General features: G+C 44.2%; 1 long non-coding RNA gene across 2 annotated transcripts; it reads right to left on the minus strand.

Moving 5' to 3' along the window:
- Positions 1–24,986: 24,986 nt before the first annotated feature.
- On the minus strand, positions 24,987–116,022 carry LOC146854113 (uncharacterized). Of its 2 annotated transcripts, none has more exons than XR_014980734.1 (4): positions 115,492–116,022; positions 37,577–37,628; positions 27,448–27,524; positions 24,987–25,569 (listed from the first exon to the last, which is right to left on the minus strand). It is a non-coding gene; the product is annotated as an uncharacterized LOC146854113 (long non-coding RNA). The 2 variants fall into 2 exon arrangements; XR_014980735.1 differs by having other exon boundaries at positions 24,987–25,572.
- Between the last annotated feature and the right edge of the window lie 28,157 nt (positions 116,023–144,179).

Here is a 144,179-nt window from a genome sequence, read left to right on the forward strand (position 1 = left end):
GATTTTGTCTATCCATATAATACGGCGTTCTTTCTCTGCGGGGCAGCGAGAAAGAATCCGGACTTACAAAAAGGACATACTGTTTACGTGACACTAATATTTCTTTAATTAACTTGTTACTAGAACCTCTCCATCTGTTCGTGAGTAGTTCCGTTAATATATCAGGTAAAGGACCAGGGTCAGCATGTTGGCTCTTATATAGTATAAGGAGTTGCTGAATCATATAGATTCCAGCTAAACGTTGTTCATCTGCACTAAGGTTAAAAAACGTGTGTGCTACGGTCTCATCACCGTATTTTTCAGGACTGTCAATCCAGTGAACGGCTGATCTGGCCAATTCTTGCTCATCCATGGAATCGAGGAGGTGGTAACCCCTTCGTTCTCGTAGTAGTTTATCTGCGGCTTGGAACAAATGTTCAGGAGACTTTAAATTTATTACAGGCGTCGGATACGTTCTGCTATTATTTGGACATTCTGAGTGTATGGGATCAGAAAAGCATCTAGTATTATCACAGGATCTTCCTCTGCCTACGTATGCTATGGTTTCTGACTGTCTTGCGGAATTCCCTGATTCGGATACTTCATCTTGCTCGAACTCGTCTGTTTCCAATCTTTCTTCGTGAATACGTTCTATTTCTCTACGGATTTTTCGGCACATGGCTATTATACAGTTTTTCTTATCGTGTCTCCCTTCTGATATATTCTGGCTCCATCTTGTAAGAATAAGCATTGTATTCGGGTCTACCCCCGGACGGTCTTGATTTCTGATCACACAGTTTATGAGGAAACGTAACAGTTCCCCCTGTATCTCTACTTTCTGGAATTCCATAGCTCTGTTAATACATTCTGGGTCTCGCCCTGTTTGGACAAAATGATATATGTTATCTAGATGCGTAGTCATTCCTGGTAACCTCGCTAAATATTCTGCGGCTCGTCTGATACGTAATGATGCCAGGACCATTTCGTCCTCTTTACCGACCACCGGGTCATATCTACAATCTATAAGGAGTTCCTTAAGCGTACGTTCACTTACGAATTTGGGTGTACGTGAATGCGCTGATTCTTGAAAAACAAGTTTATTTATTCTAGGTGGCGTAAAAGTATTGCTTGCACCTCCCGTGGCCCCTTCAGGGGCGTCGGGTGTGAATGGATTCGTCGAACGTGACACAGCAACTATAGGTGTCGATACCACTGTAGAATCGATTGCGGGGACAGATGCGGAAACAGATGTGCTTGCCGGAGCTCGTGTCGGGACTTGCTGTTGCACGGGGACAGATACCTGATCCTGACGTTGAACCCCTCCGCCAGACGGTCTATGTGGTGTGGGGTTAGCATACTCGGGAGCTGCGTCATCTAGATATGAGGAAAGAAAAACATCTTCTGCGGTTCTGGGATGCCCTTTTGGATGTACCTTAATTGGAAATAATGGGGGTGGCAAGTCTTTTGGCATCTCTGGAACAGCCTTAGGTAGTCCTTCGGCTAGGAGGGGATACATACCACTCATAAGAGCGTTTCTTTGTCTATCTACTTGTTCTGATTTCACTCGGATACCTTCCTCAATTAATATATTTTCTTGGACTTCCTTTGAACTCTCTTTACTCCTCTCTTCTTGTCTACGTGCTTTTTCTGTACGTCTATGAGATTCTTTACGCCATAACTCAACAGCGTCTTTCTGTGACTGTCTGACTTTTCTTTTCCATAACTCTTCCTCCACTTTCATGATGCACTCTGCATCCCAGGTTCCCGCTGCGGGCCACCTTTGACTTTCCGGCAATCCCTTGGTATAATCTACCCATAAATCAAGAAACAATATGGCATCTAAGCCATGCTTGTGATACATAAAATGCCCTGGAGTGTCCCTAGGAGGAATAGGAACTGCTTCTTCAAGCACCCCTTTTCTGGTAGTAATCTGTCTTAACTTCGAGAAGAGCGGCATCTTGACAACTGATCTGATACTTAATCTTGAACACACTTAATACAAAAAGCACAACAATGAACAATCATTCATACCACAATATGCAGGACATTTTAACACATTAAACATTAAACATTAAACATTTTAACCTTTAGAAATGACCAACAATGATGACAGTCTGCATAACTAATCACCAAGCAGAATTCTTGACAATAACTAGATACTTCGGAATACTTGATATACTGCTAAACAGTACATATACACTGCTAAACAGTGCAGACCGGATTTGTGTACCCAAATCCGTCTTGACCGGCACAACCTATGTGCGCGTCAACACGCCTCCCCGGCGATGGTACTCACCGGGTAGCTCCTTGAAACGGAAGGCCTCAGAGAATGGACGGGACTCGATGACTGCGGATAGCGGACCCTCTGGACATCGGGATTTCGAAAACCTGGTGGGCCTCTGTATACCTCGGATCTTGCTCTCTCAGCTAGGCTCTGGTCGGGATACTTCGCACTTCTCACCGCCTCGTCTGGGTTGATCGCAGCCTCAGTCGCCCCCGCTTGACCGGAGGGAGCTTACAGGAAATCCTGCTGGTACGCGTTTATGGTCCGTCCAGCTGTGGCAGGAGACCGGGCCTGCAACGCACCGCCGGCGCGTGAGATGAGAAAGTGTCCCTGTTCGGGCGCCATTATGTGGTAAATATTCTTTTTACCTTGACTGAATTTCATACGGAATCTAAAATAAAGTAGAATAGCTCAGAATAACAAGAGGCAGAATCCGTGGTATAAGAGATTTTCTGAATGGGCTTTATTCCAAAATGGCCGACTCGAGTGGCGGCCTTCAGGTTCCGTCACCACGAGGGTTCAGGAAGTGAAGTACAATACTTTATTGACAAGAAGTAACTTTTATAGGTCATACATTACAATGAAACGAATGCAAAAGGCGTAACAATTGATAAGAGAAATGACATAGTGGTACGTAATCGAAACTAGGCGTAATAAGGAGCAGAAAGAAACATGATTGGCTCTGATTATCATGCATAGGTGGATCTATAAGATAATACTTAACATAGATGCGCGCGCAGCAGCATGACGTGTGATTGACGTGCAACTAGGGGGTGAAGGGGACTTGACATTTAGCTCTACATGTGGAGACGAGAAGTCTGGGGGGTCAAGTCAACCTAATCCCAAATCATATCTAACATCCTATGTTTAGAGAACTATGTTATCCACAAGAAAAGACTCTCGGACAGAATCTATTCTATACTGACTGTGTGTGCGTGTACAAGCGTCTAAGTGTCTATATGAGATGCGAGGGGCAGAAAACTTTCCATGGCAACAGGGCTATGATTTACTTGCAGGAGGACGGAAAGGCCGAGTCCTTTGCTTGTGAGCTAAAGGAAATGTTTACCTAAATCACTAGACAGGAATGCATCGGCTGAAGAGCAAAGTAGATAATTCGAAGGTGAAATACAGCTTCTTGGCAGGCAGGCAAAACTGGCCGAGGCAGGCACCGTTAGCTGCACAGGGAGTAGGACAAAGTTCATGGATACAGATGCGAGCTCAAGCTGAAGCTGTCAGAGACAGAGAGCAGGGAAGGCTTTGAGGACAGAATCGGGCCTACTTGCCTGAACTGTAAAAATGGAGTAACTTAGCCATATAAAGTCGGTGGCCTTTCATACTTAGGAATCGAATATCCAGCCCATTGATGGCGGATCTGACAGAGAACATGTTGACGGTGGACGCACATATGTTTGCGTTTTGGAAACTGGAACTGGAGGGGACATACATGTACTTGTGACATGCACATAGAACCGTTGGGGTCCAAGATAGGGGACATAACGAATCAGGAAAATCCACATTTCCACACCCTCCTGCCACCTGTGCACTTTCAATGCCATGTAGTGCATTGGGGCTTCCACAGAGGCCAATGTCCATATGAGAAAGAAGAAATTCCTTTGCAGCATCCTATGCCCTGTTCAACATATCAAAGATGTTCAAATGTGTGTCTCTGTGACATGCAGCAGGTGTAGTGATGTTGTCTCACTTTGTCATCCTCACAGGTAACTGCCTACGAGAAGGGGGTCATCTGGAAGCGGATCGTCAGGGCCGTGAGATCGGCGGGGGATCGCAGTCGGTGCCTAGCACAAGTCAGAAAACGGTGGCAGGAAATCCGGTGCTGGACCCGGCGGATCGCCCGGGTCCAGCTGGGGCTCTCACCTCCACGCCCCCACGGCGGGCGCCGATGCCTGACACCCCACATGACGCGTGTCCTGGCGGTGGTCTTCCCTGACCTGGATAGGCAGTTACAGGAGGGACAGCAGCAAGGAGGGGGTAGGTACATGTCTGTTTGTTGTGTTGTGTGTCACCAGCTTTTGGAAGTGCTCTGTAGCCTGGATACACTGCCAGGGTTTATATGTGCAGTGCATATTCTGTTCACCAAAGTCAACCGGTGCTCTTATTCATCCCTTCCCCTCCTTGACATGTGTCCCCTGTTCTGTGTGTGATCACAATTGCACATGGTCATCTAGGCTGCCTGATAATCCAAGTCCACATTGCTTTATGCATCATGTGTGAGGGTGGTCTGTGACATATGTTGGCACCTTGCCTGTGCCCTGTCCTGTTCACTCTGTTGGTGGGCCATATTTGTTGGCACTGATGATGAGTCTCAACATAGGAGTGTGAGGTTTCAAATGGACACAGGTGCAGCATGCATGACCAATGTTGTAGCCTCAGACATGATGTGCATGAGTGGGAGATATGCATAGTGCCAGGACAGTTGCTCATGTTACAGTCAGATCATTCCAGGAACAAGGAGCAGTGTGCCCACTACAGTCCCCTGAGACACCCTTGCCTCGTAATCATGTGTGTCATCCAACACTGTGCCCATTCTCTGTGTGTTCAGCATAGGTTGGCCTCTGTGCCATTGTTCCCTGGCCTCATTTGTATTTATCCAAAGTGTGCTACATGTGTCCACTGGACAGGGAGACCCCATTTGGCTTGTGCATACTCACACTGGGCAGTGCCTGTGTGTCTATTCACAACTATCTGTTGATGGTTGTTTATCACAAATATGTGTTGCCTGCCTCACGAGGTGATGTGGAGTACATTTGGGAATTCTTGCTGCACATTTTTGTAAACCCTGATTAAGAGGTGTCATTTCTTGATCTGTCTCAATCACATTGTCTCAGGTATGGGGGTTTGTGCGGGCGAGGCCTAAATGTCCAAACCTTATGTCTCCTTGCCAGGTCTGACCTGTGTGTGATAATTGGCTGGACAGAGACTCAACGTGCAGTGACCCAGTCATGTTGTGAAGGGTTTAATGTTTGTGCTTGGCAGCATGTGTAAATTGTTTAAATACATGATTCCTGCTCATACATTTTTTGCACCAGTGTGTGGTCCAGATGCTACGTAGTTTGGTCTTTGTGTGCTGCCATCTGTGTGGACATTCTGGCTTGCCATGAGGCTGTCTCCTCAGTGAAGGTATGCCTTTTTACAACACAATTGCAGGCCCATTAGCTTATGCATTGTCCTGGGTTTAGACATGTGTGCCACTCCACATGATAGGCAGTGGGTCAGATGTGTTGCCAAGTGTGTCATCAGGTAACGGATGGCCATGTGACAACTGACATAATTCAAGTTGTTAGTCAAAAAGTATTGTACCTTGGCACTCACAACACTTGTCATCAGGTCTTCATGTTTTCTATGCTTTAGTTTGATGTTTTGTTGTTAAGTACAATAATGTGCCTGCATGACAGACGTCTCCCAAGGAAGTGCACAAAAAACCACCTTTACACTTTCAGGGAACACGCTGGCACATTTTAAGAGAAGCCACTGTTCTAATGAGACTGTTTTGCAGATTATACATATACATGTTCCCACAGTGTTGTGGAATTTGGGTAAGTCCTTGGTTGTTGGTGATACCAACTTACGAGTGTCAAGTCATCAAGTCCTCCGTGGGCCCATGTATATGTATTTTCTGCAACACCATTTCTTTTGGACAGTGGCCTCTTTAAATAAGGCTGCCAGCTTCTTCAATGACTGGGTAAATGTAGTTTTTTGTGCACCTCCTTGGGAGACATCTTTTATACAGGCACATGTGTGTTCTGTTCACAAAATGGCACATTCCCACATTTTAAACATGTCGATTGTGTAAAGTATTGTTATTCCCAAGGGACAAACATGTTTTTGTTTTGTGTTCCAAAGTACTTACAGGTCACCTTTAGTATTGAGGTCTGTTAGTTTGCCTTGGGTGCACCACTCCTGTTTCTTTCAGGGTAAACAAGAGGTGGCATGACTTCATTGTATTGCTGTGCTCACCTGTTCACAGACACTAGCTTCTCAGTATATTTCTCATTCAAGTTTTGGGCTGGTGTGTCCTATTTTTCCTTGTGTCCAAGTGGCATGGTGGGTCTACCAACTGGGGAGTACAGGGCTTACATATGTGCGGAGTAATCTAGCTGTTACTCATGATGCATTGCCTGATATGCACTGTGACCTATTGGTTTTGTACTCATGTGTCAGATGTATACAGGTGACTGATGTTTTTCTGTATCTTCACCTTGCCCACGGCATCATCATCGGAAACCGAGGGAGACACCTGCACGGACCTGGAGGAGGGACCCAGCACCAGTGCCACCAGTGCTGGCGAGTCTGCGGGAGCCAGTGACACGGAGGGCGAGGGGAGTCAGTCGGAGGACCTGTCTGGTGGCGAGACCAACTACGATGCAGATGGGTCCGAGGCTGACCTCATCGAAGGGGTGGAGGCTGCTACGACACCTGGCAGCAGCCCAACATCTGTCCCCGCCTCCTCCATTCCCATCACCGCCCTCCCAGTTGCTCCGGTTCCTTCTGTTCGTGCAGAGCACCACCATGTCTCCTTCGTGCCAGGCACCGCACCCACTGCCCCTGTCACCCCTGCTGCCCTCAGTGCAGAGTCTGTGGACATACAGCGGCAGTTGCAGGTTGGGCAGTCATCGATGCTGCATGTCCTCCATGGCCACACCACACTGCTGACACAGATGGTGTCGTTCATGGAGGGCATGTCAGCAACGATGTCTGACCAACGCCGGTTTCTGCAGTCCATGGACTCTTCCCTGATGGCATCAGTGAGTCTCCTGCAGCGCTTCGTCCCCCCCCTACCCCAGCCCCATCCACACTTCCCTCTCCCATACCTGTCCCATGCACACTCAGACATTCCCAAGCACACACCCCACCAGACACAGGCAGCACACCACCAAGTAAGGGCAAGCGCACACCACCCGGGAACGCACACACAGGGGGATGTAGGCACACCCACTGGGTCTGGGGCAAAAAGCCATACACGCAGCCACAGTCTGAGTCCGCAGGCCTCACAACCCAGTCCCTCCAAAAGCACTCCCCTTGGCTCCCGTGCCAAAATGTCACACAAAGAGGTCTACATGGCTGAGCGGGACCTCACCCCCACTGTGACACAACCCCGCAAGCGGGCGAGGAAGTCCCTGGGCAGGGGAGTTGAGTCCACCCCCATGTCCACCCCCTCCCCCAAGAGCGCTGCACCCCATCCCTCCACCCCCCCCTCCGTTGGCCCTGGGGTTTCTTCCGGTGCAGGGGTTACTCTGGACGCCCTGGCAGAAGTGTGCAGCACCGAGCTCACCTCCACCTTTGGCGCTGCCCTACCCTCTGTGGTGGAGATGTCCACCCCTGCACCCACCACACCTACCCTTCCCCCTCCAGTCCCTGCGGTGCCTGGTCCTTCCCCACATGATGCACCCCCCGGTCGACGAACCTGAGGGTTCCACTGTGCAGGCAAGCTAGGGGAGACGCGTGTCCATGTGTTCCCCCAAGGACTTCTATTATGGACTGGCCATTGGCCTTTGTATATAGTGTTATTTCTAAATGTTGTTTTTTATGCTGAATAAAGCATTTTATTTTTACTTTGAACACTATTGCATTTCAGGTGTTGATGTTGGTGCTGAGGCTCCAGGAGTTGGTGTTGTGGTAATGTGTTATGGTTCTGAGAAATGTTCTAGTCTGATGGTCATGAGGTGGACCATGGTATCTGCATGCCATCACAGGGTCTCAGCAAAAAATCATTGGTAGTGTGTTATTTTGGTTTTGAGACATTGTCCCAAGGAGTGTTCCTTCCTCTGTGGCACCTGACATCTTCCCTGCAAAGAGTTGCCCAATTGTTGTGCTGACCTGTGTCTACATTTCCTTTGTTGGTTACGGATCCCTTCAACTATGGCCATGCGTGCTCAGCAATGTCTCCGGCTGCATCGTCTGTGCCATCCTTGCTAGTCACTGTACTTGTGTATTGAGTATGTTGAAATGCCTTCATGGAGAAATTCTTCCTTTTCAGCACTATGCTTGTGTGTAATCCTGGCCTAGCACACATATGGTACTTGTTCTGCAGGGTATTTGGGCACATGACTGATAATTGTGGGCATTGTATCTGTGGGAACTCCACCCTATTCCTTCCATGAGAGACAACATCTTGGTGGCTAGCCCAGCACCTGTACATTGCTATCAGTCCTGGGATGTGCGTGACAGTGTGTGTTCCCTTTGGCTCTCTTACTTTACTGCCCCTTGCCGATCGCCAGCGCGTTCCCTAGGCGCTGCAAACATCCCCCGCGCGCCGGCCATTCCCCCCGCTCTCTCATACATGGGCCATAATTATAAACCCTCTCCTTCTGTGCGACCCTGCCATGGAACCACATCCCTCGCCTGACCAACACCCCCTTTCATCCCATACATGGTCATACATCCCTTTGGTAACCCCTTCCTCCACGCCTGACCGTCCGAACTGATCCCAGGCCATCACCTAGCCCTGCGGACGCAGTTTATTGCCCCTACTGTAAAGGAAGCACCTCACATCTAAGGGATTGCAGTAGATCAAGGCCCCCAACCCTTGTGACCCAATCAGTCGCGCACACTTGGCGGAATGTCCGGCTGTGTGATAGCCATCTCCTACTGTGGGTGGGGTGGGGACCTCCACTGTAGTTATGGGTGGGGGCGGATCCGAGCCAGGGATTCCGAGGATGTTCTTTCATGTATCAAAGCAATCTTAAGAATGTGCTATGTACAATAAACCGGTAATAAAGCAATAAACCTGTGTATAAGAGGCCAGGCCTCAGAGATGCAGTTAGAGCACCTCGTGACGATACCTTGCTGTCTGATCTGATGTGTTCTCCTCCGGAGAGAATAAACCCTTGTTTCCTGCCTTCCAGTCTCCAGCGCCTACCTCTTTTTTTTTTTGGTTAATCATCGAATGGTATAAGAGGCGATTACCGCCGGGCAATACTTGAAAGGTTATCGACTGAAAATGCCGCTACCATTTAACAATTGGCGTCCCAAGCGTGGGGCCCATCAGCGACACGTGGATCCAGTGGGAGAGGTCCTGACGACAAAGTGAACGACTGCAGCGATCGGGAGAGCTCCTGCCTGATAGACCCTCGTCTGGCAGCCGATCATCCGAACTTCACTGGTTCCGAACAGACCTCTCTCGAGTGATCTACGGTCCTGACTGGGAACCATTAGGAGTGCCGCGGCAAACACGGAGAGTAGAGGACGATCGGGCGCTGGAGGCGGAAGACGAGAAACTGTCCATGCGGTTCGGGTAAGGTCGTGTAACACGACGAAATGCGAAACGATTGATTGATTGATTCAAAATACTAGTATTGCTCATTGATTGTTCTCTTTGAGATATTCACTGCCTACAAACGGGGAAGAGTAGAAATACTCTCTCTCCCTTTGCAGATAGTGAAGGGTAGGTAACGCGGACTTTTGTCCCCCATTGTAATCTGTCGTGCCTATTTTTCTCCCCACTGATTGATTGTCCGTACATTGATTGTTTTGAAGAGTTGTTCTTCTTTGAGATATTCACTGTCTACAAACGGGGAAGAGCAGAAATACTCTCTCTCCCTTTGCAGATAGCGAAGGATAGGTAAACGCAGACTTTTGTCCCCATTGTAACCCGTCGTGCCAATCTCTTTCTCACCATTTGATTGATTGATTGTCCGAACATTGGTTGTTCGATATTTGTTCTTTGGAGGTATTCTCTGCTTACAAATAACGTGGAATAGAGATATTCTGTCTAGTCTTTGCAAGCAGTGAAAAGATAGGTAGTGCAGACTTTTGTCCCCATTGTAACCCGTCATGCCTATCTTCTCCCCACTGATTGGTAATTGGTTCTTTGGTTCTACCCGGACCGCTTATTAGAGATGAACCATCCGGCTCCACTGGAGGGCACCCCTAATAAGGACATACTTACTAAATATGGATTAGTCGCTGTAGCTTATAGCAAACTAGGGCATAAAAATCACTATAGAGAAACAAAAAAAAAAAAAAAATCGAGCAAGACCAGTAGATCACTGATGGGATCCTTTTTGATCCTGCAAAAATAAGAAACACTAGGAAATAGCACTTTTCGAAAAACATGAAACTAGGGGAAGGAGCCAAGCTCACGGTCGAGATGGCCACGAGGTAGCTCGGCTCCGTCGCTCTCGCTGCCTAAACATGTCTGCCCTACCACCCACCTCGCCCAATAAACACGACAAAATCCTGCACAAATGGAAGTCCGCTGATACCCACCATCGACGTTACCGAACTGGGCTAGATCGCGCACAATTGGACTATGTCGTTTTCCGGTTATGCAGTAACATCCTTGTGCTCGTTGCCAGATTACAAATATGTACAACACTCCAACAAAGTAGTATGATCAAAACGTTTTAATAACTCGTAGGTATATGCAACACTCCAACAGGGTAAACACGTTAAAACACGTTTTTAAACAACTATTCACATGACAGCCTGCTGCGACATCCATCCCAAAGCATTCACGTCTGCGTAACACAGTCCTCGCCCCTCCTTCCTCGAAGTAGCAACATTGGGCTGCTTTGGGCGGTCTTTTAGTCGGCTTTGGGCTATAAAAGGCCTGCAAAATCCATCGGCCTGTGAGGCGGCATCAGTGGCGGACGGTTGTGCGAATAGGCCAAAGGCAACACGACGCGCCGAGACCCGGGCGGCGCCAAGGTGATGTCCAGCACGTTGCACTGGTCTTGCCGACCCACAATGCCGCACAGAAAGACAACGAGGGGTGCCCTGGGGGGGGAGGCGACGCGAACGGGCCTCCCCCGCCTCCCCAGGTGGAGGCTCCTCAGTTGCAGTAGGGCACCCCTTAGCGTTTCCCTCGCCGGCCAGCTGCAGCAGGACAGCCATTTACGTCTCGCCTGCCGGACGACCACCCAGGCGCAGGTTCCTTTCTGCACCAAGATTCCCATTAGCGTTCCACGCAAGAAGTGGGCCCCCGCAGTCGGGTGGTCGGGGGACCCACTCCGGTGGCTGTGGTGGAGAGCTGCTGCTGCCACAAGACTCTCAAAATGGCGGCCGACTCTTCGGATTCGGGCCTGGTCCACTAAGTTGGCTCTGGGCTACCTTGGAACTCGGAAGCTTGCCTGCTCGGGCGTGGGCCCCACCCTTGAAAATGTCCTCTCAGCTTTGCAGATTTTGCGGGAGTCATTGGCCCTCAACTCCCACGGACTTCCGGTGGGGGCAACCGCCACTATTGCTCGATCATTCCACACTAACTTGTCCTTGCTCCGGACGGCAGCCATCTTGTCCCCGTTTGGTGCCGTGAAGGGGACTGATTCAGGGCGTCGGCAGAGAGACACGCCTGCTGTCCCACCCTAAGAACGGACTACGGCGTTGCTGCGAGATGGTGGTGTCGCCATGCTGACGCAAGCTTCTGTTTGAATTATCAGGAGACACTGTAGACTACCAACTCGCATCAGTTCCGGCGGAACCTCAGCATGACCCGGTAGGAACAAAAACTGCGCTTTCCCCACCTTCGAATCACGATTCATGCTGTCTGTTCTTTCTGTTGGCGTTAACGAAAGTTCTCGAACTGCCGAAAAGGATTCTGGTCCGGCCGCTAGTTAGCGGAAAGACTTAGACTGTACCCTGGACCCACTCGACCTCGCCCCAAAATGGCGCCGATGCAGGAGGGGCCTACGACTCCTTATGGCGCTCCGGTTACTTGACATTGATGTTAAGGGATATGTATGCGATGTTTTCGCACATGACGGGCGGAGGGACGGGGAGGGTACTGACCGGGCATACGAACAACCTTATTGATGCTGGTCTTCCCATTTTTTTAATTATTTTTATTTTCGCGTTAAGGTAGTGTTGCTCATGATGCTCGACACCTCTCGCACCGTGGCCGGCCTGTACGGTTGTAGGCCCGTACTTGTATACTGACATTTTTTTCTCTCAATAAAGGGTTTTCGAATGAATTATGGGATCAGCGTCATAGCAAATCATTTAGGTTGGTGAAGGTTTTTAATAATGACCATTGTTCCCAAACAATAGAAGACAGATAATGCAGACCCTTTGCCTGAATTTTGGATTGATGAAAAATTTGTATCCATCACACCTGTCTTTTTCCAGAGTTGTTAGAAAATGGTTGACTGTAGCTTAAGGTATCTGCCGAATGCAAGGTACGGTACTTTGCCCCATAATATACGACTGATTGAGAAACAAATGCACGACAAGGGAACCCGAATTTAGGGACGAATAAAATGAAGCATCTTTGTATAGTAGAAAGGAAGGATATAGTAGGTCTCTGGTATGACCCGCTCCTGCAGCTAGCCTGGTACGTGGTAAGTAGAACTTTTTCGTGTTTATACGCGCTGATGTACTTTGAATGCTGCCCCCCCCCTTCTTTTCTTCCCTGTAGGCTACATCGGAGTTCCGACTGAAGAGTGGAGTGGCCATGGACCGCACTGCGCTCAATGTCGGGAAAGACATAGACAAACATTGTGAGATGGTGCGTGGAGTGCAGACCACCACTGGGAACGTGAAAAACTGTATGGTATGACTGTGCGTATGTGCCCTGATTGTACGGTATGAATGTGTATGTATTACATATGCCTGGGTCGCTGGAGAGAACGTCTTCGTATGACTGAAATGCTTGTCTATCGATCAAAGGAAGGGGAGTAAAAAAAAAAGAATCCGACACCCCCCCCCCCCCCCAAAATGAATTACGGAAAATATTGAAAATGCGCAGCTCGCATAGAAAAAGGACAGGAAAGGAAAGGTCCCCTTTTACCCAAAATAGCTCTGTGTCTGCGCTTGATGTATGTACTGTTGCGCCCTATCCGGTATTTGTGTGTACGTGAACGTTAAATTTACGTTTTTCCCCAACTTGTGTTTTTTTTGTACATAAAACTGACCCGTGCTGCTCTATGTTGTGTGTACACCAAGTAGTCTATTATCGTACACATTTGTCACTCTCTCTCTCGTTTTATGTCGTACGTGTACCAAATAGCCTACTTGATGCGCACGTCTCTCTCTCTCTCTCTCTCTCTCTCTCTCTCTCTCTCTCTCTCTCTCTCTCTCTCTCTCTCTCTCTCTCTCTCTCTCTCTCTCTCTCTCTCTCTCTCTCTCTCTCTCTCTCTCTCTCTCTCTCTCTCTCTCTCTCTCTCTCTCTCTCTCTCTCTCTCTCTCTCTCTCTCTCTCTCTCTCTCTCCGTTGCCCTCTTTTTGAATAGAGGACGACACTGTACCTCCCCAGTATGTGTATAATTGGCCTAAACACGAAGGTGTTTGAACAAATTGACAGAAGCAAAACGACCGTATTTTACCACACTACTACCTCTCCTTTCTGTAAAATGTTGAAACTTAATTGGCTGAGAAAGAAAGGACAGGTAAGACGACTGATGTCTCCCAATCTGGCCCTTATCACGGGAACTATATGTCAGTGGTTTTTGTTTTAGAGCTCTAACGACTCCACCTCCATCGCTCAGAATCGCCCCGCCCAATTGCACAGAAATAGAGCGTCTAAGCACCCCGTCCTTCCAGAATAGTCCCAGTTCTGTACTAGCCGTCCCAGGATATTTGGAACAATACAGCTGATGACTTTGTTTTCTGAAGATACATCGCCTAAACTGATAAGGGTTACCTATTGTCTCCAGCAAGAAGAATGTTTAGCTTGTGTTCCTCCCCGAAACAGATATTTGTGAGCCCATGACAGTAGCACCTCACACTTTTTCATAAACTTAGCAGTCCCCGGAGAAAAATATGAATCAACAGAGCTTGTGTTAGAAGAACGAGTCTCTACCGGAGAAGCCGGTTCGAATTTTGATAGAACAGGAAGTTGATAGATGTCAGGCCTCTTGGTCTGATACACTGTACATTGTGATTAGCAACATGCTAATCACAATGGCGCCACACGCTCGGACTGAGGAGCTTTGATGACCTTGCATGATCGTCTCTAGAATCCTACATAAACAATCGTAAAGGTCAACCCCCGAACTAAAGGCTTGGGCACTGCTGAACTGGGAACATAGCAGCTCTAAATCTTAGACTTTGACGCGATAGGAGGGAACCATATTTCTGACACCACAACAGCCTGACAAGTCATTTGACGGCTTTATAATTAATTGTGAAAGTCTCGTCTGCACACATCCAGCTGCAGATAGTGTTGGTCCTGATGAGAATCCCTATACGCGAAGGGATTCGAAACGCGTAGACCTTTCTTCGCTTTTGGCCAATCATTTAAAAACAAGAGAATACAGTGTATCATAATTGTGACAATTTAGATTTGTTGATGGCCTTATGTATATTAACTACATTGAACTTTTTTCTTTGCCATAAACAATGTCTATCAAGTATGTTTGATGAGTTTGTTTGCTTAGTACGCATGAGTGATTGTCGTATGTAAGTGGGGGTGTCGCAAAAATTAATATATGTAAATGTAGATATTAATGTTATATTGTCTTTTTCTATTTTGATATGCGATAAGTGTCACATTGAAACCCATGCAAATTGAAAAAACAAATGTATTGTATGAAAATATTTTTGATTAAACCCAACGGAAAAAGTGGTTGAGAGTGAAACTGTTTTATTCAGTTCATGGTCCAATTCTCTAGTAGAGTTAAGTGCAGCATTGGCACCATTCTTGTTTTGTTGATTATATGTGGCTTGGCCTTGCTGCTATATAGCCAAAACCCGCGCTTGTTCTTGATATACAGTGTTGTGGCATGATCTCAGTGTGGGTATTGTGCTGCATCCGCATGGGGTGGGTATGCATGTGTTATTTGTCCTCACACCCACATGTGGTGTGTCATGCAGTGGGGGAAAGACAGCCATCCTCCTGGGAGTGGGACACTGCTGTCAGTGATGTGTTGTTATGGCACTATCATCATAGTCCAAAGTTAGGGATGTGTACATACACCCATGGAGTTTTGGTCATCTGATAATGATGTACACCCCCCATGTCACTGTCCAATGCTGAGAGTCCTCTCCACCCACCACTCATATTGCAACCCACTGCTTGGAGTCATATACACCCACCCCTCACATGTCTGTCCACTGCTGGTAGTGATATGCACCCACCACCATGTCTCTCTCCACTGCTGGGAGTCCTCTACACCCACCCACATATGTCTGTCCACTGCTGGGAGTCCTCTGCACCCACCCCTCATATTGCAGGCCAATGCTGGTAGTCCTCTGCACCCACCCATATATGTCTGTCCACTGCTGGTAGTGATGTGCACCCACCCACATATGTCTGTCCACTGCTGGGAGTCCTCTGCACCCACCCCTCATATTGCAGCCCACTGCTGGGAGTCATATACACTCACCCCTCACATGTCTGTCCACTGCTGGTAGTGATGTGCACCCACCCACATATGTCTGTCCACTGATGGGAGTCCTCTGCACCCACCCCTCATATTGCAGGCCACTGCTGGAAGTGATATACACCCACCCCTCACATGTCTGTCCACTGCTGGTAGTGATGTGCACCCACCCACATATGTCTGTCCCCTGCTGGTAGTCCTCTGCACCCACCCCTCATATTGCAGCCCACTGCTGGGAGTCATATACACCCACCCCTCACATGTCTGTCCACTGCTGGGAGTCCTCTGCACCCACCCCTCATATTGCAGGCCACTGCTGGGAGTCCTCTGCACCCACCCCTCATATTGCAGGCCACTGCACCCACCCCTCATATTGCAGACCACTGCTGGGAGTCCTCTGCACCCACCCCTCATATTGCAGGCCACTGCTGGGAGTCCTCTGCACCCACCCATAAATGTCTGTCCACTGCTGGTAGTGATGTGCACCCACCCACATATGTCTGTCCACTGTTGGGAGTCCTCTGCACCCACCCCTCATATTGCAGCCCACTGCTGGGAGTCATATACACCCACCCCTCACATGTCTGTCCACTGCTGGTAGTGATGTGCACCCACCCACATATGTCTGTCCACTGCTGGGAGGCCTCTGCACCCACCCCTCATATTGCAGGCCACTGCTGGGAGTCCTCTGCACCCACCCATATATCTGTCTGTCCACTGCTGGTAGAGATGTGCACCCGCCCACATATGTCTGTCCACTGCTGGGAGTCCTCTGCACCCACCCCTCATATTGCAGCCCACTGCTGGGAGTCATATACCAAACCTCACATGTCTGTCCACTGCTGGTAGTGATGTGCACCCACCCCTCATATTGCAGGCCACTGCTGGGAGTCCTCTGCACCCACCCCTCATATTGCAGGCCACTGCTGGGAGTCCTCTGCACCCACCCATATATCTGTCTGTCCACTGCTGGTAGTGATGTGCTCCCACCCACATATGTCTGTCCACTGCTGGGAGTCCTCTGCACCCACCCCTCATATTGCAGCCCACTGCTGGGAGTCATATACACCCACCCCTCACATGTCTGTCCACTGCTGGTAGTGATGTGCACCTACACACATATGTCTGTCCACTGCTGGGAGTCCTCTGCACACACCCCTCATATTGCAGGCCACTGCTGGGAGTCATATACACCTACCCCTCACATGTCTGTCCACTGCTGGTAGTGATGTGCACCCACCCCTCATATTGCAGGCCACTGCTGGGAGTCCTCTGCACCCACCCCTCATATTGCAGGCCACTGCTGGGAGTCCTCTGCACCCACCCATATATCTGTCTGTCCACTGCTGGTAGTGATGTGCTCCCACCCACATGTGTCTGTCCACTGCTGGGAGTCCTCTGCACCCACCCCTTATATTGCAGCCCACTGCTTGGAGTCATATACACCCACCCCTCACATGTCTGTTCACTGCTGGTAGTGATGTGTACCCACACACATATGTCTGTCCACTGCTGGGAGTCCTCTGCACCCACCCCTCATATTGCAGGCCACTGCTGGGAGTCATATACACCTACCCCTCACATGTCTGTCCACTGCTGGTAGTGATGTGCACCCACCCACATATGTCTGTCCACTGCTGGGAGTCCTCTGCATCCACCCCTCATATGGCAGCCCACTGCTGGGAGTCATATACACCCACCCCTCACATGTCTGTCCACTTCTGGGAGTCCTCTGCACCCACCCCTCATATTGCAGGCCACTGCTGTGAGTCATATACACCCACCCCTCACATGTCTGTCCACTGCTGGTAGTGATGTGCACCCACCCACAGATGTCTGTCCACTGCTGGGAGTCCTCTGCACCCACCCCTCATATTGCAGGCCAGTGCTGGGAGTCATATACACCCACCCCTCACATGTCTGTCCACTGCTGGTAGTGATGTGCACCCACCCACATATGTCTGTCTAATGCTGGGAGTCCTCTGCACCCACCCCTCATATTGCAGCCCACTGCTGGGAGTCATATACACCCACCCCTCACATGTCTGTCCACTGCTGGGAGTCCTCTGCACCCACCCCTCATATTGCTGGCCACTGCTGGGAGTCCTCTGCACCCACCCATATATGTCTGTCCACTGCTGGTAGTGATGTGCACCCAGCCACATATGTCTGTCCACTGCTGGGAGTCCTCTGCACCCACCCCTCATATTGCAGCCCACTGCTGGGAGTCATATACACCCACCCCTCACATGTCTGTCCACTGCTGGTAGTAATGTGCACCCACCCACATATATCTGTCCACTGCTGGGAGGCCTCTGCACCCACCCCTCATTTTGCAGGCCACTGCTGGGAGTCATCTGCACCCACCCATATGTCTGTCTGTCCACTGCTGGTAGAGATGTGCACCCACCCTCATATGTCTGTCCACTGCTGGGAGTCCTCTGCACCCACCCTCATATTGCAGCTCACTGCTGGGAGTCATATACCACCCCTCACATGTCTGTCCACTGCTGGTAGTGATGTGCACCCACCCACATATGTCTGTCCACTGCTGGGAGTCCTCTGCACCCACCCCTCATATTGCAGGCCACTGCTGGGAGTCCTCTGCACCCACCCATATATCTGTCTGTCCACTGCTGGTAGTAATGTGCACCCACCCACACATGTCTGTCCACTGCTGGGAGTCCTCTGCACCCACCCCTCATATTGCAGCCCACTGCTGGGAGTCATATACACCCACCCCTCACATGTCTGTCCACTGCTGGTAGTGATGTGCACCCACCCACATATGTCTGTCCACTGCTGGGAGTCCTCTGCACCCACCCCTCATATTGCAGGCCACCTCATATTGCAGCCCACTGCTGGGAGTCATATACACCCACCCCTCACATGTCTGTCTACTGCTGGGAGTCCTCTGCACCCACCCCTCATATTGCAGGCCACTGCTGTGAGTCATATACACCCACCCCTCACATGTCTGTCCACTGCTGGGAGTCCTCTGCACCCACCCCCATGTCTCTGTCCACTGCTGGTAGTGATGTGCACCCACCCACATATGTCTGTCCACTGCTGGGAGTCCTATGCAGCCACACACCCACCCACCCACCCCCTTGGTGCAATAGACTGCTGTCCTGGGCCTACACACACACCAATATAATGGTGATATGCTGCACCAGGCCGTAAGCCAACATTCGTGGCGTGTGTACGCCTTGTATCCCAAATGTACTGGTGCCGTAGGGGTACGTGTGATACGGACCGTACCCCCGCATTCAGAGCGTGTGTACGGTCCGTACCACGCGTACTCCTACGGCACCACTACTATAGTGGTACGGGCCGTACGTACCGTCTGTAACACGCGTACCCCTACGGCACCACCACTATAGTGGTACGGACCGTACACACGCTCAGAGACTCAGTTTTCCGGGAGTTTTTGGCTGCTGTAAAAAAATAGCTGTGCGGAGTGACGTAGGAACGATTCGTACTTGCTGGTCCGTAAAACGCTGCCTGACTCCATACGGACGTCGCGTACGCGCTGTCCCAGATCAGACTCGTTGGTATTTTTTAGCCGTACGGTGTTTTGTACGTTTCGTACGGAAATGGTATTTCTGTACGAATCGTACTTGCTGGATTGTACGGTGGATTTCCCGGGTATGAGTCGTACGGAGAATACGCTCTGTACGACGAATCGTACCCGGGTTTTACAGGATTGGAATCGGCACCTAAATTTTCCTGCAGAATGTGACATGTCAAATCCATGTCAAATAAAAAGCTGAGTGTATTTTAAGTTAAAGTATGAGCAGAAAGTAACAGTAATCTTGTGTTCTTTTTATTATAAAAAAACAAAGAGAACCTAATCTGATGAGACGAGCCTGGTGAGTACAAACCAACAGCGTCTCTTGTGTGGCTTTTTCATATCTGTATCTCTGTTCCCCCATCTTCACTGTCAGCATGAGCTCATTCCTACACTTGTTTAGCACTGCTGACCATTTTTTTCCAGCCAGTTCCAGCTAAATTTGGATCTGATACACCGAGATTGGAGCAATATCTGGACTTTTCTTCTCAGGTAGGAGATTGCCATGTCCCGTCTACAGCAGATATGCCAAGGTCAATTTTACATATTTATTGATATTTTATATACCAATGTCATCCGTCCGCAACCACAACGCTTAATTATTTTATTTACGAAAATAGTGGAGTGGTAAAGATACTGACTCTGTGAACTGGAGACCAGGCCTCAGAGAATTGTGACATGGTCCAGTCTTTTGCTTCATGTAGCAATACAATACTGCAACATCCAGGCACACACACTTCCATCCCCGTAATGACCTGGAGTGCTATGGCCACCTTAGTACCATCAAACCGACGCAAAATGTGAAATGCATCACACCGACTTGCCGTTAAAGCATATGTTATGGCCACTATTGATCTAAGTAGCACTACAACCATTTCAATATAGTACTTGGTGGGTCAACATCACCAATACTATCAAAGTTAATCTTGTATTTTCCTGCAATAGCTGCCTGCAGAAGACAATGTACATCAGTCCTATTAATTTTTAGGTTGAGCTTTAGTGGCAGCGCGCATGCGCTGCTCGCTCTGCGAGGCATGCAGTAGTAGAGATAAGGGAGACAAGCTGCCCTCACTCTCCGACCATATTTTTCATTGGCTTCTGTCTTTGTCCTTCGTAAATTCTGTCTTCTGATTGATTATGAGGCTTCTTAGTCCCGCCTTATTATGGCCATGTCATCATTTGTACCCTCCCATGGCTATTAGCCCGTTTACTTCGAGTGTTACACTGTAAGGTATGTGTTATTTAGAGCACTATTTTTCCCCCTACCCCACCCGCACTCCCGTTGCCCTTGCCTTCTTCCCCCTCACCCACACTCCTATTGTCTGTGCCTTCTCACACCCCCACCCCACATTCCCGCTGTCCGTGCCTTCTCACACCCCCTACCCCCGCCCGCACTCCCATTTGCAATGCATTAGGTCTCGCATAAATGCAAGTTCTATTGCACAGCAAATTCTTGCTCCTAAAAGTCAATGCTCCTGTGCGGAAGCGGGAGCAGACGGACCGCGTGTAGCATGATCCTTTCAATATTTGTTGTTTTTAAAAAAAAATTGCAGTCATAAATTCACCAAGCAGCGCGAGGGGTATTAATCTGCGAGACTGGAAAGTTGTAGTTACCCTCTGAGATTCATTTCTCATTATTTTGACCCTTTTGCTAATACTTACAGCGACAAAATTGTATATTTTAATAAAACAAACCGAACATTAATTACAGTGTGTTTTATTAGTCTAAAACATGACATTTTATTAAAATTGACAAATCATGCGAGTCTGGAAAATTCACCTGAAATGAGAACAAACGTAGCATCTCGGTTATCTGTAGTCCTTATTGAAATTGGCCAGAAACATGGGAGTCCAAGTTAAGTCCGTGATACCAGTGCCTTGCACCCCCCCCCCCACACACACACACAGACACAGAGTCAGAAAGACTGGATACGCTTCTCAATGCTGGACTCAGAGACACTGTGTGTACGGCAGCCCTAATAAACAGTTTATCTGCTGGGTACACCAGTGGCCTATGAAACAACGTGTTTGGTTAAGTTGCAGTTAACACAAAGGATTGACGCCTTGCATTAATCCATTTGGAATGCAATAGGTCTCGCATTTCCGAGAGTAAACACTGTTAGCATTGTAAATGACAATGTCTTTTATTTATGCTTTAAAAACCAAAACATAAATAGAAGGCATTGTAATTTACAATGCCTGTAGCTCAAACTCGGGTAAATGCGAGACCTATTGCATTGCAAATGCTTGTTTATTCTACTGCTGATTTACTGGTTTGCGTTGTATTGGCTATCATAGAACATGAATCAAGCAGGACAGCATCGTAGCACGGCATATCAATTGGGATTTACACATTTGTTTTTCACAATAATACATTTCAAATATTTACAATTAATTGTATTTCATTATGGAACTAACCTATGGTCCATCTTCATTTAAAGCTGTCACAGTAATCTCCTTACTGAAAAAAGCCTGGGGCAGATCCCACCAATTTCAAGATTCTTTAGCAAGTCGTTATCGATCAACTTTCGGAGATGGCGCCTACTGGGTTCCTGAAGTGGTTTCACAAGAATTGGTCGAAAGGGATGATTTGCGTCTTGCTGCAACTGTTCAAAGTTGGTACTTTGAATATTCAGAAAGCATAATGTGATTGTGTGGGTACGACCATTCTTAAATCAGCGTAGCTTTTGACCATAACAAAGCAATTAACTAAACAGGAAACATTTCTTTTAAGTTTAAGAGATATATTTTATTTAATAATTAAACAAAAAGAATAAGTTAAAATACAGGCATATACATTTAGCCTATAATTCTAATATAGTGAAAAAGATAAAGAGATTTGAAATGAGAAAATATTTTTAAAATAGGAAAGGTAGAAAAAGGAAAAGAAAAGAGAAATAAAACTAATATACATTCATATACTATCAAAAATTAAGTAATAGCTGTATAATAATACTAAAATGGAATAGTGAAAAAATGGAACAGATGATTAACAATCAATAATAATAATATTAAAAAGTCATGGTGGTTTAGGTACTTCTTCAATTCGAGGTTTGTGTAGACGTGCATTATTCGCAGAGAATCTAGAAAATGTGTTACAGGTAACCATAGACAGTCTCTTTTGATGGCAAGTGGAAGTGGAAGGATATATGCTCTGTCAAGCCTATGATTGTAATAGACTCTAGACCACCAAGCTTGAAAATATATGGTATTAGAATGTTTCTATGTTCTAGTGCTTAGGCCCCTTATTATATGTTTGATTGAAAATGTGGGTAGTGGCTTTTGTAGGGGTATGGGGTGGAGAGTAAATTAATATAAAGTAATTAATAATGTTTGTTTTATTATTATTAATTTATAATTTAATAATTGATTGTGTAAATTAATGTTACTAAATCTTATAAGTGTGTTATGTGTTTAATGGTGGCATATTGTGGGAAGCACATTAATTATAATTAATTAATAATTCATATTTAATTAAGGATAATTGGTTTGTTGTTAAATATTTGTATTAATAGTGTAAATATTTTTTAAGTACATTTGTGGATGCAGGTTGAGAGTGTTTTGAGGTTATACGGTGGTTAGTAAGTACATTAAATGTATGTAGTAATTATTTTTTTGTTAAAAAATAATTTTTTACATAAAAAAGTTTCTTTGTATGAAAAATCGTTTTTGAATGTTTTTTATACTAATAGTTATAGGAATTTGTGTTATGTATTTAACATTGTAATATGTTTTTTTTAAATTAAATAAATTTGTATATTTTTTCAGTGCATTTATATATTTTTAATTTCATTTGTTTTCAAAGTTATTCTATTTTGTTTAAGACATTTTGGGGCATACGTTCAAGGAATTACAGCAGCTTGTTTTTTATCGCCGTATGTACAAGTTACCGCTAACCACAGTTAGGTGCAGTTTTTGGGCATAAACATGAATTTGTGGGATCACTACTTCTGTCAGCGGGACTAAATGAAAATGAGATGCAAGGTGGGCGTACCCGTGGGAAAACTGCCACTAACCCCACTTTGAGATATTTACAATGATTTTCCGCTCCGGCGATTATTCCCAAAAACTGCAGCTAAGGCCAGTTAGCGGCTGTTTTTTAAGACCAGAAAAAAGCTGGTCTAAAAAATAGTGCAAACACACCTATACATAAGGGAGACTAACCCAGACCCTCATTTGCTTACCTAATGACGCCATGGAAGTACTACTCTTGCAACGTGGAGCTCCTAGAAGACCACAATCACCACTGCCACCAGTACCACCACAGAGGCAGCACCAAAGAAGAGAGGGGGTCTACCGCCAACACATCACCCTGATAGACTTCCGGAGAGAAGATGTGATAACACACTACAGGCTGAAAAGGACCTCCACTCTAAGCATACTCACCCAGATAGTGCCAAGGCTGCAGGCAACATCCCTCTGCAGACAAAGCTACTTGCAGTGCTTCACGTGTTGGCCTCTGGTACCTTTCAACCAACCACTGCCAAAGTGGGTGGAGTCTCACAGTCAGCCTTCTCAAGGTTCCTCCCAACTGTCTTGGATGCCATCATCAGCCTGACGCCGCAGCACCTACGCTTCCCCAACACTGCGCAAGAACAACATGACAACAAGCAAGGCTTCTATGACATTGATGGGTTTCCGCATGTGTTGAGGGAAATTGACTGTACCCATGTTCTACTTGTGCCTCCTGTGGACACTGCACATATATACAGGAACAGGAAGCACACACACTCAATGAATGTTCAATTGTGGACCACCTGGGCCTGCTCATCAATGTTGTCGCTAAGTTTCCTGGGAGTGTGCATGACTCCTACATCTTTCGCCAATCGATCACCAACCAGTGGTTTGAGAATGGCACATATGGAAATGGACTGCTTGTTGGTAAGTACAAAATGAACACACCACACACCTCAAGTACACAAGCATGTAGCACAAATATGTGAGAATGCACATGTAGCCAATGCAATACAACATACCTTGGAACTGGTCCAAACAATATACACAAGCACCCAATGCAAAATATTCAAGAGATATATTATACAGGCAAACGCGGGAGTAGCCTAGAAAATCTCACACAAACCAGTATGGCACCCATGGATTATAGATTTTGCTGAACCCATCAGACATACATTTAAATAATCAATGCAGCACATGACAGAGAACATATGCTTCTGCTGTGCTACATACATTTTGAAATAAACACATCTGCCATATGTATAACAAGATGACAGATCCCCTGCTCCCACATGTGATGGTGCACAATTAGCTGACATGCAAAAACACAGTCAGCCACGCACAATGCAGCAGGTGTTACTACATCATGTGTAAGTAGTGCTGCATGAGGGGAGCACCAACTGCATACAAATATTCACCAAAGTTGATTAAACAGCACTCTGTGTTGTTGCAGAATGGAGCACGCATAGGAAGAGCATACAATCCAAATCACAATCTCACTACATGTTGAGCACGCATATGACTACCCTGCTGAGGTGTAGCAATCTGATGCACAAAATCAGAAATTACAATGTGTGTCGATTATGAACTGACACACACATGGCAATATTGATGGGTATTACTCAAACATGCATATATTCAAAGTCAAATCATGTTACTTAAACACTGACCCACTTTGGGGGCAAGGTGGATGGAAAGAGCCCACAATGGGTTCAACGTTTAGCAGACAGGGATTTTTGCTCTTAGCTACCCTCAGCACAAACACTCCCAATGAGGTATCTAGATGATGTCCCACCATAGTAAGGTGGATGTTTCAGCAGGCAGATGTGCCAACGGTGCACCCTATAAAATATGTACACAAGAGAGGTTCAGTTTGTGCAACGGGCTTTAAAGAAGCTATAATCTCTTTTCTAGTGAAACATACATCCTGACAGTAAGAACATGGAGGTAATACACAGGACCCAGACAATGACAACATGGTGATGTGTAGGCTGTCAAGTATAGGCAATTTAATTACAGCGATGCTGGTTAATTGTCTGAAGCTCCACATGACAAACCAGAAATTACAAAGTTGCACAATGCACACACACTAAAACATGCACTCTGCAAACACAGTACTAATGGAAACATCTCTTCATTATCTGTTTCAGGTGATCAAGGATATGTACTCTCGCCATAACTGATGACACTCATCAAAATGACACACACACAGGCACAGAGAGACTACAACGTTCTACTGGGACACACAAGGGCCATTGTTGAACGGACATTTGGAGTCCTAAAATCTAGGTTTCGGTGCCTAGATATATCAGGGGCAGACTCCTGTACAGTCCTGAACTTGTATGCAAGATCATAATGGCATGTTGCATTCTGCACAATATTTGTGTACACACAAACACGCCATTGGATGAAGACCAGGAGGAGCAGGACAATTTAGAGGAGGAGCAGGACAATCCAGAGGATGGCCAGGATGAAGAGGCAGATGTAGGCACACCACAGCTGCTGCTGCTGCTGGAACAGCAAGGAGGAATAAAATCATCAGAATTAATTTACATAATCACAATAAACAAAGATGCCAACACATGGTTTTATCTGGAAGAAAAAACACAATGTTACTTTGTGAAATAAAATATCACTACACAAAAGTCTTATATGCATGATTATATCTTCAAAAGTTCATATACCTGTTCAGTGTAAGGTAAACAAAAAACTGATCCACACAGCTCTCACATATAGCAGTGGACAGAACATCCATCAAACGAAGATTGGGATGGTACAACGTATTAGGTATATGACCTAAGTAATGTGTATTGTCCCTCAGTGAACGGAGAACAGACACACACAATTGAAGTGCCACAGGAAAACTAATAAGTACAGCCAAATGTTCCCAGCAACATACTAACAATTATATCATGAGATGGACATGACAACAAATAGTAGCACCATGACATTGTTAAAAATGTCTGGGGATGGTCATTACAAGTTTACTAATGTCAATTGCAGGGTGTGTATAATTTAGTAATTGATCATAACTACACAAATATACATACGCACACATCTGCAGTCACAGGTGAACACATAGACAAACATGCAACTTAAAAAATGTAGCAATATCACATTTTGTTGTATCTCTCCAGGAATGTACAACATACGCAGTAGAATACAATGTTGTGCAACGTGGCCAGAAAACATATATGTAATGTGTTGCAGCCCTGTGTGGGCAACCTGTACCTCAACTCCAGTCATGTGTATGCTACCCCAAAACTTATCTCCAGACAGAATCAAGGGAAATTCACCATACACACAAGAGAATCATACCATGTGATGATGAAAAACAGACACACATGGTTGTCTCCTGGAAGAAAACTTAAAGAAGGTAAATTACATGTGAGACATATCCCATGTAAGTCATGGTTGTACAAGCAGTGTGAACATGTTTCTGGTGAACAGAACATTGCTGCGCCTCATCTGCTTTATATAAAACCATCTCACAACCAAGGACAATGACACAAGGCCTCTAAACACAAGGCACTTTCATAATCAGTGACTCACCAAGATCAATCGTTGGTCAACACTGAGTATGCAAGCATGGGTACAGCTGGGTACTCTGAATATGCCAGGAAAAACACAGGCAAATGTGCACTCCAAGTTACACAGTTACAGGTACCCTGACATAAAAGATTTCACAAGGTCAAATGCCTCACCTTCACCAGTTAATGTTCTGCACAAAAACATCATGCATGATGATGTGAAAAGGGGCAGGACAAAATAGGATGTCTCCACTGCCAACCCATTGTTGTGTTGGTGTGTGTCATGCAAAATACAGAGTACCCTATGTACATGATCATGTGCACCTTGATTGTTCACCCCTACGAGGTGCACCATTTCTGCATCTCCGGTCGGCAATGGGTCTACATCTGGCATGCCAGAGTTTGCCTACAGCTGAGTGTTGTTGATGCTGCATCAATGTCCACTGTTAGTGCACACAGGCCTGTTGAAGACGCAGGCCTAGCCATCAAAACCATTTTGCATAAACATTGCAGTACCTGTGTCTGACAACATGGGTCAGATACAAATAATAAAGTGTTGAGTCAATGTAATGTGGACTTTATGTGCTTACTGGCATTGTACGTCATGCTGTTGTAAGTAGTGCACTATGTAAAGTGCTGCTTTGTTGTGGCCATCCAAAAATGTCCTGTTTACCTTGGAATCTGGCTCTACAACATATTACTAGATGGCTTTGTGTGCTTGTTGACCTCTACAAAATTTGCACCAGGCTGACACATTCCGCATTCTGGTGCATAGATTTCTGCAAACAACATCAGCGGTGCTACCACAAGCTCATGCTGCCTACAGAGGCTGAAAGATGACGTACTGCATACTCACATAAAATGGTTGGTGTGTCACCTGTCCAGCCATCATATTGTTATCCACCAAGCTTCAAGCTGTGTAGCACTGTCACACTAGATGGATGTAAAATTGTGGTGGACATAAACTGTTCAGTATGACATGTACGAATGTATTGCACATATGTTGCAGAAACGACAAATCAAATGCCAAATTAACACAATTTGTTAACATCATCCGATAATGCAAATCCCATTTGTGTCTCACTACCACCTTGATTCATGCACATGACTGACTTTGCAGCTGGGCATATAAATTGTGCACATCTGCAAATCTAGGTTGAAGAATGACCAAGTACGAATCTGTGGTCAATCCTTCACATTGTTTGCAGCATCTGAAATATATTTTCACAAATATTGGATAACTGAAGTTCATTTACATGTGTGTTGCAAGCCTGTCAAACAGTTGCAAACATCACAGCAATCTGTAATTTGAGAGTCACTTCTGTTGTCACAAATACAAACTATGCCAAACATAATGACTACCACTAATGCATGCATGTCTAATCACACATGAATCAATGTGGATATGCTGTGATGTGTTGTCCAAGGATATGTAGACAGCTATGTATAACTGTAATCTTGACATATCAGAATGACTGAAGTTACATACACAATACAGTTCATATCACATAGACAAATGGTGCCAGCAGCCATGCTATTTCATGAAATATTGTACATCTGATGAACAACTTGCACTGTGCGTCCCAAATGTTGCCGCTTAAACACGAAAATGATTATTCTTTTCATAACCGTCAAAGAAAATAATCGAAATATGCATGTTAAAACCCAAAAGAATACCGCAAAAGCCAATAGTGTGCAAAATATTATTGCAGAGTCAAACAACGGGCTGCAAACAAACAGGAAGTGATGTAAGCATGCATCCTGTGTAATAGAGGAGTACTGAACACTTTCACTTTCTCTTTTAAGCACACTATCAGTATCTGTGGAGAGTGTTGGGGGTTGTTTGAGTTGTGTCCTGGTTTGTTTAGAGTAGAGAGTGGTGTTGTGTCCTGTGAACTGTCCCTAGTGTCTCTATGAAGGCGTGTGTACTTGTCCTTACGTGTTTTTTGCGTCTTGTACTAAATCTTGTCAGGTGTCTGTCCAAGGGGTACTTTGTTAATATTAACTGTTGGAGGGGGATATTTTGGGGCTTTTCTTTCTAGTTAGTGGGTTAGGGGTGTTTTGGGGAATGTCCAGTATGGGTAGGGAGGGCAGGATGTCAGAGGAGGCATTGGGAAGCTTCCTCTGGCTTGTGACATTCTACCTGCCATTGATGGTTGAGAGTGGGGGAAGAATCCTGCAGGTAGGTGAGGTGGGAGCATGTCCGTAGTCAAATGATGCGGCTCTTTCGGGTGGACAGGACTGTCCGAAAATGGAAGCACCAATGGCAGGATTGTGTGGACCATGAGGGTGACATGTTGGACCATCTGGGATTCACGTTGGCCGTCAAGGCGGTAAGTGCAACTCGAAAGTTCAATCAATCAACTATTTCTTACCAAATTTAAAAATGTAGTCAGGAACACAATGTAATGAAAGCTACAGGATGATGCCAGTCAGTTGTTTTAAGTCAAGCTGCCAGCTTCAACACAATCACACTTGCACCATTGTGCAAGTCAGACAGTGTTTATGATGAGGTATGACCATGTGCAGGAATGTGTACACTCCTGCACACAATAAATGAAGTGCTATGTCAAGGTTCAATGTGTGCTGCGCAGTGCATCCTATTAAGATAGTGTATGAGGAGATTTGTGTGTGTGGACCCTTTATGTGAATGAATAGGCCATGTGAGCTGCCCAATGCAGGATACATTACAAAACACACTGCCTGATGTACAACCATGTCTGGATCCCGTGTGCAAGGGTCTAAGAACATGATGAGACTTCACAATGTATGTGAAGGACCACATGCCTGCAACAGTTTTACAATCACAATTGCTCTATGACATGGCTGATTTTGTGCAAGGTATGATGAGATTGGGAAATTTGCATTAGGGCAAAAATGCCTGTTTTGGAGTGTCAGTCTGCTGCATACACAATGTGGGATCAGACCACATCAATTGTCTTAACACATCCGTGTGAGATCTGCAGAGTAAATATTGTCTACGAACCTTGGAGAACATGATGTTGTGGCTATAAACCTGGCCTTGGGAATGTGTCACGCAAGTAGTGTGTTCTAAATGAGCACATTTGCAAGCAGAATTGTCTTGTGTTGCACAAGTCTGCATTGGTCATGTTTTGTGAGTACAGCAGGCAATGCAGATGCAATCATGTATGCAACATGAACAGATACAGTACTGTTACAGGGCATTGATTTGGATGTTGATGAATCTTATAATGAATAGGACACATATGAGAATTCACGTCTGATACCAACATACATTTCTTTTAATGTCTCACAGCAGGAAGACCACTGATTACTCCTGGGGACGTAAACGCCTCCATGGACCCACACACCTCTGGTGAGTGTCTTCATTAAATATTTGCATTGTGAGATAGGAAGAATGTTTGTGAAAAATCCTGTATGTAGTTGTATACAGTCTGGGTGTGTATCACATATACCTGGCCTCCAGTGTGATAACAGACCATAAAAGTGTGAAGTATGCACAATTTAGTAAGTTGAGATTGAGCACAGCATTTGTCTTCCTGACATAACTTTACACATCCCCAGTCAGTGACACCCATGCCAGAAATACAAAGGGTTATGTCACTCCAGCCAATGCATGCGTATTACACAGCGTACAGACAGGAGACGAGACATGTGAGTGATGTCAGTGATGGCTATGACCAGACGTGGAATGCATGTACAGCCTTGACTGAGATGACTGTCAATGATGATCCGTTCTTTGGTGCACCAGGTGTCAGTTGTATAGGTACCAGTACAAAGTGTTAGTCACATACACAATATGAAAGCTGGTGTACAGGATTAAATAGTTAGTGCTGCAGGATCCAGAGTCACACCTCCTTTGGATGTGTTGGCATCACTGTAAGGGATAGTTATGTCCCACATTTGTATTCCTGCCAATAGTCAGTGTCTTTCCTCTGATCTGTTGTATCTTTGGCACATTGGTGCATATTCAAGGACACCATTTACTCATCAACGTTACATGGTACAACATTGTAGTAGCAAGAGTGCCTGAGTCACAATGCTGCGTTTAGCTGGCTGCCGGAAAATGAAGGCCAATAGTGCTCTATACCACCTTTTCACATCATATTGTGTGTGCTAATGGTGAGAAATGTATACATGCACAATCAACATTTTTGATGTCTGGACCCTATTCCCAAGCCCAGCGTGGATATGTTTGAGTGCGTAATGTGTGATACCCTGGCCAAATTGTATATGAATATGCACTGTGGTGAGAATGGTTTAATTAGATGCTATCCCTGCTGTTTCAATGTGTGCTGCGTTGTGGGGCACCCATGGAAACAGCAAGACACCATTGATTGTTCTTGTGCATGATGGTGCGGCTTACATCACATGACCATACTGTGATGAAAATGTAATCATGTGACTTCAATATGTGCTGCATTATGCAGCACACATAGAAGTGACAGGACATCATTAAAAAAAATAGTTATGTGCCGGAAGGGGCACCCTCTGACACATTATCAACTTCCACATCAACGCAGAGACACTTGCACCATTGTGCAAGTGGGCCTGCATAGGCGCAAGGAGGCAAGGTTTTCCTGCAGCATGGGTGCAGACACAGGTCTGCACCATACTGTTGTAGTATGGTGCAAACCTGCGTTCCTGAAGTTGCAGGGCATGGAGTTAAGCCAAGGAGACCAATGGTACCCTCCACAACCACCTTGCGAAGATGGCCCAATGTATTTGTTTGGCATGGCATGGCTCTGCAATGGTACTATCAAGCTGTCTCCTTGGGCTAATTCCCCTGGTAGACTCCGTCTGAGTATGTGACAGCACCATCATTTGACTCTGACAATCTTAAAATGTTGTGACTCTAGTCTGTCCTTGACATGTCCCACGCCATACATTGTCAGGTCAGTAACGCCATCAGGTTGTCATTGAACCTTAATTCCACATTGCATTGTTCAGGCCACTTTTGAACTTCACAATCTTTGATTAGAGTGTAGAGTCCATGTTTTCATGCCCTTGTGTTTCAAAGTTAAATGGAAAACATTGACATAAATATCAGAACTCACATATTGTCATTTATCTTATTTTTCAGTCAACATGTCACAAGAAGAGGCACACGCATTCCAGATCTGTTAGGAACGATATATGCACATACTCCGGGTGGCCAAGGGCTATCAGGCTATGGCAAAGAAGTAGAGAGATGAACGGGCAGCTGGGATATGGAAGTCTCTGCCTGAATTTGCACAGCAAACATTGAGAATGGACACACAGGCCCAAGGAGGTCCTTCTAATGTCAGACGTGGGTCCAGACATCCACACCGATCTGCCCCTCAAGTTCAGACCCCACACAGCCATGCTGCTGCAACTGGATCAGGCATGCAAACCCGTGGCCCCTCACGTCTACACACACAAGGGACTGCCATCTGCAGCACTGACACATACTGTAGTGTTCACCAACAGGGACCATCGGTGCATGATGGACATGAATGTGCGACTGACACAAGTTGAAAGGGATGTGTCGAATATGAACACCCACCTCCAGAACATCAAGGGTGCCCTGGGCTCCCATTTTGAGCAGGCCAGGTTGTGAGCCTTTCCCCTTTTCTACAGTCCCCCAATTGTTTCCATACAAATGTTTTTATATTAGTGAAGTTGTAGAGAAGACATAGTTAGTGTAATTTTTAGGTAAGGTTTTAGATTTTTAATCTTTTAATGTAGTGTTCTGGGCTAGGTTTCCTTTTCCTTTGGGTGAGGGGTGTTGCTGTATTTTTCTTGTATAAAAAGCAACAAAAATATATATATATTTATATATTTGTGTAGGATATATGTATAGTTAGTTCATGCTTAGTTGAGGTAGATTTGTCCTGTCTGATAATGTGCTTTAATGGGGGAAAGGGGGTTGTCTCAGATATGTTGTTGTGTGTTTAGTATTAGTTAAGGTAGATAGTTTAGAGTAACATTTAGTTAGTACCAGTTAATTCAGATTTGGTTAGTTATGGTGATTAGTGTTAGTTTAAGGTAGGTAATTTTGTAGTATTTCAATAAATGGTTACTATTTTGTAATTGTGGTTGCACTTATGTCAGAAGTGATTTGATGGAATGGTGCCTTTGACATTGTATACAACATATCTAAGCTGTCCGGTTTTAGGTTTAAACCTATAATAACTGAAACCCCCCCACCAAAAGGGAAATAGCCCTCACCAGTGTTAATATATAAACACTGAAAAAACACCTGCACAACCACAAACTAAATCTCATTTCAAAGAAAGGAAAAGGAGAGTGAAAGAGTCATTTTTTTCATCCTGAAGGGGCCAAAACAATTTAACTTTGTTATACAAGATAGCAGCAAGAAAGACCGGCTAACATTATTCTGCTTGAGTTTTCTTGTTTAGGGATGTCACTGAAATATTGTTTTTTCTTTCTTTTGCTTTTTTCAGATTTGTGGCTTTGGTCTAAAGATGCAGGGTTTAGAAGCATGTTTTAGGTCTTGTTTAATTATTTTGTAAACTGTATAGAATCAGGAAATATCAAATCATATTAGATATTTTGGCTGGGTTTGATTCTTTCACTAATATGTAAAATGGCTGGTTTCATAATAATCTTTCCCAATAAGTGCCATCACATTTACCCACAGAGAATGGGTAAAATGCTTTGATACATCAGCCACCAGTTTCTAGTGAGCCACTATTGTTGGTAGGTGAATTGCCAACACCTCAGGCTTTAAACATTCAATGCACGGTATAGTGACAAGTATTTGTGAAAAGAGTGCTATCACCAAGCATCTGGTATAGTGGTGAAAACATGACATCAGACTTCTGGAAAACATGGAACGCAGTGTCACTTGAAATGCTGCTGCAAAAAGGTTCTTTCCAAGTTCAACAAAGATTAAAGTGGTATTGTTTGTATTTGCAGTGATTCAGCTGTGCATATGCAAAAGTTGTGTGATGACCAGTCAAAATCGATACCTGAGCTGAAGTGCTTCCCTGTAAGAGAGCCTTGCCACTTGTTAGATGGTATGCTGAAATCATCTTTGCAATCTTCAGACGTAATGAAGAATGCTATTGAGTTGTTAGTCCATTTTGATGCACTATTTTGTTATGCGCTGGAACTAAAACGAAAATATTTCTCATTTTGTACTTTATGTGGCATCAAAGAGTCATCACAGCTGTGTCACTTAGTTAATGGTTCTCATTCCAAGGGAAGGGACTGTGAATGCTATATTATCCATGTGGAAACCGTTTACAGAATGTTTGCTGAGTGATGATGCCAAAGGCAAGAAATGTGATGATCTTTGGTAACATATTGATAGTGATATGAAAAAAACCTCTAATGCACACTTAGATTTTTACAGGAAAAAATAACTGCTGTTGTGGACATAATCAAAAAACAAGAGTCTGAAAACACCCTGTCTTCCAATTGTTCAGCATAATTGGTGTAGATGTGAAACATCTCATTGAGAGTAGGCTGGGTGACACATTTAGTGAATTTGTCACTGCAACATGTTCCATGTTAGAGTGCTTGCCACTTGGTAAGCAAAGCAATGTTGAAGAGAAATTCAGGAACTTTTATTTTACAATGTATGAGAAATGGCTTGCAATACATAGAAATATCCCTTCGCCAACCATGGCATTTGAAGTCAATGAAACCTCACTGTGGTACTCTGTACAATTTCTGGGTCCCTTCCGTAAAGGGAATCTTCTCCGTAGTTTCAAAAGTTCTGCTTCATTTTTGACCGCTTCAATAACTCTAAGGGCATAAGCGCCCTGTTCTTAGGCAAATGTTGCAGAACCTGCCCAGAGATTTGAATCTTCAGATGCACCAGTATTGGCATGGAAAGCTATGTCAGTGGCCAGAGTTAGCAAATTGTGTGCTGGCTGTTCTAGCGTTGCTGTCTCAAGTGCCAATGTTGAGAGGGTCTTTTCACAGAAAACAGTTTACATGGGAAGGAAAGAGTGAGCGCACATGACCAAAGACTCACTAAAGAAGTATTCTATGGTGTACTACAACAAGTTTGATTTGCAAAAATGTATTTGGGCCTAGTATACACTGTACGTACATTGTCTATATACCATGCACTATCAGTGCAGAAAGAAAGCAATTATAAAAGCAAAACGTTCCATAAACACCGGAAAAACTTTCTGTTGTTTTTAATGGCGTGAAAATGTGTAACCACTGATAACCACTGTTTTTTTTAAGGTATTGAAATCACTTGAAAACACTGGGGGAAAAAACAGAATTTACCAAAAATAGAAGCTGAAAACAGGAAAGCCTAAACATATTCAATCACACAACAATTTATAATGTGTAAGTGTGGACATGACATTATATTTTAGTGTACGGCTACTGTCAGGATACAAGCATGAATTTTATGATGGCAATTATGAGCTATGCCCCTAGATAGGGATATTCTGTTGATATGTTTATCATATTATGAGTAACTCAAATAGCTGTACACCACATTGTTGCACATTTACACCACAATAGAGAAACATGGGCTTCAGCTAACATTGAAATTGCAGCGCTTATCCATTGTGAAGATGCATGTATGCGCTGTGTTTCCAAGAATGCTGCATACCGCTGCATTTCCCCCGACCCTGGTGCTGAGTCCAGCTGCCAAGCACAAATGCAGGCACCTTTGCTATATAGTGCAAGGGTGTCTGCATTTGTGAAATTGGATGTCAATGTGCAGTAAGGTTCACCTTCCTGCACATACACTATGTTGTCAGTTTGCTGGTCAAATGTGTGCTGCACAAGGCAGAACACAACGAGCGACAGCAAACACGAGGGGAAATGATGCATTTCTCACTGTAGTGCCAGTGTTATATCTGCTTTTCACAGGTGTTACTTTGTCCCTGCCTCCTATTAATACCACACTTGCAAGTGAATCTATGCTAGTTGCAGTGCACTACACACTGCAAGACACATTGCCCTCCCCTTTCACGTTGAGCACCGCATGGAAAGGTGCCTTATTTACAAGGCATTGTTCAGCATCGTTAATAGGGCCTTCTCCTACATTAGGAGAAGGCCATTATGTATTGTATTAATGTACTGAACGTCACTGAAAGTGACATTGTGGTTCCAATAGAGGCTTGTTAATTTGCGCCATTACGCTTCCTCATCTTTGTAAATATGGTGTGTGTTCTATCTTGAGATGTGACATGCCACGACACCCATCACAACAAGCTTTGTCCACACCATTGAGTATGAGTAGATCTGCCAAGTAAGACTTGCTAGCACTGATAGGTGAAGACACTTCTTGCGGAATGACACTGACTTGAACAAATTGCAGCAAGTGCCTATCCCCATCATATACATAGGGAAATGTTGACTTCTTGCAAGAATGTATTATTTGAGCTATGAGGGATTGGCCAGTTCCCACATCCACGGTCATCTCACCAACTATCTGGGACACACACTCAACATGACCATTTATCAAATGTCCCTCTGTGTAAGTTTTGATGGATACACTGATCATACATTTTTTTACACGTCTATACTTGAATCATCATAGGCAACACACATCTGTGTGACTTTAGTTATTTTATTTACATGTGCATTCACGTTGGTAGAAGACTGACCCAGTTCTTGAAAAAACAACCCCCACATTGTGTAAATGCCCAGTGGAGGGCCAGACAGAGTCCTTTGGGGGTAACATGTCCAGAGACATGTTGAGGAAGAGGCAGAGTTCAGTCAGCAGACTGATTGCAGTGTCATTGGGAACAATGGCAAAATTGGCAGTCCTTATTAAAGACCAAGGTAAGTGTAGCAGAGTCATTCAGAGGAAAGTGGAAGCTGATGTTCCGAGGCATGATGGTAAGCACAGGTCCAAGCAGAAAATGTCCATTTGGCACAGATGAATGCTACCGCTGACCTTTTCGCAAGAATGTGGATTCATCCATATCTTTCTCGTCTGATGTGTCATGTGCCTCCCGTGTGCCCTATGGTGTATTGGCTGGAGCACTGTGAAGTTGCAGCAGCATTCATCTGGGCCAAATGATGAGGCATCACTGCAGTAATAATAAGCTGCAGAGCTTGCAAGACTTCAGCAACATCTCTGTGGTATACAGCCATGGCTGCCAGGTGTGAAGCCTGCATCCGCTGTCAGGGTTCATGGTAGGTTTCCTCCTTCTTATCTCACTCTGGTGACTAGTTTATCCCCTTAGCTGGAGCCTAGCTGGCACCGCAGAAATTGTAATATGGCTGCCAAAATTCCAACACTGCTACCGCATATTGCTGTTTAGCAGTCTAGTCTCTTGAAATAATGAAGGTCAGGTGAAGTGCGCTTCAACATTCCACAGTGCACTTCACTGAAGAAATTCCTGAGAGAGCATCTGTTCCTGAGGTGTCGCGAAAGTTTAGTTAGGGTAGTTGCGTTTAAATATTGGGTTTTAGTTTCGTCGGAATTCTCTTGCCCTATGAAATAAGGTCAGTGTATATTTAAAAGAACAAAATTTATTTTTCTGCCTAAGCTGAAGGTTCAAATAATAGCTCTCTTCAAAGAATTCTCCAGTGCTTATATATCAAAAGACTCTTGTCATGGTTGAGAAAGTTAAAGCGCATTTTGAGTTAAAGTAACTTAGTCATTTTCCTTTTCACCTCATGTTTATTAAATGCATGTGAAAGAGATTAGTCATCCACTTGTCAGCAAGGTTAAAAGGGTCAACTAACTCTTAGTTGAAATATGTTTGTGTTAAAGAAATCTCCAGCTCCTAAATAAATCAAATAGATGGAAGCACAAGCTTGCACAGACAAATTAAATTAGCACAGTTGCCTACAATTCATTTAATTAACTACTGAAAAGGAGTTCAAGAGAACCCTATCGTTTCTTCTATACTAAAAACTTGTGAAGAGCTCTTTTATTAATTCAGAAGAAAAGAAGAATTAAAGCAGCCTAATAAGAATTAAAGTGATAAGATAAAGGAGAGTCGTACACAGTGAGTACAGTAGATGAAGGGCAGAATAAATATAACCAATTAAAGAAAGAAAAAAAAGAATAATAAGCAAACACTTACCACAATCTTTCTTGCATCATAGCCACACGTCAGAATCTGCGGCAGGACGTTCCTGAAATAGAAAAAGAAAATAAACAAGCTAAGTAAAAACTTCTCATCTCAACGAGACAAACATCATGAGAAGTAAGAAGAGTGGCAAGCTTCCCAAGTTTCCCTGGTAAGATAAGTTATCTAATATAAAAAGAGAAGTTGGTTACAAGTAAGTGCTGAGTAAATGCTAAAGTTGCATTGTGTACAGGTCTACAAGAAGTAAGAAGAAAAAGAAGACCTTGCAGAACAGGCAGAGCGCAGGAAGCTGACTCTTCTCTGTCCCCAACCCCTTTTCCCCCTTAGAACTTACATGCGATGGAATGCTAAAAGGCCTAGCAGGGAAGGTTCTGAGCAGGGCATTGGAACGAACGTCATTCTGCTCCTGCGCGGTTCAGTAGAGGAAAGGCATTGGCCTTGACAGAGTGAAGTGCCCACGTTGGTACAAGCACCTGAGCAGAATGGCGGAGGGGTTTGATTTTAAAACTCTAGGTGAGATTTTAAGTAACATTTAAAGAGATTTGGAGGCAGTTAGGGAGGAAAATAAAATCCTTAGACAAGAAATAATTACCTTTAAAATGGGAGATACAGTTTCAGGGACCAGTCAAAGAACCACATTCTTAGAAACCCAAGGACCAAACACAAGTCCTACATTTGTAGCCCCCACACAAGTTATCCACTCATTGTCCCCAGTAATCCCTCTTGCTCCTCCGGAGAGGTTTAATGGAGACCCGCACAAAGCACACATTTTTTGACACAATGCTCTCTGCAATTCATGTGCCGCCCAACGATTTTCCCCGATGCTCAATCCTGGGTAGCCTTTATCCTCTCCTATCTTAGTGGGGATTCCGCTTCTTGGTCAATGCCTCTTGTCACCAAAGATGTCCCAATTTTGTACAATCTAGACAACTTCAAAAAAGAGTTTCTCAGAATTTTTGATAGAAGAACTGCATCACAGGCTTCAGACAACGAGCTGTTAGAATTGAAACAGGGGAATCGAGAGCTAGTGTCCTATTTGGGCCAATTTAATAAACTGGTGGTCGAGACCAACTGGCCCGCAGATAAAAGAGCAGCTGTATTCTATAGAGGACTGCGAGAGGAACTCCCAAATTCCCAATCGTCTTTCTGGCATCTCAGAATTAGTAGACTTAACTCTAGAAAACGATTATCGACAAAGCGAACGGAAAGGAGAACGAAGGAAGGAGTTCAGGTCCAGTGTTTCCCGTTTTGATCAGGTAAAGGTCGAGTCTACGCGGGCTGCAGAGAGTTCTTCTGGAGTAGAACCCATGCAGATCGGTGTGGTCAGAGGACCACTCACAAAGGAGGAGAAAGACAGGAGAAGACTATATCAATTGTGCCTATACTGCGGTGGAGGTGGACATTTTGTCAAAAATAGTATAAAAAGACCTAAATTGCCCGCAAAGGAGAAGGAAAACTAGCGGCACCACCAGTCATCGGAGTTGGTCTGGTGGATGCGAATGAAGGAACAACTCCACATAATCATCAGTTGGCAAACACTCTACAAGTCTCCTCACCCCATTTAGTTATGACAGTGACGTTAAGATTCAGGAATGAAGCTTTGGCGGGAATTACGGTTATGGTAGATTCTGGAGCAACTGGAAATTTCTGTGATCACAAATTTGCTAGCCAAATTGGACTACAAGCAATTAAAAAAGAGAAAAGTGAGAAGGTTAGAGCAGTGGATGGTACAGTTCTAACTTCACGGCCCATAACCAGTCACACAGAATTGGTGCACATGATTACAGTCGAAGGACATCAAGAAAAATTGCAGTTCAATCTAATAGACACCCCTCAATTTCAATTGATTCTAGGTTTGCCATGGTTGACAGAGCACAACACACAGATTGATTGGGGAGCTCGAACTATTCAACTAAATTCGGAATATTGCACAAGAAAGTGTTTCAATTGCCCAACAAATCCTGCTCAGCCCAGTGCAGTTGCCCAGTTGTGTGAAAATGGAGGTTCGGCGTGTGTCATACAAACCACTGTTGTACCCGAAGAGTATCAAGACTTTGTAGTTGTTTTTGATGAAGTGAAGGCCGAGACTCTACCGCCCCACAGACCCTACGATTGTAAAATCGACCTTGAACCTGGGACTAACTTGCCATGCAGCCGGATCTACGCTTTGACGGAGAAAAAAAACATTCATTTGAAGGAATACCTTGCCAAAAATTTTAAAAATGGATTTATCAGACCATCCCAGTCTCCGGTCTCCTCCCCTCTTCTTTTTGTACCAAAGAAAGGGGGGATCTCAGGACTTGTATTGACTTTAGGGCAATTAACAGGATAACAATTAAGAACCGTTACCCGCTACCCCTAATTTCCGTATTGATTAATCAGGTGAAGGAAGCGAAGATTTACACTCGTCTAGATCTACGAGGAGCATACCATTTGATCAGGCTCCGGGAAGGCGATGAGTGGAAGACTGTGTTCAGGACTAAATATGGCCTTTACGAGTATCTGATCATGCCGTATGGTCTTTGCAACGCCCCAGCAGCCTTCCAGTACTTCATCAACGATGTCCTGAGTGAATTTAGTGATTGGTGCGTCATAGTTCATATAGACGACATATTGATTTATTCAGACTCAGTTGAAGACCACCCAAACCAGGCCCGAGCTGTTTTACAATGATTACAAGAAAATTCACTATAAGTAAAACTGGAAAAATGCCTGTTCAATACTGATACTGTGGAAATCCTGGGCTTTGTACTATCACCTGTAGGAGTAAGAATGGACGAGCAAAAGGTGAAAGCTATAATGGAGTGGAATGCCCCTACCAGTGTCAAAGAGGTTCAAAGCTTTATTGGATTTTCCAACTTTTACCTCCTATTCATTCACGGATTCTCCCAGAAAATTCTCCCCTTAACTCATCTTCTAAAGAAAGGAGTTCCATTTAAATGGTCTGCAGATGCTGAAGAGGCCTTTAGATTGATGAAAGACAGCTTTACCATGGCACCTGTTTTACTTCATGCAGATCCCTCTGAGCCTTTCGATTTGGAGACAGATGCTTCGGACCTGGCCATCGGAGGAATACTTTCTCAAAGGCATAAGGAGAAGGGACAATTACACCCAGTGGCTTACCGCTCCCATAAGCTCAACCCTGCAGAATGTTTTTATACAATTACCGAGAAAGAACTTTTGGCAATCAAAGATGCCTTTAAAGATTTGAGTCACTACTTAATGGGAGGTAAGCACACCATGACGGTGTTTACGGATCACCGCAATCTGAAATTTCTGCGATCCGCTCGTACTCTCACACCACGACAACTGCGGTGGTCTCTGTATTTCGCAGATTTCTATTTTGTAATTCCCTTTCGTCCAGGATCTAAGAATGGAAAGGCTTATGTTCTCTCTCGATTGGACACCGAAAATCAAACTCCTGTCATTACTAACCAACAAATCATACCTGAAGATAAAATCATTAGAGTTATCTCTCTAGAGCCCTTCGAAAATCACGTTCGAAATACCATGTCTGACCTGGAAATGGAGAATTGGGCCACAGAAGATCCTCAACGTCTCGTCCACAACGGTCTTCCATATCATGGCACCAATCTGCATTTACCTACTTAGGAACTCCAGTTGAAGGCAATGCAAGAATGTCACGATAACCCTTTGGCGGGCCATAAAAGCATCTCCAAAACTGAAGAGTTACTTAGACGTAGGTTCTGGTGGCCATACATGTGCAGAGACATTCGTCAATATGTTCTGAGCTGTGAAATTTGCGCACGGGGAAAATCGGACAGGCAGGCTCCAAAAGGTCTTCTACAACTCATGCCAACTCCCCCCCCTACATCCTTGGCACACAGTCTCCCTAGATTTAATTGTAGATCTGCCCTCTTCCCATGGTTATGATACCATTCTTCTGGTAGTGGACACCTTTAGCAAGATGGGACACTTTGTACCTTTCAAGGGAACACCAACTGCTAAACAACTTTCCCAACTTTTTAATCAACATATCGTTCGCCTTCATGGCATTCCAAAGGTACTCATTTCAGACAGAGGCTCCCAGATTCTATCAAAATTTTCGAAGGCCTACATCAAAGGTCTTAATATAGACCATCGTTATTCTACCAGTTTTCACCCAGAAACTGATGGGCAGACTGAACGCATTAATCAAATACTAGAACAATACTTACGGCTTTATTTGTTAGATGAAGAGGGTGAATGGCATGACCATTTATGGACAGCTGAATACTCCTACAATGATGCTCAAAATGTATCTACTGGTCATTTTCCTTTCTTTGTAAATGCAGGCAGACATCCTAATTCTCATGCTAATTTTGACACAATAGATTTTCCAGCTGTTCAAGACATTGTTCAACAAATGACTAAAATCCACCACTCTGTAATCCAGAACTTGCCGATTGCGAAGGATCATTATAAATACATTGCTGATCGCAAACGTAATAAAAGAACCTGATCTTCGGGCAGGAGACTTGGTTTGGTTGAGCACTAAAAATCTTAGACTACAGGGTTCCCGTAAATTCCAGCCCCGTTTTATGGGTCCCTATCCTATTGAGAAGGTTATCAATCCTGTCACTTATCAATTATCTCTCCCAGGCACTACTAAAATTCACCCAGTGTTTCATATTTCTCTCCTCAAACCCATTCAACCAGATTTGCGTAAAAGTTCTCCTCCGGATCCTTTAATTCTTAATGGTGAGGTAGAGTATGAGGTTAAACGCATCTTAGATTCACGCATCATTCGTAATTAACTTTTCTACCACATTGATTGGAAGGGTTATGGACCTGATGAGCGTTCTTGGAAAAGAAGTACTGAGGTCCATGCTCCCTGATTAATTAAATTTAAATAACAAAAGAACGCCAGTACTGCAGCTACTTTCAAACTCTAATCATGACTAATTGAACCAAAATCAATGCCACAACAACCACTTTTTCCGTTGGATTTAATCAAAAAAGTTTTTTCCTTTCTTCAAAAGAATTTAAGCACCATCTCGCAATATCATCAAATTAGTACTTCAAATCAGAAAAATCTTAAGAGAATATCACAAAAACTCACACTCTTGCATAGAAATACTACACTCTTCATCTTGCTCCACTTTTGCGTATTCTCAACACACCCATTCACTCAACCAAACATTTCAACACTATCACACTATTACAACACTCTTTTCAGACTTCTCAACACTCTCAAACATACATCTGTACAATTTTTCAAAACAAACAAATCTTTGAAAATACTTAATACAAAAGTCAAGAAAAAGCCATCAACAAGATAGATTAGACTATGTTGCCCACGTGTACAAAATTCGTAATTGATTAGCCTAAACACTGTGGTCTAAGCGTTTCGAATCCCTCCTGATAAGGGGATTCTCATCAGGACCAATATCGCTGAAAGACAAAAAAGAGGAAAACCTTGTCTTAATAAATGACCTCATAGAAACCCATGCCTCAAACCACCTCTTATGCGCATCAGCCCTTACCTTCATCACAGCGAGACATTCAAATGTCAGTCCGTGAAAAAATAATAATCAAAGTCAAACTATCACCGTCCTGTAACTTAGTGTAGCAAATGACTATGTCAACCATAAAGCGTCAGGAAATAAGGATCTTACTTGAGACATGCTGAGGCGGTAAACGCCGGCGGCGTGTAGAAATTATGGTTGTGAAATCTGTTAGAAGAATGCCCGTTGTTAGACACTAGGTTGCTTGGTGATTTTAATATTCCCAATAGAATGCACATGCAATGGAGTCTACCTGATTCTGTTTCGGTCTTCTCCTGTCTTGTTTATCAATGGCACAACTTGTAAAGAGCCCAGGTTAGGCGGAGGCGCTTAGCGATAATCTGCAACAAACAATATGGAAGCGTTCTTTGAAGTCAAAATTTGACATCGCAACTTGAGCGTAGTCCTCATATCCTTGGAACGATGTTCTTACCTCCTACATTAACTTGAATGCTCGAACGGGGAAGTCACTCTGTTACTTCTTTTCGGATTTCATTTTGACGGGGCGCGTTGTTGCTCATCTCTTAAGCGTCCAGAGGAAATGACGTCATACCTGAATTCTGGGAAATGTAGTCAAAAGCTGATTTCGTAGTCCATTTAGAAGAATGTCCCTTCGTTTTTATGAAGCATTTGCAAAGTGCTTGTGGATCCGTGTTTCGCCAAACTGAATGCCATTAAACACGGGAAGATTTTTTGAAAAAATATATATATAAGCGACTACGTGGAATTGTTATCCCGCTCTTGTACCCGGCAAATCAAAATAGAGCATGTCATTGCAAAACTCCTAACAAGATGAAATACATAATCATTGTTATCACGGCGAGTAAGTTAAAGCGTGTCATAGCAAAACATCTCACGTGATGGCTGTACCATAAAATAGTATGTATTTGTTGTTTTTCTTCTCAACAATTATAAAAATTCTGGAAGTATTAAACTTATGGTCCAAGAATGATATATTGGAACAACAACTGATAAAGACTGTCTTCTACCAATTTGCAGCTGATAATAACGCGTTATGAGTTTTGAAGTGTATTGTATCCAATTCTTTCATGTGACTCGCTCCTATCGGATAAACAAGATGTACAGGACCGACTGCATACATTTCATTGTACAAATACCATTACGGCTTTGTGTATAGTCCTGGTGTCCAAAAATAGATTGGAGAAATCATAATTTATAAATTTCTGAAAATTCATTAAGCCCATCAACTGCTGTATTGAATTTAATGATCAACATTGCTTCTCTTTTTGTCAATTTAGCATCTAAATCTCCACCTCTGTTGTCTTGTTCAACCTTAGAAATGACTGTCCATCTTAGATCTGTCTCTGTATGTGTTTTGCTATGCCAGTGATTCACTAAGGCTGCTGTTTGCATGTTTTTCCTGATTCTTGATTTATGTTGTGAAATCCTATGGCGAATTTCCTGGTTGGTCTTGCCTATGTATAGTTTTTTGCATGGGCAAATTATCCCATAAACCACATACGTGTTTTTACAATTGGAAAACTTCTCATGTTTCCAATGAATGGCATTATGAGAAAACAATTCTCTTTCCATTGTGGATTCGCAACACATACACGTGCCACATTTGTGGTGTCCTTTTACTGGTGGCAAGCCTACATAGTCTCGAAGGGTTGCTTGTTTCAATTTTGGTAATGCTGCTCGTACTATCTGATTTGCGATACTTTGATCTTTTTTAAACGCAAATAATGGAACATCAGTGAGCCTTTTGTCTAGATTTTTAACTAGATGCCAGTTTTGGTAGATTATTTTCTTTAGCCAATTTGATGTGGGACAATACGTTGACACACAAACCATCCTCTCAATCATTGTTTTTTGGTTTCTCTCGAGGAGAGTTTCCCTTGGCATCCACCATGCTCTCTTAATTGCTCTCTTTAAGAGCTTTTTGGGATAGCCACGGGCTTGGAGCTTCTCTTTCAAGTTATTCGCATGAAGTATATATTCATCTTTGAAGGAACAATTTCTTCTTATCCGTAAAAATTGCCCGTAGGGCAAATTCTCTTTCAGGCTTCGTGGGTGATTACTTGTGAAGTGGAGAGCTTTGTTTCTGTCTGTTTTTTTCTTTAACAGTGTTTTAACCAGTTGTCCTTCTGTCACATACACCTCAACATCTAAAAATGGCATTCTATGGGTTGAGTAATTGATACTGAATTTTATGTCAGATGTTCTATTATTCAGCCAATCATCGAAGGATTTTAGATCTTCTCCCTCTCATGTCCATACCATAAAAATGTCATTGATGTATCGAACCCAGCTTCCAATCCACTTACGGAAAGGGTTGTTATTGTAGACAAATGTTTCTTCATATTTTGACATGAACAGAACTGCTAGCTCTGGGGCAAAGGGACACCCCATCGCTACTCCTTTTATCTGGTAGTAAAACTCATCTCTAAATTTGAAATAATTCTTTTTAATAGCAAAACTAGCCAATTGAATGATAAATTCTGTTGGAATTTTTTCTGGTTTTGTCCTGTTCTCTAGAAATGCCGTTAACACTGCCAGTCCTTCATCTTGAGGTATCTGGGTATATAAAGATACCACATCTAAACATATAAGAAAATGTTTATTTTCATCAAAGGCCATTGTCTCAAGTTTATTGATGAAATCCGTGGTATCCTGTAGAAAAGATTTAACTTCCATCATGACTGGTTTCAGAAAATAATCTACAAATTTTGAAATGGGTTCCATTAAAGACTCACACCTGGAGACAATTGGTCTCCCTGGCGGGAGGTTTTCATCCTTATGTACTTTGGGAAGTACATAAAAAATTGGTGTTCTTGGATGTTTATTTTGTAGGTAATCATATTCCTTTTTGCCTAAGAAGCCTTGTTCATATCCACATTTGAGAATCTTAAAGAGTAATCCTTGATGTTCCCATGTGGGATCAGTTGATATTTTCTTGTAGCATTCATTGTCCCCTAGTTGTCTATTCACTTCGGCTGTGTACTGTGAAACTCCCCACACCACGATTGAACCGCCTTTATCGGCCTGTTTAATCGTTATTGTCATGTCATTCTTCAAATTCAAGAGGGCCTCTTTTTGCTCTTGCGTAATGTTTGGTTTCGTGAAGCTTTTTTTCTTCTTTTTTTCTATTTCGTTAATAGCTGATAATACAGTTTTTTCAAATAAAATTACTTCTTTGGGGATTTTTCCAGACGGTGGACAAAACGTAGATTTTTTCTTAAATCCCGTTGTTTCTGAGTTGGTTGGTGATAAATGCTCAGCGAAGAAAGTCGTCAAGCACATTTTTCTGCAAAATTCAATAAATTCTGCCTTCATTTGTATAAAATTGGTATTTCTTGTTGGAACAAACGTTAGTCCTCTCTCCAAAATACTTAATTCTGTGTTTGTCAATACTCTGTCAGATAAATTGTAGATTGATGATTCATTTAATTTTTATAATTCTGTCGCCTTGTGGACATCTCCCATGATTGATCGTTGAACCTGGTTTAGCCTCGTGTTTTGTGTTGGCCTCTCCCTAAAAAAGACGGCTGCTGTTGGCGAAAATTTGGTTGAAAGTTTAGTTGAAAATTACCTCGTCTATTGAAGCTCGGGCAGCTATTACTATTTTCTGTTTCACTCCCACTAGATGATGATGATGTTTCAGAAAATGTAATAAAATTGTTTTTAGATCTTTCTTGGTATTCAGGGAGAAATCTACGTGCTTCCGATCTTGAATAGAAATCTGTGTCTAGATAAGGATATACCTTATCTAGACTGAAATTCTTTTTATCCTTTTCAAATTTTGTGCCTTTCTGATTAATTGTATAGTCCTTGAATTCCAGGATTTCTTTTTCAACTTTATCTAACAATGCTTTGGAGTCCGTAATCATCTGATTTGTTTTTATCTCTGCCTCCAAAGTAGCAATTTCCTCTAGTTGTTGTTTTGAAAGTCTTTGAGCTGTTTCCACGGTAAGGACCATCAGGTCCCTACTACATTTTGTTTCTATGAAACTGTAACCTTTTTTATAAAGAGGGTCCTCTGTGAAGGAGACTGGGATGTTTCGTATTTGTAAACCTCCCGGGATTGTCCCGGCTCTTAAATGTTCCACTAAGAAGTGTCCGTGGAGATCTGTCCTGAATTGTTTCTTTCTTAATCTAATAAGTTTATCAGATTCGTTTTTGATTTTAGGCGTGGAGCTGAGCACAGCTGATGCAAAAAGAGGGGGGGTTCGCTTATTAGTTTTTGGATATGGTCTTCGCTGTAAGCGAAAGTGTTTCATTCTGTCATAGTCTTTCAGAATCGCACACACTCCCTGATGTCACACTTATTCACATACACACCTATCAACCCACACTGTTCAATAGCACACCATTGGATGCCAGTATATTTTTTAATACAAAAGTATTCAATTGACCTGAGTGGGTATTAATCCCACTCATAAACCTGTTTATACCAAAATTGCAAGACAACCTTTTCTTGCCTAGACAAACCTCGCGGGCATACACCCGCTAAATCACACGAAACCAAAACAGGGTTTGGCTTCTACACAGCAAGGCCAAGCCTACTATACTTAAATAACAAAAGAACGCCAGTACTGCAGCTACCTTCAAACTCTAATCGTGACAAATTGAACCAAAATCAATGTCACAACAACCACTTTTTCCTTTGGATTTAATCAAAAACGTTTTTTCCTTTCTTCAAAAGAATTTAAGCACCATCTCACAATATCATCAAATTATTACTTCAAATCAGAAAAATCTTAAGAGAATATCACAAAAACTCACACTCTAGGATAGAAATACAACACTCTTCATCTTGCTTCACTTTTGCGCATTCTCAACACACCCATTCACTCAACCAAACAATTCAACACTATCACTACACTCTTTTCAGACTTCTCAACACTGTCAAATATACATCTGTGCAATTTTTCAAAACAAACAAATCTTGTAAAATATTTAATACAAAAGTCAAGAAAAAGCCATCAACAAGATAGATTAGACTAAGTTGCCAATGTGTACAAAATTCATAATTGATTGGCCTAAACACTGTGGTCTACGCGTTTCGAATCCCTACTGATAAGGGGATTCTCATCCGGACCAATATCGCTGAAAGACAAAAAAGAGGAAAACCTTGTCTTAATAAATGACATCATAGAAAACCCTGCCTCAAACCACCTCTTATGCGCATCAGCCCTTACCTTCATCACTGCAAAACAGTCGCTCATTCAAATGTCAGTCCTAGAAAAAAAAATAATCAAAGTAAACCTATCACCGTCCTGTAACTAAGTGTAGTAAATGACTATGTCAACCATAAAGTGTCAGGAAATAAGGATCTTACTTGAGACATGCTGAGGCGGTAAACGCCGGCGGCGAGTCAAAATTATTATTGTGAAATCTGGAAGAAGAATGCTCGTTGTTAGACACTAGGTTGCTTGGTGATTTTAATATTCCCCATAGAATGCACATGCGATGGAGTCTACCTGATTCTGTTTCGGTCTTCTCCTGTCTTGTTTATCAATGGCACAACTTGTAAAGAGCCCAGGTTAGGCGGAGGCGCTTAGCGATAATCTGCAACAAACAATACGGAAGCGTTCTTTGAAGTCGAAATTTGACATCGCAACTTAAGCGTAGTCTTCATATCCTTGGAACGATGTTCTTACCTCCTACATTAACTTGAATGCTCGAACGGGGAAGTCACTCTGTTACTTCTTTTCGGATTTAATTTTGACGGGGCGCGTTGTTGCTCATCTCTTAAGCGTCCAGATGAAATGACGTCATACCTGAATTCTGGGAAATGTAGTCAAAAGCTGATTTCGTAGTCCATTTAAAGAATGTCCCTTCATTTTTATGAAGCATTTGCAAAGTGCTTATGGATCCGTGTTTCGGCAATCTGAATGCCATTAAACACGGGAAGATTTTTTGATAAAAAAATATATAAGCGACTACGGGGAATTGTTCCCCGCTCTTGTACCCAGCAACTCAAAATAGAGCGTGTCATTGCAAAACTCCTATCAAGATGAAATACATAATCATTGTTACCACGGCGAGTAAGTTAAAGCGTGTCATTGCCAAACATCTCACGTGATGGCTGTATCATAAAATAGTATGTATTCGTTGTTTTTCTTCTCAACAATTATAAAAATTCTGGAAGTATTAAACTTATGGCCAAGAATGATATTGGAACAACAACTGATAAAGACTATCTTATACCAATTTGCAGCTGATAATAACGCGTTATAAGTTTTGAAGGGTATTGTATCCAATTCTTTCATGTGAATCGCTCCTATCGGATAAACAAGATGTACAGGACCGACTGCATACATTTCATTGTACAAATACCATTACGGCTTTGTGTATAGTCCTGGTGTCCAAAAATAGATTGGAGAAATCGTAATCTATAAATTTTGCTATGCCTGTGATTCACTAAGGGTGCTGTTTGCACGTTTTTCCTGATTCTTGATTCATGTTGCGAAATCCTACGGCGAATTTCCTGGTTGGTCTTTCCTATGTATAGATTTTTGCACGGGCAAATTATCCCATAAACCACATACTTGGTTTTACAGTTGGAAAACTTCTCATGTTTCCAATGAATGGCATTATGTGAAAACAATTCTCCTTCCATTGTGGATTTGCAACACATACACGTGCCACATTTGTGGTGTCCTTTTACTGGTGGAAAGCCTACAGAGTCTCGAAGGGTTGCCTGTTTCAATTTTGGTAATGCTGCTCGTACTATCTGATATGCGATACTTTGATCTTTTTTAAACGCAAATAATGGAACATCAGTGAGTCTTTTGTCTAGATTTTTAACTAGATGCCAGTTTTAGTGGATTACTTTCTTTAGCCAATTTGATGTAGGACAATAAGTTGTCACACAAACCATCCTCTCAATCTTTGTTTTTTGGTTTCTCTCAAGGAGAGTTTCCCTTGGCGTCCACCATGCTCTCTTAATTGCTCTCTTTAAGAGCTTTTTGGGATAGCCACAGACTTGGAGCTTTTCTTTCAAGTTATTTGCATGAAGTATATATTCATCTTTGAAGGAAAAATTCCTTCTTATCCATAAAAATTGCCCGTAGGGCAAATTCTCTTTCAGGCTTCGTGGGTGATTACTGGTGAAGTGGAGAGATTTGTTTCTGTCTGTTTTTTTTTTTTTTATCAACAAAGCTCTCCACTTCACTCAACTGAAGACAGTTTATCCCCTTAGCTGAAGTGCTAGCTGGCACCGCAGAAATTGTAACATGGCTGCCAAATTTCCAACACTGCTACAGCATTTTGCTGTTTAGCAGTCTAGTCTCTTAAAATAATGAAGGTCAGGTGAAGTGAGCTTCAACATTCCACAGTGCACTTCACTGAAGAAATTCCTGAGAGAGCATCTGTTCCTGAGGCGTCGCTGGAGCCAATTTGACTGGACAGTTGTTCTTGTCTCTGAGTAAGTACTCCAGCGAGGTCAGCCATGGAATGCTGGAGAGCATCGAGCAGACTGTGGGTGCCTCTGGTGGTTCCTAATGGGACTGAGACACCCACGGACCCCATCTATTTTGGCCGCCAGGCTGTCAAACCCCACTGGCACCTGACCAGCCATCTCCTGATGGACCTCTACCGCACGGCGTTGAAATGTTAGAAGTGGGTCCACAAGGTCCTTGTAGACAGCTGTGGTGATAGGTGTTTGCTGCTTGGTGTTTTGTGCAGGGGTGGAGCTTCTACGATGCTGCTGGATGTCCCTGCTTCCGGAGATGGGCTGCCAATGGAGTTGAGCAGCTCTTGGAGAGTGTCCTAGTCGATAGTTGAGATGTCTTCATCTTCATCATTGAAGAGCGGGGCAGGCTGCTGTACAGGAGGTGATGTTTCTCCCTCTGCAGTGTAAAGGGGAGATGCTATTGTATGTGTGTCTCAAGTATGGTAATGCATTTAAGCAGTTTACAACCAGGCTGCATGACAATGTCCAATCTGTATTTTGAAAAGGCGACACCTATTACATGCCGGATAGTGAATCATCGTACAACATCTCTGATGTGACATTTGAATTGTAAAATTATTTTTTACAGTTTCCCAGTATGTCAAATGTGAGGGGCAAATTTCTACACACATGCTGCACCTGTTGTGTCCTCTGTTCAGTAGTGACAGTGGTGCAGGTTATCACATTCTTGTCAATGCAGATTAGCTCTGATTTATGTGTCTGTACATTGCATTGTGGTTGAGTCACCCCTACTCATTCCACTTTAAAAAATTCAGATTATCTAGTTTTAGAGGTGTATAATGCATGGCACCACACCTTGCTGTTGTCAATGCCACATGATTGTTCTTGTGGCATCAGTACCACATGATAAGACAGGTAGATATGCTTGATTTGCCATGATCAAAACAGTGTAGATCCATTTTAAGGTTGCAAAATTTCATTGACAAATTACATTCTCATTGATGTATGTTGATATGCAAGGATGGTACAGCTTCTGTTTTATTGCCCCTTATTCCTTTCACACAGTGACACTTGCATCTATGCACATTTTCAATGGTGATATGTTGCAGGCTGCAGGACATATGGCTCTTAATCAGGGTTGTGACACATGTGCATTGTTGGAATGCAGAAATTATTGTTGCATCAGGGGGTATACAGATAATGAAGTGACAGAGTGTGGGCTTCTCTTTACAGGATTGACTCTGCACTCCTCCACTTCAGTGACATAGGCCTGCATGCAGAGACAGGTGAATTAGCAAGATACTGCTAGAGTGTCTGTGTCCAGGGTAAGAATGTTTATGTGCGGGGAGGGACTCCTACTGGCACATTATGAATGATTGACAAATTGCTGCTTCTATGTGTTCTGCAAAATGCAGTACACATGAAAACATCAAAAAATGTGGGAAAATAAAGATTGCTCTCTATAATTACATGCTGGAGATCACGTTTTTCCTTCCATTGATTTCTTACTAGCCTCGTAGTGGCTTCAACCTTGTGAGAATAGGGCAGCATGTTTTTCTATGGGTGTTGCAGGGGGGACACCCAATACAACACCCATTACCCTCACCTTTCCCACCACGTGAAGAATGTATGTGGGCCTCGGTTACATGGTGCCGGTTTACAGTGGCTTGAAAGTGTTGCTAAGTCACTATCACCACCACAATGTCACTGCAAGTGATATTGGCATGGTGATGGACACTTTCTAATTTGCCTCTCTGATGGACACATGGATGATACATGCTGTTCTGCTCATGGTGATTGATTCCTTTGTTTGTGTTAGGATGTTTACAGACATGATTGCCTATGCATTTGTTCACTGCTACTTTTGACTTTCCCCAAGGACTGGTTTCCATGCATGTCAATGTGTAATGGCCATCTCACACCAGGACTGTGATTACTGTACAATACTGTTAACTGTACGGCATATGTAGATACTTTGATGTGGATGAGTGCATTATGACGTATCAGGTGAGGGTGACACATAGTAAGTTGACATGCATTGGTGCAACATTTTAATTCTTGCTCGGTGTCATACTTCACTTGACATGCACCTTGACAGGGACTGTATGGTTCTGTGAGCATGGCACACAGGCAAAACATGTTTTATTTTTAATGTGACACATTCCTGATATGCAGAGTCATAGCACTGTACTTTTGGATGCATTTCCTGTTGGCTCATAGTTGTACATCACATTAGCCCTCCAGTATGCTGAATTTGAACAATATGGAATATGCTCCTTTCAGACATAAGGGTGCATGTTTACAATGTATTGGTGATGCATGTGTTCATGCTACAAAGACTCACAGCATGCTTTGTCACTTTGGTAACACAGGGCTGCATCTCATAAACAAATAAAGTGGCATATTGACTGGGGAGGTGGCAGAGTCTCACAGTGGCCTCCTAGGCTCAACACCATGCTCAGCCACATTGGCAACGCAGGGCTGCATCTCATTGACACCAATATGATGCAGCCCCGTGAACCACCCTGCTATGGGGCTACAGTTAGCAGGCCACCACCGCTGCGGGCATACATACACATTCTTCCACACAACATAGGCACCCCTGCACATTGGTGCATGTGTGCCCACAGCGGTGGTGGCCTGCTGACTTTAGCCCTAGCGCAGGGTGGTTTGCGGGGCTGCATCATATTGTTGTCAATGAGATACAGCACTGTGTTTCCAATTTGATTGAGTGTGGTGTTGGGCCTACTTCTACTTCTCCAGTCAATATGCCCCTTTGGTTGTTCATGTTGCCCTTATTTTGTAGAATAAAGTATATTATTTTTGCTCTTTATTAGAATATTTTAATGTGCATTTTCAAGTCAGTGACACCACCATTATGTCTCTTTATATGTATTCAACAACTAAGATGACATGTGTCTTTACCCCCAGGGACCCATGTGTCTGGAAATAGATCTGCAGACAGTGTTGGTGTGCACTGAGGGATATTTAGTTGGACATGAGTAACATTAGTGCCCACCCCCCACACCCACCAGTCCCTCGTTGTTACTTACTCTGTTGCTGATGTAGCTGGTCATGTTCAGCACTATTCTGTCCCTGGACCCCAACCACCGACTCCTCGCAGATGACCACAGACACCTGTTCCTCCAAGGCATCCAGCTCCTCCTGTGGCGCTGGACTCCCACCTCATCTGCAGTGCTGCCTGGTGATTTTTGAACAGTTTCTGTTTGGTCTTGTGCTTAGCATCATGCCAGCACTTTTTGCAGTCAGTCACTGTCCTCTTGACCTCTGCTACAGCATTCACCTTGGAGCTGGTGGTGTTTCTCTGTCACCTCTGCAATCAGGGTGTACTTTTCTTGCTGGCTGAGCCTTGTTTTCCTCTTTCTCTTCCTCTGGGTCTCTGGCTGGTCATCCTGGCTGTTTCAGAGATTTGTGGGTTTGTTCTCTCCTGCGGTACTGGGTCCATGTCAACGCCCTCCTCAAAAAGCCCAAGGCGGACCCCAAGGACCTCAAGAACTTCCGACCCATCTCCCTGCTCCCGTTCCCGTTCCCGGCAAAGGTCATCGAGAAAATCGTCAACATTCAACTGACCCGCCACCTCGAAGACAACAACATCCTGGACCTGTCCCAATCCGGATTCAGACAAAACCACAGCACCGAGACAGCCCTCATCGTCGCCACAGACGACATCAGACGCCAACTGGACAACGGCGAAACATCAGCCCTCATCCTCCTGGACCTGTCAGCTGCATTCGACACGGTCTGCCACCGCACCCTAAAGACACGCCTCCAAGAAGCCGGAATCCAAGAGAAGGCCCTTGACTGGACCACATCCTTCCTCTCCGGCAGAACCCAGAGCGTCCGCCTCCCACCTTTCCGGTCAGAAGCCACCGACATCATCTGCGGAGTCCCCCAGGGCTTATCCCTCAGCCCGACACTGTTCAACATCTACATGGCCCCCCTCGCACAAGTGGCCCGCCACCACAACATCAACATCATCTCCTACGCCTACAACATCCAGCTCAACCTCTCCCTCACCAAGGACCCTCACACCGCCAAAACCAACATTCACAAGGGCATGAAGGCCATCGCCTACTGGATGAGGAGCAGCCGCCGGAAACTGAACTCGAACAAGACAGAGGTCCTCATCCTCGGATCCACCCCCTCAGCCTGGGACGACTCCTGGTGGCCGACCGCTCTGGGGACAGCACCGACACCAACCGACCACGCACGCAACCTAGGATTCATCCTCGACTCCTCCCTCTCCATGTCCAAGCAGGTCAACACCGTCTCCTCCTCCTGCTACAACACCCTACGTATGCTCCGCCGGATCTACAAATGGATCCCGACCGAAACAAGAAGAACAGTGACACATGCCCTCGTCAGCAGCAGACTGGACTACGGCAACGCACTCTACGCAGGAATCCCAGTCAAACACCAACGGCGGCTACAACGCATCCAAAACGCCTCCGCCCGACTGATCGTCAACGCCCCGTGCTGCAGCCACATCACCCCCCTCCTGAGAGACCTGCACTGGCTCCCCATCGACAAGAGGATCACCTTCAAGCTCCTCACCCACGCACACAAAGCCCTCCACAATGCCGGACCAGCCTACCTGAACAGCAGACTCAGGTTCTACACCCCCACCCGCCAGCTCCGCTCCGCCAGCCTCGCCCTCGCAGACCTCCTCCGCATCCAACGAGCGACCACCGGTGGCAGATCCTTCTCCTACCTCGCCGCCAAAACCTGGAACACCCTCCCAACCCACCTACGACAGACCCAAGACCTACTCGCCTTCAGAAGACTCCTCAAGACCTGGCTCTTCGAGCAGTAGCGGCATCCCCCCCTCACCCCCAGCACCTTGAGTCCCTCACGGGTAAGTAGCGCGCTTTACAAGTTCCCCTGATTGATTGATTGATGTTCCTCCATGTTTCTTCTTTTTTTTTTTTTTGATTTTGTGTTTTGTGATCTTTTTGGACTTTTTGTAGTTTATTTTTCCCGCAAAACGTGAAAAAAGTGGTGTCACACTGATTAGTGGGCATTTTCTGACCGCTGGCTGGCCGGCTGTCACTTTTTTCACATTGGCGGCAAGATTTTTATTACCATAACGTAGGTCTTAACCTCGACAATTCCCGCCGGAATGAGAAACTATCTCCATGTAGCGACGTATTGTAAATACGTCGGTACCATGGCGATAGTTTTCAGCGTTACGCGGCGGTCAGAAAATTGCCGCTCACTAATGTTAGCGTGAGTAAGTCGAAATTCTTGTACACATACCAATTTGTTGCTTTTCGTTGCTCTACTAATTGGAGTGGGAATAATAAGTTTTACCCCTCTGCTATCCATCACTTTTCCGACTGCTGTACTGACTGGAGTGGGTATAGTAAATTTTACCCCTCCACAATCCAACACTTTCCCTATTGTTGTACTTGTTGGAGTACTAAATGTTTCCCCTCCGCTATCCAACATTTTACCTACTGTTGTACTTTTTGGAGTGGGAAGAGTAAATCTTTCCCCTCCGCTATCCGACACTTTCCCTAATATTGTACTGGCTGGAGTGAGAATAGTACATTTAACCCCTCCATAATCCAACATTTTACTTACTGTTGTAGTAGGTGGAGTGGGAATCGTATATTTTACTGTTCCACAATCTAACACTTTCCCTACTGTTTTGATTGGAGTGGGAATAGTACATTTTACCCTTCTGTACTTCAACAGTTTCCCTTCAGTTAAAGTGACTAAAATGGATATAGTAAACAAAACCTATGTGTAATTAAATATTTGTACTATAATTGTATTCATTGGAGGGAGATTTGTAAATGATACCAAGTTTTTTATTTTTGCGTTGCATGATTTGGGAATTGTACGTTTTTTATATATTTAATATATTACTTTGGGTAGTTTTAAATAAATTGTAGTGGGAATTGTATATGTATTAAATTTATATTTTAGTTTTTTATTAGATATTGTTATATTATTGACTTTTTGTTTATTTAAAAATATAATATTTTTAATTATTGATGTTTTTATATGTGAACGTTTTTTACTACATTATAAGAATTTTAAGTTGTTTCGTTTTTTGTTTTACTTAGAATGGTTTGTTTTTTAAAAATTGTATTTTATTAGTATATATATATATATTTATAATATTACATTATTTAATAGTTTTTAAATTATGAAATAAATTACAAATATTAGTTTAAAGTTGTTTTAAGCAGATATATGTAAATATATATATTAATTATTATATATGTGTGTTTAACTTTGTTTAAATGAGTTCATTTGTTAAATAATATATTAAATGTAATTGTTTTTCAAGTAACATTATTTTTTAATTTCTTTCATATTTATTAATTTATCATATATATATTAAAAAAATTATATTTAGTACAACAATATTAATTACATCAATATTTTTTGCAATATTTTTGTACTTACCATTTGGATGTTATGCAGAAAGTCTCCGATCAACTGTCAGATGTTTTCTGCTCAACATCGAGGGTGTCACTCCAACCGCAAACCGCTATTGTAATCCCTTTAATGACAGCAGAGCCAGCCTCGGCTCTGACGTCAGAATTACAATGTCAGTTTTCAACAGCCTTTCCATGTCGGCTGCACCATGCCCCTGGCCCTCTGCTATGGGGCCTCACGGTGCCTGCCACATGGTGAAGGGATGTTTCCAAATATGCATTTTACAATGGAAGCTTGTGCTGCAGGTCTTTGCATCCCGCCACACAAGCTTCCATTGTAAAATGAACGTTTGCTACCGCCTGATGGCCGGTCGCATCGTAATACCGAGTTCAGAACCACCGACCTAAGGTCGGGCGGTTCCAGACCGATACGGTGTCAGGTGGACGTAAGTCCGCCCAATATCGTAATCAGGCCCTTAGTGTGCAATAATGTAAATATAAAAATGCACAGGATATTAAATCTGAGGTAAATAGCAAAGTGGATGGCAAAAAACAGTATATTATTGGAGAGTAAATTAAAATAACGAGTGCAGCTTATTATCAGGACCTCCACTGCTTAATTGAAGAAATGCATTAAAATACCAATGAAAATTCTTTTAAATATATTATTGAAGTACCATTAAAATATCACTGAAATAACATGGAAAGTCATTGAAAAATCAGTGAATAGGGAGCAGACAGTAGTACTGCTAAGAAACAATATATAGCAGCTTAATTCTATGCACATTGCGAAAGAAAAAGCCAGCTCGAAGCCACTGGTCAACAGGAGTGCCATGCTCTGAGTGGAATTCCTGAGATGTTTGCAAAGTCCACAAAATGCCAGGCATGACTTACTCTCCAGTGCAGCCACCACATTCTTGTAAAACCGTGGAGAGGAAACAGGAAACCAAAGATGTCACTGCTGCAGGTGTTCCCCTGAGAGAATTCGGCGAGCCGGCATGAAAATAGCCGGGTTGAAGGGAACACAGCTCGTTTCCCCACTGTGTCATAACAGAGCTCCGAAGAAGGCAGCCATCTACGCCAGAGTCGAAGCAACGCCCCAACACCACACATTTTTGAAAGGCATAAACCTAGCAAAATATTTTCAGGTAAAATAGGTAAAAAGACTCCTTCATAGGAAGAGCCTTGCATTAGGGCAGCCAGAGAGCCCACATATGAAAACATTTTTGCCCTGCTAAAAAGCATCACACCTGGGAATGATTACAGATTGCAGAGACCCTAGCTGCCACAATAACAGCCTTTGTCCATAACGTCGTGAAGAAAGCAAGGTACCCCAAGTGCTGAAACACTACATCTCTAAAATGCCCTAGAGAAAATACTGTCCAGCTTTAAGTCTATCTCTAAGAACATTACAACCTAGCTTAAATATTAATTTAGTTTCTGCCCCAAACCCTGAAAAAAATAGCTACTAATCAATGTCTCGGACGATGTGCTAAAAGTGTCAGCTCAATAGTTCCTAAGCCTGATAATCTTCATAGATCTATCCTAGTTCTTCACTATCATGGACCACACAGCACTTCTATACCAAATGTATTCTGTGCCACACACCTCAGATTGCTACCTCAAATGGTATAGATCATTCGTTGCAGACGTTATGCACACAGATCAAGTCAGAGGAGCTGGTCTCCCCACCGAGGCTCATGATCTCCTTAATTCAGTTGTATGTCAGAATATCAATGTTGTAGCCAGAATATCAACTATCAAAATATTGTGAAGGTAATTATAAATAGCTAGTATAGAGATATACTCTTAACATAGCTAGAAAAAAATATATTTATATATATGTTAATATCATTAAGGTACATATATGTAGAGTTGACTATAGTAAATGTATACTTACTTGCAAATACCAACCTTCTTAATATTTTGGTAATGGGTATTCTGGCAACAATATTTTGGTAGCACAATAGTTCAATCTTAAAATGTTGATAGTACATTCTAATTCCACGTTAAACTGGATGACAAACACATCTATTTGCACATCACAAAAGACAATGACCAGCTTACTAATATATCACCTCAAAGCAGTAGAATAATTTCCTCTTAGTTGCTAAATTGGACTTTGTCTGAAACTCATTGCTGCTCATTGTCTTTCTTTTGTGTTGAGAAAGTGTAAAATACAAAATAGGCATTAAATCTTTCTAAACAAAAATTGCCATTTCAAATTTCATATATCAAATTTAATAAATCGTGATGAAAAAGGAGTATGCAGCATTTATTTGGTGCATGTATATTCGGTGCTTTCTAAAATTATATATTATAGTATGATCTCAAAGCATTTGAGAACCCACATCACCTCTTTGGTATTCTTACAAGTGTCAGAATAATTCATGCGTCCGGATATCCCCTCCAAAAAATTAAAACCTAGCTCTCATCTTTATTGCTTGGATTTATGAAAAGTATGTTCCAGTTAAAAGTAGTCCACAAATTGCCATAAGATTTTAGGTATTGTATCTCCATTTTATTCATGATAATTTGCCCTGAGATATTGTGTTGACATTTGGTCAAATTCTGAAGTGTGCCTGGAATACATGAATAACATGGAATTTACTACAAAAATTAAGAACTATTCCTGGGAATCTCCAACTCCTGCAGATTCTCAGGAGGAATCCTTTGCGAGTTCTGTAGCTGTCTGAAAGTTCTCTCCAAACTTTGAATGAAATCTATGGGATTACATTTCTAACTAATTTTGTCAATTGGGCTGTATTGGTTTTGAGCAATATGTATCATTTTAATGTTTCTTTAAGTATGTGTGAGAAATCTGATTTATTCAATATATTTCAGCAGACACTTTAGTTTGCCTGTACCTTTGCCTTTTGACTTCCACTGATAACCGATGCTTGTACTTTCCCCTAAGGCAAAATTGGCTTTTTTGTAATGGAAGTGATCTTCAGCCCAGCCATAGCCAATCTAGTGCAGTCAGTGTACTGGCATATAGCTGTGGATGTTATTAAGCAATTTGCTCATTGGTAAGGTGCACTGATCCTATGCTCAAGGTGCTATGTGTTACATTCTGTTTCTGCTCTAAAAACTTCAAGTGCCCATGCAGATACTGCCTTCTTGCAAAGGAATACGATTCCTATGACTACGAGATGCAGAGTTTGGAATACATCCAAAGTTTCTGGCTGCCTGGTGCCATATGAAGAAAGCTAGAGATACATAGTGAATCATCATGTACAGCCCACAGAGAGAGATCGCAGTCTTTATCAGTCCCCATCACACACTACCACTTCTTCCCCTGAGGATGTGGGAACATCCTGAGCACTGGTCTAGCAAATAATAAAAAATAGATGGGCATTGGGGATTGACTGTGCTAAGAAGTGGTCCCATGGAAGTCTTAATGGTATAAGAATCAAGGGTAGGAGACATGTGCTGTCTTTCACCAGATTGAACTGCTGGTGAGGAGCTTTCTTAATCTCCTTTACACTACTACATTTTCCGCAGATGCTATTGATGTCTAGCATCTGAATGAAAGAGTGGGGGTCATATACAGCTCACGTGTGGTCATAGAATGAATACTAATGATTAATGCAATTTCTAAGGTACCCATTACCTTTAGAACTTCCATAAGTCAAAAATCTAAAGTCAAACTTGACTCCACCACTTCCTCCTTGATGTGCACCATCCTGTATAGACCTCCTAATTACATGTGAAACTTCCCACAACTCTTAGTGGAGTCAATCTCCCTGCTAAATATTGATCAAGCCAATTTACAATTAATAGGCAATTTTAATTATTGGCCAAATGAGGTAAAGGGCGGGCAGCAAGCAGCTGACCTCACAGATACCCGCAACAGTTTAAACCTAGAACAGCAGATACTTCAGCCCACGTATATCGAAGGCCATACTTTGCATCAAATCTGGACCACCGAAGTCTCCATAGTAAACTTGAGAATTGCCCCCTGTGTATGGTCTGATCACCATTTGATCAAATTTTCGTTATTTGATCTCACCTCTTATAAACTCCCAACCCGCCCTGTCACTCTTTCCAGGAACTGGTCACGAGTTGACTTAAGTCTTTTTGCAATCAGTTGGAAAATTTCACTCCAGCGACTAAGGAAGGCATAGACAGCTCTGTGGGAGCAATCGCGGAATGGCTAACTAATGCCAGTAACACTCATCCTCCCCTCCATAAAACTAAACAGATGCGATGTCATGACACCATTAAGTGGTTCTCGAAAGAGCTGAAAACAACGGGAACTTCGTCATAGTGAATGCAAATGGCAAAATAAATACTCTCTTGGTCTTAAGGCAAACTTCTTTAGACAACTCAAAGAGTACAAATGGCTGATCAGGCTAGCCAAAGCTTCCCTTTTAACCAATAAAAGTCTGGATTCATCTAACAAAACAAAAGAGATATTAAAAATCATCTCAAAGCTTTCCTATCGGTATAGAGTTACACTATCTATCATGCCCTCCCAACACCTATGTGACTCCCTTAATTCCTTTTTTTATTAACAAAATTAAGGCCATTAAGGAGATTATCCCTTTCAGCCCTTTCCACAACACTACACTACATGCACATGTTGTCCTTTCCTGAAGTAAGGAGGGCCTAATGGATCTACTAATAAAAGAACTGCACCTGCCCCCTGAATGCACTAAGAACTGTGTTTACACTCTTTCCTGAACAAGGGCTGTCCCTTTTTAATCAGTCCAGGAGGATTCAGATTTCCCAGATCCCTTCCAAGGGGACTTTTGCCCTGTTCACTCTACAGAATCAATTATCCTTTCAGCAGTGGATGATATGTGGGAGTAGGCTGAATGAGGATCTACTCAAGCTCTTGTCCTCCTCTGTCTCTCAGAGGCCTTTGACACAGTTGACCAAGATCCTTTGGTTGACCGTGTGAGGACTGCAGGACTCAGCAATTCATTGGATTGCCTTTTTTTTAAAAGACAGATCACAATCGGTCAGACTCCCCCCTTCAATTCTTCTAAAGTACATCTGAATTGCGGGGTGCCTCAAGGTTCTTTTCGCTTGCCACACCTTTTTAATCTATACATCCACCCTTTGGTTTACTCTCTCATGAATATGAGAGTTTAAATATACAATTATGATGACAATATGCAACTTCTCTCCACAATAAACAATACCCCTAATTCAAAGAAGAATTTCAAAGACCGGAATTGGATGAACAGCAACCATCTGAAACTAAACTCTGATAAAACAGAGACAGTAATTACCAAAAATAGGTTCAGTCTCTGGAATCCTTCCTATTGGCCCACTGAAATGGGTATTCTCCTCCTCCAAAGAACTCTGCAGAATGTCTTGAATTCACCTTTGACTAGCATCTCTCACTGAAACCGCAACTTGGCTCTGTGATATTCTGCTGCTTCTTATAACGCCGCAGAATCAAGAAGAAATAATTTCCCATTACTGACGCCTTGGTCCAAGTTATAATTGCATTCTTATGTCAGGAATGGACTATGCTAAATTCCTTTACCTAGGCCTTCCCAACTATATGACCCAAGGTCTCCAGCTGGTTCAAAACCAAACTGCTTGGTTGATCTAGCAACTTCCCCGATACTTCCACAAGTGACTAAAGATCTTCACTGGCTCCTAGTTGCCCAGAGATCCACATTCAAAACATTTGAGATAATATTCACATTTCTTCACATGAAAATTGGAGCTTTTATCAAATCTTGCATCCATAAGTAGACCCCCATTAGAAATCTTAGATCGACTCATTTACACTATCCAATGACCCCTCAATTCAATAGGAAAAGGACAGGAGTGCAGATTCTCACTCTCTTCCCTTGGAACTCAGGTATATTTCCAAATATGGTAAATTCAGACAGATGTTGAAGACCTGGCTCTTCAAGGAAGCCTATTAAATAGCACCCTATGTTGTGTTGGGTTAGTTACCTGAGCACCAAGAATCCGAGTGAGCTTTACAAGCTCTAGTAACATAACATTAAAAGACAGGTCTCTGGGTGCCTGTTCTGTTAATAGATGTTAAAAAAGGTGCACTTTCAAACCTGCTTTATAGATAGAAAAAGAGGCTGGTGCTCTAAGTTGCTTGTGCAGAGAATTACTAAAGGAAGGCCCGCCACTGAAAATGCCTTTGCTTGCCTTGACTTTGCATTGAAATATAAGGACTCACATCAACGCTTTGGGCTGATTTCATAGACCATAAGGTGTTATATATAGGGTTAGCTGATTATTCATGTAAGCTGGTGCTAGATCAGCATATCACTAAAACATCCAACATTCCAGATTGCAAAGTATGTCTTCCATAACTGGAAGCTAGTGAAGTGCCCTTCATGCCTTTTAGTCCCATAGTAAGTTTTAATGCCACATTGGCTACTCTTAGCAAGCACAAAAATACCTATGTATATGTGAAAAACGTTCTGACAGATGTTATGCAGCTTATAATGTAAGTCAGTAGAAAAATATTGGCATCCATTCTACTTGAATCAAGATGCTTTTACGCTCAACTACCAGTTTCTCATGGAGTGAGCCTCTGCACTGGTCTTTTTTTTATGTATTTAAAGATATTGTGGTCACAGTTACTCTTCATGATATGGGAGAGGTCTGAGGTGCAGGAGCCCAAATAGTGGGCCAAAGATTGTCCATGAGGGAAACAGTGCTTCAAGGTCCTGAAGGCCGCCTGCAGTGAAGGAGAAGATAATATCACTAATGCCTGTCCATGCACATGCATGTCTGTGGCTCTGTGTAGTCCTCCCTATCTGCAGTGGTGTGGAAGGGAAAGTCAGACTCTCTGGAGATGTTTCAGTGTTTCCTCTTGTCTGCTTCTATATTTCCAATTTATTGATACTACTGTGCATTTAACAAGGGCTTGCATTTTTCTTGTGTCATGCAAGTTTACACAAGGCAATGCAAGTCTTTAAGTGATATTTACTAAGCCACGCATGGGGGGATTTGTGCTGCCTTGCATGGCTTTTTTAAGAAATGTAATGCAACAGAGTGGCTTGTGCTGCTTTGCCTTATATTTCATAATGGTAGTCATTCCATGGGTGGAGCATCAGTGTTTCTGTGTATCCACCCATGGAAGTAAACCCAATTCCAGGTTTACTAAAATCAGTAAACCTGGAATTGTGCCAAAATGGTGCACCTCGCAAGGATGGCATAATGAGAAAAAATGCTTTTATTTTCACTCATTACTTCATCTTTCCGTGCGTGATGCATTCCACATCCCACACAGAAAGAGAAAATTGCCTCTTAGTATTGTTTTTGTGCAGGAAGGGATTCCTTTCTGGACAAAAACAATCCTACCTGTAATGCAGGTTCCATTGCGCCATGGTGCAAGGTTTACTGCCTTGACGCTGGGCAGCACAAAGTGCTATATGTCATGTAACCTCAGATGGATTTATTGAGCGCTGTTTGTCACCCCTGAGTGTGTTGTAGATGTGGCACATTACTGCTCTCTCCATTTCATGCAGTACATCAAGTGCACTTGCTGCACTGCATTGCATGGCACTTTCGTAAACAGGCCCTCTTTTTTTTCCAGATTTGAGTACCACGTGGCACCATTCTCTGCTTTTATGTATGCATTGTCTGACTCTTAATTGTGGCCTTTGCACAATTCCTGGTCAATCAAGCAATCAGGTGTTTGTCAAGCACGACTACTCACTCGTAAGGGTCTCAAGACGCTGGAGGGTGTGGGGAGGGGACGCAGGTTACAGTCCATCAAGGAGGGGGTCTGCCGAAGAGCCAGGTTTTGAGGTTTCTTGCGAAGATGGGGAGCGATGTTGTCTGTCTGAGGTGGTGCAGGTGGTCTTTTCAGGCTCTGGCCACGCGGAAGGAGAAGGAGCGGCCTCCCGATCTGGCCTTTCTGGTGCAGTGGACCACAGCGTAGGAGAGCTGGGCCTATAATAGCGTCCTTTGGGGTGCGTGGAATTTGAGTCGGCTGTTCAGGTATGCTGGTCTGGTGTCGTGGAGGGCCTTGTGAGCGTGGGTTAGCACTTTGAAGGTGACTCTAGCTTCAATGGGGAGCCAGTGGAGTGTGAGCAGGTGCTGGGAGATGTGGCAGTGTCTTGGCAGGTTGAGGACCAGTCATGTGGCGGCGGTTTGGATGTTCTGTAGCTTGCGGTGAGGTTTTTGTTTATTCCGGCACAGAGTGCGTTGCCGTAGTCGAGCCTGCTGGTGACCAGGGAGTGAGTGACGGTCTTTCTGTGTTCAAGGGGGACCCATTTGAAGGTCTTACATAGGAGGTGGAGGGTGTGGAAGCAGGAGGACGAGACGGAGTTGATCTGGCGGTCCATTTTGAGCTCTGAGTCCAGGATGATTACCAGGTTGCGCGCATGGTCTGTGGGGGTGGGTGGGCTTCCGAGGGCGGGGGGCCACCAGGTGTCATTCCAGGTAACGGGGTTTGGGCCCATGATGAGTACTTCCGTTTTGTTGGTATTTAGTTGTAGGTAGCTGTTTTTCATCCATTTGGCGAAGGCTTTCATGCCTTCTCGAAAGTTGTGTCTGGCGGTATTGGGTTCGTTGTATAGGGAGAGGATGAGTTGGGTGTCGTCTGCGTATGACACAATGTTGAGTCCGTAGGTTCTGACGATGGGGGCGAGCGGAGCCATGTAGACGTTGAAGAGTGTAGGGCTGAAGGAGGACCCCTGGGGGACTCCACTGTTAATGTGGTAATTGAGAACCGTGGAAGACAGCATAGAAGTAGGAAATAGAAATTAAAGTAACTGAGGGCTTGTTGCACTTTGATGTTTTTGTGAGGGCATCAAATGCAGCAAGGAGAGCTGGATATAAACAGAGGTTTGTAAGAGGTGTGAATTACACTTTCCAAGAAAATCTCTCTATTGCTTCAGACTGCTCTCACATTTCATTAATGCACAAAGATAGTGAGCATCCTTGCTTCCGAAAAGACAATTTTGGTAGAGTTTTCACATTTGAAGGGGGGTGGGGAGTAGTAATCTACAGTCTTGATTACATCAAGATGGCATTTAGGTGTACCACACTTTTTCATGAATTTAGAATGTTAACACTGTAGTTGCTCATTAGAAAGTTATGGGAAAGTGCAGTTGATTACTAGGGAATTAACTGACAGGCTGGTGTGGAAAGTATGTTTCAGTCTGCATGTCAGAATGTTTTACTGAAACGGATGTGGAAGATATTTGAGAACACACAGAAAATGTGTACTCATTTTATCTTTCTAGAGCACTAACTATAATTGCTATGGCAAACAGAATGCCATCATTTTGTTCATTTCCAAGGGAACCTGTTGGACTGTGCCCTTTTTTGCATGGTCATCCTAGAACTTTTTGCCTTCCTCCTGTATTTGTTCTGACCTGTTGTTGTTGGTTTTCTGACTCTGGGCACTTTAACACTGCTAATCAGTGCAAAAGGGCATATGCTCTCCCTGTAAAATGTTGTTATGGATTGGTGATTCCATTATTGGCATATTTGGTTTACATGTCAGTACTTAGTACAGTGAACTGTGTGTGCCCAGGGCCTGTAAATCAAAAGCTGCTCGTGGGCCTGCAGCACTGAAAGTGCCACCCACAAAAGCAGCCTGTAAATGTAACTCAGGCCTGCCATTGCAGAGCCTGTGCACAGTCTGGTACTGTCATGTAGACCTGGCAAGTGCACCCATTTGCCAGGCCATAACCTTCCCTTTTCTTACATGTTAGTCACCCCTAAGATAGACCCAAGGTACCCCTGTGGGCAGGGTGCAGTGTATGTGTAAGGTAGGACATGCCCTGGTGTGTGGCATGTCCTGATAGTGGAATACTGCCAATTTCGTTTTTTACTATTGCAAGGCTGTCTGTTCCCATAGGATAGAATGGGGAGTCTGCTTATAACATCTTGTAAGCATATAGACCCTTGGGAACAAGGTAAGAAAAATAAAGTTTAGTATGCCTCAACTTAGAATGTTAAAATGCATCTTTTAGTGAGTGTGATATTTACAATTTGTGTTTGAAAATACCACTTTAAGAAAGTAGATATTTTCTTGCTTAGCCAACCAGTGTGCCTCTGCCAGGATGTGTATTGACTGTCTGGCTTTGGCGTGACAGGGCCTGTAGATGTGCAGTGGCTCCAGAGAGTCTGGATGAGTCAGCGCTAGGCCGAACAGGCCAGATCTGCATTTGGAGTGGTGGGAAGAGTAGCACCTGCACCTGAATAAAGCTGAGTCTGCCTTCCGCAATGATAGCTCCGCCCCCCTGTCATGTGTCTGGAGCCAGGGCTCACACTGACAATGGAGATTGTTGTGCACTTGCAAAGTGCCCCCCACAACTGGTTTCAACTGGGCTCGGAGCCCTGGGCCAGGAGAAAACAAAGAGATTTACTGTATAAAAAGAGGGACCCAGACCCCAGACTTTTAGATCACTGCTGAACTAAGGAACCTGACTGGAAGAAGAACCGGGAAAGCTGAAGGAGGAGTACTGCCCCTGTGCTGTGTGCTGTTGGGGTTGGCCTGCAGTATTTGCTTCTGTCTTGGGCAGGGAAAGGACTGGACTGTGCTTTCATCATCCTGCTGTTAGAGTTTTCTACAAAGGTTTGAAGTAGAGCTTGCCTCCTGTTGGATGCCTCAGGGATAGAAAATACTTCATAGATCACCTATGGGAAATCAAGAGGAACCTTTGCCAAGGAGAAGAGCTGGAGAAACTGAGGAGGAATACTGCCCCTGTGCTGTTTGTGGTCTGTGGCTTGCCTGCAAAGGCTATTTTCTGCCAAGTAAAGGGGAAAAGGACTTTGCTGTTTGCTGTGTCCTCTGCTTGAGGAAGATCTCCAAGGGCTTGAACAAGAGCTTGCCTCCTGTTCTGAAGTCTTAGGGACACAAAGACTCCACCCCCAGCTCCCCTGAACTTCTTTGCTAGAAGTTCTGACCTGTCAAGAGGTGCCTGTAGCTGTTCTTGCTTTCTGGAGGTTGTTCTGGCTGTTGGAAGCTGGAAAAGCGATGCAAGCCCTACTGTTCGGCTGCAAGAACTCACGCGTTGACCTGAATCGTCGAATTGCATCGAGGCGCCAGGTCTGTCGCATTGTTGGGGGACGCAGTAAGAAACCGACGCATCACCCACTCATGCAGTAAGAAACCAACACATCACCTCCTCTACGGTAAGGAACCGATACATCACCTCGCCTGTGCAGCAGTAAGAAACCAACGCATCACCTTCCCTGAGTGTAAGGAACCAACGCATCACCTTCCCTGTTGCCCTTTTTGTTTGTGTGCGCAACGTATCGAAGGTACTTTGTGTGAAAAGCGTTGCATCTGCAATTTGCTTTGAACAACACTATTTCTACCATTTGAAATTCATAATTGTATTACTGTATTGTGGATTTTTGTCGTTTGGTCTTGTTTGGTTTAGATAAAGATCACTTATTTTTTCCAAACTGATGTGGTGTCCATTTGTAGTGTTTCTACTGTATTACTGTATGTGTTCACAAATGCTTTACACACTGCCTCTGAGATAAGCCTGTCTGCTCATGCCAAGCTACCAAGGGGGTGAGCAGGGGTTATTTTAAAAGTGTATCCCCCTTACCCTGACTTGGAGGAAGGGTCCCTGCTTGGACAAAGGTACCTATCTCTGCCAACTAGATACCCCCATTTCTAACAGAAACCCTTTAGGTTTTAGAGCTTTGATTCCATCAAGATGATTTCAGATGTGCCACAAATTTGTCATAAATTCAGAATGTTAGCACTGTAGTTGTTCATTAGAATACTGTTGGAGGCTGCAGTAGATCACTGGGTAACTGGCATACAGGCTGCTGATGCTGTTGGATGGAGGTGTTTCACACACTATGTCAGACTTTATTCTCACAGAAAATACGCTCTCATTTTAGCTTTTGGAGCGCCTTTCCAAACATCTTTAAAAATACAAATATGAGAGGAAACAGTTTCGCTCAAACAAGGCTCATTAAATACCTGCAGAGGATCAGACTTTTACACATGGTCAAATTACCTCAGAATTTCTCATAGGACCCACATTTGGTGTGGTACCACCAACAAATGATTTATAGAGCGACTAAAATGTATTATTTATTAATTTAGTGCCTTCTTGTAGTTCACCCTGACAAAGATTGTAGCTGTTGCTTGAGAAGGACTCACACCCCCCCTCAACCAACAACCCAATCTCTCACAGGGCATAGTTAGTGTAATGTTGCCCCAAATATTGTTATGGAAAGTACAACGGGGTTTTGGCACACTTTCATAACTAAACAAGTTTTTTTTAAACTTTTGTAGGCTGTATGAATCTTATGTCTGATGTTATGCATTTTTGCAACTAACTCTGAGCCTATTTCAGATATTTAAAGTGAAACGTATAAAGTGGCCTTGAATTCTGTTCTGGCCATTATTAGTTCTAAAGATTGGAGACTCATTTAGAGTATGGTGGAGCAGGAAGAGCACCGTGAACTGGTGGCCCTTGTATACTGCCAATCCTGCTGTTACCCTGCTATATTTAGAGACGGCGTACTGCTGGTTTATCATCATCCAATCATTCGCTGGCGCCACCGATGTAACCCATCAGCCGCAGGATCATTGGAACATAGCAGCAAATACAGCCGATAGTCACTGATAAAGTGAGGTAGGTTACTGGAGGGCTGTGTCCCAGGGCCTATATAAGGTCCTTGGTTTGCAGCTATAGGGCAAAACATGTAATGGCCTTCATTAGATCTTATCGGATGGTCCTCTAGTCAGCCAGGTGAATGGGTTCATGACCTCCACCACCCTTGCAGAAGACTGTCCACCATATCTACAGACCCCTACCTGTGAGGCAAGTAAACTTCGGGGAGTGTTTTTGCTTGCCTTTGTGAAGTCTTCCTGACAGATATTACCACTATCCTATACTCTACACGTTTCACAGGATGTCATACAGCCGGGGTCATATTTTGCTACTAAGTGAAAAAACAATCACTCTAAATATTCGTAACCGACACGAATATTAGAGCTATTTCTTTGCAAATTGAATTTAATGTAGTAATCATACTCAGAGTGTCAATCCTGTACACGACAGTGTTACTTTTGCTGTTATTATCATTGTATTATGCTTTTAAGACTGTGCTGTGTGATGTGATGGAATACAAATATGAGGGTCCAATTGACCTAATTATGACAATTTGAAAAATAGTCCTAGACATAAGTAACATCGTTTCCAGGCATTCATTTTTAAATGTAAGATGTTTGGCTGCAAAGGTTTTTTAGACTGTTCTTCTATCATGAGACTTAATTCCCTTGCCTGTCTCTGTGGCATTTGTAACAGTCACTGTCACACCTGCGTACAAACATTTCTCCCAGGATATTCAGTAAACTTCAGTTTGTTAATAACTTGTTTATGTGTAACTGTGGTGTTTTGAGACCTCAATACTTATGGGGTTATGTCCCAAAAGCCATCAAAACAATATAAACCCTCTCACCGCATGCACATCTGCGTTACAGTACCGGGATGCAAGAATCTTTACATGTACTAGGTGTCTTATTGGTTTCTTTTTGTAAGAGGAAGGATAATGTCTGCAGATCAAAGGTGATGAATTTCTCCTCAATGAGCCTCGAGGTGTTTTGTTAGGAGCTTTAGTCACTATACATTTCTTCTATCTGGGTCCAGCTCGAACAAAATTGCCTGGACATTTTTAATATTGTGAATAATACTGAGTTGAACCTTTTTAATTCACTCTCAGCTTACACAGATACGTGAGACTGAGTTCGCACAGTTATTTTTGAAAACAGTTTACGGTATAATATGCATGAAAAAAATATCTGCAAAAGCAAATTTACTGTAAAAAAAAAAAAAAAAAACTCGCTGCTAGAGAATTTGTATGTGTAAAAGTGTTTTCTGAGTGCATTTGTGTAAACATTAATGTCCCCTAGCAGCTGAAGTTCTGATAAACTGAAAAACAGTATTATCTTCATAGGTGAAATGTATATTTCACACATGCTTAATTTCTAGAGAATTTCGAAATGTCGACTGACACAAGATTATTCATCCTCCTAATTGTATTGTGTAGTTGTCATCTTCTGAATTAATGGAGCGGGTTTCTCTGAACACCCGACGAGATAATTTCGCTATGTTGGCAGCACCTCGACTATAGAAGGCATGTACATTTTCCATGCCCCAGGGCAGAATTGATGGTTTTCTTCATCTGGGGAGTTTCATAATTTCATGAACTTTGACCTATGCTTTTGAAAGGTTGGTTTATCCTGCATTATAATGTATTATGGAGCAGCGTACTTTATAACTCCACCCCTTTCCCAGCATACATTTTCCCTTGAACCTTTAAACTTTGCTCCTCTGATGCCGACACCTCCTCTTGCCATTTTCGATAGTTTATTTATTTGGAAAAGTAAAGTTCCTTTATGGAACCTGGTATTGATATCTTTTTATCAAAACTGATATTTTGTTTGTTGCATGTGATTCTATTTAGCATCTCTTTCCTTCTAACATATAACATATACAATCAGGGTGCATGATCATTTAAATATCGATGATTTCACAATATTCTTTTCTCAATTGTACTGACTGATTTAACTTGAACTAAATTGTAATAAAAAACCCTTTAGGTTTGGACTCCATGCTCTCTGCTGCTCTCGTGAAGCTACATTGGTTTCACTGTAATTGAACAGTATTGTCAGCTCCTTTCTTGCACTTCAAGTCCACAATCGAAGGTCCATACAACCAATGTCGGATTGACTTTGTTGATTTTACTAAGAGATTGAGATTCGAGAATCCCTGCTCTATCAAAAACTCTGGGTGCGAATACTTTCAATGCTCTTTGACACAGCAGACATTCCATATTGCAATCCAGTTGTGCTGAGAGTGTGTTTTATTCTGCTAATGAAGACTGGGGCAGAATGGGGTCTCCTTTGAATGGAGGATTGCCCCCACCCCCTGTCTCCCACCAGCCACAGTGGCTGCAGGGCCTGTGACAGGCCCCTGCCTTTGAAAATATAATAGGGTCGAAGGCCATAGGATAGATTGTCCAGTGATAGTATCGTTATGTCAGTGAGTACTTCTGAAACCTGAAAAATCGAATCTGTGTTTGGAAACTGATTGTTGACATATGACCATGTACTGTCCGAGAGAGACAAATGACCACAGGGCACCACCAATCATAGAATTGGTCATCTGAGAGTGGAAGGAGTGCAGAATCAAACAGTCCACTGTTACGGGCAGTGAAAATGTTCAGATTACGTCTTCCTGGTCCACTGGTACAAGATGTAATTCACCCGAAAGATGTGAGAAAGAAACACATTCTTCATGTTTATTACAGGGTGAGGCGATTGTAGGGAGCATGTGGAGTGGTAATGGCTGGGGTGTGGTGACTGTATATGGTTTGAAAAAGTATGTATGGTGGGAAAGAGGAAGGAAGTGGCCCAGCCCCAACACTGGGCGAAGGAGGCTTGCACAGCAGCAGCTTTGTGCGAGGGAGGCTTGCACAGCAGCAGCTTTGTGCGAGGGAGGCTTGCACAGCAGCAGCTTTGTGTGAGGGAGGTTTGCACAGCAGCAGCTTTGTGTGAGGGAGGCTTGCACAGCAGCAGCTTTGTGCGAGGGAGGCTTACACAGCAGCAACTTTGTGTGAGGGAGGTCTGTACAGCAGCAACATTGTGTGAGGGAGGCTTGCACAGCAGCAGCTTTGTGCGAGGGAGGCTTGCACAGCAGCAGCTTTGTGCGAGGGAGGCTTGCACAGCAGCAGCTTTGTGTGAGGGAGGTTTGCACAGCAGCAGCTTTGTGTGAGGGAGGCTTGCACAGCGGTCTTGAGTTCTGTGCTTGATTTGTATAAAGGATATGTTCACTGATGCTCGCCATGCAGTGCTTATTCGCTGCTAGGAGATACTCGCACTGCTGCTGTGTGCCTCTCTTTTTGTTGAAAATAATCTTGCACTGCTGCTGCCCCTCCTGTGACTTTACAGGGGCTAAGCAACTGCATTTCTGGTTATTGAACTGAGCCTTTCTATGCCTGGGGGATCCTGCACTGCGTGGCTAAGCAACTGCATTTCTGGTTATTGAACTGAGCCTTTCTATGCCTGGGGGATCCTGCACTGCCCCCCCCCCACCCCCGTTGTGCTTGCTTTCACTTGTGGAGCTTACAACGTTGATGTTTCCATTGTATCCTGTCTCTGGATAGAAGAAATAAAAGCAATTCAGCTTCACTTTGAGAGGTCAGGCAGGTTTCTAGGAAATTAGAAAGATAAGCACACTGGGTAAAGAGATTTCTTGAATGGTGGTTCAGCGGTGGAGGGTTGCTGGATACTACTTGATCGCAATCACGTATACCACTGTTACCCACCGCCTGCAAGCTGCACTGGCTATTGAATCCACTAATGGAGAGTGGAAAGTAGTGTTTCTTATTCTTAACCCTTTTTAAAATTTTATTTTGAATACTCTATTATTTGATTTACTCCTATACCCTGTTAATAGAGTTGCCTCATGTGAAGTTTTTGGTTGATGTTGGCCCTCTCTTATTCCTACTTTTTTCATGCCTTTTATGTATTGGTTGCTTAGTCTGATCTCCCCCAGTCCAGCTAGGGCTGGTGTTGGCAAATGGATTATTGGTAGGGGTAAGTATGCACCTACCACTAGCAATAAAGCCACTAATACAGGTTAGGGACCAGTAAAGGTATCTGTAAATTAGCCCCTTGCTTAACCCTTGGTCACTGACAACCAGCAGTCAGGCCAAACTTAGGAGACAGGAGCGTAAAGAATTTAAAAACATACATCAAATAAGTCAGACACAACATACAATAAAAATCCCACTCTGGGACACCTGGTTGTGCTTGGCCGGGATAAAGTCAATGTCTGAGGCTAACCAGATGTCCCAGAGTGGTTCTATATGCTTTTTTCGCAATATAAAGTTGTTAAGCTTTATAAATTCATATCTCCAGTTCCCTACATTGAATTATTTTGTCTTTTTGATTTCGTTTTGTTCATAAAAATGTTTCCTATGTTTATAAATTGGTGTGGGATTTTTATGTATAGGTGTTTTTAAATGCTTTACATTACTGTCGCTTAAGTTAGGCCTGACTGCTCGTTTCAGCTACCAAGGGTTGAGCAGGGGACTACTTTACTGTGTCCTTTACTGGACTCTATAGTGTGTTAGTGGCCTTATTGCTAGTGGTAGGTGCATACTTACCCCAACCAATTATCCACTTTCCAACATTTGGTGTTCAGAGGTGTGGATGCGGAATTGTATTCAAAGTACACCATACAGTAGTCAAGTAAGATCTTTGAAAATCCTCTAAATTGCCATAGAACAAAACTTTTGATTTTTTAATTTTAGAAATGTTGACTAAACTGATTTTCAATTCATCGTTTTGATTTTTCTGAATTTGTTCTAAGTTTGATTGATAGTTGCTGAGACCCAAAACTAGGCATACCATGGTGCTGGATCTGGCTAAACTGACTAAACTCAAAGTGGCTAAGCTTAGGGTATTTTGTAAGGCTAGGGGGCTACCTGCTTCTAACAAGATCAGGAAGGCAGAGTTGCTTAGGTTCGTGAAGGCCTGGGCCAGGCCAGCCCCAGAGCATCAAGGGCAGGGCCGGCTTTAGGGCGGTGCAACTGTTGCGACCACACTGGGCGCTGACTTCAGGTGGGGCATCATGTTTGAAGTATATTATAGTTTTAAAAGCACCTGCTGCCACATTCCTGGCCTCCAGCAGTTTTCCAGCAACAATAACTCTGGTGATTAATTTTCTTCCTAGAGAGAGATCGGAGGTTTGTATAGTGGAGGTTTCAATTAATGATAAGGTAGCGCAGAGGGTTAATATACCTGTTGCAAACAACATGTACTATTCAGATCACAAAGTGCAGATAATGTAAATACATCAGTGGGTTAATACTTTTGTCCAAGAGGTTCTTTGTCACTAGCAGTTTGTAATTTCTAACATAGAACAGTGAGTTATCAACTGTCATCAATCAATTAATCAGGGTCCTTATAGAGCACAGCTAATCACCTGTTAGGGTCTCAAGGTGCTGGGGGGGGGGGGAGGTTCTGCAGTTCAGTTGAAGAGCAAGGTCTTGAGGTCCTTCCTGAATTGAGGCAGTGAAGGTGATTGCCTGAGATGTAGAGGTAGAAAGTTCCAGGTCTTCGCAGCGAGGAAGGAGAAAGATCTTCGTTGGGGGAGTGGAGAAATCTGGTGGGTGTGTAGAAGGAGAGGCAGTGGTTGAGGTATGCAGGTCCGGTGTTGTGGAGGGGTTTGTAGGCATATGTGAGGAGCGTGAAGGTGATTCTTTTGTTGATCGGGAGCCAGTGAAGGTATCTCAGGAGAAAGGAGATGTGACTGTGGCAGGGGATGTCCAGGATAAGTCTGGCGGAGGCGTTCTGGATGTGCTGCAATTTCTTTAGAGTCTTTGGGTGGCAACAGCTTAGAGTGCGTTGCTGAGGTTGAGCTTGCTGCTTACAAGCTCCTGAGTGACCAACCTCCTAGAATTGCTGGGGATCCACTTGAAAATCTTCCGAAGCAGGCAGAGCTTGTGAAAGCTGGAAGAAGAGACTGCCTTGATTTGGAGGTTCATTGAAAGCGAGGTTGATGCCAAGGTTGCGTGCCTGTTCAGTGGGTGTGGGGGGCTTCTGAGTGCTGCTGGCCACCAGGAATTGGCCCAGGCAGAGAGAGTGGTGCCCAGGATGAGGACTTCGGTGTCTTCAGAGTTGAGTTTGAGGCAGCTGTCCCTCATCCAGGCGGCGACTGCCTTTATTCCATTGTGAAAGTTGCTCCTAGAGGTTGTAGGTTCGCCGGTGAGGGAGAGAATCAGCTAGGTGTCGTTGGCATAGGAGACAATGTTGAGTCTGTGGTTTCAGGATGATAACAGCAAGAGGGGCCATGTAGATGTTGAAGTGGGTGCAGCTCAGAGAGGATCACAGAGGAATTCCGCAGCTGATCTCTGTAGGTTCTGAAGAGAATGGTAGGAGCTTAACTTAGTGAGAAAGTTTTTCCACTTAGCCGAGGAGTACCACCAGGGTGTAGGTTAGTCACCCATCACCTTTTGTTTGGGGAAGAGGGTACATGGTAGAAAGTCATCCTTTTGCTCTGTTCACTCCCATTTTTTGCTAAATGATATTGGTGTTAACTGACTCCGATTGTACCCTGGGCTCTGATAACCAGGTCCAAGGGGTTGTCTGATAGAGGCACACATGGCTAAACCACATGTGCCTCAAACACGCAGCCCGAACCACAAATGCATCTCAACCACACATTCCTTTACCACGCATGTCTTTACCACATAATTTCGTTGTATGGGTATGAATAGTGAAGGGGTATGCGAGGCGAAGGTCGCCACAACTCTGACCCCTTTCCCTCACCCTAAACCCCGTACCTGCCCACCCCGCCCTAAGGCCCAAAACTGCCCCACTCGACCCCTTCCCACCACGCGCATTGCCCCTAAAACTACCCAACCCCTTCCACCGTCCTTAGGCCTAAATTCCTGACCTCTAATTTAAAAAAACTTCCCGACCCCCCTGAGCCCTAAAAACTCCTGCGCCCTCTCCTGAGCCCTAACAACTACCCTGACTACCCATTCCCCTCCACCTGAGGCCTAAAACCGTGCCCCTTTACATACTCTACCTGACCCCTTCTCACCCCCATGCTGTCCTTAAAACTACCCCAACCCCTTCCACTGCCCTTAGGCCTAACACCCAACCCAAAGTAAATAAACTACCTGACCACCTCAGCAGCCCTACTAACTACTGACTCCCCCTACAGCCCTGAAAATAAACCCGTACCCCCCACACCAGCCCTGAAAACTACCCCGACCCCCCCCAAGGCCTGAAAACTACCCCAACATCCCCGCCCTGAAAACTACCCTGACCCTCTGCCCTGAAAACTACCACCAACCCATGCAAACCAGGCCCCAGCCCCACTTACCTCACCGGATTCTCTGGCTCTCTTCCTGGCATCTTCCTGCTGCTGCCAAGCATCACCCAGCAGCTAGACCATACACTGCCTTAACCACGCATATGCGTGGTTAAGACATGTGTGTGGTTAAGGCAAGGATGGAAACCCTTGTGTTAACAGAAAAAGCGTGGCTGAGGCCACGGTGTTCCGACTATTTCCCGGCCCAGGGCCAGTGCTATGTATGAAAATGTACATGTAATAGGGGACCCTTACAATTGGTTCAATTGACCCGATAAGTCCCTAGCAGATAATAAGGTGAGGGGGTGCAATCTACCTATAAGTCCCTAGTATTTAATAGGGCATCGAGGTTTAGAGGCCATCAGATTTCCTGCACTTGCATATGTGCACTGCTGAGTGCCTGCTGTCATTCTAAAGACACCCTAACCTTTCACACTGTCTTCAAAAGTAAAATTGTGTGAAAACTCGACTTTGGTAGTATGGGCACTATAATCTATCCTTTGTGTGCATATTAGGCACCCCCAGGTTCCTCCCTATGTGTCCCAATGAGGTGGGGAAGCAGTCATGTAATTTTAAGCAGGGGCCTTATAAAAAATGTTTTGTATATCCGGGTGAGGGAAAACCTAACCATTTTCCCATTGTAGATACTTACCTCCACAGGCTAACATTGCAGTATTTAATTTAGTGCTAAAGATTGCTAGGAAAGGAGGGAAAATCATTCAAGGTCTTAAAAGAGTGGTGCTGACAAATGCAACAACTTGCCACTGTTGAATTTATCATATCTAGTATGGAAAATAAGTTATGGAACTTTCTCATCTGTAAGCTAAAATACAGTTTGCTTGTTATCTTTGATGATTTATCAGCCTTAAGAGGTTTAGCCAGACTGCTTTGATTAGGTGATAAGTGTCCCTGCAGGAGCAGAAGTTATCTGATGGCGAGAGCTCTGAAGATCAGGAGGATAGGTCCTGCAGAAGGGCTGGGTAAATCAAACTGAGCTCAAAGAGAGAGCAGATCAGTAATAAATGCCAGGAGTACCTACTCCGACATCCTGTGCCCCAGCTAGATGGCAGGTTTAGGGCAGGAATTTGCAGAAGTCAGGGGGAGGATAGCTAATAGAAATGAGTCACACTGTGTGTTGGTTTAGATAGCTCTTACTCTTCTGGAGAGAAATCATCCCTGTTGAATTTCGGTAGTGCAGTCCTTTGTGGGATAAAAAGATGCCACACTATGGAGGAAGTTGTCATGCTTTGGGGTGGCACCCATCATCTCATTGGACAGAGGTGCCCCCTGCTTGTTGTGCCAAAACACTGAATAAATATGTGAGAGATGCATAGACTCTCAGATCTGCTGCCTAAAAGGAAAAGAAGGACTGCCCCCCTGGGTTCCGGATTTGCACCCCAAGGCCTGCACTCTAAATGACAGTGCCTGCTACACAATCTGCTACTACAGCCCTGAGGACTGTGTCTTGTTTCAAGAAGGATTACGGAGTAGACACCCTGCAAGCTACAGGTTAACAGAGCCCACCTGCATAATCTCCACCAAGATTCCCCATCCTAGAGTGCGTCCAGTGGACTTCTAAGCATTTGGCCACGTGCATTGTGGGGATTGTAGTCCAGACATCCCAGAGATCATCTAGTAGATTCCAGACGCTTGGATTGGGGATTTGAACATTTTTAACTTACAAGGAGACCTTCCGGAAGCACCTCCTGAAGTTTGGAGAACTTTTGTGAAAAAGCTCCATGGGGTGACCGACCCGACCTCGAGAGTCAAGCTGACTACCTTCAACTGCAACCCAGCCAGGATTTCAGGTTTGTCCCACTCAAAGCTCCGGAGCTCACGTCTTCCAGGATTTGAGCAGGGCCTCGCAGAAAGTCAAGCTGGCAAACGCTCTTTCCGAATCGGACCTGCTGTAGAAGGTCGAGTGATGTTGGACGAAAAGGCTTAAGAAAAGTTTGTAAGTGTGATGGTAAAATTTTGACGAGGGCCTCCCACTTAGTGTATCTGACCTAGGCTACATCACGGTCCACCTCAAACTTTGACTTTGTCCCAGTCAAGCATGACCAGATGTCCAAGAGTGGCGTTATATGTTTTTAAGCACTATAAAGTGGTTAATCTTTAAAAATTCATATCTCCGGTTTCCCAAATTGTTTTTTTGTTGTTTTGGTGTCTATTTGTTCATTAAAATATTTCCTTTTTTTATTATAATTTTCTTTTTATGGAGTTTTATATATCACGAACTTGAGACGGTATTGGGTATCAGAGCGCTTTACATAGCACCAGTTGCGTTACATGAGGACACATTCATAATTTTTGTTAGGCACGGGGAGATTAAGTGATTTGCCCGGAATCACAGGATGTTCAGCGTCATTGCTGAGACTTGAACCCGGTTCCCCAGATTCGAGGTCGACCGCCCTAGCTGTTGGCCCAACTCCTCTCCCCTATTGGTGTGGGATTTATATTGGGTGTTGTGTCTTCCTTATTTGATGTATGATTGTTTTTAAATGCACCCATTGTCTTCTAAGTTAGGCAAGGGGCTAATTTATGAACACCTTTACCTCACCCTATGGTGGCATTATTACTACTTGTAGGGTGCATAATTACCCCTAAAAATAGCCCACTTTCCAAAAGCTTGCTTTACTGATCCACGTCTTTCAGCGCATAGCATCACCACCGCTCTGCACATATGCTGTCAGCTTGTACATCTGGCCGCTTATGCACCAAAAGTAACCCCATCGGTATCCTACTGTGCCATTAATGCGCAGATGGGCCAGGAAAATGTGTGATACATAAGCAATGCTTCACATATCTATTCACATGGGGCCCAACTCCAACTAGGGAAACATGAAAAACATGACACATTAGTGAATGAATATCTCACCTTGGCTTATTATCAAAAACTTGCTTGCCACTTACGGAGACCCATCTCACTCCCTTTTTTAGACTTTCACTGACCCAAGCTTATGTGTGCATTGCTTAGCATACACGGGCTGCCTTCCCACTACTATGAACTCAATATGTTGATATCTGGCAATGACATCTCTGCTGATCACTTTGAATCCTTGAGGCAAGTTCCCAAGAATAATAATGCTGTCCAACTCACAGATTTCCACTTTCTATTTCATATAGAAAAACTTTTACCCATCAGTATGAACTTTGATGGGGGTGTTTCGCCTTGAACAAATCCTGTGAGGACCAGGATGTACAACTGTGAATATAGTAAAAAATGCTAGCTTCATTGGAAGCTGTTTTCCTTATGTCCAAGACTACAGATTCTTCTAGTTCATCCAGAAAGCACCTCAATCACAAATGAGCCGATAATTCTAAATGGCAACCTTTTGCAATTGGATTGAGAAAATATTGCTTGTTCTCGGACAGGAAAAAATGACTGCAATCTATAAGAACATTTTTGTTTCTTTGAAGGGGTCTGCTTTTATCCCTGCACTTCCAACCTTCACTCCTTCATAGGTGACTTGTCCATTCTCTTAATATCTAGTACTCCTGACGATTCCTTCCTCTTTTCTGCTTTTTCGGGGGTTGCTCTGACTGCTCTCCCCAGCCGCGGCCCGTGGAGGGAGTTCCGTGGGGCGGAAAGGCGGGCCTGGGGAGGGGCAGGGTGGGGGGTTCTAAAAACCGGAATATGGATAATTGCAGGTAAGTAAACAATAAAATAAATAAAACGAATTTCGTTGCGCGCCCTGCATCGCAAAATCACGAAATTGCACTGGGAGATTTCTATGTGCATAGGAGTTATTTATGTGCAGGACTGCCATGCTTCCTATATTGAATTCAAACAGAACAAATGCTGTTGAAATGGTAACTAGTGTGGTCTTTCTGACACCATTCTCAAGCTTCAAATCCTCCTGAAGTATTTTCCTTTTTGGGAGCCAAAGGAAGCTCTTCCATCAGGAGAGCAGTGTTCCCCTGACCTCTAAATGAGTTGAGATGCAGGGAAATAGGCTGATTGGACTTGGGGATGAGGTCTGTGAGGAGCCACATGAAGCCAGTCCATAAACACCTATTTCTTTTTTAAATCAACATAACCCAGTTTTGATTTGGATTTTATTGAAACAACATGGTTCATTGCATTCTCTTTGGTGCCAACAGTACCACAGAGGTTTTCGTTTATTTTGTGGATATGGACCTCAGAAGGGAAGTTCCTCTTCAGGGTGGGTGGTGAATGCCAGAGATTGCTTATGTCAGGGGTCCCCCTCCCTATTCCTTGCACATGGCCCCCCTAACCTTTCATTACACCACTGTGTCCATGTGCATGACAAGGAAGGCTCAGAAGGCATAGCATGGATGGACTGCTAGTCCTGCAGATTGTTGCCAGATGGTAGCATTTTTCTATCACATTATTCAGAAGACTGATACTTTCAGTCTGCCTTTGTGCTTGGATTCTACCTCATTGCCAGGATCAGACCGCAGTCCTCAATATCAAACGTATTGCTGTCTGCCTATCAGTTACCTAATCACTTTCTCCCAACACCACTGCAGCCAATCATTCACTGGGGTGTGGAAAAACCTCCAAGAAATACCTTCTTTATATGTGATGGGCTCATGCTCCAGAATTGTTCCTAAACCTCTCAGGATATTATCAGGTTATTTTAGTCATCACAAGGCAACACCAACGCTCACCCTACCAGTTTCCCCAGAGATTAGAATCAAACTTTCCCTATAGAGACAGGGTCAAAGACACTAGGCTTGTTATGAAAATAGGAACTGTGATGCTTTTGAGAGCTTTTTTTTTTAAACTAATTTAAAAATAATGTTTATCTAGCTGTGTTTAGGTTATCATAACTAGGCTGCAAATTAAGATTACAGGCCTCATCCTACATGCACTGACATTAATGTAAAAGTTGCTGATGAAAAGGTATTGCTTTTATTTTCCATGAATGAGCTTTCACATTCATTTCCCTAGCTGGTGGTTTTGATTTTTAGAAAATAAGCAAAATAGATGTCATTTTTATGGTGCTGTAGAATATGCAAATAAAATTTAATAATGTGTTCCCCCAGAAGGAAGCTGAGTTCAGGACATGTGCCACACGGGTAACATTTTCAATTCTTGCTGCTGCCCAGGCCACAACCGTATTTCATTAATTTCTAAATGGCTTATTGTACTTTGTTTGCTTCAATAGTGCTATTTCATTTCTTTTCTTGTATGGTAAAGGGTGATCAATAATTATTCATATTGTGGTGTTTTCTAAAATTATCTAATTTTATGTAGCAGAATTTCTCCACTGTTGACTGTTTGGGGTCACATAACTTCACCAGTAAAGCCGATGATGCTCACTTCATGCCTTGTCGAGTGTGTTTTTCACTGACTGAAAACCATAAAATGTGCCCTCTCTGGGATGTGCGCCACACTTTCTGCTCATTTTGTCGGAGCCAGACTTCACATTAGTCTGTTTGCAAGTTATTACTTACAGACTTTTCTGTGCCTTTCAACCAATTAGTCTCTATATCGGGCTCTTATTAGACTTTCTGATTACTTTCTGAAACGTAGACTTAGTTTGTCTAAGTGCAAATGTATACTTTTTTAAGTAACTTTATTGCTTTTTTGGCATTCCAACAGTACATACATGTTATACTGCTGCTGCTCAGCCTGAGTGCCTGGGAGAGAGCATGTGGGTGAATGCTCTGGTACATGGCGTCGCTCTCCTTATAGCGAGCACAACGATTTCCTTCTGCCAAAACACAGCACTGACAGAAATGTGTCTTGTAGCGTTCAGCAATTTAGCTGAACTTGAATCCAGCAAAGAGCAGTTTGCAGCACAGATATTCCAGAAGAGCTTGTCAAATAATTCAAAAAACAGAACAGAGCATGAAAAGAAAGAAATGATTTTCGAAGTTGACAAGAGTTTATGGCTCTGCCCATGTTCTGATGGCAACGATCTTCTACTGTGCCATACTAATATTTTCCTTTACCTGCTGCTTTCCTTCGTGACTTCCGATCGTCTGTAATATCGTGAATCGTGACGCGATACGCTTGGGCGTACGCGTCCGATCACGTGGGGTAAATGAATAAAGGAACGGGACGCATGCACGTACGCCAGTTAGGCGCCGGCGGCGAACCCAGTAAAACGTACATCACTGGCTCCGAGTTTTCCTTGCCCACAAGGCCTCTCAGTCCCTCGACCGGTACCCCCAGACCGAGCTCCCAAGCGGTGTCGGACGACACCACAAAGCTGGTGACGAGGGTGGGCGTGCCCTCGTTTGCATATTCCGCGTGGGTGTGGCGGCTGCGTGAGGTTCGTCCTCTGCAGCGCTCGTGCCCCTGCGCGATCTAGCCTTGACCTCTCTCGGCATCCGGTGGCAGTTTGGAGCTCCGGAGGGGGGCGCGCGCTGGCGCTGCTGGGTGCTGTGGTGTGCATCGCGTGGCCCAGGTCACTGGAGGTGACTGAAATCTGCATTCTGAGGCCCCAGGGAGAAATCTGACACCTGTGCCTCGCACAGGCTCTGCAGAGCACCGGAGAGAGCACGTGGGAAGCCACACAGAGCAGCAGCCCTGCCCAGCCAACTGTGAGTACCTGAGGGGGAGTGCTAGAGACCCCAAGGAAGAGGAGGTTCACCTGCTCACGCGAGGGGTACACACCCTGAGGTCCTTTGCTGTAGGCAGCCAGGTGGAGCACACTGGTGGACAAGGGGGTGGAGACAGAAGGAAGAGCTACCCCAGTGAGTGGCAGGTCTCGCCCGGCAGGAGCAACACGCGCGCAGAAGGGCAAGACACCCTGGTTCTTCACAGGTCTCGCCTGGCAGGAGCAAACATGCGCTAGCCATGACCAATATACCCCCAATTGAACCATTCACAGTGGAGGGGTCACCGTCCGCAGTGGCGGCCAGATGGAAAGACTGGGAAGACAGGCTACGAATATTCTTTGAGGCCACTAAAGTCCACCGAGACCAAAAACGTGCCATGATCATTCACCTAGGAGGGAAAGACATCCACAACATCGACAAGACGCTTGCGGAGGCCACGCCCAAAATGCACGTGACCCTAATAGCTGCCCTGAATGAACACTTCGAACCCATGGCTAACCGCGACTACGAGCGATTCATATTTCGACAAGAACGCCAGCTGCCGGAAGAGTCGCTGGATAGATTCCATGCCCGCCTCAAGAATCTGGCGGCCACGTGTGGGTTCAGAGACAAAACCAAAGAAATCAGAGGTCAAATTATCCAGAGATGCGCGTCAGCCAAACTGAGAGAGCGGATACTGGAGGAATCAGGCAAGCCGCTGGCGGAAATATTGACGATGGGTCGCACCAAAGAGCTGTCGAAGGCGCGGGCAGCGCACATGGAGGCTGCGCTTCAAGCGCCAGTGAAAGTGGAACCAATCAATGCGATATCGGCCAGGCCTAAGCAGAAATGGGACAAGAAAGGGGCAAGATCCCCCGCCACAGAGCAGCCAAAGTCGTGCGGCTACTGCGGGGGACCGCCACATACTGCCGCAGCAGAGTGTCCGGCGAGAGGTAAGAAATGCTCCGGGTGTGGGCATTTCAATCACTTCGAAAAGGTGTGTCGGTCGAAGAAGTGGTACCGCAAGCCCCGCCCGGCGGTGAACGCGGTCAAAGATAGAGAGTCGGCAGCTAGCGACATGGATGATGATGACGAAGAGGAGAGGGTGGTGCACCGAATCCACATGATAGGCACCACCACGCGCAAGACAAGGCGGCTGCCACAATGCAACATCCAAGTAGGGGCGCAAGACATGACGGCAGTGGTGGACACGGGAGCCAGCATCAACATCATGGCCGCTGCGTTGTACAGCACGATGAGCCCAAAAACGGCCCTGCGCCCGTCCACAATAACCGTGTTTGCATATGGCCAAGAAACACCACTGAGAGTGCGGGGACGGTTCCGGACAGTCATATCACATAGAACTCAGTCTGTCACCACCAACATCTACGTCACTGAGGACGGCCAGGGCATGCTTCTGGGATGCCGAGCGGCAGAAGAGTTGGGAGTAGTGACCTTTGCATTCGGGGTGCATTACGAGTCCATGCAAACTCTGCTGAGTGAGTTCAAAGAGGTGTTCCACGGGATTGGCAAGTTTCGAGGAAAGGAGATTCACCTCCACATAGACCCGACAGTCCAACTGGTTGCCCTCCGACACCGGCGAATAGCGTTCCACCTATGGCCGCTGGTGGAGGAAGAGCTCAAGAAACTCGAAGCGGCTGGCATAATCGAGAAGGTGTCAGGACCCACGCCATGGGTGTCCCCCATCGTGGTCGCCAGGAAACCTAAGCAGCCCGGCGCAGTTCGGATATGCGTCGACATGCGACTCCCCAATGTCGCAATCAAGAGGGAGCGACACATCACACCCACGATTGACGACCAGATCGGGGAGATGGCTGGTGCTCGGTGGTTTTCGAAACTGGACCTCCGGTCAGGGTACCATCAATTAGTCTTGGACGAGGCCTCCCGAAACATCACGACGTTCTCCACCCATGTGGGGCTCAGGCAGTACACTCGACTGAGCTTCGGAGTGTCAAGCGCCGCCGAGGTGTTCCAGAACGTGATACAAGAGCTCATAGCCGGAATTCCAGGGGCGATCAATGTCAGTGACGACATTATGGTTCATGCGAAGACGGTCCAAGAACACAATGAGCGTCTGCTCCAAGTATTGCGCCGGATCCAGGAAGCTGGCCTAACACTGCATCGAGAGAAGTGCGAGTTCCTGTGTGAGAAGCTGCAATTCTTCGGGTACACGTTTTCCGCAGAAGGGGTGAACCCAGATCCCGAGAAGGTGAGGATATCAAGGACGCGACCGCTCCCACCAATGTCACGGAGGTTCGAAGCTTTCTAGGGATGGTCAACTACTGTGGAAGATTCATCCAGGACTTGGCCAACCTGACAGCCCCCTTGAGAGAACTGACCAAAGAATCCACACCGTGGACATGGGGAAGCGAGCAGGCTCAAGCCTTCGAAACGGTCAAGAAGTCATTGTCAGAGGCCACGACACTCGCATTCTTTGACCCCGCAAAACTAACGCTCATTGCTGTGGATGCTGGTCCAGTTGGACTGGGTGCCGTTCTCTTGCAAAGAAACACACCCCAAGATGAGTGGAGCTCCGTAGCCTTCGCGAGCAGATCGTTAACTGAGACCGAGCAAAGGTACTCACAAATAGAAAAGGAAGCCATCGCCATTCACTGGGGCTGTCGGCATTTCCACCTGTACGTGTACGGAAAGCCGTTCGTGGTTGCCACCGACCACAAGCCACTAGTATCACTGTTCTCCGGAACTTCAACGAAACCTCCACCACGAATTGAAAAGTGGATGCTGCAGTTGCAAAACTACAACTGCAAGATAGAGTACCAACCAGGATCCCGGAATCCTGCAGATTACCTCTCGCGCCACCCTCGGAAAGCCACTCCCCATGAAATGGAGGAGGCCGCCGACACCGAGGAGTATGTACGGTGTGTCACCGCTCGCTCGTGTCCCATACCTCTCTCCATGGTCAGCATTCAGCAAGCCACCAGCCAAGACGAGTGCCTGCAGCGGGCCAAGAGGGCCGTCCAGCAGAACAACTGGCACCGAGCCCGGGAGGAGTGGAAAGGTTTGACAGCGACGGCGCAGCAAATCATGGACAGCCTCTACCATGTCCGGGATGAACTCACCGAGGATACCACCGGATGTCTCCTGAGGGGGCACAATAAGTTATCCTGACATCACTGACCAAGCAGATGGTAGATCTAGCCCATGTGGGACATCAAGGCATTGTCAAAACCAAGTCCGGACTTCACTCCAAAGTCTGGTTTCCCCTGATGGATGATCTCGTGGAGACCACTGTTCGAGCGTGCCACTCGTGTCAGGTCACAGGGGAAGCGCCGCGCCCCGCACCCATCATCATGGAGCCGCGGCCGAGAGTTCCGTGGTCTCAAATTAGTGTGGACTATGGCAGCCTGCCTGATAGGCGCCACACCCTCATGGCGATCGACGACCACTCGAAGTACCCGGAAGTGGAAATCCTGTCGGCCCTGAGTGCAAGCGAGGTCATCCCCAAGTTCGAGAAAATCATGGCCACTCATGGGCTAGTGAAGGAGATTCGGACAGACACCGGGTCACCCTTCCAGAGTCAGGACTTTGACGCATATCTACAGAATCTGGGGATCCGTCACAGGCGAGTAACGCCCCGATGGCCGCAGGCCAACAGGGAAGCCGAAAGGTTCATGAGAACCCTTAACAAGGTCATACGCATAGCGCACGACAAGTCTCAGTCCGTGGAACTGGCGATTTTCACGTTTCTCCGGAGCTATCGCCAGACACCCCACACCACCACGGGGGTCGCTCCAGCGCACCTGCTAATGAGAAGAGTAGTCATGGATACCATACCTCACCACCCGGAGTGGCAACCTGATACCCCCGAGGACAGTGCCATTGACGCCCGGAGACGCAGTGCACTCGCACGTACTGACACCCGGCGAAGAGCGGCAACCCCGAACATCAGTCCAGGAGACATGGTGCTCATAAAGAACCGGACCCTCGGAAGCAAGTTTCGACTGAGGTTCAAAAAGGAGCCGTGGACAGTGGAGACCGTCAGGGGAACCTGCGTCACTGCCGCCCGGAGAGGGGAACGGATCACCAGGAATGTTTCCTATTTCAAAAAGTATATTTCACCATCTCCTGTCGACTGTCGGGAGCGGGCTGCTCCCAGTAGCGATCCGGACAGTGTGGAGAGATCTATGGACGGAAATGCCCCCACTGGTGCAGCGCAGGGGCCGGCCCCACCACAGCCGGGGGCTACAGAAGTTCCCCAAGTTCAACAGCCGTCGGAAAGGCCCAGTCTGGGCGCACATTCCGAACTATATAGTCAAGGCGATGGCGAGCCTAGTGGTGACCTGAGAAGAGATCCAGAGAGCGCTCCGCACGTGGAGGCGCCAAGGTACCATCTCCGAAGTAATCCCGAACCATCCTGCCGCCTTAAGGACTATTTCACGTAAGCCTGTTTTAGTTTAATTATGTATCCTGGGCTGGAATAGAAAATGGGGAATGCGAAGATCTATAGTGCTAAAGTAGAATGGATAAAAAATGTTTTGGTTTTTGTGTTGTTGGGGAGGAATGTAATATCGTGAATCGTGACGCGATACGCTTGGGCGTATACGTCCGATCACGTGGGGTAAATGAATAAAGGAACGGGACGCACGCACGTACCCCAGTTAGGCGCTGGCGGCGAACCCAGTAAAACGTACATCACTGGCTCCGAGTTTTCCTTGCCCACGAGGCCTCTCAGTCCCTCGACCGGTACCCCCAGACCGAGCTCCCAAGCGGTGTCGGACGACACCACAATCGTCCACCTCCATTTCGTCATCACCGTAGAGTGTATTCACTTGAACATAGACATTCTCTGGTGCTTCACTGCCATCATATGCTCATTGGTGGTAATGTCCCTTTAAATTGGAAATCAATCTCTCTGCAGTTTCTTCAGTTTGACAATTCATGTTACGCCTGATATTACTGTAATCTGCATTGTGTTCACTGTTTCTCCACACCTGCACAATTGATACCTTATCCTACTGTTTGAATTCCCATTGAATTCCGCTTTACAACATACTTTATATTTAAATGACTACAGGCATTGTTACAAGTGAGAGTGTTGGCTGGAATTGTTTACATCTGTATATTCTTCTGAATTTCTTTGCTTTCGTTTAAGATAGAGTGCGCAAGTTTAGAGTATGCTATTAGTGATGCCTCAGGTTATTCTACTCACCAGAGGTTCGTTGAGTTCTTATATGGCTCTTTATTCGTTTTTATCATTTCTCTAAGGTCATTGAAGAAATGTTTTCTGCATGTCTGTACATTTGAGTGGTATTTTGCACTTCCTATACTCTGCTTTATCCTTTCTCTTTTGTCGCACGTCTGGGTTGCGATTGCAGGTTGTTCTTTGGTCTGTGGTTTTACCTTATTAATGTGCTGCTGTTTCCCACTTTTACGTGATTCTGGGGTTATTGGCAGAAGTGTTATTTATTCTTAATGTACTGTGTGGTTTTCCTTCCACACATCCCACCCCATTTAGGGTTGTTGGGGGAAGTTTTGATATTGTTTCTGAATGTCGCTCCATGCCGTGTGGTTTTTCCACACACATTTCACCCCAGCGTGCATTGGGGTAAGTTTTTGTTCCTGCATATTGCATTCTGCTGTGCCCCAACACATTCCACTCCAAATAGGGTTGTTGGAGGAAGTGTTGCTATTGTTGTGTGTGTTCCTCCATGCCGTGTGTTTTTTTCCCACAGATTCCTCCCCAGCGTATATTGGGGGAAGTTTGCTGTTCCTGCATTCTACATTGTGCTGTGCGGTGTTGCCTCACACATTCCACCCCTACCAGGGTTGTTTGGGGAAATTTTTACAGTTTCCACCCGGTTCATTGTGACGTGTGATTTGCCCACACACATTCCACTCCAGTCTTTACTAGGGGTAGTGCCACAGTTTTGAGTGTCTGTGTGCCGTGTGGTGCTCCCCCACACATCACACCCCAACCTGTGTGTTGGGGGAAAAGTTAATTTGGTTCTTAATGTTCTGTGGGGATTTAATCCATGCCTGCTTACTGTTTTTGTATACTCATTTGTCAGTTTTCTTCCACACCTTTTTTGTTGGTTTCCTTGTGCTCTTCGTGTTTGCCTGGCCAGCTTGCACGATTCTGGTACTTGGATTGGTATGTAGTATGTAGCATGGGAGTGTCTGGGTTGTTTTTTTTTAGTTTTAGAAAGGAGGATGGTGGTGTGCATGAGCCTTTGTACTTGTGTCACTGTTTCTCTTTAATTTGGCATATTATGCCTCTTTCAATTGTCAACTTTTGTATATCTTGCAACGTGTATAATGCATGTGAGCATGCTTTCTTTTACATTGCAAAGAAAGGGGATGTGTTATACTGCTGCTGCTCAGCCTGAGTGCCTGGGAGAGAGAATGTGGGTGAATGGAATGTCCGTGTGTGTGTCAGTTGGAGATGGGCTGAGCAGAAGTGAGGCTGCTCCTGGTGGGGCTCTTCCCTATGTAACTCCTTACTTCAATAAACCTACATGGAAAATTACCTGGATTGGACCTTCTTCATTTTACTACAATACATCAATGTCTAAAGGCATATTTCACAGCTTCGGTTGCATATGCAGTGTGACATCTGATAAATCAGCTTGCACCATTTTCTAGACAATCAATTTTTCAATTACTGCAATTTCAGCAGAGCTAGTCATTGGTGGTATCAATTAGTAGTCTAGAATGAATCAAAAGAATAACAAATAACAATAACATATGCCTGGCCCCACAGTGACAGTGTGCATTGTTGACCACTGTTCTTGGCAGCCACACTGTGTGCAGTACTGAATCATAACCTAAGTAACGTATTTTGAAGTGAAATCTATGTGCCAGTCCAATGCTAAGGAGGATACTGTGGGGTCAGGTAGTGGGCCTGTTAAATGTATCAGTGAGGCCGCTCAAGAGGTGCGCTATAGGATGTTTGTGGATCATCTGTGTTCTTCAGTTTGGAGGGCAGTGGCCTCAGCTTCCGCCCATCTACAGACTTCAGCCCTCCAACAGCAGTCGGGGTCCATCAGGAGATCTCCAGTGCATTGCTATGGCTTAATGAGTCAGGAACAATCCTAGGACCGCAACCCTGGCCTGCACCCTCCTAGTGTGAGGGCAGGAATGCAGGGCCAACAGGCAGGTCTCTATGGTTATTGCAAGAGGTGCCCTCAATACCTTCCAAAAATCCACAGTGACCACCTGCCAAAACCTACTCACAGAAGCGCATGTCCACAACATATGTAGGAAGTCTGCTTTTGGTGTGTTACATCACAAACATACTTTATCAGAAGTCAGAAAAAGGGTGTCCAACTCGTGGAGTGTAAGCTTAGTGTGCAGATAGTTAAATTGCTTATAATGGAAACAAGTGGTCGCGGAGATCTTATGTGGATGGGACTGTAGGTGCTTCCCCACTCCTTGCCCCTCAGGTCTCAGCCTATCGTGCCCTCCTAGTATGTTCTCCTCCTTGTCAGGGGTGTGGCAGACATCACCTGAAGTGACTTATGCAACTAGAATAAAAGTTTGCATCTGCTGCCGAAGTTCAGCAGAACCTGTAGAACGTCATGGGTTCTGGGCTTGGTACAGTTGCCCTCCCAGAGGACCACAGGTAGTGCACCAGTGCCCTATAGGTCAAGAACTGTGACTCTGGGGGGTGTGGCTTGGCGCCGACTGTAATGGTGGCGTAGTCCCAGAGCTCCGCAGAGGCCTGCGGCACGATCAGCAAAATCAGACCATATATCCGACATCTCAAGGACATTGCTGGTGAGCAGGCGGCACCGGGGGACTCAGAGCGGGTCTGGGACCGCTTTGTGGGATCCTGCCTCCCGCTACGGCTTCAATATCTGCGGAGGCCTGAAATCGAAAGCGGCAGATCGGCCGGGTCGCTGAGGGGTGGAGTCTCGTGGTCCGGAGGCCCGGAACGAAACCCAGGGCCGGGATCGGCAACTACGAGGGAGCCGCGGCTGCGGGCCTTCCCTCGATTGATGGCACGTGAGTGCAGATAGCCCCCGCCCCTGGGATCGGCGCCTGTCTGCAGGACTAACGGACCTCGGTGGCGGTAGGATCTGGGTGCTGGTGGGAGACCTTCCCCTCCCCTCTTCTTCCTCGTGTGAGCTGTGGACCCTATACCCGCGCCCCCCCCATCCCCCAAGGCCGGCCTGCAGTACTGAATGGGCATAATTTGAGGAATGTTGTACCGGTGGGGGCAAGGCAACGGGCGAAGCTGTTGCTACTTGGGGGACTTGCCACTGTAGTGGAGCCGTGGGCACCTGAGCTGGTGGGAAGGAGTGCACCCCCAGCGCGGCAGGAAGTCACCGGGCCTATATCCTTACCCCGGCTGCCTCCCGCCCCCGGTGCCACGTATGGATCGGACGGGCCGGGCAGACCACAGTGTGAGGCCATCAATGAAACCCTGATATACAGTCTGGCCACTGATCTGCCGCCTGCGGGTCATTCTGGCCCTTTGTCGCCAGTGTGACTTCTAAATTGGAACTCGGGTGGCACGACTGCGGGGGGGGCACACTGGAACAAGGTGGGACCTAGTGGAAGCCATGCGGGGCTGTGGAGGAGTCCAGGCTGGCAGATGACCGCCTCTGCAGCCGGACCACATCGGACTGACGTCCAGCGACATTTATCGACCACACCTGCTTCCGGGACAGCGCTTGCCGCGACTCAATAGAGTGGGACTCCCCTTGACGGCGTCGTAGCGCTTAGGGTGCGGCTACAGAGCGCTATGATGAAGCCTAAAGGTGCTGCAACGGCGGTCCAGCTCAACAAGATGGACAAATATGCGGTCCCACGACAGTCTGCGGCAACGGGTGGCACAAGTGAAGAAACTACACTCATAGAGGAACCGTCTCCTGCTTCAATTATGGCAGCGATATAGACAGTTGGCGTTAATCTGGAGACCAAAATCGATAAGGTCACAGTAGAGATGAATCTCATGAGAGCGGACATGAGAAAGACTTTAGACAGGGTCACAGCTATGGAGGGGAACGTCGAAGAGCTCCAGAATACGACACGCAACTTGGAGGATAAAGTCCAACAATTAATTCACCACCATAAAGAAATGGCGCTCCGTCTGGACGATCAGGAAGGAAGGGCCCGTCGCAACAACAACATACGGGTAGTGGGAGTGCTGGAAGGGATGGAGGGACCCAGTGTGGACCTCTTCCTCGAAGATCTGATCCTGAACCATCTAAAGCCTAAAAGACTATCCCCCTTATTCTCAGTTGAAAGAGCACACAGAGCCCCGGTCCCAAAGCCAAAGCCTGGGGCGCCACCGCGTACCATCATAGCGCGCATCCTGAACTCTCGGGACCAAGACGCAATCCTGCAAGCCGCAAGGGTAGCTGGATACCTTAAGTATGATAATGCAACGATCCGATTCTTTCCAGACTTCACCTTGAAGGTGCAACGTGAGAGACGCTCTTTCAAAGGCATCAAACGGACTCTCAGAGACATGGGCTGAAGTACATTATGTTCTTCCCGGCCAAGTTGAAGGTCATCGACGGAGAGAAATCATGGTTTTTCACGGCGCCGGAGGAGGCACAGCGGTGGCTAGAAGAGGGTCCACACACATGGCAGCACAGCAGAGAGGAGTTGAAATGCCATACCGCTGAACACCATCCTAAAGATTCCTCACGCAGGCACATGGGCGGTCATCGCTCGCCATCACGATCCAGAGGCTCCCTTTCTGCCACTCCTGGCAGTGATACTGCAAGTGCCGGAAAATGAAGGACTACAGGCCTGGCTGGTCGGTAATCATCTTATTATTGCTATTTTGTGGGATGGGTGGAGATAAAGATTGGGAATTTTTAGTTTGAAGGACCACATGGGGACTCTCCATGTCTGCCTAGGTAGTGCTGACAAGAGGCCGCTGAACAATAGAACTTTCAGAACTATGATATTCCTCAATGTACCTTGAGAATGCCGTGGGCCCGGGAAAAAGGAGACTTCTGGGCGCTAGCACCACGTGACCCCACAGTTAATGGGTTTGATTTCAGGGTTTGTAAGCACTCTGCTGTTGGGGTGGTGGTTAGTTCTAAACCTACTAGACAGGGAAGCAGGGGGGGGGGGGGGGGGGGGGAGTATTGTTTTGGGTCAGGGGATAGGGAAGGATAGGGAGTTTGCAGGACATTACATGGACTGGTCCCGTGCCTACCCCCTATATAGATGCACACTGTCATATTTTATGTATCAAGATACTCCGACCAGATTGGGGTGAAGTATTGCATGGGGAAGTTTTGATGGTTGTTGATTTATTTGTTTCTGATCTGCGAATAATAATGTATAGTCACTGTAGTAATAAGCCTCTCATACCCTTTGATGTTGGACACGTCACGTGACCTGATGTCCTCAATGACATCCACTGATCCACTGCCACACCACACCAACACATTCACATTATCGATTATCTCATGGAATGTTAATGGTCTAGGAGATAAGATAAAATGAGGATTGGTGCTCCAATATTTAAAGCGTAGTTCTCCAGCGGTTGTATTGCTCCAGGAGACACATCTAGTGGGCACCACCTGCCCTTGACCGGTGGGGGTTCCAATTAGTGGCCCATTCGGAATTCACCACGGGTTCCCGGGGAGTAGGGGTTTTAGTGCGAAAGAGATTCCCCCTCATTGTCCATCGCATCTTTAACCCCTTCTGTGCCCATGACGAGATGGTCTCGTCATGGAGCACAGTGGCGCTGTGCCCATGACAAGACCATCTCGTCATGACACCCACCCACGGGGGAAGCGCTGGCGCTCCCCCCGTGAGTGGTCGATCTTTTTTTTTTTTTTTTACTGGGAAGGCAGGGGAAGACCTTCCCTTGCCTCCCCCCACCCCCATTTTGATGTCGCCTCACTACGTTTTGGGCCCTTGCCTGCCGCGGGTACTTGGGCCTCCCACACAAGTGAGGCACCATTTTCCTGGGAGACCTGGGGGAACTCTGGGTGGTGGTAAATTTGTGTGAGCCCGGTGATGCCACAACTTTCCCACACCAAAATGTGTGAAAAAAGTGATTTTTTCAGCTAAAATTGAGGTTTGCAGGGGATTCTGGGTAAGGAAACATTGGGGGATCCACGCAAGCCATACCTCCCTGGAAGCCGCCGGGTGTCTAGTTTTCAGAAATTCATGGGTTTGGTAGGTTTCCCTAGATGGCCGCCGAGCACCGGGCCAAAAACCCAAGTGACCCCCCTTGCAAAACCAGGTGGTTTTGCGATAGGCCATTTTGATGTCGCCTCACTACGATTTGGGTCCTTGCCTGCCGCGGTTACTTGGGCCTCCCACACAAGTGAGGCACCATTTTTACCGGGAGACCTGGGGGAATGCTGGGTGGTGGTAAATTTGTGTGAGCCCGGTGATGCCACAACTTTCCCACACCAAAATGCGTGAAAAAAGTGATTTTTTCAGCTAAAATTGAGGTTTGCAGAGGATTCTGGGTAAGGAAACGTTGGAGGATCCACGCAAGCCATACCTCCCTGGAAGCCGCCGGGTGTCTAGTTTTCAGAAATGTGTGGGTTTGGTAGGTTTCCCTAGATGGCCGCCGAGCACCGGGCCAAAAACCCAAGTGACCCCCCTTGCAAAACCAGGTGGTTTTGCGATAGGCCATTTTGATGTCGCCTCACTACGATTTGGCCTGCCGCGGGTACTTGGGCCTCCTACACAAGTGAGGCACCATTTTTACCGGGAGACCTGGGAGAACGCTGGGTGGTGGTAAATTTGTGTGAGCCCAGTGATGCCACAACTTTCCCACACCAAAATGTGTGAAAAAAGTGATTTTTTCAGCTAAAATTGAGGTTTGCAGGGGATTCTGGGTAAGGAAACGTTGGAGGATCCACGCAAGCCATACCTCCCTGGAAGCCACCGGGTGTCTAGTTTTCAGAAATGCATGGGTTTCATAGGTTTCCCTAGATGGCCGCCGAGCACCGGGCCAAAAACCCAAGTGACCCCCCTTGCAAAACCAGGTGGTTTTGCGATAGGCCATTTTGATGTCGCCTCACTACGTTTTGCGCCGTTTCCTGTCGCGGGCACTAGGCCGACCCAGACAAGTGAGGTACCGTTTTCTCGTAAGACTTTGGGGAATGCAGGGTGGGTGGAAATTTGTGGATCCACGCAGATTCCGGAACTTTCCACGACAGAAATGTGGGGAAAATATGTTTTTTTGACAATTTTTGAGGTTTGCAAAGGATTCTGGGTAACAGACCCTGGTGGGAGGCAGTCAAGTCACCCCATCCTGGATTCCCCTTGGTGTCTAGTTTTCAAAAATGTATAGGTTTGCTAGGTTTCCCAAGGTGCCCGCAGAGCTAGGGTTCAAAAACTACAGCTAGTCATTTTGCCAAAAAAGGGTCATTTTTCACTGCGAAATTGAGGTGTGACCACGTTGCGTTTTGCACCGTTTCCTGTCGCGGGCACTAGGCCGACCCACACAAGTGAGGTACCGTTTTTCTCGTAAGACTTTGGGGAATGCGGGGTGGGTGGAAATTTGTGGATCCACGCAGATTCCGGAACTTTCCACGACAGAAATGTGGGGAAAATGTGTTTTTTTTGACAATTTTTTAGGTTTGCAAGGGATTCTGGGTAACAGACCCTGGTGGGAGGCAGTCAAGTCACCCCATCCTGGATTCCCCTGGGTGTCTAGTTTTCAAAAATGTATAGGTTTGCTAGGTTTCCTGTTACAATCCAGATTCTCAAGTTGGCACCAGTGGGTACCAATGCCAAGCAGGGAACCTTTCTTCCAGTCAGGGTAAGGGGTTACACTCCTTTAATAACCCCTGCTCACTCTCTAGGTAGCTTGGCGCGAGCAGACAAGGCGTTATCGCAGGCATAATGGTTAAGCAGTTGTGATCACATACATCAATTCAATGTTACCCCCACAAATGGACTCCACACGGGATGTATCAAAAATAGACTTCTTTATATAAGCAGACTTAATCACAAGACCCAATGACGTGTAAAACGGGCCCACAATACTATTTGTCAAAAGAGTTCTTAGTTCAGCGTATGGTTACACGGTCCGTGCACTTCGTTCCCGGTTCGGATGGGGGAACGGGTCTCACTTGCTCGGCGGCGCTCCAAGGGGGAGCGTGCACCTCGAGGTGCGATCGGGCACAGTACCTTATTCTTTGGAAGTCGGCGCGATGGCAGCGCAGCTTTCCGTGCGGGGATGCGAGGTTGTCCAGGCGATGCGTACTACGGTACTCGGCGACCTTGGGTTTGCAGGCTCAGAAGACGGCATCCGGGGGCACTCTTCAGCTGGTGGCGGCGTTCGCACCGTGCCGGTGGTGGGTCACTTGAAGATCACGTTGCGGGGCACAAACACTCGTACGCTCCTCACCGGGGAGACGCACGGAATTGCCACACGCGCCGCAGCTTTCCCCAAAGCAGAGGGAAGGCGCGTACGCAGGCAAATGTGGTTTGTATGGGGCAAAGCAAGTACGGTCACAGGCCTTCCTTCACGGTGCGAGTTGCGACTCGTAGGGGCCAATAGTCACGATGCTCAGGCGGGGTGAGACCCTCCTTTGCGGTGCGAGCTACGGCTCGTAGAGGGGCCACAATCACGTTGTTTGGGCCGGACAGTGGGTGCAAGCTTCAGGGAAAGTGCGCTTCGGTTGGGAAGCGCCGGCAGCAGTTCTCTTCCAGATGGCAGGAAAAACGGTCCGTTTTCCTGCTCTCCCACACGGTGGTGAAGTCCACTGGTCCTGGGACTTCGTTCAGGGGGCAAGTTCCGCACAAGCCCTTGGAGATCTTAAACAGCACAAGTTGAAGCAAAGTTTATCAGCAGTCTTTCTCCTCTCCTTCAGCAGCAGGGCAACCACTGTAGGCCAATCCCCCAGGTCAGGGACAGTACTCCTCCTACAGTTCCTTGGTTCCTTCTCCTCAGGCAGAGGTTCGTCTTGTAGCAGGATCTAATTTCTTAGGAGCAGGGCTCCTTCATTTATACCATAATTCTTTTGTTCTCTCAGGCCAGGGGGGCCCTTGCCTAGCTCATTCCAGTTCTGGAGCACTTTGTTTACGCGATGCAGGCTCTTTCATTCAAGAGTCCTCAGATGCTCCACAGGGGGCGGAGCCGGCATTGTGGGGGCAGAGCACAGCCCTATTCAAAGCTCAGGGGCACTCCTCCCACCCATCTACCTGGCGATCGTCCTATTCTTTACTGGCCTACCTGGCCCCGCCCATCTGGGTACTTCCAGTCCTGTCACTCACGCAGCCAGACAGCAGATACACATCGCGCAGAGGCGGCTGAAATGGTTTAGGCAAGCAAAGGCCAGCTTTCTAAAAGCGGCATTTGCAAACGCGGAATATTAAAAGAAACCTCACGAGAAGGTGTACATTATTATTCTGAGTTCAGGCATACTAAACTCGATCTCCTACCATGTTCCCTGGGCCTGTTAGGATCATAGGATGTAACGATCTTAACAGCCCATTCTGGCCTATGAGAACAGGGTAGCCTTACATAGTGAAAAACGAATATGGCGGTAATTCACTATGAGGACAGGCCATACATCAGGGCTTGTCCTACCTTATACTTACAACGCACCCTGCCCTTGAGCCTACCATAGGGGTGACTGATATGAAGTTAAGGGAAGGTTTAGGGACTGGCAAGTGGGGGCACTTGCGCAGTCAGCGCGACAGTACCAGACTGCACGCGGGTTCTGCAGTGGCAGACCCTAGACACATCTTACTAGGCCGCTTCTGTGGGTGGCACAATCAGTGCTGCGAGTCCACCAGCGGTATTTGTATTTACACGCCCTGGCACTCCTGGTGCACTTTACTGGGGTCTGATAGTAAACCAAATAGGCCAATCATGGATTTCAATCAACATATACAATTTACATAGGGAGCACTTGCACTGTGGCACTGGTTGGCAGTGGCACAGTGCTCTGAGCGGCCAACACCATAATACACATGAGGCACAGCGACAAAAAGAGGAAGGGAGACTCACGCCAAGGTGCCAGGTCTAACATTTCCCAAGGTGCCCACAGAGCTAGGGTTCAAAAACTAGAGCTAGGCACTTTGCAAAAAAAGGGTAAATTTTCACTGCGATATTGAGTTGTGAGCACGTTGCGTTTTGCGCCGGTTCCTGTCGTGGGCACTATGCCTACCCACACAAGTGAGGTACCATTTTTATCGGGAGAGTTAGGGTAATTCAGATTTGTAAAGGAACTGTTATTATCTATTGACTTTCGATGCATTTCTGCCTTCCAAATGAAAGATATTGTGTAAAAAAGAAGTCATTCTAAAAAATGACTGATAATTCTCATGCTAGTATGAGTATTCCCAATTTCAGAAATGTGCAAATATCTACTGTTTCTAAACTTTATATTTTGTTCCCATTTCAGAAATACATAAGTGTCGTTCATACTTATTTTTCCATGTACACTTTTTTATGGAATAATTACTATATACCCGGTACATAATAAAAAAAACATTGCAAGTTACTGCTCAGTTTTTGGCTCTGGGTTCGTCGGGTTCTTGGTGAACCTACAAGTCCTATATATCCCCACAACCAGTAATGTCCAGCGGATGCAACGGTATATTGCTTTCAAAGAGTAGTCATAATTAGAAGAAGTTACAGGTAAAAACGTTGACACAAAAGGCAGTTTTTTTCAACTAATTTTCAATTTATCCTATATTTAACTGTTTGTGTCTATAAAAAAACCTTTGTGGATCTACACAAATGACCCCTTGCTGAATTCAGAATTTTGTCTTCTTTTCGAAAATGTATAGCTTTCCAGGATCCATTATTGCTTTTGTACCCATTTCTGCCATTAACTGGAAGGAGGTCAAAAGCACAAAAAATAGCAAACTTAGGCTATGTCCCAGAAAAATGCCAAAACTGTGTAAAAAATGTTGGGTTTCTGTCAAAAGTCTGGTAACCCCGAAAAGCTGGGAAAATGGTGATTTCAACCCCACAAACCCTTTTTTGATAACATTTGCAGCCCGTTTTTCCAATTTTTCCGGAAAAAAAACAAACTTTTGCTGTATTTTGGCTCATTTCTGTGACCCCTCTAGGAGAATCCACAAACCCTGAGTACCTTTAGAATCCCCATGATGTTGGAAGAAAAGGACGCAAATTTGGCGTGGATACCTAATGTGGTCAAAAAGTTACAGGGGCCTAAGCGCGCACTACCCCAAATAGCCAAAAAAAGGCTTGGCACAGGAGGGGGAAAAGGCCTGGCAGCGAAGGGGTTAAGGATGACCTAGGTCGCTTTGCGGCATTATTGATGCAATGGGAGGGTCGAATGTATAACGTAGTATCTGTCTACATCCCCCCAGCTTTGCACTCTCCCGCCTTTCAAGATTTGGGCAAATTTCTCCTTACCCTACCTGACGGAGACTTCGTAATAGGAGAAGACTTGACTGTGACTGACACACTGGACCGCGCACCTAACAGACCGCAACATCGCGCCAGTTCCCCACTGGCGGATTTCTTAGAGGCACATGTTTTATTGGACACATGGAGGCTTCAAAACCCTAAGGGGAGACAGTATACATTTAATTCGGGGGCGCATAATAGCCTTTCCCGCATAGATTACATATTAGTAGCCATGGACGATATAGGAAAGATAGGAACAACACACACTTACCCACAGGGATCTCTGACCATTCCCCGGTGAAGACAGAGCTCCGTGCCCACTGCGCTACTCAGAGACGCATATACCCCATCTATCCAGGGTTCCTCCTCAACTCAAAGATCATGAAATCCTTAACTACGACATCCACACAATACTTCCTAGAAAATGAATCCTCAGTCTCCTCTTCTCTAACGCTGTGGGAAGCCTACAAAACAGTTTTAAGAGGCCAAGCTATTTCTCTGATAGAGGGACACAAACGGGAACGACGGAACGAAATAGAAACCTTAGAGCAGGAGGTACAAAACCTAGAATCCCAACATGCAGTCTCCCCCACAGATGAGACAATGCATGCCCTACGCGTCAAAACACAAGACTATAAAGACCAACTTGTGGCTGCCGCTCACTCTCATTTGCAGGCGGTCCAACACCGGGTCTATGAGTCAGGAGACAAAGCAGGTAAACTCCTGGCATGGCTTGACAAAAAAGATCGAGCGCGTAGATGGATAGCACAGATTAGAACTGAAAATGGTGCACTCACGTCCGACCCGCAACACATAGTGGACACATTAGCAAGACACTACGAGCAAGTATACACCTCCACAAACACCAAAACTGTACAAGAAGCATTTGCATTCCTTCATGATATTCATATGCCTCGGCTCACGTCTAAAGATGCCGAAACTCTGGAAGCAGACCTTACAGTGATGAGCTCAAACTGGCCATTTCCCAAATACAATCCGGTAAAGCCATCGGTCCTAATGGAATCCCAATGGAATTATATAAGCACATGGCGGACAAAATAACCCCCTATTTGCTGCAAATGTTCGAAGCCAGTCGCGAAATAGGGACACTCCCTAGAGACCAGAGACTGGCAACCATTGTAGCCATTCATAAGCCTGGGAAGTCAGCGGAGGACTGCGCGTCTTATCGCCCTATCTCCTTAATCAATGCCGAAGGGAACATTTTAGCTAAAACACTGGCACTCAGACTTACTCCCCATCTCAGCACATTAATACACCCGGACCAATCCAGCTTTATGCCGGGTAGGAACACAGCCCTGAATCTTAGACGCCTCCAAAGTGTAATAAGTCGGAAACACACTATTCAGGAAGACGCGGCGGTCCTATCCTTGGATGCGCGGATGGCGTTCGATTCGGTGGAGTGGGCCTTCCTCTTTGCGGTCCTTCAACATTTGGGGATCGGGCCGAAGTTCTGCTCATGGGTACGTCTACTCTATACAGATCCGGTGGCGCACGTAGTCGCTAATGGTCACATATTGAGGGAATTTACCCTGGGGAAAGGTACAAGGCAGGGATGCCCATTATCACCCCTGCTGTGTGCGTTGGTTCTAGAGCCGCTGACGGCATGGATACGATGGGACCCCATGGTTCGAGGGTTGAAATGGAGGGAGGACTGGGAAGACCGCATTTCCTTGTATGCGGATGATATGTTATTATATATAGCCTCACCCACGAGGCCGCTGCATGCACTGCTTAATATCTACGCTGTATATGGCTCTGTATCCGGCTATGCCATCAACTGGGATAAGTCTGCTACACGGAACGCCCCCGCATCTCCCAAAAGACTGTGAGGTCCAGATAGTCACAGACACTTTCAAATAACTTGACATACATATTACTTCGGACCGTGACTTTCCTGACACCGAATTTACAAGCCCCCCTGCAACGATTAAAACGCGATATTCGACACTGGAAGTCATTGCCGCTCTCACTTTTGAGCAGGGCGGCTCTTTTTAAAATGATGGCCTTGCCCAGATTTCTATATGCCCTGCATAATACCCCTTATCCAGTCCCAGACTCATATTTTAAAGCAGTAAACGCTGAGATAGCCTCCCTCCTCTGGGATGGCAGGCCGCCGAGAGTGGCTGCGACGAAAATGGTGAGGAGCTGGTATGATGGTGGGATTGCTCTTCCGGATATCAAGGCCTACTACTGGGCCTCACAACTTACAGTCATTAATCAATGGCTTCACGTGCCAGATTTAGACCCGGCTTACCACCTTGACAGACTGACTCTAGGGAAAGGCGGTTTTAATAGAGCACTCTACAATACACAGAAAATCCAAGGCCTTATCGGCCCGGCGTCCCATACTGTCCACATCTGGCACACAGTAAATAGGCATTTGGGATGGACTGACATACTCACGAAACATACACCATTATGGGACGCACGTAAACTAGGAACACTGGGCAATAGTAAAGGATTACACAGTTGGGATTTAATTGGCATCTCCCGACTGGGGGATCTTTGGCAAAAGGGGAAAGTGGTCAGCTTCACTCACCTGCAGGAACAGTACTCCATGGCTCTAGATGAAAGGTTCCGATACACCCAAATCAAACATGCAATTGAAGCAGCAGTCCCCGCGGAGGCGACGCTTCCGGTGGCTTCCCCCTTAGAGGACCGACTGCTCACCAATCACCTCCAAAAAAAAAGCGACATCCCTGACATATAAAAAAATTATCAATAATCGACCGTACCCCCTTATCTGGGAACTTTGGCAGTCTGAAGTGGGAGATATGGATGATCCCGATTGGCGAGAGGCACTAGCTTCACCTAAAGAAGTGGCAATTTCCTCCAGATTACGCCTGGTGCAGTTTAAAATATTACATAGGACCTACTTCACACGGACGGTACTACACAAGATGGGGAGGCCTCCTGAACCTAATTGTTTGCGCCTCTGCGGGGAGGTCGGTACATATTATCACACGTTATGGGAATGCCCGAAACGTATGCCTTACTGGGAGGAAGTGATAGGCACGATTATAGAAGTCACTGGGATGCAGGTTCCAGTCGAGCCCCAGTGCTGTCTTCTTAAAGTCTGGGGTCCGACAGACCTTAACCATTCTGAACGCCTTTGGGCCACAACTGGCATAATGATAGCCAAAAGGAACATAGCGCAGAAATGGTGTGTGGGAACACTACCAACAATAGTACAGTGGTATAGAGATATGGATATGGTCATGGTAGCGGAGAAGGACACCTTTATAAACCGAGGATGCCCTCGCAAATGGGCTAGGGTGTGGGGAAAGTGGAACACACATAGAGGAGAAATGTGTTCACCCCCAGAACATGATGGTGAGTCGGACGGAGACGTGTAAGGGTGTGAGAATATAGATGTATCGCGATAAAATTGATTTGACTAAGTGACTGTAAAGAAAACTATATGATGCTGTTGTAACAAATGCAGATCTGCACTGTTATGTTATTTAATAAAAATGTAAAAAAAATAAGAATAAAAAAAAAAAAGAACTGTGACTCTGGGAGTTTTTTTCAGTGAGGGCGCATAACTCTTGTAGTCGACCCTAAGTGCAGCAGTTGCCCACCATAAGAAGCCCTACATTTTGTTTATTCTCGCATTCTCCGCACAGTAAAATAACTGACTTGCGCTGTTGGGATGCCTACCAAGGGAATTGTAGAGGCATATGCTAAGTTTGGTGCCATTTTTAGCAGTGCCCTTCACCAGCATCAGAGAGCGATGGGCACAAGTTTACTGGTTTGGGCTCTTGCAGCTTGACGCCCAGCATCAGAACAATAAATGTGCCCTCTCATTGCCTGCTCCCCATCTGGCCCAGTTCGGATAATCCGTGTCCATTCAACCATTGGACTATCCTTTGCAGCTGGGCAGCTAGGTTGTGTAGCTCAAAATTGGGGGCACTAATGTCTCCCAATTCAGTAATATGCTGTAGAGTGGTCAGCAACAACCTATGTCTGTCTTCATCCTAGATCAGGTCTCCTAGCAGTGTATTCACTGCTTTAAACCAAAACTGCTATCGAGATGGGAAGGTTCGCAAAGTGGTAGGGTATTTGTGGTAGCACCACCATCTCAGACCCCACCTTGTCTAAGCTCCCTTTTAAGAGCAAGGAATGACGCTCTTTTGTGCTGTACTTCCAGGGTATAGTCAGGGATAACTGCTGCATTGGAGCTATTCACCTACAGCTTCTCTTGGGTGCAAGCTTTTTGTAGGATCAGGTCACGATCTCTGTAATCGAATGGCGGGCTACCACTAAACAGGCAGGTTGCCTGGGGGAGGAAGCTTGTCTGGAACTCTATGAGCATGTCCAAGGCAAAGAGTTGAGAGATACCTTGCATTGCCACTTCCGAGGAGAGCCAAGTTCCGAGTTAGCTGATCATGTCAGTCCCTTCAACTCCTTCAGGTAGGTCTACGATGCAAATGTTTCTTGTATTGCAGCCCTCTGCGTCTTTTTTCTAGCAGGTCCAACCTACACTCCAGTCTCTCCATCTGATGTTGCAGCGTTAGGAACATGGGGTGGGTTTCCTCAAAGGTGTCTCTTTCTGTGAACATCTCTATGTAATCCAAGATCCAAAATTTTGACTTCAGGAGTATCTCTGCTAGAATTGACCACTGCCATGATTTGGTAAAGTTTTATATCCAGTAGGACCTGCTTTGTCTCTGCTCCCCCCTCTCTTTCACAGCTGCCACCTCATAGTCGTCTTCATGCTGGTGGTGGTGTTGTTGTTTGCTCCAAGCCCTGGTCTGCCACCACGTCCTTAGTCAGGATGTTCCTGTCCATGTCTGGCATCTCCCAAGGAGCTCAAGGGGGCACCCCCACAGGACCATGTTCGAAATGAGACTCACTGCACATCAGCAGTCCACCTGACGTCAGCAGTCCACCAAGCCCCCCAGCAGGTACTATCCCTGGATATGCAGGGGGCCACTGCTAACAGCACACCAGATGCTGTTTCAGCTGCAGACCACACACGTGGTAGGTCAGCGCTGTTCTTCACCATCCACAATGCACTATGCAGTGCACAGCCAACAGCCGCTGATTACGCCCTGTGCAGTCCAGTCACAGCATCCAACATTCTGGACCCTTAGGGGTGCAGCCATACCTCTGAGACAGCTCCTCTGTGCAACAACCCCAGCCAACCCAAAACAACATTGGCAGACCTCCCCCATAGAAAGCACACATCCCACCCCAATGTGCAGGCAACAACAGAACACCGTGGAACCTCCAACAATGTCGCCTTCAAATACACAGCCAGTGTGCATGATTCCTCCCTCTCCGACAGTCCATCAGCAACCAGCGTTCCCAGGATGGCACCAAGGGAAATGCACAGCCCCTTGGCAAGTTCCAAATGAACACCCCACTCACCTCAACTCCACAACCATGCAAATCACAACTCTGGCATTGCACAAGTCACAAAATCACAACCAACATGCACAACAACATGTCCACCCACCAGACGCAACAGAACAACTCACAATGGTCACCTGGCCAAGCCGTGAACATGAGCCGTCAACGGCATTGCACCTCAGCCACACAACAGCCGAATGTGAGAGAGGTGGCAAACAGGCATGTGTGAAGGATGCAGGAGAACCATGATTGGGAAAGTACACAATGCCAAGAGTGGCAGAGATGTGCTGTACAGATCGCAGTATGCAGCACACACCCATATCCATGATGACATACACCTCTGCTGTATGGAATGTAGTGGAAAGTGGACGCAACCATGTCACCAGCCAGTGGGTGACCTCACGGAAATCTTGCCGGTTACGCCACCCCCTAAGGGTGACCGGAGTGGGATGGCTCGGCGTATGCCACGCCAGCGTAGGTGTGTGAATAAGTTGCACGTAGCCCTGGGCATGGTCCTCTTTCGGAAAGCCCAACGTCTCTGCCTGGGTGGCGCCTCTCACCTCGCCACGAGGCCTATGCTGTCCTCTAGAGTGGAGTTGCTTGCGAACCTGTGTGCTGGCCGGACCACTAACCCGTCAGGCCCGCCCCTGCACAGCCAGGCCTCACTAGTCACCTGCCGACACCGGCGTGTGTCAAGGAGGGCCCACCACGTTCCGGCTCAAGCTCCAGGCCCGAGTCCCGCAACCTTGGCAGCCTCCTCAGACCATCACGGCCTCCACGACACGGGTCCGCTTTAGTCTTTTTTCGTTGACGTACTCTACTGCCATCTCAGGCCTACTCCTCGGCCCAGTAGGTCCCATGTGTGAAACTGTGTCCTGAGTCATGAATGGCAGTGACCCCAAATCCGGGCCACCGGCAACAGCACCAGACTCCCTTTGATCAGTGAGGCATAGTTCCATATGGGCTTATTGAGACACATGGTGCCACTAACCCTGGTCAACGCCAGCCTGTGACACGTCGTGCCACTAACCCTGTTCAATGCCAGTCTGCGACACGTGGTGCCACTCCAAAGGTAGGGGGGGCCATGCTCACATCACTTCCCCTAAACAGTTCCTTCAGGCAAGGGACCAAAATGTCTAAAATGGTCATCAGGTTCAGGCCTGGACGCGAATGACCTCAGCACAGGCCTCACCGTCCATCGCCACCCCCAAGGTCCGTCTGTGGCAGCTAGGGCCCAGCTTAACCCACCGATATCGTCACGGATGCTGGCAGCAATAGGCGGCCAGGGCCAAATGAGGCAAGAAAACGTGCACATCAGGGATCCCAAGGCCACTGCCTGCTGCATCTTGCCCGTCTCCCAATGGGCCAGACTGCTCCCAAAGGAATAATCCACTCTCTCACGAGCAATAATGGTTGTGTCTTACTGATGACAGCAGGCTAGCACAATGCCAATAGGGAGTATTGTCTGTGAGATGATATGATTGGCTATTTGACTTTTTTTTACCTTCATTCACTGAAAGTAACCTAAACACCACATCTTATAATATTCTTGGCAGTAGGTTGTGGGTAAGCTCTACATATAGTCTTGACTTCAAATTGCTTGTTCATACCCAAAGCTATACGCTCCCTTGAAACAAACATGTGACTCACTCTGTGTTTTGTTTCCTCTTTTAGTTTTCCCACTGACCTCATTATTTTTCCTTTGTCTGTTTTTCTTCAGTTACTACTGATTATGAGTGGAGCAGGACAAACCCAGAGCCTGAAACTTGGCATGAGTCTAGAGAGATGATCAGTAAGTAATCTGGGAGCAAGATCCTCTACAAGTGAACTCCCTTCAGCTCATTCGGATGCACTGTGAAAAAGAGGAGCATATTTAAATGGCTGAGTTCCAATACTGCTGACATCCTAAATGAGCTCTAAAAATGTTGTGAGAGTTCAACGCCTTTTGAAAGTCTGGTCAGAGTTTGTAAAACTGCTGTGAATGAAGGACAGATGCTAGTGATGTCACACTTCTGCATGGTATGTGTTCAGTGACGTCTGATTGGCTCTGCTTGTTTTGGTAGCGGGATGTTTTGGGGGACAATGGAGAGTTTTCATGTTGTGAGGAGGATTTAACTGGATACAGAAAACAATTCAATTCAATTTTAAAACAGTGTTTATTTAGACCTTGGTCTTTAAACAGTAGTAAAACCGGTTAAAAATAAGAGTTCAACAGCACAAATTTATACATTCTCAATGTTAAAAGTTAATAAATTTTCAAAAATGGAGTAAAAATAGTGACTTTTCTGCGCAGATCAACAGGCCTATTTATAAGAATTATATATAATTTAAAACTCACTTTAAAATACTATGCAATTCATCCATTTAAAAAAAAAAATTATATTGACCTTATTTAAAATTTAAGACGGTTTAAAAATTCTAAAATTTACGGCTAATTCTCTCTGAGGAAACTTTTAATTACCTTCATATAGTTCCCTAATGCAATCGCGATCTCGAGATTTGGCATTTCTGTAATTAAATCCACCGCCTGTGTCCGTAACTTTATATAATATTTTAAAAATATTGGGCGGAGATATAATTTACGCTGCTTTAATATTGTTGCGCAATCTAACAAAATGTGTAATATATCACCTTTTGTTCCCAGAGTGCACTTACAATAACCATCATGATCTAACATTTTCATTTTTAATTCTTCATTTACCAACCAGGGGTTTATACCAATTCTCAATCTTAAGATTTCCTGTCTGTACCAATGGTTTGGTAAAATGTCCAAATAAGGGAACCAATTTTCATTTAGCCATGAATCCCTCATAAATTGCACAGGTTTTTTCTTAGCCAGATATTCCATATCTGCACGTCTAGAGACTTCTTGTCCAGGATTCCTAAAGTCGCTTTTAATAAATTCAACATACAGGGATTCTTGGCAAATTTTCACCTTTATGTTCTTACAGGCCAATAATATTTTCTTCCTATTCTCTTTAGCCCATTTTAGGTTGCTAGTTTGGATCTCTTTTCTGCACCATTGAGATACCTTCTGGCCTATCTCTATATCCAAGCGTTTCCAGAATCTAATTAAAGCCATTTGTGATTGTACACTCCAAGCAGTTGTACCTAGCTCGGTTCTTATTGCTTGGATCATTGACGAATGTGGTAGTGACATCAATGTTTTCAGACATTTCCCTTCCTCTAAATCCCAATCACATTTACCACTTAAATAAAGAACTTCTGCTCCATAGAGTACTTGTGGGGGTATCATTGCGCTGAAAGCCTTTAACAGTGGTCTGTAAGACATATTACTATGATCACGGTTACATTTTTTCAGTCCACAGATCAATGTGAAGGCTTTCGCTTTCTGGGCTTCTATGTGAGTGTGCCACTTTAAAGACCTGTCAAACCACATCCCGAGATAGCGATATTCATTCACTGTTTCCAATTTCAAGTCTCCTAAAAACCAATTAAATCGAATATATTTTTTTCCAAAGCATAACATTTTTGTCTTTTCGATATTTACAGTTAAAAATTTCCTTTCGCAGTATTCACTAAAGGCATTTAGCTTTCTTTGGAAGCCCATTTCGGTCTGGTCCAAAATTACCAGATCATCTGCATACAATAGGCAGGACACTTTATTTCCATCCATTCTCGGGCTTGCACTTCTTTCAACCTCTAGGGTTGCTGGTAGATCTGCTAAAAATATGGCAAATAGCAGAGGGGCCAACACACAGCCCTGTCTAAGGCCATTCTCGATTGTTATTTTTGCCGTCAATGACCCTTCTGTGTCTCTAATCACTTGTGCCCAATTTCCACTATGTAGCTCTTTTATTATCGCAAGCAAGCCTTCAGGGATATTTTTGTTTACAAGGGCTTCCCAGAGGCAGTTCCGATCAACTGAATCGAACGCTGCTCGAAAATCAACAAAACAGCAGCACAGCTTACCATTTTGTTCTATTGACTTGCGCGCTACTGCCCACAAGGCGAAGCAGTGGTCAACCGTGGAGTGGCCTTCTTTGAAGCCCCCCTGTTCAACTAGTACAATTGAGAACTCCTCCACCCAGTCCTTTAGTCTATACAGAACTATTTTTGAAAAGACTTTTTCTCCTATGTCTAGCAAATTAATCAGCCTATAGTTTTGTGGTGCATTCATATTGTCTTTTTTATGAACTGGTCTTATTACAGCTCCCTTCCAATTCTTTGGTATTTTCCCTACCGCTAAGATTACCAGGAACATTTGAGAAAAAAATCTCGCCCACCACTTCATCTGTGACTTTATTATTATTGCTGGGAGATTGTCTGGTCCTGCTGCTCTTGTTAATTTTAATTTCATTATTGTATTTTTTACATTCTGTTCTGTGAAGTCTGGTTTTAGTTCTTCCATTAGATCTTGCCATGGTTGGGGATCTTGCCATGGCTGGGGCTCTTCCACTTCTAGATCTCTGCGAGGGCCATACAATTCCTTCAGGTACTTCTCCCATGCTGCCTCGTCTACCACACAGTTCATTGCCCCCACTGGGTGATCAGCTGCTACTTTTGCCAGCTTCCAGAACTGTCTTATATTTTCTGATTCAATAGATTCCAGTAGAGTTTCCCAGCATTTGTCTTTATACACCCTTTTTGCATTTGTAATTATATTTTTATATTCTCTTTTTAATTTATTAAGATGACTTTGTATCTTCAGATCGTGCTTTTTACTAATGCTTCTTGTTACTTTCCTTATCTCTCTTTTTTTCTTTAGACAGTCTGCAGAGAACCATTTAGGTTGTCTAATAGGGATTATATGTTGATTTGTTTTGTCTTTTTTTAATTCAGTTCGAAGGCATTGCACCACTTGGTCTATTTTTCCCTCATACCATTCCACATTCTGGCCCCCTATGTCTCCCAAGACTACCTTATGTTGAAATGTTCCTAGTTTTTCCATATACTCTTCGGTTAATCTAGTTGTCACTCTCTTGGGGTATTCAACTTGTTGTGAGATTACTTTATCTCGGGGTTTCGGGATTCCCCCTTGAATCTTCAACTGCAGGGGATTGTGGTCACTGCCTTCTTTCTGAAGTATCTTAAATTCCCTTATAAGAGTAAAGTTCCAAGCAAACATAAAGACATAGTCTATTGGGCAATTTTGTGTGCCTATTTTTTATTTTTTTAACCATTCTTTTTATTAAACAATAACCGGTGAATGGTACATTACAGAGGAGCCAAGCAGTTTATATTTTACATCATGCATGAATGGAAGGATATACAGACAGTACATATGAGTGGAACATCACGGCAAAATAGAGTCATCATGGTCAACATTTCGAGGTGGTGTGCATATCTCTCCTCTAAAAGTGTTCCACGGGTTCCAAATAAGTGACCCTTCCTAGGGCACCCTCTTGCCAAGTACACTGTCTTTTGTCTAAACATACACCAATCGAGATTTTTCTCCCAATCCTCCAACCTGGGTGCGTGAGCTGCCCCCCACAATTGAGCTATACTTCGTTTAGCCAGCATGTACCCCAGAGTGGCCCACTGGGTTTGCGACGTGTTTAAGTCCGTGGGCTCCCAGATGTTCAGGAGGCACCTTCTTACCTCGGGGTGGAGGGAGACATGCAATACTTTGTTAATTGTGTCATTCACCTGACGCCAAAAGAGGCTGACATGTGAGCATTCCCAGATGATGTGCATAAATGTTCCGGTTAGGCCACACCGCCGTTTACAATCCCCAGCATCCGACCACCCCATGTGTACCAATCTAGTCCCTGTTATGTATTCTGTGGAGGATCTTCAATTGAACCAGCCGCAGACGCGCCGGGATGGCCACCACCTTAGGGGAGGAAACCGCCGCCTGCCAATCCTCATCGTCCAGCTTTGGGGGCCTATTTTAAATGTTTTCTCTGCTGGGCGATCTGTTCCAAATCTGCCATTCAGGCAGAAAAGACCCTTCGCCCCTAGATAATTTCCCAGATCTTTATCCTGTCTTAAGGTTTCACAGGCTGGAAAAATTGCTTGTTTTATTTCATATGCATCGAGTATATCCCTATGCCAGAGGTCTACCTTCTTTGGGTACAATTTATGATTAAAATCCCCCAAAATAAAAAATATATCCGAGTCATACTTTTCACATAGAGAATCTATATCATCTTTAAAATGTACCAGCTCAATTCCATACTCTGTATCATTCTCCCATTGCATATACGTTTCTTTCCACTTTATTTGCTAGCTTATTTATACATTCTTGTTTTATTATATCTCCAAGTCCATTTATATTCCACGATAAGAGATTAAGGCTATGCGGCACTCCTTCATCCTATTCCACCTCGCTTAATCCTCCATCTTCATCCATTACATCCTTGTACCTCTGAGAGGTTCCTGCAGGGCTACTTCTTTGGCTCCAGTTACCCCAAGAGTTATCAATTACTGAGTTATTGACTATTACATTCAAAGTGTTTCCCCCGTCTTCATTTTCCTCTAGTAGCCTCACCTGTCTCTTTCCTAGTCCTGCATGACATTTTAGAAAGCTACTTCCTGATTGGCATTTCCCTTTACTTCTTTCTCTGGGATTAGCCGTATACCTTCCTGGTGCATATCTCGCTCACCGCTTTCCAGATTGCCATTTTTACCAGGTCGGAGTAGAATAGTAATCTTGTGATCTCCTTTCCATTTATGTTTTCTATAAAACCCACATGTCTCAGATCTTTTGTTCCTATACCCCTCAGACTAGGGCATTTAGAGAATGAGAATAGGATTTGAGACCTATTTAAAGGTATAATCTTCCTTATTTTCTTTCCCTTTTTTTCAGTTTGCTCAGGTTCAAAATACAACCATTTGTTACTTCCTACCACTATCCAGGTCTTGGGAGCTTCTATACCTGCCTGCTCTGTGTTTTTCCACATAACATTCCCCATTTTACCTTTTACTTCTATTTTACCTCGTTGCGGGGCTGATTTTTCTTGATTTTGGTTCTTCTGAAGATTTATATTATGTCCCTCATAGTTTAGTTTTACTATGTGTTTTGTATTTGTGGGTTTAGTTTTTAATTGCTCATTTCTAGATCCCTTGCTACTCTGTTTCTTTACTTGATTTTTGGGGCCCTTCCTCTTGCCCTCGGCTCTTGGGGGTCTTAGCAGGTAGCATTGCCAGTGCGGGAATTTTTAAATTTACCTCTTTCTCCTTTTCCTTTATTTTTCCCATTGTTTCTGCTTTAGTTTCCCTCTTTCTGCGTATCTTTCTTTTAAGATGACCCCTATTGTTCAAGAAACTATATCTTGGGTTTTCCCCTCTTCTTTTTATCAACATCGGGCACTTAGACATATATACATTATGTGGGGTTTCTACTGTTTCTATGCTTTCTTTCTGTTCTATACGCTGGGCGTCTGCTACTGGTCTCATCATGTATGGCATTTGACCTCTAATTCCTTGCAGTTCCTCTTCAGTCTTTTTCAGATAAAGCTTTTGCGTTTTCAGAACCCCATTATTTAGCATTGTAACTTCCAACAATCCCTGCAGGGTTTTTTGAAGCATCAATAGTAAATCCATCATTGAAGAAGAGGGGGTGGTGGAAATGTCTAGATCTTGTAGACTAGTTCTCTCGGGATCGACTATTCTTTCAATTCTCGATGTTTCCTGCTGGATTTGATTTCTTGTCCCTTTTAAATGTAGTGCCGATATATTTGGTGAGTCCCCCCAGTCGGTTCTTGACCCTTGACTGATGTTCTCCATTTGGCCTGAGGTCTCTGATTCATGTGCTTGCATCGCAAATAATTTGGGGGATGATGACAGACGCGGTGCTATTACTAGATCGTTTTGACTCCGAAGGGAGTGGTTTATTAGGAATGATGCCGCCAATAATTCTTCAGGAGATTCTACCATGCCATTCCCATTCTGTCGCTCCGCTTCTGCTTCTATGGACTTCGTAGATAAATCTAAACTTTTGTAATGTTTACCTAAAAAGTCCTTTATGGGGGGAGGAGCCAAGATGGCCGACGGGACGGACGCTTGAGCTCCCGGCTCCGTGGACCGTCTGGCTTCCTTTGATAATCCTGATCAATTCTCCTGACCTGCGCCGCTCTACCGCCGCGGATTACCGGCACTGAAGTGACTGGCGTTCTCCTGACACCTTTGTCGGCGGGTTTGGTAGCAGACTCGGTGTTTGCTTCGACCTCCGGCGCTCCCCCTGGTCCCTGCGTGGATGGCCGCCGCTGGACGCCGAGGGATGTGGACGGGGTGCTGAGCTGGATTACTGCGGGTGGTCGCGGGGGTGACAACGCTGGCTGTGCGACTGGAGTCGGACCCTTACGTCCGGGTCGGACTCCCCCCCGCGCTGGCAGTGGTGTGGACGACGTTGGAGCCCCCTAATACTAGCTCTCCTCAGCCACCCTGAAGAAAAGCGAGCGGACTCCATTTTGGAGTGTCTTCCTGCGGCGAACGGCCGGTCCTCACGGCAACCGTGGGGCGCTCTCGCCCTGTGCAGTTCCCGAGTGGAGCACGAAGTTTTTCCGGTGTCTACATCCTCGGATCTCCGGTATACATGGTCACTTTTGTCCCGCTACTAAGTGCCTGCAGTGGAGATGACGATGGCGCCTGTTCTTCTTGCTGAGACGCTGGCTGACCCTGGACTCGCAGGGTCTGCGCGCCCATGTGCCCCGGAGCTGATTGCCGCATCGGAGGAGCAGCGGGATAGGGCGGACCGATGCTTGGTACAGAGAGACCCGACCTGTGGGGATGTATTGGCCGCCCTCGTGGCGTTAAAAGTGGCAATGCAGAGTACTTGCTGGGCGCTGACCCGGAGAATCGATGAGGCACTGTTCGCAACGGGACGTTCCCGGCTGGAGGATCCCCCGCCGCCCATGTTTTCTCCTGGAGGTGAAACAATGTTGCAGAGCGGAGGGGCGGTGGCGCGGAGTCCTCCTGGCTACAATGTAACGCGTCAACCCATCGACACGGATACAGTTGCAGGGACACCCTCCATTTTGAACGCTGTGACTCTGCCTACGAACTACCTGTTGAGACCTAGCCTTTCACTTCCCTTGCCAGATGTTACCCTTAAGGCACCTATCGCTGGAGCTTCTGTGGCATGTTACTGCTGCGTTTGGGACCCTGCGGTACGATACGGCTTTATTGTCCCCTTTCCTCGAGAGCGGCCATCTTGTCTCTTTGTCCTGGCTGAAGGTGACTCGCAGCAATGGACGGGCCTGAACCACATCTGCCGGTCCGGACAGGGGTGATGGCAGGCTCGTTGTCGCTTTGGTTGGATCGGCGGACGGGGACCTGGACTGATACACGTTTTGCTATATTGGCTGAGTAGTTTTTAATGACCTGTTTTTTGCTACATGTTGCTGTGATTTCGCCCCCTGTTTCCTTCTTCTGCCGGGGGGCAGACTTGTGAAGTACTGAAGTGCTGGGGGGTATTGATTCGGGACCACCGGGTTTACGTGGGTCTTTTGATACTGTGCTGTACATGGCGCAGGAGGTACGGGCGGCGCGGGAGTCCGAGAGTTCGGCAGTGGGGTGGGCTCCTCCCCGCTTTTCCTTTTCCTGGGAGTAATAGGGTAGTGCACTCTTCTTTTTCTATGGTTCTTTTTCCTTTCTTCTTTTCTTAATTCTACATTTCGGGTTCCTGTGGGGCGACAGACACGTAGCTAGGGGGGGGGTAGGCCATAGCCTCGGCATGCGTGTAGGGTGGGGGGTCTTCTTCGGCACATTTTTTTATCTCTATGGGCCTTCTTTTTCTTTTTTCCGTCCTTTTCTTACGTCTTTTTCTAGGGTCAGTGGGGGGGGACTGCTGTTAGGAGGGTAGCGGCTGGGAGGCACACCTCGCTGCGTATCTATATCCTGGTATTATAGTTTTGTGCCGCCATTTTAGATGTGTTCACTGTTAGTTGACTCTCCTGTTGGCTGTTACCCATTTATCATATGATCGTCTGTTCTGTACACTGATCCGTTCTAGTTTCTGTATCTCCTTACATAAAATTTTTTAAAATTAACCTTGCTGTCTCCTGCCACTCGGTGCACGTGGATTTACTGTAACATAGGTCGTATGCTTCTATGTGCTGCCGTGCCACCGAGTGGACATATACTTTGCTATCAAGCTTCAGAAGTGTCGAGGCCGGCCGGATGGTTGTAGGCCCGTATTTGTATTGTACACAGTGCTAAATAAAGGTTTTAAAAATAAAAAAAATAAAAAAAAAAAAAAGTCCTTTATGGCTTTGGTAGCTGACATACTTCCCTTAATTTCTTGCAGGGTCTTCTTAATGGCTTTTTTATTTTTTCTCTTTTGAGGCGCCCCTTTTGTTCTTTCTCTGGGACTGGCCTGGCTCTCCTGACTCTCTTCTAGGATCCTGACCTCCCCAGAAAGCTCTCTCCTCCCGGGGCTTTCCTCCATAGGCTCCTTGCGAGTTTTTTGCTTCCTTTTTGGTGCCATCGTCCCTTAGGTATAGCGAATCTGTTTTTATTACTCACTTGTTTACTCCAATTTTACTGTGCGTTATAGTTTTAAAACTCTGCCTTGCACTTTCTTTGCTTATTCCCCCTTCCCTTGCCCCCTAATCAGCCAAATTTACCAGCTAATGAATACTTAGAAGGGCATTGGGGTACAGCAATCGTTCATGCAATCATTCATGCACTTACCTCTGTCGTGCCTTTATCCCGCCATGCCTGCCAATTTGCTTTTTGAAGTTTTGTACTTTTTAATTTTCTTTTCCAAATCGGTGACCTGATGGCCTCCCCTATGCCTCTTTCCTTCCGCAGTGGGGGGCAGTTCTGTAACTCCACTCCAGGCTTAGAATAACTCCTTGGGTGCTCTGGGTCACCTACTTCCCAGCCTTCTCCAACTTTCTCTCTCCTGGTCTGTCTGTCCACCTTCTCCTGCCTACTCCAGCCTACTCCAGCACGTTGATTCCTTCTGGGCAGTCAGGGCATGTTTTGAAATGTAATTTAACCACACATAGGTACAGTTTAACTACACCTTTCTTCTGTGAACCTTTTCTTGTAGCTCCCGCGGTTCTTTTTCTCCCGCGATTTACGGCGAGACCCGGTATTTCCCTTGGGTCTGCCGAATCAAAAGTCAAAGTGCCAGTACGCGGCGCGCCTATCTGCTCGCGTCCTGCATCCCACGACTCGGATCGCAGCTTCCGGTGGGCGGCACTAGTCCTGCGCTAGTTTTGCCGCTGGACGCATCCTTTGCGTCCCAGCGCGGCGTAGCATAGCGTGAAGTTCAGGCAGGCGGGGCGGCAACAACAGAGTCAGTGGAATCAGCAAGGCTTGTTCTGTCTCCAGATGCCATTCGGTCATATGCGCTTAAGCCACCACTAGCGAGGTGCAATAAGACTCAACAGACAACAAGAGATGAGGGTATTTCTATAATTAACATTGGGATTGGGGCATTAAACTTAAGAAAGAGGGCAATAGGTGTCCCAATGACTATAAAACAGTAATACTTCGCGAAATTGATGTTGGAGCGGCCTTAACACGTCAAGGATAGTTTTTTTACCCATGTTTTGCATTTATAAAGAGGTGACAGCAAATACTTTACCGGTCACAATACATCACAATATCAGTAATTAGTAAATATAGGAGAAAATAACAGGATAATCCTTGGGTAAGCATGCAACTAGTAAGAACCCAAAAAAGACGAATCTTCACTCTACCTTAAAATACAATTTTATACAAATAAGTACTGCACTGTCAGATAAAAATGGATTTGATTACTGTAAATTATGCAATAAGTTCTTCAAACTTAAGAGCGTTGTGAGAAACATTAAGAGTAGTTTACAGTGATGTATCCCAAACAACCCTGGACAAGAGCTGTAAATCTTAATCTACAGGAAACCACAGGACATTACAAGTAATAATATATTGCCAACTGTTTCTGGTGTGTGTTAGGAAATAAGAATGTGTGTTCTGATATGATAACTGAATAAGAAAGAAAACCTATCCTAAAGTACTCTGCACAAGAGTTGGACATTTTAATCTACAGGAAACCATATACAATTAAAATTAATAATATATTGGCAACTGTTTCTGGTGTGTATTATGCAATTGCCACTTGCAAAAACTGGGATGGCTCCTCCTGAAGTGGATAAAATATTGTGGCAAGTCTTGGGTTGTCTTTCATTTGCTTGGCATTGGATTACATCAGGTTGCTGAAGTAAGTATACTTTGTGTCAGTATTAGAATGGAAAGTGTTGCTATCAATTAAAGTGAAAGATGAACTCAAGTTGGCAAATACATTAATTTTCTGGCCCTACAATTCATTTTCACAACTTGTTAATTCTATACTCTCCGTTTTATTATTTACTTGAAAGATCAACTTTTTCTGGTCTTTTTCCCTGCTTTCTATGTTGTTGACTGTTATTTTTACATAAACTCTGCATACACTGGCAAAATGACCTCTATGGTTACACTTTCCATACATAGCATTTTTAGCAATATAATAAGATCTGTTGGCCAACTGCCCTATATTACCGTAGATGAAACGTTTAAGCTTCTTCTCCTGACAGAGTTTCTCTTTGTTGACTTCTTTAGAATATTTCTTTCTTTACTTCGATCCTTTAATGTGATATTTAACTTCAATAACTGGCTGCTGACATGGCATCTTAATCTCTTTAACACAATTTTTTGCTATGTCTACGGCATCTTTACAATTAGGAATTTTATTTAAAAGCTTTTCCTGAATGCTGGGATTGTTTGTACAACGTGCTAGTTTATCCCTTATAACAGTCAGTTAAATCACTAAATTCGCGAAAAGGGTCGCCTAGCAAGCCACGCCTTGGAAATTCCAACGTGCAGAACTGCTGACATTGTTCGTTCTCTTCGGTGGCGAATAGATCTAATCCAGGCTCTCCACACTGCTGAAAGAGACCTTGCACCACGAGTGAAGATGCCATTCGTGTTCCATCATGCACCGGTGGCTGAGTTTGTCCGCCTTGGCGTTTAGAGAACCTGCCAGGTGTTGAACCACCAGGTACATGCTCTGATGTTCTAGCCACTTTCAGAGACGAAGTGCCTCCTGGAATAGGGTCAATGACCCTACCCACCATGTTTGTTGCAATACCACATGGCAGTGGTATTGTCCGTGAACACCTGCACTACTCTTCCTTTGACATAAGGAAGTAATTCCTTCAGTGCAAAACAGATCGCTCGAAGCTTAAGAAGGTTGATGTGGATCCCGGACTCCACCAGAGACCAATCAATCAATCAATCATTCAAAGCATTTGTAAAGCGCACTACTTACCCGTGAGGGTCTTGAGGCGCTAAGGGGTGGGGGAATGCTGCTACTGTTTGAAGAGCCAGGTCTTGAGGAGTCTTCTGAAGGTCAGTAGGTCTTGGGTCTGCCGTAGGCGGAAGGGGAGGGTGTTCCATGTCTTGGTGGCAAGGTGGGAGAATGATATGCCACCGGTGGTCACTCTTCGGATGCGGGGGACAGTGGCGAGGGCGTGGTTGGCAGAGCGGAGCTGACGGGTGTGGGTGTAGAAGCGGAGTCGGCTGTTGAGGTACGCTGGTCCGGTGTTGTGGAGTGCTTTGTGTGCATGGGTGAGGAGCTTGAAGGTTATCCTCTTGTTGACAGGGAGCCAGTGCAGGTCTCTCAGGTGGGGTGTGATGTGGCTGCGGCGAGGGATGTCGAGGATCAGGCGTGCGGAGGCGTTCTGGATGCGTTGGAGCCATTTCAGGAGTGTGGCCGAGACTCCTGTGTAGAGGGCGTTTCTGTAGTCCAGTCTGCTGCTGATGAGGGCCTGGGTGACCGTCCTTCTCGTTTCGGTGGGGATCCACTTGTAGATCCTGCGGAGCATACGGAGGGTGTTGAAGCAGGAGGAAGAGACGGCGTTGACCTTCTTCGTCATGGAGAGGGTGGAGTCGAGGATGACCCCTAGGTTGCGTGCGTGGTTGGTGGGAGTTGGAGCTGTTCCTAGTTCGGTCAGCCACCAGGAGTCGTCCCAGGCCAGGATCCAAGGATGAGGACCTCCGTCTTGTCTGAGTTCAGCTTCAGTCGGCTGTTTCTCATCCAGTCAGCGACGGCCTTCATTCCCTCGTGGAGGTTGGTTTTGGCGGTGTGGGGGTCTTTGGTGAGGGAGAGGATCAGCTGGGTGTCATCGACGTAAGAGATGATGTTGAGGTTGTGCAGTCGGGCGACATGGGCGAGCGGTGCCATGTAGATGTTGAACAGCGTTGGGCTGAGGGATGAGCCCTGGGGTACGCCGCAGATGATCTCGGTGGCTTCGGAGTGGAAGGGGGGGAGGCGGACGCTCTGTGTTCTGCCGGAGAGGAAGGAGGTGGTCCAGTCCAGGGCCTTCTCTTGGATCCCGGCGTCATGGAGGCATGTTCGTAGTGTGCGGTGGCAGACCGTGTCGAAGGTGGCTGACAGGTCCAGGAGGATGAGGGCCGCGGTTTCTCCGTTGTCTAGCAGGGTCCTGATGTCATCGGTGGCGGCGATGAGGGAAGTTTCGGTGCTGTGGTTGCTGCGGAACCCAGACTGGGATGGGTCCAGGATGCTGTTCTCCTCGAGGAATCTGGTCAGTTGTTTGTTGACGGCCTTCTCGATGACCTTCGCTGGGAATGGGAGCAGGGAGATGGGTCGGAAGTTCTTGAGGTCCGCCTTGGGTTTCTTGAGTAACGCGTTGATCTCGGCATGCTTCCAGCTCTCCGAGAAGGTTGCTGTCTCGAAGGAGATGTTGATGGCTTTCCGGAGATGGGGGACGATGGTGGTGCTGGCTTTGTTGAATATGTGATGTGGGTAAGGGTCTGACGGGGATCCGGAGTGGACGGAGTTCATGATCTTGATGGTGTCATCATTGTTGATGTTGGTCCAGGAGGTCAGGCGGTTGGTGCGGGTGGTGGTCGTGGGGGTGGAGGTGGAGGTGGTTGCAGGGGCGGTCGCAGTGTTGAAGCGTTTGTGGATGTCTGCGATCTTGCGGTGGAAGTAGGTGGCCAGCGAATCGCACAGGTCTTGCGAAGGTGGGATGTCGTTGGTACTGGAGCTGGGGTTGGAGAGTTCCTTCACGATTTTGAAGAGCTCTTTGCTGTTGTGTGCGTTGTTGTCTAGGCGGTCTTTGAAGGAGGCTCTTTTGGAGGATCTGATAAGGTGGTGGTGGTGTCTGCGGGTGGCGTTCTTGTGGGCTGCGTAGCTTTCCAGTGTTCGTTCACAAATCCAGTTCTTCTCTAGCTTTCGGCAGGTTTGCTTGGAGGCCTGGAGGTCTTCGGAGAACCAGCTCGCTTTCTTTCTGGTGTGGCTGTTGGAGGGTTTCTTGAGCGGGCAAGGGTGTTGGCGCAGTTGTCGATCCACTGTCTGAGATTGCGGGCTGCGGCATTGGGGGTCGGTCAGGTCTGCGCGGGGCTTCATGCGAGGGTGATGGTTAGCTGGTCTTCGGTGACTTTGCTCCAACAGCGGCGAGTGCGTTGGTGTGTGGTGGGTTTCCAGAAGGTGAAGTGGATGAAAAGGTGGTTGGTCCAGTGGAGTTCGGTGGTGTGGTTGAAGAAGATGTGGGAGTTTGCTGAGAAGATGGGGTCAAGCGTGTGGCCGGCGGAGTGAGTGGGTGGGCCAACCTCAGACTCAGACGAGATGTCTGAGTCTGAGGTTGGCGATCAGGGTGGAAGAGTTGGAGTCGTTGTTGTTCTCGAGGTGGAAGTTCAAGTTCCCGAGGAGGATGTAGTCCGTGGAGGCGAGGGCGTGTGTGCTGACGAAGTCGGCGATGGAGTCGCTTAACTGTGGTCAGGGTCCGGGGGGTCTTTAGATGAGTGTTCCTCTGAGGGTGGTGTTGGGGTCGGTGTGGATCTAGAAGTGCAGGTGTTCGACGGTGCTGAGGATGTCATCGGTTTTTGTTGAGATTTTGAGAGTGTTCCTGTGGACGATGGCAATTCCTCCTACTCCATTGGTGCGGTCCTTGTGGGTGATCTTGTAGCCTTCCGGGATGGCTATGGCGATGTTGGGTGCCGAGGAGGGGTTCAACCAGGTCTCCGTCAGGAAGGTGACGTCTGGGGTGTTGGTGTCGAGTAGGTCCCAGAGTTCAACGGCGTGTTTGCGGGCAGAGCGGGTGTTGAGAAGGATGCATCTGAGGTAGTTAGGTTCTTTGGTAGGTGGGTTGGCGGGCCGGATGCTGGTGTAGCTGCAGTCCCGGCAGGAGAAGGGTCCTTGGGTACGCTTTGGGGCAGCCAGGAAGCAGGTGCGTGATCGTCAGATGTTGAGTGCGTGGAGGATGCTGGCATTGTAGCGGAGAAAGGCGTTGTGGCGGGGGCCAGGGCTTCTGGTGCTGGGCACGCTCCAGGCACAGACGGGCGCAGACGGACTTGCCTTAGGCGCACCTTTGGTGCGCCAGCGGTGTGGGAGGGAGGAGTAGCTGGGAGGCGGGAGCCGGGTGGTGAATGAGCGAACAGGGGGGCGGGCCGCAGGGATGCAGCGGCGGGAAAAACGGCATCTAGGTACCTCCAGTAAGCGCCACAGAGCTGCGTTGCATAGAGGTGTAAAAAGGGGTGTGACCTCAGAACACCTGTCTGCAACGCAGCTCCCTGGCGCATACTGGAGATACCTGTTGGGCTAGTTGGCCCTCAGGGACCCTCAGTATTTAAGGGGAATTAATTCCCTAACTTACAACTGGCCAGGGGGCGCGTTTGCAGAGTGCTGCAAGGAGGGGGCGTGGCCTCCGGAGCGATGCCGGTCTTTTATTTATTTTATTTTTTTAAGAAGGGGGGCTGTGTGGCCCCCCTTCTTTTTCTAATTTACTGGCCCTGGGCACCCCATCCCCCAGGGCCTGCACCCTAATTTTTTTTGTTGAAAAAAATTAATTTGGCCCTCCCAAGGCCTTAATCGGCCCCGGGGACCCCAAACCCGGGTCATGGCCTTTTTTTTTTATTTTATTCTTTAGGAGGGGGCTGCGTTGCCCCCCTCCTCAGGCCACTTATGGCCCCGGGGACCCCATCCCCCGGGGCCGGCCTTTGTTTTTAAAAAAAAAATATATGTATAGAAAAACCTAGGACATGCTGGACAAACCATATGTACCTATCACCATGACGATTTGCGTGATATTCATTAAAAGGCGACTATGCATAGAATGAATCCACATGGAATGTATTTACACCGCTAGTAAAGCTCTGACGTGTCTGACACCCTACCGTGCCTAATCCCGGCGCCCACGCCGGTGGGTACCCTCCAAGTAGACACCCATGTCGTTTATTTATACAAACATGGGTAGCTATTGACAGGCACATTTAATATACACGCACACCAAGCCATTCAAAGGGGATTCGACAAAAATTCGACCAAACTATGCAAGAAACCCCCCTCATGGTTAATAAAACACACATCCACCGCCGGATGTGTAATACTTTTTATTTTACTCTCTGGAAAGGAGACGAACCTCACTTGAGAGTCACAGCGTGCTCCTGGCTGAGCCCAATGCTGTGTTACACCCACCAGTGCCCGCCGAGTGCCTCACACCTCTGTGTTGTATTCCACCAGCTAGTGCGTATGCTATGACACTCTCTAGCCCATGTGCACTGTAACACCACCCCGTGAATATGTCATGCCACACTTGCCTTCGCACGGGTTATATTGCCCCATCTAATGTGCCTTCCTCGATGCCTATGTTATAACGCACAGCGCTATGCCATACATATTGCAATCTGGGATCCATATCTTAGTCACAGTGCATATGCAACGTTACACTCCCCAGCACATATTTTATATTACAACTTTAGAGACTAGTTAGGTTACACAACACTGCCCTGTGCATATTACACTCCAAGGCGCATATCGCATAGCACGCGCTAGTGCCTGTGCTATCTCGCTCTCTCCAATGAATCTGTCATTGCGCACAATGTATTGCATATTATATTTCACGCCCCGGTTCATCTTATATCACACGTTTTGGTGCATAGTTTATACCATATACTATATCTAGTTTTCATTTTCAATCGTGCTCTCAGGCCTATGTTCTATATAACACTGCGTCCACCTACCCTTTTCACGGGCATTACATTTTGCGATGGGGGTGGAGGGTCAGGGGGTGTTTCTGCCAAGTGAGCCCAGAGTCACAGTCACAAACGTCCTCTTCTTCCTGAATAAAAGTGAGATTATGCTGCATACTTGTTCATATTTTAAGTAGTTTGCACTGACACACATTGTAAAAACAATAAAGGTCCTAATCCCACCTTCTCTGAACAGCTAGCTTGCTGCCCCAGCCACCTCCTCCCTATCCTCTGTTGTCTGAATCCATGGACTAGCCTCCTCCCTCCGGCCATGCATGGTCTGATGTGCTGCCACTGCCCTCCATTTAGCATGATGTACCAGTCCACTCCTCCTGCCCTCCATTGCCAAATTCTATGGCCCATCATTGACCTCCTGCTTAGCCTCTGTGCTTAGCTTGCTGCCCATATTCTCCTTCCCCCTGCCCTCCGATGTCTTTGTGCATGCCCCTGCTCCATCCTTTTTGCCCACCATGTTCCATGGACCTGCCACTCCTATCTACTCTGAGTGTTCTGTTGAGCCGTGCCACTCCCCACCCACCTGCCTAGCATTGTCAGATGACTGTAACCTGTCCCTGCCACCTCCACCCTGCCTGTCCACATGCCATGCCCCTATCCCCTTCCTCCTGTCCTCCATGGTCATATGAAAAATAGGTCCTAACTATAACTACCTACTGGCGATTGCCAGTAGGTAATATATATATATATATATATATTACCTACTGGCGGTCGCCAGTAGGTAGTTATAGTTAGGACCCCTTTTCCATAGGAAATCCGCAACATTCTATTTTGAATAACTTTGGCGCCGGTCGATGAATCCTCGCGAATTTCTCAAAATAGGTGGGGCGCTACGCTCCGCTCCTACCCTGAAAGTCTCGGGGGGATACGTCAAGCGGGGGCTGAGATAAAAGGGGGGTCCCAAAACGCGTTTTTCCCATGCATTTTTCCATAGGACCTTTAGAACGAGCTACAGCCCGAATGGCTGAACAGAATTACTAGAAATTTGGCAGAGAGGTAGTCCCTATGTCAAGGAAGTGCCTTTTGTAGGTTTGGTGTAAATCTGTTCAGTAGATTCTGAGAAAATAGCCTTTAAATCAATATATATATCTGAGCCCGCTTACGGTACGCTTACCGTACGCTTACGGTAAGCTTACGGTACGCGTACGGTGGCGTGCGCGATTCTGATTGGCTGTTAGATCTTAGTAAACATTCGAATCGGCCGAAACCAGGAAGCGGCGGCCGCCATTTTGTGTGTTTCACTCAGAAAAAAAAGAGTGAAAACAAGAAAAGGGGGCAATGAGGAGAGTTACAGACCCCCTTACATTTGTGAGGGGGTCAAAGAAGGACAGAAAAGTACAAAGAAAACATTTATGGATTTTAAAAAAAATCACGGGGTACGCGTACGGTAAGCTTACGGTAAGCGTACGGTAGAAAAAAAAAATAAAAAAATAAATGAAATTCAGATTTAAGTGTTTAGATATTAGGGGGCTCTAAAAAGAGCCGTTGTGTTTATGAAATGATTTTTTAGTGGTACCTACAAGTAAGTACCGATGCAGAGTCTAAGGTTCAAGAGGAAGACTCTGTTCCCTTCATCATTGAAGTGCACACCATCTCCTCTATAAATGTCTTGCATGTCATAACGCAAGTTGTTGTGGTAAATGGCACCCATACCATAGTCACGGAGGAAAGCAGAAACAGATTTGTTGACGTGCTTTCTTGCTTTGTCAATCTGCGGACAGAAATGATTGGACCAGTTCCATTTTTGCCTTTGGCATATGTTGGAAAACACAAAGGCAGTTTTAGGGAAAAGTGAAAACAGTTGTGCAAAGGTGTCCTTCATAAGCATTTCCAGACCTACCCCAGTCAAAGTGCCTAGGTCATTGCCACCACAGTGCACTATTATGAGGTCAGGGTGTTGGATTTGCATGAAGGATTTCACCAATGGCATCAATTGGTGCCATTTTAACCCTCTCTGACCAATCCATTTAATGTCTACATTTGGCAAAGCAAGGTCTCTCACCATATCTGTTTTCTCTGCAAACTTTTCACTCCAGAAGACATAGCTGTGCCCTACAATCCACACTGTGAACATCTTCAAAGGAGAACTGGATGCACTCAGGAGGTGTCTTTCAGTAGAATGGCAATATGAAAAGAAAGACAGTTTGGAAATGGAGGCATACATATTTTTTACAAAACAAAAAGAATTGATTGGCTGTTTCATACCATTCTAGAATAAAAACTAGGCTGTATGTGTAAATTAATAGAAGCATGTTTTGTATTGGTACAAAAAAATGTGTTACCAAAGAACAGTACTATGGATTTGCTGTTAGGTTTGAAAAGTCAAGCACTCTTGCTCTGTGGAATTGAAACATTGTGTGGCGAACTTCTGACCTAACTCCACACAGCAGTGTTCCATGAGCTGTTGCTATGGTAGCAGGCAGAAGTCAAGTTGGGGGAAGGGTACTAGGCAGAAGTCAAGTTGGGGGCAGGGTACTTTTGGAAAAGGGTTGGTTTTCAACCAATAGAAATGTGTGATTACATTTGAAAAAAAGGGGGGAAGCACTGAGATTTGAAACTTACATGTATATGTGTGGAAAAATAGAGGGAAAGTTTGCCATTATCTGGTTCTGCTGAGAGGAGAGAGGTGAACAGAACAGAGATCCTGGCTCTGATAATCTGCTGTTTGAGTGCCACATTTCTTTCACTGAAAAAACCATAGGTTTCACACACGTTATAGTTAGGAATTAGCATTTAAAAAACCTTGCAAATTCACTGAAAAAACCATAGGTTTCACACATGTTATAGTTAGCGGAAAGTTTACTGATAAAAAACCAATGAAATTCCCCCGTTATAGTTAGTGCAGGCAACTATAACTCACGCGACCGCAATCTTCTGCTGATGACATATGTGTCTTTATGAAAAAAAAATATTTGTAATATATGTATAGCTAAAAATGTATGGAAGAAGACATGGGCAAATAAGTGTCTAAATACAGTATTAGCATCAGCAGAGGATTGCGGTCGCGTGAGTTATAGTTGCCTGCACTAACTATAACGGGGGAATTTCATTGGTTTTTTATCAGTAAAATTTCCGCTAACTACAACATGTGTGAAACCTATGGTTTTTTCAGTGAATATATATATATATATATATATATATATATATATATATATATATATATATATATATACACATATATATTCACTGAAAAAACCATGGGTTTCACACACGTTATAGTTAGGAATTAGCATTTAAAAAACCTTGCAAATTCAGTGAAAAAACCATAGGTTTCACAGACGTTATAGTTAGCTGGACATTTTACTCGTAAAAAACCAATGAAATTCCCCCGTTATAGTTAGTTAAGCTAACTATAACTCGCGCACCCGCAATCCACTGCTGATGACGTCACATATAACATCACTCATGACATGGTCACTGACATCACTCATGACATCACTGATGACATCTCAAATGACCACTGATGACATCACTGATGACATCATCCAGTGAATGTGTGTTTTCTGAAAATTAAATATGTTTTATATATGTATATCTCAAGGTCGATGGAAGAATAAATGGGTATATAAGTGTCTAAATGGATGATTTTTTTTGAAAAAAATATTTTGTAACTGACTGATAAAGTGTATCAAAGTGAATACATGGCTTAGTGAGTAATGTTTTAATATGTAAATATCTGTATCAGTCTCTCACTTTGTGTATAAGTGGCTGCATGGGTTGGTGAGTAGCTACATGGGTGTCTATATAGGTTATTAGTTGGTTTTTTGAGTATCAGTCTGAGTGTCTGCATGGTTTGGTGGGGGGTATTACGTAGTGCATAGGTGCATGAATGAGTGACTCACTGTATGTGTTGAAGACAGCATGTGTGCAGGACTGTATGGGTGGATGAGTGTGTGTATGGGTGTGTTAGTGAGTGAATGACTGTCTCAATAGTGTCTCCATGAGTAACTACTTATGTTTTAAAGTAGTATATGTGACTATTGGTGAATATAAGTGAGTATATGTGATAGTGAGAGATAGGAAGAGTTCCTGTATCATTAAGTATGTGTTTATATAAGTGATTGTTTAAAAGACCAAGTATGTGTAAGTTTCCGTTGAAGTAAGTGTGGTGGTGTGTGTATAACTGTATATGAAGGTAAATGGATGTTTGATTCTTTATTAGCATGAGTGACTATGTGTGTGAGTAACTCTATGGATGAGTGGCATTGTGTAACAGGATGTACAGGTGTATGAGTACATATGAGTGAGTACATGTATGAGTGACTGTATAGGACTGTTGGTAAATGAGTAGATGTGTATGTGGTTCTTAGAATTACAGAAGAGTTTGTTGAAACTGGTATTGGAATTTCCATTATTTTTTTATTTTTTAGTCTCTATTTTTTAATGTGTGTATCAAAGGTTATATTAGGGTGAGAGGAGGTCTGCCACTTTATCACAAGGATGATGTCATCAGTGATGTCATCAGTGATGTCATTTGAGATGTCATCAGTGATGTCATCAGTGATGTCAGTGACCATGTCATGAGTGATGTTATATGTGACGTCATCAGCAGTGGATTGCGGGTGCGCGAGTTATAGTTAGCTTAACTAACTATAACGGGGGAATTTCATTGGTTTTTTACGAGTAAAATGTCCAGCTAACTATAACGTCTGTGAAACCTATGGTTTTTTCACTGAATTTGCAAGGTTTTTTAAATGCTAATTCCTAACTATAACGTGTGTGAAACCCATGGTTTTTTCAGTGAATTTGTATGGTTTTTGAAATGCTAATTCTTATATTTAACGTGTGTGATTATTTTTTTTTTTGCAAGGTTTTTTACATCTTTTTATTTTTACTTTATATTCTCTTTAAACACTATTGTAAAATTTAAAAAATTCTGCAATATATATTTTTTTCACCTTTTGTTTTTTAACCAAACAGGTAAGATATATTAGTATAACAGTGATTCTTTTTTTTTACGTGCGCGTACGGTAAGCTTACCGTAAGCGCACGTTTTGCTTTATGTACGTAATATTTCTACTCTGTTTGCATATGGTTACGCAATTTACGTAGACGTGCGTACTGCGTACGCGGCGCGTAAGCGCCTACGTTACACGCGTACGTTACGCGGAAGTGTTGGGGCGTGCCTGTTATGCGCATGCGCGCATGCGTGTGTCTTTTATACGCGCATGCGTACTTTTACCGTAAGCGCTCCGTAAGCGTAACGTACGCGCACGGTGGGTCATGTGATCAAGAAACAACACTTTTGATTGGTTTAAACTACTTTCAGTTCTAGAACTCTCCTACACCACACCCATTCCCCTCATTTCTGCTTGTGATCCCTTAGGAGAAGGAGCTGAGTTGTCTTTGGGATACAATGGCAGACCAGCAGTCCTCTTCTTCGAGTGAGGCTAGCAGCACCACCATCAGGCAGAGAAGGAGGAAACAAAAGAGCTCTTTTATATGGGAGTATTTTACGTTTCCAGAGGGCCAGAAAAAGGTAAATGCTCCTTTAGTGACTTGCAAGCTTTGCCAGCGTGTACTTTCTAGAGGTAATCCTAACAAGAAGTATTCCTTCGGGAATCACACTATGTTAAGACACCTTCAGGATGTACACCCTAGGACAAATGCTCGACATACTGGAGCAAACCTTTCAGTAAGTCGACCGAGCACATCCACAGCAGCTCAGCCGAGTACATCTTCGGCGGATCAGCTGAGCCCTTTATCTGTGGGGGGAGAATCACCTTTTTCTGGTCCTCTGGAAACTAACCCTCGATTTGCAAGGGTTACAATGCGGTGCTCAAATTGTCATGGTCTAATTGTTCGTGGGGAGACCAGTGTTCCCCTAATTAACAACAGAATAGACCAGCACATTTGTCCTACCAGCTAATATTCCCATTCTTTCTTTCCTCTGTCCCTGTATGAACACAACGGCTCTTTTAAGAGCCAACCTTACCTTTCAACTTTTTTTATTTTTAAAAAAAAAACTTTATCTTTTTTTTTACCGTACGCGTACAGTAAGCGTATTTTTATTTTTTTATTTTTTTTTAAAAACACTAAAAAACAATTACCACATTACAAGGTCCTTGAGGGATTATAACGAAAAACTGAAAATCTGATTGAGAAGTGGAAAAAAGGGACCATGACATTTCTGACTTACCTGACCCACCCAAAAAATTAAATATCAATTAAAATTTTATTTAAATTGCTAGAAAAATGGTTTTATTTTTCGAAAATTTTCTTTCTCAATCTGAAAAAAAAAGAAAAAAGTATTAATATTTAATAAAACATTTTATAATACAGTACACGTATTTACATATTTTCCAAAAACTATTTTTTGCCATTTTTTTGCTGTTTTCAGAATATATTGCATTTCACTATAAATCGTGAAAGCAATTGCATTCATCACTTAACAGCGGGCAAAAAAAAAATAACAATCTCAAAGATTGTTTTAAAAACGCCCAGAATCTCTTCTCACTTAAACATAACATTATAGAAATGCAAAATATTCAATAAAACTATCATCTAATAACAATAACTATTTCTAAAAAATACCGTCTGACAATTTTGTTACAGAAGCATAATCACAAAAATAATATATCTCAAATAACTCCACAATACATCTGGTTACCTTTCCTTTAGGCCAAATGGTAATTTTTAAATTCTTTTTTGATTAAATTTCCAATGGTAATCCAATAAAATTCCAAAATTTGATTTGTACAGATGTTACCAATTCTCTCTAAAATTTTGGTTTCCGAAAGATTAATTAGGAATTAAATAAGTCCACAATACAATTGGTTACCTTTCCTTTAGGCCAAATGGTAATTTTAAAAATCTTTTTATTAGAAAATTCCAATGGTAATCCAATAAAATGGTAAAATTGATTTGTACAGATGTTGCCAATTCTCTCTAAAATTTAGCTTTCAGGAAGATTAGATAGGAATTTGCTAAATCAAAAGGTAAACGTTGCTTAAAAACCAATTGACAATCATTACACATTGTCCAGCCTTTTTCACATTTTAGATAAACTGTGTAATGACCAGAAGTTACAGTAGGTCCATCATGGAAAATTATTGCAACTGTTACAAAAGTTTTTCCTGAAATTGATAATTGCTGTCCTGTAAACTTCTTTATTAAAGTATCCAATTTTGAACCATCAGCTCTACATCGTTGCATCATTAAAATTACATACTGTCCGTATTCCTTTAAAATTAACGTTGAAAACATGTCAGATTTACATTCACCGCATTCCATGCTATGATTAGCATCTTTAACTAATTTAGTAAAAGTGACTGATTTACTCTCTGGCAATGTTAAATAAATAAACCTTTCAGAATCAACATTAGAGCCACATGTATTGAAACAGTTTTCACAACTATGTTCCCATTTATAAGAGAGACCAAACATATTTTCTATTTCTACCCCTTCTTCTTCCAGTACCCGAAGAAAATACATCAAGAATTCCTGTGCATCTTGCTGTACATTTTGAGAAAACTGTGTACATCCTGAACATACATCTAAAAGTTTTCTAATTTCAGTAGCACTTTCTATTTTAGTTTTATCAATACTCAGCTTTTCAAAAAGGAGACTCAGCACAGAACAGAATCTTTTTCCCTGATTTACTATTATCTGCTCAAGCAAACTTTCAAGATAAAAAACAACATTTAGCACTACATTAGCGTAGCAGTTGACACCAGAGCTATTCTCAAAATGGAAACCAACAACCTCTTCAACATTGTCCTTTTTCTTTTTGCTTGCAATTACATCACTCTTCTTTTGTTTTCTCTTCTCTACATCCTCATTACAGATATTCTCAATTCTCCTTTTACGAGAAACAACACGTTTTTCCAACACAGGATACTGACCTAAATGAGGAGCATAGGTTCTTCTTAATCTATTATACTCCTTTACACAATTTGCATCAGCACTAACTTTTGAGTCATCAAAGTCTATCATGAATAAACCAGATAATGTTTTCACTCGTGACAAAGCAACATAAGCCATACCTTCTTTGAACACAGTTGAACCAATGTTCACAAAAGCACAATCTACAGTTAATCCTTGAGACTTGTGAATAGTTACAGCATATGCTAGAGAAAACGGAAACTGCTTCCTACGTACATACAAGTCTTTCACAAGCAAAAAACGGACTGAACAACGACAAATGTCTTTAACCTCTTCAGTCTGATCAAACTTTATTTTTAAAAATTCAATCCCATCTTTTTTCTGGTAGTTCACAAAACCCACAACTTTACCCATAGCTCCATTCATTAAACCTTTTTCAACATCCAAATTTCTCCTTAAAAATACTCTACAGTTCATGCAAACATATAGATTTTTTTCTAATCCAGCTGTTTTCGAAATTTTCTTCTCTAGAGAATCCAATTTTTTTCTCAGTTCACCTGTTAATGTAATTGTAATTCTTTCATGCTGAATTTTGTCCACTGCTTCCAATTTCTTAATCTCTTCCTTTTCCAATTTCAAAAGTTCCTCATTGAATATTGAGCATTCACGTAGAGTTGGCATTAAGTAGATTACACTTTTCTTTTCTGCAGTGTTCTTGTATATTTTCTCTGCAACTATTTCTTCCTTTGGGAATAAATTATGTAGCAACCGACTCTGTAATGCTTTCCTGCCAACTTTAGTGAGTAGTCCAATTCTGATATCTTTCAGAATACTTGCATAATCTTCATCGTTTGCTTGCCTCATATTAGTAGTAAGTTCCTTGTACTCAAAGAAGGACCAAATATTTGCATTACCAATGCTTCCCAATGACTTCTTCGTGTCTTCATGTGTCACAATATTAAACACTGGTTGTCCTTTAACTGGAGTAAGCTGTAGAAGATCCCCAAAAGCTATGACATGTTTTCCACCAAATAACACGTCATAGTCTCTCCTTAGAATTTGCTGCATTCTTAAATGCACAAAGGCAAGCATTAAGTTTGATACCATGCTCACCTCATCAATAATGAGAACTTGCATCTTCTTCAACACCCTTGACACTTCTAAGCATGCTTCTCCTGTTAGCTTGTGGTATTCTATTTTGTTCTCATGCTCCACTAGTAACATTAGCAAACGATGTAAGGTAATTCCTTTTATGTTATATGCTGCTAACCCAGTTGGAGCAGTAACAACACAAGACAAAGTTGAATCCGTTTTTTGCTGTAGGTAGCTTCTGATGACTTTTATTAAGAAACTTTTTCCAGTTCCAGCTTGTCCGCTCACATACATCCTGATTGTTTCAAATGATGTGCATGAGCACTCTTTTTTTTCATGTAGTAATCCGTGATCAATTTTGTTTCTGATCTCTTCATAAATTTGTTGCTGTTCTTCATTCAGTTGTACTTCCAAATTTGGTAAGTCTATTAATTCTTCTTGAGCTTGATTCATAGCCGTTTCCACTTCAGTCATGGCTATTGCAGCTTCATTTTCTACGATTGGTTGTCCAAGGGGATCTTGACTGAGCGTTCCTGAACTTTGGCTGTCTTGAGAACTGTCTCTAGCTACTTCAGCTGCAATTGTAGCTTCCTGTTCAATTTCTTCATTTAACATTTGGACATAATTTGTGAAAGTACTGCATTCAATCGTATCTTTACATGCATTAAATGAGTCCTCATAGCTCTGGAATTCTCCAAGTAGTTCATCCTCTGAACGCCATGGTTTGAACAGCTGTAAAAGTGCCAAGTAGTAAAATTCCTTTTTGTCAGTAGTGTCGCAACTCAGCTTCCGGTGATTTATCAAACTTCCTTTTGTTTGCTTCACCAAACATCCTTCCTCACCACTGACTTTATATTTTCCATTGTTGATGTCTTCTGTGGCATTCCGTTTAAAAATGAAGTTCTGCAGCACTTCATAGAGACACATGTTTTCAAGGTGATGACTTCTTTTTGGGTAATATGTGTCCAACATGTTTGTTTTTAAAATGTCTGTACTTTCAGGTTCGAACTGTGCTAAATATTCAATTTCTCCAACAGATTTCAGTACCCGATTTCTCATTGCTGCAAGGCCTAAACTTACCCAAATTATTCTTCTTGATTTCGAGTAGAGACTTGCAGAAGATAACCTATCTGAACATTCGTAGGATCCAATTTCTCGATGCGATAACATCTTCAAACTGAAACTGTATAGCTTCTTACTGACAGTCTTCTCGTGAGAAATCTCTTCCCACATTTCTTTCAATTCAGTCTTTACTGATTTAGTAATGTAAGACGTTACATATCGAGCAACAGCAATGAAATTGTCAGCTACATACTGTATATCCATGTTAGCATTCCACATGGATAAAATGACTGGGTTGTAGTCATTTATATATTTTGACTCTTCTTTTCTTTTTAGGTTGTAGGTATTCTTAGGTGATTTTCTTGTAATAGTATGTCTCACAGCTGACCTAAAACTGTTTACTCTTCCTTTTGAAAGAACAGGTCTAGGAAATCCAAATCGACATTTAGTGTAGATTTTATCTTTGCTCTTGTACTTCCGTCGACAGTATTTTCCACACCGATGACTTTGGAAACGTAAAACTTGCTCCTTTAACTTTTTCTCCTCTGTGCTTTTTGGTATAGCACATGTTGCATATTCTTCGATGAAACTTAAAACAGCATCATCAGATTCTGTTCCAAATTTTGGGGCATCCTTGATCCACAACAGCATATGAATATGAGAAGCACCTCTTGCTTGGTACTCTTTTCGCCAAAAGAAATCCACAACTTCTCCAAGAGGTGGATTTTTTTTATTGCAGATGAAGCACATCATATCTATGATTGAAATATCTGCAAACATTAACCGGATCCAATGAGCACAGTTCTCCTGCTGTCTTGCATTGGATGTTTTTAATGTTTGAATTTGCCTCTCGCAGAAAATCCAGTAAATCATCCCAAGCGTACTCAGCAAAGCTTAGGGTAAGGAACCATGTTGGAGTTCCTAAATTCCGTAACATGCATTTTAATTCACCATGGCGTCGGTACCAATATTCATTTGTCCCACGCTGACAAGCCATCAGATTGATCAGTTGTGTTTCCAAATGATCATCTCGGTGCTGCACTTTCTCCATAAAATCCTTAGCAGACACATTTTGTAAATGTACTCCACTTTTTAAAATGTGATTTACTGCATAAGATAATGCAGACAAGTCGCTTTCAAATAAAAGATGGAACAAATAAGGAATACTTTGACGAAATCTTGAATCTTATGCATATAGTCTTGTAGTCCAATACTCAGAAGCTGGAATCTGTTCTGGACGTTCATCGTATCGTCCTCCTTTTCCTGTAGGAAACAGCTGGGGAAAACATCGAGCTTCCAAGCTCTCCTCCCATACATTCACGGGAGTTCCTTTTGCTTTCTTCATCTGAAAGAGATCAATAGTGTCTCCCATAACTTCTTTTGAATGAAGAGGATGTATGCTAAAATGTTCATAAATTTCTTCTTCCTTTGACTTGTCCACTTTTTCAATTTGACCAGTTGGTGTTTCTGTGTCTTCTTGTAAATCTTCTTCTTCTTCTTCTATATAAATTGATTCATACCATTTAGTATTTTTTTTCAAATACAAATTTGCTCTTTGTACTTTCCGTACATCCACCAGCTCCTGCCAAATTTTCTTGTTCTTTGTAGGTACACCATTAACCATTATAACTAATGGTTCAGTTTCCAAAGTATCTGCATCAATAGTTTCCATATTTTTTTTCAAATCCAATGGCAAATAGACAACTCTACCTTTTAAACCTCTCTGTAAATCTGAAGGAGGTAATTTACCGGTTTTTGGCTCCATACGTACTATAGTCTGGAACGGATGGACACATTGAATGAGTATAGACTCATACGTATTTAAATCCGAAAGTTCAGCAGGAATATCATGCAATTCTAAATTATTATGTACAGCTCTTGCTGGCATTTTATTTTCTTCTAACTTGTTATAACAGTATTTACAAATACGCTGATCTTCACCCAAATCAAAACAATTTTCCAGAAATATATATGTTGCAAAATCCTTCCACTTATAATTATCTTCTTCTTCACTTTTTCTGTAGAGATCAACATTCCTGGTTTGATTTTTATAATGAGTTCTGCGGCAACAAATACAAGTAATATTTGGTCTTTCATTAGAGATGATTGCAAATTTTGTCATTTGATTATCAAATTTCTTACTTACAGAGGGTTCTACATTCTCTTCCACATCTTCCTCGATAACTGTGTCATTACCTGCACTCTCTTGTTCTGGACCAAAGTAACTAAACTGAATTTCATCAGTAACCTTCTCTACATCTGATACCGATCCACGGAACAGAGCCCTATTCAATTCATCTAACTTTATTGCTGGACTTTTAGCAAAATACAATCGTCTCACAAACTTTCTCATTTCAGTATGATGAACTGCCAGCATCCTAAAATGGTGAAAAACACTTTGACACACTTTCCTAGATAGACAAGCCAGAGAGTGTCCTTGCAAACCAGTGTTCTCTGTCACTCTGCATGGATCTAGACTTTGAAGCACCTTAATCTTCTGTTTAACACTTTTTTTACTATATTCTCTTAGAAACTCACGAAATTTATCAATAGATTCCTGACGCACAGTGCAAATACTACTACAATTCCAAGTATACACTGGGGCTTTAGGACGTCTCCCCATAACCTCATCCACCATCACTTGTTCCTCATCTCTTGGAACCATTTTCTCCTTCTCCATTATACAAACATTTTTCACTTCATAAGCACGACCTCTGGTGTCAACTGCATGCAGCAAACTATTACTTTGAAGATAACTCTCTTCATTAAAAAAAGGTTCACTACTTGAACTATGCATCCATTCTCCTAAAAACACTTTACAAAAGTTTGTTCTTTTCACTAGTCTTTTCCTTTTGCTTTGTGATTTCAGTACATTGACCATTTTATCTAATGTACGCATCCTGTTCAAAATTAAAATGAATAGTTTCCTTTTTAATTCTAAAGCCTTTGCTACAATGGCTTCAATTTCTCTTTTTCTCTTATAAAATTTCGCTTTTATCTTATATTTCTTCACATCCTTTATCAAATTGGACATAACTCTTCTCTGAAACATTTTTCTACGAATCTCTTTAAACGCTGTTTTTCTTTTTAAGTTAATCTTTATTGTTTCTGAAGGTACATTTGCATTAACTAAATGCTCAATTTTTTCCAGTAGTTTTCTATTTAAAACAGTATTTCCAGTACAGACATTTTGTACATTTTTCCTTTTTTTGAAGATATTTTAAAAAAAATCTTTTGTCTGCTTACCAGAAGACTTTCTCTTTTTCCCAACATGAGCATCTCCAACTAACTTGGGTCCTCCAGTTGTCTTCAAATATAGATTTTTTTTCTGGTTTTTCCTTACTCTGGATTTTGTAGGCATCTTAAATTTTGTTCACTGCTCTTCAGCAATACCTGAAAGAAACTAAAAAAAAATTCCTTTATTTTATTTAAATATATTACTTTATTTTTTATGATCTTTTCAAATCTTAAAATACTATGTACCCCTTTCCTACAAGTGAAAATCACAATAAAACCATCACAAATTAAATATCTAAAAACAATTCCTGTGTGCACACAGACTCATGGTGTGATATTAGGCAGAAAACGAAATTTCTTTGCCAATTTGAAAGCACACTTACTACTCTTTTTTTGGCAAGTGATAAGTACTTTTACAGTCTGACACATTTTCAATCCACTTTTCAGAATCAGAAGAGAGCACATGTCCAAACATCTTTTTGAGACCATGAACATGTGTAACCTGGGTGACTGACTACACTCCAGCAAAGGCAACCAGCCTTAGTGATGTTGAATGTATTTGCATTACTCACTGCAACCTCAAACACCACTCGGTTGTGAATACTATGCATGATTCTACAGGATAAACAGCTGGGTGTGTGCTAAGAGTCTGCTTCTGCAGAAAAATAGCTGCCCCTTTCCTAGTAATGCAAATCTAAAATTACCAGAGTAACACCAAATAAATCTCTGTCAACAATTCCTCTTTGCACACAGAGTCATGGTTTGAAATTAGGCAGAAAACGAAATTTCTTTGCCAATTTGAAAGCACACTTACTACTCTTTTTTTGGCAAGTGATAAGTACTTTTACAGTCTGACACTTTTTCAATCCACTTTTCAGAATCTGAAAACAGCACATGTCCAAACAGCTTTTTGAGACCAGGAACATGTGTAACCTGGGTGAATGACTACACTCCAGCAAAGGCAACCAGCCTTAGTGATGTAGAATGTATTTGCATTACTCACTGCAACCTCAAACACAACTCAGTTGTAAATTCTAAGCTTGATTCTACAGGATATGCAGCTGGGTGTGTGCTAAGAGTCTACTTCTACAGTAAAAAAGATGCCCCTTTCCTAGTAATGCAAATCTACAATTACCAGAGTAACACCAAATAAATCTCTGTCAACAATTCCTCTTTGCACACAGAGTCATCTTCTGATTCTATGCAGAAAATAGCATTCCTCATTCATACCAGTACACCTTAATTTATGGTGAAAACATAGTCCATAATATTTTACATGTTCCTTACATTTAAATTTCTCCCAAAACACAAAATGAAAAACACAACTTCAACAAAAGGAATCCCAATTCTATTATTCATTTCTAAATTTACCACATACATCCCCTCTCAAACTCATAACTCACCTTTAAAATTCTCTTAGAAACTCACGAAATTTATCAATAGATTCCTGACGCACAGTGCAAATACTACTACAATTCCAAGTATACACTGGGGCTTTAGGACGTCTCCCCATAACCTCATCCACCATCACTTGTTCCTCATCTCTTGGAACCATTTTCTCCTTCTCCATTATACAAACATTTTTCACTTCATAAGCACGACCTCTGGTGTCAACTGCATGCAGCAAACTATTACTTTGAAGATAACTCTCTTCATTAAAAAAAGGTTCACTACTTGAACTATGCATCCATTCTCCTAAAAACACTTTACAAAAGTTTGTTCTTTTCACTAGTCTTTTCCTTTTGCTTTGTGATTTCAGTACATTGACCATTTTATCTAATGTACGCATCCTGTTCAAAATTAAAATGGATAGTTTCCTTTTTAATTCTAAAGCCTTTGCTACAATGGCTTCAATTTCTCCTTTTCTCTTATAAAATTTCGCTTTTATCTTATATTTCTTCACATCCTTTATCAAATTGGACATAACTCTTCTCTGAAACATTTTTCTACGAATCTCTTTAAACGCTGTTTTTCTTTTTAAGTTAATCTTTATTGTTTCTGAAGGTACATTTGCATTAACTAAATGCTCAATTTTTTCCAGTAGTTTTCTATTTAAAACAGTATTTCCAGTACAGACATTTTGTACATTTTCCTTTTTTTGAAGATATTTTAAAAAAAATCTTTTGTCTGCTTACCAGAAGACTTTCTCTTTTTCCCAACATGAGCATCTCCAAATAACTTGGGTCCTCCAGTTGTCTTCAAATATAGATTTTTTTTCTGGTTTTTCCTTACTCTGGATTTTGTAGGCATCTTAAATTTTGTTCACTGCTCTTCAGCAATACCTGAAAGAAACTAAAAAAAAATTCCTTTATTTTATTTAAATATATTACTTTATTTTTTATGATCTTTTCAAATCTTAAAATACTATGTACCCCTTTCCTACAAGTGAAAATCACAATAAAACCATCACAAATTAAATATCTAAAAACAATTCCTGTGCACACACAGACTCATGGTGTGATATTAGGCAGAAAACGAAATTTCTTTGCCAATTTGAAAGCACACTTACTACTCTTTTTTTGGCAAGTGATAAGTACTTTTACAGTCTGACACTTTTTCAATCCACTTTTCAGAATCTGAAAACAGCACATGTCCAAACAGCTTTTTGAGACCAGGAACATGTGTAACCTGGGTGAATGACTACACTCCAGCAAAGGCAACCAGCCTTAGTGATGTAGAATGTATTTGCATTACTCACTGCAACCTCAAACACAACTCAGTTGTAAATTCTAAGCTTGATTCTACAGGATATGCAGCTGGGTGTGTGCTAAGAGTCTACTTCTACAGTAAAAAAGATGCCCCTTTCCTAGTAATGCAAATCTACAATTACCAGAGTAACACCAAATAAATCTCTGTCAACAATTCCTCTTTGCACACAGAGTCATCTTCTGATTCTATGCAGAAAACAGCATTCCTCATTCATACCAGTACACCTTAATTTATGGTGAAAACATAGTCCATAATATTTTACATGTTCCTTACATTTAAATTTCTCCCAAAACACAAAATGAAAAACACAACTTCAACAAAAGGAATCCCAATTCTATTATTCATTTCTAAATTTACCACATACATCCCCTCTCAAACTCATAACTCACCTTTAAAATTCGTTAGTTGTGAAAGAAATGTGGCACTCAAACAGCAGATTATCAGAGCCAGGATCTCTGTTCTGTACACCTCTCTCCTCTCAGCAGAACCAGATAATGGCAATGTTTCCCACTCTTTTTCCACACATATACATGTTAACTTCAAATAACACTGCTTCCCACATTTTTTCAAATGGAAACACACATTTCTATTGGTTGAAAATGTCAACCCTTTTCCAAATGCACCCTTCCCCCAACATGACTTCTACCTCCTAGCATAGCAACAGCTCATGGAACACTAGTGTGAGCAGAGAGGTCAGAAGTTCATCAAACAATGTTTCTATTGCTAAGAGCAAGACTGCTTGACCTGTCAAACCTTACAGCAAATCCAATTTAATCTTCTGTGGGAACACAATTTTCTGAACCAATACAAAACATGCTTCTAAAAATGTAAACATGCAGCCTAGTTTTGAGTGTAGAATGGTTTGAAACAGCCAATGAGTTCTTTTTATTAAAAAAAATATGTATGCCTCCATTTTCCAACTGTCTTTCATTTCATTTTCCCATTCTACTGAAATACACCCCCTGAGTGCATCCAGATCTCCTTGGAAGATGTTCACAGTGTGGATTGTAGGGCACAGCTATGTCTTCTGGAGTAAAAAGTATGCAGAGAAAACAGGTATGGTGAGAGACCTTGCTTTGCCAAATGTAGACATTAAATGGATTGGTCAGAGAGGGTTAAAGTGGCACCAATTGATGCCATTGGTGAAATCCTTCATGCAAATCCAACACCCTGACCTCATAATAGTGCACTGTGGTGGCAATGACCTAGGCACTTTGACTGGGGTAGGTCTGGAAATGCTTATGAAGGAGACCTTTGCACAACTGTTTTCACTTTTCCCTAAAACTGCCTTTGCGTATTCTAACATATGTAAAAAGCCAAAAAGGGAACTGGTCCAATCAATTTTGTCCACAGATTGACAAAGCAAGAAAGCACATCAACAAATCTGTTTCTGCTTTCCTCCGAGACTATGGTATGGGTTCCATTTACCACAACAACTTGCGTTACAACATGCAAGACATTTATAGAGGAGATGGTGTACACTTCACTGATGAAGGGAACAGAGTCTTCCTCTTGAACCTTAGACTCTGCATCGGTACTTACTTGTAGGTACCACTAAAAAATCACTTCATAAACACAACGGCTCTTTCACAAAAAAATCACTTCTTAAACACAACGGCTCTTTTTAGAGCCCCCTAATATCTAAACACTTAAATCTGAATTTTTTTTATTTTTTTTTAAGCTTACCGTACGCGCACTCCGCGATTTTTTTTTTTAAATTAACAAATGTATTTTTCGTACTTTTGTGTCCTTCTTTGACCCCCTTTCAAATGTTAGGGGGTCTGTAACTCTCTTCCTAGCCCCCTTTTCACGTTATCTCCCTTTTTTTTCTGTGTGAAACACACAAAATGGCGGCCGACACTTCCTGATTTCGTCCGATTCGAATGTTTACAGTCATGTGACAACCAATCAGATTTGAGCTCGCGCACGGCACCGTACGCGTACGGTAAGCTTACCGTAAGCGCACGGAGCGCGCTTACAGATATATATATTGCTTTAAATGCTATTTTCTCAGGAACTACTGAACAGATTTACACCAGACCTACAAAAGGCACATCCTTGACCTGCGGACTACCTCTCTGCCAAATTACAAGTAATTCTGTTCAGCCGTTCGGGCTGTAGCTCGGACTAAAGGTCCTATGGAAAAATGCATGGGGAAAACGCGTTTTGGGACCCCCCTTTTTTCTCAGCCCCCGCTTGACGAATCCCCCCGAGACTTTCAGGGAAGGAGCGGAGCGCCCCACCTATTTTGAGAATTTTGCGAGGATTCGTTAACCGGCGCCAAAGTTATTCCAAATAGAATGTTGCGGATTTCCTATGGAAACACGGTCCTAACTATAACTATCTACTGGCGACCGCCAGTAGATAATATACACATATATACATATATATATATATATATTCACTGAAAAAACCATAGGTTTCACACACGTTATAGTTAGGAATTAGCATTTAAAAAACCTTGCAAATTCACTGAAAAAACCACAGGTTTTACACATGTTATAGTTAGCTGGACATTTCACTCGTACAAAACCATTGAAATTCCCCCGTTATAGTTAGTTCAGCTAACTATAACTCGCGCGACCGCAATCCACTGCTGATGACGTCACATATTACATCACTATTTCTTCTTATTTTGTGGGACAAGGAGCTGAACAGCTATTCTACTACAATTTCACTTGGAAATGGCAGAACAGCAGTCTACTTCAGGGAGTGAGGAGGAGACATTTGTGGTACCACCAAGGAAGACCAAACAAAAAGACTCTTTCATCTGGAAATTCTTCACCTTTCCAGAGGGCCAAAAGAAGGTCAATGCACCGAAGGTGACATGCACTATATGTGGAAGTGTCTTATCCAGAGGAGATCCCACGAAGAAATACTCGTTTAGTATTTATTCAATGTTGAGACACTTCAAAACAGTGCATCCTGTACCTTATGCTCAAGAGACAACTAGAGCCCTAAGAGACAACCCTCCACCTGCTCAGCCGAGCACATCATCTGCGGCCGCAGATTCTCCGTGTACCAGGCCACTGGACATCCGCCCACTTTTCTAGAAGGTGCACATACATTGTAATGTGTGCAATGCTGTTCTTTGCTACGGTGAGACCAGTATTACCTTGATCGAAAACAAAATACAGCAGCACACATGCTCCAGCCCATAGTTTTTTTCATTTATTATTTTTGTTCCTGTTGAACAGTTTTTCATTACCAGTTTTTTTTGGTGCTCTAAAAAAATCAAAAAAAATACAAAACAAAAAAGACAAAAAAAACAGTTCTTTTCAGAACTCACTTCACTTCTCCAAGAAGAGCTATATTCCTAATATACTGTGTTGTAATTTTATTGAATGAATGTGTAGTGTATACATGAATGATTGAAATGATTGAAATGACTGAGTGAAGAGGAGGAAAGGACAGACAGAAGGAGTGAGAAAAGGAAAGTATGATCAGTCATGAAAGGGAAGTGAAAGACTGACTGCAACAAAAGGACTAAGGGTAGAGGATACAGGTAAGAAGAGTGAATGAGTAAGGGAATGGCAGTGAGTAATGGAGAGTGATGGAGGGGGAGTGAGAAAAGGGGAGTAAGGGACGGAGATAGGAAAGGGGAGTAACAGATGAAGCGGATGAAGTACAGCAGGGTAAAGGGATTGAAAGTAAGAGAAGTGGAGTGATGGTGAGATAAGGGGTATGAGGATTAGAAAAGGGGGTAAGGGAAAGTGAAAGATGGGGAGTGAGGGGATGGAGGGATTTAGGAAACTGGAGTGAGAGAAAGGGAGTCAGGATTTCAATGAGCAAAGGAGAGTGAGGGAGAGTGAAGGAAAGAATGTGAAAAGGTGAAGGGGTGTGAGATACAGACAGGAGGAAGTGAAGTAGGAGAATAGGAGTGACTATGAGTAAAGTATAGTGACAGTTAGGGAAGGTGAGGGAAGGAGAATGATGGAGAAGGTTAAAAAATTAACATAGATGGAAAATGAGTGATGGAGAGAGGAGGAGTGGTAGAAACAGAGATGTTAAGGAAATTAAGGGTAAGACAGACAAAGGGAGAGAGACAGAAACAGAGACAGAGAGCAAGGAACTGAGAAGGAGTAAGGCAATTAGAATGACTGAGACATAAGGAGACAGGGATAGAAACATGGTTGAAAAAATAGTGATGGAGGCAGTAAACCTAGGGGAGTAGTAGAGAAGGAGTGAGGGAGTTACGAAAGAGCAGTAGAGGAAGAAGAGAGAGGGAAGGGGAATGAGAAAAGCAGAGTGAGGAGAAGTGAAGAAAAGGGAGCATGAAAGTGAAGGGGTGAGAAATACAGATATTTTAAACTTACCTGACCAACAAAATAACTTAATTAGAAATAAATGGTTTTTTTAATTACAAGAAAAATGGATTCAATTTCCTAAATTTTCTTTCTAGTTCTGAAAAAAAAGAAAAAAAGTAGTAATATTTAACAATACATTTTAGAATACAGTACACATATTTTCATATTTAACAAATTAATTTTTTGCCCTTTTTTTGCTGTTTTCAGAATATATTGAATTTCACTGAAAATAGTGATATCAATTGTATTCATCACTTAACAGCGGGCAAAAAAATAAACAATCTGAAAGATTGTTTAAAAAAGCCCTGAATCTATCCTCAGTAAAACATACCTTGATAGAAATGTAACATATATATTAAAAATATCTTCTAAGAACAATAACTATTTGCAGTAAATAACATCTGTAAATCTTGTTGCTTAAGCACATGCACCAAAATAATATCTGTCAAAGAAGTCCACAATAGAAACATTTACCTTTCCATGAGGCCAAATGGTAATTTTTAAATCCTTTTTAGGTGAAATATCCAATGGTGATCCTATAAAATCGAAATAATGGTTTCTTCAGATGCTGCAATTTGTATCTAAAATTTTGGTTTTAGAAAAATTAAGTAGGAATTTGGTAATTCTGCAGGCAAACGTTGCTTGAAAATCAATTGAGAATCATTACACAGTGTCCAGCCTTTTTCACATTTTAGATAAACTGTGTAATGACCAGAAGTTATAGAAGGTCCATCATGGAAAATTATTGCAACTGCAACACAAGTCTTTCCTGATATTGATAATTGATTTCCTACAAACTTCTTTATTAAAGTGTCCAATTTTGTTCCATCAGCTCTACAACGTTGCATCATTAAAATTATATACTGTCCATATTTCTTTAAAACTAACGTTGATAACATTTCTGATTTACATTGAGAACATTCCATGTTGTGATTTGCATCTTTAACTAATTTACTAAAAGTCACTGATTTACTCTCTGGTAATGTTAAATGTATGAACCTTTCAGAATCAACATTAGTGCTGCATGTGTTCATACAGTTTTCACAACAATGTTTCCATTTATAAGAGAGACCAAACATATACATTAAGAATTCCTGTGCATCTTGCTGGACA

This window comes from Triturus cristatus, chromosome 4_1, assembly GCF_964204655.1.
Source record: "Triturus cristatus chromosome 4_1, aTriCri1.1, whole genome shotgun sequence".
NCBI lineage: Eukaryota > Metazoa > Chordata > Amphibia > Caudata > Salamandridae > Triturus > Triturus cristatus.